The sequence below is a fragment of the Protopterus annectens genome, chromosome 10.part0 (genome assembly GCF_019279795.1).
Source record: "Protopterus annectens isolate FY-2018-M chromosome 10.part0, PAN1.0, whole genome shotgun sequence".
NCBI classification, from domain to species: domain Eukaryota; kingdom Metazoa; phylum Chordata; order Ceratodontiformes; family Protopteridae; genus Protopterus; species Protopterus annectens.
The window spans coordinates 1,647,629,699-1,647,773,877 of NC_056744.1; the positions used below are offsets into that span (position 1 = coordinate 1,647,629,699).

Consider the following 144,179-nt stretch of genomic DNA (forward strand, 5'->3'; position numbering starts at 1 on the left):
ATTGTTTCCAGGCTGTGGCAATGTTGTGTCCAGACACTTTTTGGGTACCACTGAATTTTCCTCATATGCAGTCTTGCATATGGAATTAGTAAGATGCAGGATGCCATGAAGCCCAAAGCCTGCAGAATTTTTCTTGCAGATAACTGGGCCTTTGTTGCCATTTCCTTGAAATAGGTAGTCAGTTGCCTTTGTTTGTCTGAGTGAGATAAGCCATCTGGGCAGTTGTATTTAAGCTTGCACCCAGGAATATTATCTCTTGAGAGGGTACTAGTTTTGATTTTGTTTTGTTGACTGTGTACCCTAGGCATGTTAAAAGTCTTTTCACAAACGTCAGATGCTGTAGTAGAATGTCCTTGTTCTCTGCTTGTATGAGGCAGTCGTCCAAGTAAGGATATATTTGTATTCCTCTTTGTCTGCAGTAAGCAATTACTGGTGCCAGGCACTTTGTGAAGACCCTGGGCGCAGTAGATAAGCCAAAGGGCAGTGCAGAGAATTGGTAATGCTTTGAGCCTGCCTTGAATATGAGGTATCTTCTGCATGATTGTCTGATTTGGACATGCAGGTATGCCTCTTTTAGGTCTAAAGTCACGAGCCAAGCCTTGCTGCCCAGCATGGGCAGAAGCTGCTGCAAGGTCAACATCTTGAATTTTGGTATATGCAGGAAAGTGTTTAGAATAGATAGGTCCAGTATTGGTCTCCATGCTTTGTCCTTTCTGGGTACCAAGAACAGTCGAGTAAAATCCTTGTCCCTGCTCTTGTTGTGGCACTTGTTGAATAGCCCTCATGTCCATGAGAGCTGCGACTTGTTTTAGAGCCTCTGCCCCTTGATTTTTTGGCAGGTCTGGCCAACCATTTGCCCTTGGCAGGGTATGAAAATGAAACTTGTAGCCTTGTGACACTATGTCTAGAACCCATTTGTTCTGGGTTACAATGTGCCAATTTTGAGAAAAAAGTGCTAGTTTTCCCCCTAAGGGTGCTTCCAGAAGATAAGTGCTTGGTGCAGGCAGGGAGAAGTTATTGGGAATGTTTCCTGTATGGTTGTGATTTGTCTTCTCCACCTTTGGAGGTAGAAGCACTCCATTGCTTAGGCCTGTAGGAACCTTGCGGCTGTGATATGCCTCTAGGGCATCTGGATCTGCCCTTTGAGGTCTGTCTGAGACTGGAAAGGACCAATTCTTTGTAGGCCAGTGTCTGCTAAATCTGGTTGGCTGTACTTGTAAGAAATCCTTGACCGTTTGCATAGATTTAGCTTTGTCCTCCATTTTCTTTAACACCTCTTCTGCCTTAACACCAAACAGGGTATCATGTTGTAATGGAGCATCTAATAATTTTGCTTTAACATGTTCAGGCAGATTTTGCTCCTTTAACCAAGCATGCCTCCTGATGACAGAACCCATAACAGCGGCCCTGCAGGAGGCCTCCAGAGAATCAAAACCATATTGCAAAGTATGCTTTCCAACTTGTTCAGCTGCATGCAACCTGCATTTCTTTGTTTTCTGCACATTCAGAATTTGCCATCATTTTCTGTTTAACCAGTGTCATGATATATTGCTGATATTTGAGCATATGAAACTGGCAATTTAAGGCCCTTATAGCCAAGGTAGTAGATGTGTAAATATTTTTCCCCATCTATCCAGTGCCCTAGAATCCCTGTCAGAGGGGGTAGGGTTTTTTGCAGTGGAAGCCATGGCCCCTTTGGGACCCTGAGAAATAGTTTCTGGGTCTGAAGTAGGGTTTTTGAAAAGGAATTTATGAGAGTCAGGCGACCCTGTAGTATGTGTCAGGCTTAACAGGAGCTGGAGGTAAGGAGTCAGGGGTCAGACTAGACTCCGAGAACACATCATCTACAATGTCTAACACAGGTGGAATAGCTAGAGGCCTGTGTTGAGGTAGTAAAAGGAAGTCTCTGAGCCTCTTCTTAGATTCTGAAAAATCTTGGCTCTCCAAGTGGAAGTGCTCCCTCATGATATACAAGGTTTCCCCAAAAGAGTAGTCCTCAGGAGGAGAAGCTGAAGGAATTGATTCTTCAATATCAGAATCCTCACAGGGGGAAGAGAATATTCCTGATCAGAAGAGGAATCAGAAGAAATGGAAACCTGATCTGAAGATTCATAGTCTGTCTCTTGCCTAGGTCTCTTATCAGCAGGGGGATGGGAACCCCTGATCAAGGTAATTAAGTCTTCAGACATTTTCAGCGTCTGTTTTTTGGGCATGGAGGCCTGTCTATGTGGCTGTTGAACTTGTTTCTTTGCCTTTAAAGGTGTTTTAGTCTTTGCCTTTGAAGTTGGTTTAATATATAATTGTTTAGGTCTGAATACACCCTCAGAAGCTGATGCCTGCTCAGCGGCTCCGGACCCATCTGAGGGAATAATGTCCGAGGCTCCAATTTCTTGTTTCCAGTGGCCTGGCCGACTCCACGTGGGAGTCGGTAGCGGCCTGCACCTCTAAAGTAGCGGATGTCAGGGGCTGCGAAAGCGCCTCACTGAGAACCGGCGACTTGCTTAGGAGAAGCTTCGTCATCGGTTTTGGTCCTCGGTTGCCTGTCTTTTTTTTTCTTTGCATTTTTTGTGAACTCCGGTAGTCGGATGGCTATTCGAAGACATTGTATAATTACATCTTCGCCCAAAATAGCTTAATGCAAAATAGTACCAACACTTAATAGTGCGTTGGTTAAATCTAGCACAAAACTGACAACTAGAAACGTTGTGGTCAGGGCCTAGGCAAGGAATACAGTAAGAATGAAAGTCCTTATGAGGTATTTGCTTCCCACAAGAAATACAATTATTAACTTTTTCTGATATTGGTCTAGAGCAAGAAAAAAGTTTCCCCAATGGGGTACTTAGCTTTTAATGAAGACTTTGGATCTGAAACTCGAATATGAAAATCTCAGGAGTCGGCCGACCGGCACTTGCAAACTGCTTCTGCTTCGGGCACCGCGCGGCAAGAAAGACTGAAGAAAATGGCGTCAGTTGCATCATTTATACCCCTGACGACCTGACGTCAGGGAAGAGGCGACAGCAACTGACGCAGGACCCAAGACTTTGGAATTCAGACCGACTGAGGGCAACCTGCCAGCAGTATAACCCAAATGTAATGACTGCAACAGTGAAATACGAAGAACATTGTATGTGGAATGAACTGAAAAGTATTCTGCATACACTTAAAGAGATGTAAATATTCCACAAGACAAGCTACTCAAAAAAACAAAAAGAAGGCAGGCAATGGTAGTTTTACCTGTTTATATAGAAAAAATAAGCGCTTTTGTCAAGTAACATACACTCAACTTCATCAGATAAAGGTATATATTTTTATAAACTCATAAAAAAAAAAAAGATAAAAATTAGGCAATGGTTACCATGTTCCCTACTTGTTAATGTTTAAGGGTTCTTAATTTCAATACACAACCAAGGGAACATATTTCGTTCAGACCGGGTAGAGGGTAAGACCTTGCCTTTAACTGCCAAGCTAATTCTTTTATTTCAAGCTTGTATTCCAAAGGCCCACCCATAATATCAAGTCCCACTTTTGTTTTTTTTATGAGTTTATAAAAATATATACAATATAAATAATTTTGGTTGAAAGACATCAAATGCTTATGCAAATTTACTTTGTGTTATGAATGTAATCAACATAACCTATCTTCCGTAACATAATGGTAAATATAGCTTTAAATAATTAATTGGATGTAATTAGGTGATAGGTGCAGAAGGGAGGGAATTAAACATGTGACATTGTTTTAATTTTGTATAAAATGGTTTGTATTATTTTAACCTTTATCTGATGAAGTTGATTGTATGTTGAGTGTATCTTACTTGACGAAAGCGCTTATTTTTTCTATATAAAAACTACCACTGCCTGCCTTATTTTTGTTTTTACACTTAAAGAGATCACATTAATTGGAGAATGTATCTGCAAGTCTTAAAGAACATGTTTTTCTATTTAAAGAGCAATATTATCAGAAAAATCAAAGAAACAATCATGGATTTCTAAGTGGACTGAAGAATTCATTCCTTTTTTTTTTTTTTTTTTTTTTTGTGAACTTCTACATGTGACACACTAAATACAAAAAAATTATAGAAGCTAAAGGTGCTGCCCGGAGGTACTAACCTGTTCCGAGCTCAAGAGAAAGTCAAACCCTCCTGTACTATGCATACCAATACTGTGATGCACATACTATGAGCTGTGACTAGAAAGATAATATGAAGAGAGTGGGTGGCAGTTTTATAATGGGAATGTCCTGACATCTCAGGAAGTGGATTGCAGTTTTATACTGGGAATGTCTTGACATCCCAGGAAGTGGATTGCAGTTTTACACTGGGAATGTCCTGACATCCCAGAGAAGTGATGAAAGTGAGCATCTGACACACCCGGCAGTGGAACAGTGCTGACCTCTGGTAGTTGAGCCAGACATTTGGACCATCTGACAGAAGCCCCAGTAGTCAGGACTACTGCAACATTGGTCTAAATAAACAACATATAACTGAATTCACTAGCTTAGTGATGCAACTACATTGATTCGACAAGGCAGGCATTACCCAACTAAATACTTCTTAGTATGTCTTTCAATCCACATATTTTCCATACTGCTTACAAAGCTGAGTCTATTTTCCAGTATTTTCTAAGCTGTTTACCTGATGGGTGACACCCCAAATTCTCTGTAAGCAAAACACCTGTTATCCAGAAGTGCAGACAGGATTTTTGGAGCTGTACACCAGCTTCTAGAATTTAGCCCTGGTACCTTTTACTTAACTTGTGCAACCTCCCTTTAACCAATCAGTCATTTTGATAAGGCCATTTAACCAAATGGAAGACTAGTAATTATGTACATGGATGACTGTGTTTAATAACTTACACTATGCACATTAAGTATCCTCCCTTTGCTGCCATTTCTCACACATCACTGCTGCTACTGAAGGAGCCTTGTTTGGTTTGATCCACAAAGGCATTCTTTTCATGGCAGAGGAGATATTAGTATCTGCATATTGTCCTTAGATGGCAAAACTAAATAAGAATTAAGCTGACATGAAACAAAATGAACTAAAATGCTTAAGGCATCAATGCCAATGCAAAGAATACATGATTCTTACTAGCAACATAATTATCAAGGTTTCTTCTCTTAATGGCCTACTTTGTTCTAGTCATTTCAGGCTTCAGTCTGCAATGAACCCATGTCCACTGATCCTTCTAAACATGTGGTGAGGGGCTGTGCCTAAATACAACCGATGCACTCTGAAAATGCTTAACTCCAAGGCTGCGAGCTTTGCAGACCACATTTCTTCTATGCCTTATTGTGATTTCATAGATAGAATATTTAACAGATTTTGAGTGTGAGTTGCAAAATCCCAACAATTAGCTGCAAATAAGTAAATTGTACAACTTGCAACCTTATTTTGTCTAGCAATATTTCTGATCATTCTAATTTTTCAATGAGTTCATGCTTTAGAATAACATCAACAGACTGATTCAAAACTTGCTTTGCTTTGCCCAGCATTAATTTGCTGCTTCACCACTCCACTAAAGGTATATTCATAGGTTCATAGGTAGGTACTAGGCTATCGGCCCTGGGGCCTATATAAGGCTAGCTAAAAAGGTACCCTGGCTTTCCCCACCCAAGAAAATAATTTTTCTGCACCCCTGTCGAGCAGAGCCACAGAAGTGATCCCCGGAGTGAATTTCCTATCTCCTATCCAATCATCAAGATTTTTCCTGAAGAGTGCTAATGAGGAACTTTGTTTGATATAGATAGGTAGTTTGTTCCAGGGTATGGGAAGTCTCTGGGACAGGAATCTATCCCTCCAGCATGCTCTGTTTATTGTGGTGACAAGGTTTAGGTCCCTAGAGCATGTAGCTCAGAGGGATAGGGATTTCTTTAAGTGGAGCATGTCCAGCAGCTCTGAGTTTGGCATAGCTTTGTGTTAGGCAGAGATCACCTCTGAGTAGGCGATATGTGACAGAGTAAAGCTGGAGTTTTTTTAGACGGTCTGAATAGGGCATCTGTTTGAGGCTGGTAATCCTCTTTGTGAGGTATTTCTGTGGCCTTTCCAGTTGTTGTAGATGTCTTGTGAAGTACATAGCAAAATGGGCACTGTATTCTATAATGGGTCTAATGAGTGACGAGTAGAGGGGAACAATGACCTCTTTTTTCCTGGATGAGAAACTTTTTGTGATGGGGTGTGCCATGTAGAAGGATTTCCTGACTACTGTGGCAATGTGATTATCAAAGGAAAGACTACTGTCCACCTGTGTCCCAAGGTCTCATTACACTTTCAGTGTTAAGTAGACTACCACCTATGTGGTAGTTCACAGGTACATAGTTTTTACCAAAAGGGATGACAATGCACTTTTTGGCATTGAGCTTGAGGCCATAGCTTTGACACCAGCCATCTGTCTCAGTGAGGCCCTTTCGTAGGATGTCCACATTGTTAGGAGTTTCGATTATGGCTTCTAGTTTGCAGTCATCTGCGAAGTTCATTAGCCAAAGACCTTCTGTGTTAGCCTGTACTTCAGAGAAGTAGTTAGCCTGTACTTCAGAGAAGTAGATACCAAACAGGAGAGGACCCCTGGACTGAACCCTGTGGTACTCCACTTGTCACTGGTCTGAAGTCGGATTTGAAGTCTGCTACTTTCACAGTGTGGGTTCTGTCAATGAGCCAGTTGGCAACCCATCTTGTGACATAGGGATTTATACCTAGTTTAGTGAGTTTATCTATAATTTCAGAGTGGGGGATGGTGTCGAAAGCCTTGGTGAGATCTAGATAGGCTGTGTGAATTACCTTACCCTCATCTACGGCTTTGGTGACCGCTTCAAAGAAGTCTATCAGGTTTAGGAGACATGATCTGCCTTTTACAAACCCAAACTGGGTGGGGTCCAGAGTTTGGAGATTACCAATGTCATTGTTTATAAGTTCCACGATGATAGCTTTGCAGTCCAGGCTTGTCAGGCTAATGGGGCTGTAATTCCCGGGGTCCATGGTGGCTCCCCCTTTGTGGAGTGAGATAACCGTCGCTGTGCGCCATTCAGTGCACACAAAGCCTGAGGTGAGGCTATGATTGAACATGGTACTTAGCTGGGGTAACAGTTCCTTCTGTAGTTTGTGTACAACACAGCCTAGGATGTTGTCAGGTCCCATGGATGCTGTGTTCTTGGGCTTTGGAGAGTGTGGTTTTAACCTGTCCAGCCATGATTACAGGAACTTTGCATTCTTCCAGTATAGAGATGGGCCCTTTAGGGGGTGAGAGGGGGGTAAAGTTAGTACTGAACCTATATCAGTTGTTTCTTTATATTAAGTGCCATTGCTGTAACTCAGAGCAGATCTGAGTGTTGCCATTGAGATTCTTGACATAGCTATAGAATGCTTTGTGGTTGTCTTTAGAATCAGTGGCGATTTTGTTTTCGTAACTAGCTTTGGAGGATTTTATGAAGGATCTCAGCTTCTTACTGAGGCTGACCAGGGAGTTCCTGCAATCATGGGATTTTACTCTTTTTTGCAACAGTTTCTTTCTTCTGTTGTAGAGTTTGTTTATGGCAGGGGACTACCAGATTGGCTTTCTTTTTTTGGAGAATAGTATCTTGGGTCTGTTTAGGGATTGTACGATCCATGCACTCATGTAAGTGCTTATAAAGTGCATTTGTTTAGGATTCAGCAGTCGTACCTCTATTGTCTGTCTGCATGGGTATCGTGAAGTTTGCCACTTCTGTCTTAAGAAGCATGAAGTTGGCTCTGGAGAAATTTTTTACGGTGGTTTCCCTAATGGGGTTTGGGGCAGGATGTGGAGGTCTAGGGTGATTAGCTTGGAATTGACCTCTAGTGTGGAGCACCAGTTGCCATGTTGCCATGTTGGTAATGACCAGGTCTAGGATATTGCTGCCCCTGGTTGGGGGTATGGATAAGTTGATCCAAGGTGTTGGAATTTATGAATTCCAGAAATTGTTGAGCAAAAGAGTTGGTACATGAGTAGTTTTCCCAGTTAATGGTGGGGTAGTTGAAATCGCCCATTATTAGGATGTTAGGTTGTACCCTAATATTTTCCAGTGTATCAAGAAATGAGGAGTGGGAATCCTGGGGCATGGTGGGGGATCTGTAGCCAGCTACAATTTGGACTGCGGTCCTCCCCAGAGTTAGTTGCACTTGGATAATCTCAGATGCTGAGGAACTAGCCTGGAGGCGTGGATATCCTTAATGAATATGGACATGCCTCCACCTTTAGTGTTTCGGCTGGAAAGGTGTGGTATGAATTACAGCCTGGTAATGTAGGGGTGCTCTCTGGAGCCTTGAACCAGGTCTCTGTCACTGCACAGATGCCGATGTTCTCCATTTTAAGGAGTACCTCAAGTGAGTGCATTTTGAGGTTTAGACTTCTAGCATTGAGTAGCATTACCCTCAGATTTTGCATGCTTGTACCTGTTACGGTGGTGAATCTGTCATTTGAACCTTGCCTAAAAAAGGCACTATAGGGGTGGCAAGAGCCTTAGCCAGTATCCGGAATCCCAAGGGTGACAGGTGCAGGCCATCTCTGGCAAAGCATCATGGTCTGTCGATCATGTCATCCCAGGCAGACAGATACTGGATCCCCTTAGAATGACACCAGAAGCTTAGCCAATTGTTGAAGTCAAACATTTTGTCCTTGTACTGTGGTATCATTCTGGGTGATGACAGGATGCTACTCATGGCTGGGGTCATACCTGCCTGGGCTACAAGATCGGACAGCTCCTCCGTATCTCTTTTCATGTAGTCCAGGGAGGTACATCTCAGGTCATTCACACTAACATGAACAATGACAGAGTCATATTTGTACTTGTTGTGGAGTGACCCGATTGCGTGCATTATGTGGCGGATCCTGGCACTCGACAGGCAGCTGACAGTAACTTTCTCCTTGTTTAGCCTGGTGAGTGGAACATCAGTGTACCTGACAATAGAGTCACCTATGACTAGAGTGTTGGGTACGTTGTTATGCCTTATGGGCTGTGGTTGAGTGGCACACTGAGTTTGTGGGCTATGTGTCATTTGGGTTGTGTTGGGGGGGGTGGAGGTTGCTTGCGTTTCTGCTTTGGAGGTCCCTGTTGCTTGGGCAGATTTTTACTGAGAGCCTCCACTAATGTAGGTGTGTGTTTTGGTGGTGTAGGTTTTGAGGGACTATGTGATGAGTGTGGTGTGGTACAAGTTCTCCTCTTGACTATCTAGTCCAGTCTTGGGTGAAGAGAGCTTTGCTTCCAGTTTGGCTATATAAGTGCATCTCTCACAGGTTGTAGTTGGGTGGAAGGAGGAGAGGGTTGTCTGTGTACATGAGGCAATTGCTGCATTGCCCCAAGATGCCCAGATTTATCAGATAGACAGGAGAAAACACTGGGAGCTGACCCATAGACATGCCTGGATAGGTGCTTATTTATTAAGTATTAAAAGCTGTTTTCCTCTAGACAAGTGAGGAAAGTTGAGTGCTGTAGTAATTTGTAGCTTATTTAGTGCTTACAACAAGTTCTGAACAAGTGCTGAGCTCAAGGAAACATTGTAAGCCCTCCTTTTCAGCACAGAAGTAATATTAATAGCAGTTATTTCAGCTGGCATTCTCCCATTTTGTTGGATAGTTGTTCATGGAACCTAAGGGAGCCCTGGGGGTCCCAGCCACACACATTCCATTGTGGGGATTCATTAATTCCTTATCTACTATTTTCCCCTTCCCTTACAGTTCCATGGTGAGGCCCCAGGGTGTGCAATAGGGGCATGTAGCATATTACTATTCCTCTATTCAGGTCAGCTGTGTCCACCACCCTATCTAATGTGAGCCACACCCCCTTAAACAACATTCGCGGAACAGCCTGGGTTCATTACTGGGAACACCCACAAAACTACCCACCATCCCCTGCTCTTCTGTCACTCAATGAGCCACTAATCAAATTCATGCCGATTAGGTTGTAGTCCGTGCTTTATCTTTAAGCACCACCAGAGCGATGTCTGCCTTTTTGATAATATGACCTATGTATTTCAATAAATAATTTCTGAGATGGTGCAGGACAGTTTCCTTTTACAGTAGTGCCAGTAATGTATGTTTTTTTAATATATATATAAAAAAAATTTTGCAAGGAGTTATACATAACACTAATGTTATTGACTATGTGTTGCTCACTGGTTCTGGATTTCCACAATTAAAGCATTGATTTGAAACTAACCTAACAAAGCTATTGTTCAAACAACAGTGTATACCAATGCTTGTACTAACTACACTACTCTCTTTTGATGGCAATCGCCTACTTAGTTCTATGGGAGTACTCATGGCACAGTTATGTACAGCAGAGCCATGGAGATGTGGCCTAGGTTTGTGCATGTCTGTAGGGTTAGCAATGCAGCTGTGTGTGTGTGTGTGTGTGTGTGTGTGTGTGTGTGTGTGTGTGTGTACTCTAAACCATTTTACAATCAATATCCCCTTATCACTAACATCTGACTTAAGTTAACAGTTTACTTTTTTTTCATTTCTATCACTTGTATTTCATTAGGAAGTGTTATTGCATACTTTATCTCTTTGTAATTTTGATTCTTTATTCTTACCTTTGTCACCTCCACTTCATTCCACACATACCTTTTCTTTTTGTTCTTTTTCACAATCTTCCTATGAATACCCTGTTTGTTTACATTTATAACATTCCTTTTCACATTTCCTTATACCATGCCCATAACCCCCACATACAAAACATTTCTTTTTATCACAGCTGGCCACAAATAACCCTCTTTTCCACAAAAAGGCATGCTTTTGGTTCCTATGTACATTAATCATGCTACAAATATGAATAACTTTATCAATTTTTATTTGCAATATAATATTACAATTCCAACTGCCACTCCATAGTCTTCTGTTATCCAGTATTTTTGGGATACTTTTAACTACTGTGCAAAAATTCTGTAATAAGTTTTCTTTAACGGTCTCTATCCATCTCCGTTTGAAATTGGATGTTCACTTTCTTTTGATTTCATGATAAAAATTCTTAACAGTATGCCTGTTCCGTGGATATATATCTTTTTTATCATAATTCCCAAGAAAGTCTTCAGTGCTATAGCAGATTAAAAAAAATGTCACAATATATAAATGTTTTATTCAAAATAAATGCTCTTACCTCTTCAGCTTTTATTCCTAAAGGCACAGTCACTGTGTCCCATGTTTCATACATATTCGTAAACACTACAAGAAAAACCTAGCCAAGCTAGACTTTTCACTGTGTGATACCTTAAACCTCCAGTAATTGAGGCCCATGGGATATATGGACATCAAGTGATTCAGCTATATAGCTTCTGAATGTCCATGACTTTTCACTTTTCCTTTTTAAGTCTTTATGGATACATTCAGGTCAATAAAGTCAAACCCCACTAGCTGTAGACATGCATGTTTTGGTCTTCTTATGACCTTGTCAGCACAGCATAAGTGGAATGTTTGGTTATACTTTAGAAGCACAGGGTCATTAAATCCAGCTGATGTCCATAACCATTAAGGTGTCTGCAAAATATCCCAACTAACATCCAAACCAGACACTTTAATGGTTATGGCCATGAGCTGCGTTTAATGACCCTGTGTTTCTAAAGTATAGCCATGTAAGCCCTATCAGGTACAATTAGGCAGGATCAGCTGAGCGACACTTACAGACATCTATTTTTGCATGCCTCTATCTGCATAACTCAAAACCATGGTATACAGGGTTCCTATTACAAGACCGAAGATGCATTCTTTAGAATGCGTCTTGGTCGAACATAAAAGACTGAAAAGGCAAAATATCGAAGCGGCTTTTAAGCGAATCCTTTCCCTGGGAAAGAATTTGCTCGGCCGCTTTGTTACTTTGCCGTTTTCGGCACTGTAGTGCGGTCTCAGAGTTGGTATATTTAAGTAGGGGTGTGTGGGGGCAGCCCCCCACATTTGGGGGTGTGGGTGGCAAAGCCCCCCACTTACTGTAGTGTTTTCATTTTTTTTTTTGTTAGAACAGCAATTTTTTCCCTTGGAAAAAACAGTTCGACATTGTAAGCTTTCGCTTACATAGGGTCGATTAATCACTGTTCGCTTTTTTAAGTGTTCGGTGATGTAATATAGACCCGGTATAAACAAACATATACATCACAGAATGATATCAGCTTAAAGTTAACATGACGGGCAAGGCAACTACCACTAACAGCTGACTATGTCTGGAAACATTATAGAGATATTAAATGATATTCATATAAGCAATTATGAAACTGTCGACAGTTTTCATATTTCTGTAAATATATGAACAACCAAGCAACACACTGACTGAATTCACTGGTTTTATGTGCACACACACAAACGAATGACACAAAAGCTGCTGTCATGTGTACAGTATGTATATTTAATGATATATTGTAAATTCTTTATAAAACATAACTGAAAATAATAACTTGTTTATTAAGACAGACGACTGTTTCAGACTACAAATGTAATGAACAGTAAAACTGTGAAGGCGAGTTTGTACTGAATAATTCTGCTGTTTATACCTCCTGTAGTAACAGTTATATTTACACTGATATGAACATGTATATGCAGTTTTTAGGGTGAGGGTTTGACTTGATTTTGTAAAGAAAAAAAATAATATAATATGATTGATGGTTACAAGGTAATCTTCCAGATTTCCTATGAAGATGAGGAGTTAAACAGATTTTCCTCAACAGTCCACTTGCTCCCAGTACCACTGGAGCTATCCTGGTAACCTTGTTCCACACTGCCCTAGTTTCCATCCTGCATGTCTTGATGTTTTATAACTTTATCTTACCAACATGCACAACACAACAGTTCACTAGATGCTACTACTTCTCAGATTAATGCTGCTTTTTTTTCCTTTTTGTTGACAGTTTCTAGGTTATCTTGGCAGATTTAGTTGAAAGAATGAGTGTAGTCTTCTCCACTGTTACCTAGGCTAGTGTTAGCTCAAGGAAGTCCAATGTGAAACTGTTGGATCTTTTTTATGATTACTCTATATCGTTCTGCTGCATTCACATTTACATGGTTTCTTCCAACTGTAATTTTTATAAATGTATTTATTTTGCTGTGTCAACAATGGAATCAATTGCTAAGTCACGGATTAGTAAAGGTTAACCTTTATGAAACCAGTACACGTTTATTTTTTTAAGCTTGCCAACAGTGCAATATACCCATAACTGCCTACTGTAATTCATAATTTTTCCCATCTCTCAGTAAGCAAGGCACTATAATTGCTAGGTGGCTATTTCAGTAATTTTGCCTTCAAAACAATATATTGTCCTCTTGTTTCTGCGTTTTTAAATGTATTAACATCTTCTTAGTTTACGATCATATTTAGACTGCCTGTTGGGGTTTTGGGTTTCTTTATCATATAAACATTTACTATATTCATAGCATTTATATAGGTTCCCACTTTTTAATTTCTCCAAATCTTTTGTGTTTGTAATACCATGACAGGAATGGACCCCATTCATAAGTCAAAGTACAATTAAAGTTCATGAAATTAGTACTGTTTCAATCTTTGATGTCAGCCAGAAGTGGTCTACACAGCACCCACAATGTGCCTAGAAATTACTCCTTCTGCAATTTGTACGGAGTTACATGTATTGGTAACATATCTAAATATGCTTGTAAATTCTTTTTTATAAGACCTGTTGCTCCTACTACTATTGGAACGGTCTGAGTATCTTTCTTCCACATCGCTCTCGTTTCTGCCTGCAAATTCTGATATTTTATGACTTTGTGCCTCTCTGTACACAAGACACTGTAGTCTCTGGGTGTGGTGATTTTAATGCTCAATGCTACTTTTGTCTTCTTTTCATGGACCACTATATCTGCTTTTCTAGCATCTGTTTTTTGAACAGTTGGTAATTGGTGATTCCATATGATGTAGACCATCATTTTCTATGATGCTTTGTGGCTCATGTTTCCAGTGTTTTTCAGCCACTTCAATACCATGCTGTTTGCACAGTCCCCAGTGCAACAGTCTTGCCACATTATTATGCCTCTCAGTATACAGTACTTCTACCATTAGTGTGTCACAACAGCAATGAGGTGTGCTACTGTTTCTAATTCTGTTTTACAAAACGTACATTTGTCTGTTTCTCTCACATGTTCAATGGACTTTGTAAACCAACATGTACATAGTCCACTATCTTGGGCCACCAATATTAACCTTTCATCTCTTGGTTTGAATTCACCTCTCCTTAACCATTCCTACATTCAATCCAGATCAACGTGAGATTCTTCCAGAAATGTTCTATACTTGCAGCTATATTTATGCATTTTCCACATTTCTTGCCTTCTCATTTGATCCTTCTCCTTGTATTCCTTCTTTTGTTTTTTTGCACATTCAGTTGCTGCCTGGTTTTTATCCACTTATGGTTTGATTTCCATTCCTGCTTGATGTCGATATGCTTCTGCTAAATTAAGCAGAGAAGTCATCTTAGATTTATTCTCCTCAGGTTTCAAAACTTTCACTATGTTTGGGTCTTGTGAGGTTAGCAGATATGTGTGTAGTCCCACAATTGCAGATCTGTACATGTAATCAATTTCAAGGAGGCCCACACCTCCTTCAGAACAGAGAATATATAATCTTGGTATGCACTGATTTTTATAAATCATTTGGTAAGCATGAAGCATCCTTCTTGTTTTCCCGTCTAATCTATCCAACACGTTTTGGGGCCAATCACTCCAAAACTGTAAGTTAGGACAGGAACAGCAACTTGGTTTATAGTCTGAATTTTGTTCCTAGATGTCAGCACTGTTTTCAGGATTCATTTAAGTTTTCTAAAATATTCCTTACAAAGTTTTATTTGGATTTGCTCATGTTTTACTGCTGATCCTTCATCAATTCCCAAACATTTATACACTCCCTCTTGCTCAAGTTCTTTTATATCACATTCTTGTCCCAAACTGTTTTCTTGATGCTGCAGTTTTTGCTTTCTCTCTTGGGTGAATTCAAGATTTGTTTTAAGTTATGCTGATGTGTGAAATGTCTGCTACATTCAGTACAATCATACACCACCCCCATTGTTTTTCAATATCTCCAAATGTTTAGATTCTAATACCTTGACAAAAATGGATCCCGTTTCCAATTCCAGGCAAAATTTAAGTTCATGAAATTAGAATCGTTTCAGAATTGCTTCCTTCTGTAGTTTCTATGGAGTTACCTGTATCCACATTTTTATTGGCCCCATTGCTCCTATAATTATTTGAAATATCAGGCTGTCTTTATTCCACATTAATCTATTTTCCGCCTCCATACCCTAGTATTTTATAACTGAAGGTTTCTCAGTATACAATACCTACACACAGTGTCCTGCAATGGGCAATGTTTCTTCTTTTTTTTTTTTCCCTTGAAAGTTAGCATCTGTTTTGTTCTCTTCTAGCTTTGTGTGTTGGTATTGGATAATCCCGTGTGATCAGCACTTCTTCATTAACAAGCTTTCATCTTTTGGCTTAAATTCACCTCTTCTTAGCAAACTATACATCAAATGTTGCTCAATCTCTGGTTGTTGCAGAAGGTCTTCATATGTAACACTATAATTGTGGGTTTTACAGTTTTCCTTCCTTCTTTTTCTCTCTTTATAATTTCTCCAAGTTGTTTGGGTTTCTAATACCATGATAGGAATGGACCCCATTCCTAAGCCAAAGTATGATTAAAGTTCATGAAATTAGTATTGTTTGAATCTTTGATGTCAGCCAGAAGTGCTCTTCGCAGCACCCACAATGTGCCCAGTAATGACTCCATCTGCAATTCGTATGGAGTTACATGCATTGGTAACATATCTAAATATGATTGTAGATTATTTTTTACAAGACTTGTTGCTCCTACTACTATTGTAACTGTCTGGGTATCCTTCCTCCATATTGCTCGTTTCTGCCTACAAATCCTGATATTTAATGATTTCATGTCTCCGTATGCAAGACAGTGTAGTCAGTGGGTGTAGCAATTTCAATGATCAATGCTACTTTTGTCTTCTTTTCATGGACTACTATATCTGGTTTTCTCACATTTATCTTTTGAACTGTTGGTAATGGGTTCTCCCATTTGATGTAGACGTCATCATTTTCCATGATGCTTTGTGGTTAATGTTTCCAGTGTTTTCCAGTTACTTCAATATTATAATGTTTGCACAATCCCCAGTGTAACAGTCTTGCCACATTATTATGCCTTTCAGTATACAGTCCTTTTGCCATTAGTATATCACAAACAACAATAAAGTGTGCAAAAGTTTCCAATTCTGTTTTACAAAACCTACATTTCTCCGTTTCTCCCACATGTTCAATGGACTTTGTAAAGCAGCATGTATGTAGCCCAGTATCTTGGGCCACCAATGTTAACCTTTCATATTTTGGTTTGAATTCTCCTCTCCTTAACCATTCCTGCCTTTGATCCTGATCAACATGAGGTTCTTCTAGGAGTTTTCTATACTTGCAACTTTAATTATACATTTTCCACATTTCTTCCTTCTCATCTGGTCCTTCACCTTATATTCTTTCTTTTGCTTTTCGGCAGATTCAGTTGCTGCCTGATTTTTATCTACTTCTGGTTTGATCTCCATTCCAGCTTGATGCCGATATGCTTCTGCTAAAGTAAGCAGGGAAGTCATTTTAGACTTATTCTCCTCATGTTTTAAAACTTTCACTACATTTGGGTCTTGTGAGTTTGGCAGATGTGTGAAGATCCACAATTGCAGATCTATATATGTAATCAGTTTCAAGTAGGCCCATCCCTCTTTCGGAACGGGGAATATATAATCTTGGTATGCACTGATTTTTATAAATCATTTGAACATGAAGCATCATTCTTGTTTTCCTGTCCAATCTTTCCAACACCTTTTGGAAGTAGTCAATTACTCCAAAACTGTAAGTTAGGCAGGAAGAGCAAATTGGTTTATAGCTTGAATTTTGTTCATAGATGTTAATGCTGTTTTCTGGATTAATTTAAGTCTTCTAAAATACTCCCTACTAAGTTTATTTGCATTTCTTCATGTTTTATTGTTGATCCTTCATCAATTCCCAAATATTTATACATTCACTCTTGCTCAAGTTCTTTTATATCACACTCTTGTCCCAAACTGATGTTTTCTTAGTGCTGCAGCTTTCCTGCTCTGAAGGTTACTTTTGCACATTTATCAAGACCAAATGACATTTTTAGATCATCTGAAAAAGTTTTGACTACTTGTGTTGTGCTTTCAGTTCATCTGATGAGCTATACATTTTTAAATCATCGACAAAGAGAAGATGAGAAGTCATGACACTTTGTTGTTTTCTAGGAGACAAATTATAGCCATAGCCTAATCTGTTAGGCAGATAGCTTAATGAGTTAAGGGCAAGGCAAAAGAGCAGTGGTGACAGAATCACCCTGGAATATCTCCCTTTGGATTTTTATCCCTGGAACAATAATTTGTCTTTTATCATAGCTCAACTGCAAAGTGTCTTGCCACTATTTCGTGGTCACTGTGATACAATTTATTAGTGTAGGGTGCATCTTATACACTTTAAGCACTCTTATCCATGAATGTGGGATACTGTCAATTTACTTTTGTAGTTAATCCATGCCATACATCTCCTTTTCACAGTTCTCCACTATGACTTTATTTAAGAACAAATGATCCCTTGTTCCATATGACTTTCTTTTGTTGCTCTTTTGTTCTATTGCCATAACTGAGCTTCTTCTAAATGACTATAAACTCTGTCTGCATCAATTCCAATGCATAGTTTATATGTCATTGGAAGGCAAGTTATTGGTCTAGAGTGTTTAAGATTGCTTGTTCACTCTTAAGCAGGAGTACTGTTTTTCCTGCTGATATCCAGGTTGGTGTCTGTTCGGGGTGTACATATAAATAGTTCTTACTAATGGCTAAATCTTCATGTAAAGATGTTAATACTTTTTGCCAGAAACTAGGTACTACATCTGGGCCTGGGGTTTTCCTATTAGGAGCTTTTGTTTCAATTTCTGTGGCCGTTACTTCATCCCATTTCATATCCTATACATTTAAACTTTTTATTCTTTCTTTTACTTCTAGCCATTCACAATCTTTATTATATTCCACAGGATGTTAATAGATATTTCTTAAAAATGTACCTGTTTTTTTTTTGGTGGTGTTTCAATTCTCTTTGCCTTGTTTCCCAATTCTCTATAAAACTTTGCTTATTATGTACTTTTCCTTAATATATTTATCTACATATCTTCTAAGTTTTTCTGCTTGTGCTGATATTTTAATTTATTAGATCCTGACTTGCTCTGATGCTGCACATTGCTTTTATCAAATCTATATTTGGGTATTTTTGTTGATCTGTTCCCTCTTTTATACTCTAACAGTGACACTTCTTGTCTTAATTGCTTTATAGTTTTCTGTATTCAATATTTCCATAATGGCATCTGATTTCTCCCGTTACTTTCTCTTACTGCCTTCTATTTATGTGTTAAGACTTTATCTGTTATTAATTTAGCTGCACAGTAATATATCCTATTTACTTCTGTTATATTGCATGGATTTCTAAGAACAGTCCTGATTACTATGTTCATTTGTTTTATCGACATTCTGTAGTTTTATCGACATTCTGTAGTCTAATTCTTTCATTGATCTTAATATGTCTGTCCATCTCTATTAAATCAAGCAACTCTTCTCTTAGATCATTTTTGTCTAAACTGAGGGCAGATTGTTCTCCGTTTTCTGTGGCATTCTACAGAAGATTCCAGAGCATCTTCCTGTGCCACATTCTCTTCAGTGTCATCCTGTGTCATCCACTGTTCACCGGCCTATCATTCCACAACATTCATAGATGACACAGTTTCCTGTTCCTTCACTTGCTGTACAACTCCAACTGAACTTTTGTACTGGCTTCCTATGGAAGGCTCCATAGTATCTTCATATGGCAAGTGATCAGATGTTTCCCACTCCACTAGTTTCTCCTTAATTTGGGAATCCATTGCCTAACCCTGCTGTGGTGTTATCAGTTAGAAGTTTAAATCCTTCACTTTGCAGGTAATCCATACCCTCAGTTTTTATTTCTTTCACTTCTCAATTACTAATCAGCTTTTCTACTTTTCCTCTTTATTTCTTATTTTTTGCATTGGCAAAATTGTCCATATTTGGATGCCTTTGCCTGTATTTCTCTTCAAATATATCTTTGGCGCTGCTCTTTTTGTACTGATTAGGTTTGCTTTCTCATTTGCATAAATATTGCAACATACTACTACGCATACTTTTGATGTAAATCTCCATCAACAATGTATTTCAAATCATTTTTAGTTTTGCTGTACTGTTTTATTAGCTTAATTTTGGAGCTCATCTCCCCGGGCCTCTAATGAAAATGGACATGTATCCAGTTGGACTAGCCCGGTCAATAAATGTAAAATAAATAAAATAAATAAATAAAATACTATTTTCTTTCCCACGTCCATGTTTCTTCAGATGCCTTCTGCTCCTCCAGTTTCTTCCTACTTGGGAATTTGTTGTTCCATCCTGCTGTGATATAACCTGTGTACACTAAATCCTTCACTTTGCAGGTAATCCATAACTTCAGCTTCTATTTTTTTAACTTTTACTTTACTTATCTTTTGTTCTACATCCCTCTTTGTGATCTTATTTTTTGCGTTGTGAAATTTTCCATATCTGGATGCCTTCGCCTGTATTTCTCTTCAAATATCTTTGGGGTTGATTTTTTTTTTGTACTGATTAACTTGGCTTTCTCATTTGCATAAATATCATACCATATCAGATCTTCCTTTCTTTCCCCATGTCCATACTTCTTTTTTATACCTTTCAAAAATCTCTAGATTCTTGTTCTTTATATTTTTGTACTTCCTCAGTCACTTCTTTTTCTAAACAACTCAAGGTATCTTGGTCTACATAATGTTTTTCATAAAGCTGTTGTATTTACAAACACAAATTTGCAGTTGAAGCTTTTGACAGTTTTTCTTGTGCAAGTATTTTTCTTTCCTCTAATTTCTCTCTTAATCTTTTTGTATATCTTCTGTCTGGAAATTCTGGGCTTCTTGCATAATAGTAACAATACATAATTTCTTTCTTATCCTCAACAGTCCACTCTGTCATCTTTATGGCTCTTTTTGGCCCATCAATTTTTGTGATTTCTATGGACTACTAGTCACCAGTGTGAGTAGCCTGATGGTATATCAGTTGCTCTTTGCTTTTAAAACACTTAATGCACTTAGTACATTTATAAGGTTTTTCACCCGTATGTGTTGTCTCATGGTACTTTAAATGATTGCTGCGTGTAAAACACTTACTGCATACAGTACATTTATATGGTCCTTCGCCAGTGTGAACCATTTGGTGTTTTTGCAGCTCACTCTTTTGCACATAAGACTTACTGCACTCAGTGCACTTATATGGCCTTTGCCCTGAATGAACGGCCTGATGGAGTTTCAGTTTTGTTTTTTGTATAAAACACTTGCTGCAATCATCACATTTATAAGGTTTCTCACCTTTGTGTATCTTTTCATGTTTTTTGAGATACCACCTTTGTGCAAAGCACTGACTACATTCAGCACATTTATATGGCTTCTCGCCAGTGTGTGCGGCCTGATGGTATATCATTTGATCTCTGCTTTTAAAACACTTACTGCACTCAGTACACTTATACGGTTTTTCACCTGTGTGCGTGGTCAGATGGTACTTTAAATGATTGCTGCGTGTAAAACACTTACTGCACTCGGTACATTTATATGGTCTTTCCCCGGTGTGAATCATTTGGTGTTTTCGTAGCTCGCTCTTTTGCACATAACACTTACTGCATTCGTCACATTTATATGGCTTCTCGCTTTTGTGAGTAGTTTGATGGTACTTCAAATGATTGCTGCGTGTAAAACTTTTACTGCATTCAGTACATTTATATGGTCTTTCCCCAGAGTGTACCATTTGATGTATTCGTAGCTCACTCTTTTGTAGGTAACACTTACTGCATTCATCACATTTGTATGGCTTCTTCCCTGAATGAATGGCTTTATGGAATTTTAGGCTTGTCTGCTGTGTAAAACACTTCTTGCATTCATCACATTTGTAAGGTTTCTCACCTGTGTGTATCCTTTCATGTTTTTTTAGACACCACCTTTGTGCGAAACACTGACTACATTTGGCACACTTATATGGCTTGATGCCAGTGTGAGTGGCCTGATGGTACATCAAACGATCTCTGCTTTTAAAACACTTAGTGCACTCGGTACATTTATATGGCTTCTCACCTGTGTGAATTGTAAGGTGGCATCTCAAATGATTGCTGCGTGTAAAACACTTACTGCACTCAGTACATTTGTACGGTCTTTCCCCGGTGTGAACCATTTGATGTTTTCGTAGCTCACTCTTTTGCACATATCCCTTACCGCACTCGGTACATTTATACGGTTTCTCTTCAGTGTGAATGGCATAGTGATTTCTAAGATGACTAAGACGTGTGAATCCCTTACTGCAAACAGCACATTTATATAGTTCCTTCTCTGTGTCAGCTTTCTGACGTTTTTCACAGTCAGAGCTCTTGCTGCTGTTATGCGCTAAGTGAAGCGTTGATACAGGAGTTACCTGAAGCTTGTCATATCCCTTTACAGACTGTGTACACTGCTGCAGGTTCTCTGCTGGATGTTGAATCTGTGGGATTACATTTTCACATTCAGGGATCCTGCTGCAGTTATCCCCTGATTGAAGCTGATGTACAGACGTATAATGAAGCCTTTTATGGTCCTTCACATGCTGAATACACTGCTGCAGGTTTTCCACAGGGCGATGTAACTGGGGTATCCCAAGTGAAGGCTGTCGACTGTAATTCACTTTGCATTCTGTGCTTCTGATACCTAAAAACAGATTATTAATACTTAATGAGAATGAAAAAACAAGTGCTTTAGACAGTTTCACCACTACAGCATGCATGTAATGTTCACCACTTAGAAAGTTCTGGATTTTTTTCTGTAATAATATTTCTTCTGCTGTTTATAACTCCACTGTTAAATGATGAATCAGAATGTGTTATATGTGTATTAACTTGATCATGTAGCTGTTTAGTTTACTTCAGTCACTTACACATTCCCACTGCTGCCTCTCAAGTTTATGATACCACCATCTGGACCCCTTTTCACCTTCCTCCATGTTCAAATTTCTGTCTGTGCTGTCTACCTTCCTTACACTGGACCATTTCTATTTACTACTTCAGCTAATCTGAGACACCTACTTCATGATGTGGTCCCAAATGTGTTCTCATTTCCCTCCGTCTCTTTGATTATTGAATTTTATAATGTACTGTTTTATCTCTCTAGTCGAACAGTTGTACGTTACCTGCTTAACAGACTGCACAAGAATTTCTCTCAGCCTATACTCACTCCTGTCTTACATCTGCTGCTTCAGCAACTTTCATACGTCTACTATACACATCGTTGCTTAAGCCATTTTATTTCTGCCTATGTTCACCCGCCAACCTACTTTATGCACACACTTTCTATTTGTTTTAAATAGCCCTACTAATTTACTAACTCTGGTATCATTTATGACCTCAGACTGTACAACATGGCTCTCTGTGCCTCTACACCCCATTAGGATATTTGCGTTTGTCTCTTTCTGTCACTGCAATATCTTCTTTACCTTTGCACAATATGCAACTTCAATACTCACTATTACAAAAAAGTATCTGCATAACATTACTTTAGGTTAAGCCTCCCATCTTCCTAGCTGTTATAGCTCAGTTGTGTGACTAGTATATTTGAAACACTTGGATTTATCTGGATACTAGTAAATTAAAATTTAATTAATCTCTTAGTGATAGTATGTTAACTGGTAGACAACATACTTTGTAATTTTATCTAGAATTAGTAAGAAAATTACTTTGCATTTTGCCTGCACTATACATTTCTCTCTTTTGGCTTTTTCCAGTTAGGGGTCGCTGCAGTGGATCACCTTGCCTGCTCATGACTGGCAGTCGAGTTTTACGGTGTCGAGTTGCCAGCCCAGCACCCAACCTTCCACAGAAGGCACACACACGCACTCACGCCTAGGGCCAATTTTAGCGTGTCCAATCCACTTGCAACATGTCTTTGGTACGCTTCCATATGTCCTGCAGTATCACACTTTACAATGTACTGTATTTACTCAAACTAAAAAAAAAAGTGGTCTTCTCTATAATGTCCATGTTGTCCATAGTTCTAGCTCTCAACTTCAATGTCACTGTCAATGTGACAAGCCTATTTACACTCAAACTGCTCTTTGAGATTTATTTACTTACACTTATCTAAATTATGGCTACTTTCCTATAGTATCCAGCTAGACATATTTTCTCAAAACTTTAAAACATCAGTAAGAAGCATTTACACAAAAGGCATAACTAATAACATGATTACTTACTGTGGTAATTTTGTAGATTATCTTTCTGTTTTGTGGTAGTTTTCTTCTCATCACACTTTGAGAATTCATCATCTTCTTTCAACATAAGTAATAATGTCTTTGCTGGGATAGTATATCCTGCCCAAAAAAAATAAAATTTTTGTTTAACTAACCAGGATGTCAGCTCAAGTGCCATTTTCACTGAGACCCAAAGGCAAAAGCTCCACAAACCCCAATGTATTAATTACAAGATAACCTACAAACATGCATCAGTATAAATTCTGAGGTTTAGTATAGACAAGCACGACACAATATAATGTGTTAACACAGATACTAGAGAGGAGACAAACATAGCTGCAGTTATTATTAATATATACAGATCAGTGCTAGACAGTCTAGGAAGTGACCTAGCAAGGCCAATGGAGTTTAAGAGGAACTAGAGTAGAAGAAAAACAATCAACATGAATACAAGACGTACAGCAGTATCCAATCACCAACAGTGTCATCATCAGATCATCAATTCATAATTAAAGAAACATGTATATGTATACATTTGATCGAATTACGCTTAGTCGAAAATGATACCAGGCATTGCATTTCACTGAAAGCTCACTTGGCTGAAAGCTCACTTGGTCGAAGTTCATGTATAATGTTTCTTTAATTATGAATTGATGATCTGATGATGTCACTGTTGGTGATTTATTTAAACCAAGAAAGTTTTTTCTTTCATGTTTTTTGTCTGAAGAATATATTGTTATGTAAACACCCTCTCTAAAACATATAAAAATACATTTAACTACAGTATGAAAATCTTAAACCTGTCTCCAAGACAAAGTAAAAGTGAGTTCTGAAGAAGTTAACATTTTTCCAAAGATTTTAATCTTAATAAACATTTTAAGGAACATGAGTCATTTAAACCTAGGTAGATATAAGCATTGGTTAGGACTTGCCACCATAATTCTCTTTGCTCCAATAACAAATTGCCATGGCCCACCTCTAATGCTTTCTTTAACCTGCTCTAGCACAAAAAATAAGAAGGAATGCCCAGGAAATTCAATTACACGCTTTGCTAGTGCATTATTACAGTCTTGCTTATGTATGCTGTACTGATGTTCATAAATTCGTTGCTTCAATTGTCTTTTGGTTTTTCCTATATAAAACCGTGGACAGCTTTGGCACTCAGCTAAATAAACCACTCCTGGGTTGTTGCAATTATATTTACCACTAATGGAATAGGCAAAATTTCTTATTGTAAACCTGATTGAAGTTTTAATAAACTTGAAATAATTGCAACATCCACATTTTAATTTATCCCCAGTTCTATGATTACTATGTAAGTCGATAACATTTTTAAGATTAAAGCCTCTTTTATAAATTATTTTAGGTGCTTCTGGGACTTTGTCTCTGATTTGGGCATCATCAATAAGGACAGCCCAATTTTTACATAAAATATTCACTATTTGTTTTGCAGCAAGTGAAAATGAACTACTGAAAGTTAATGTAAAGTTAACATCATTTTTATCAGTTTGAACACTGTTAGGCAATGTTAAATTGTCTAGCCCTTACACCAGAATCTGCAACTGCTCTTTCTCCCAGATGCAGTCAACGCATTTTAAACCAACAAGGGACTAATTCTCGTGATTCCCACACTTTGGGTTTTCAGAACGAATGTGAACAATTTGAGATCGGGTGGCTTCAACAACACTTCTCGTCTCAACAAGAAGAAAAACAGATGCCGGAGATGATATCTGTGCCTTTGCTAAGTTCTACTGCTACTGGTGGTGATGCACTCTACCCTCGAATTCTTGACTTTAATATCTATAATTTCTCTGACTTTGATGTACCTAATTAAGTTATAGACATTTTAGCTATGGGACTGTCGTTTGTGCCTCCCAAGTATATGAGCCTTGCTAATACCTTGTTAGACTTAAAGCTGTTTGTTCGTAAACTGAATTTAAGCATATTATTAGGTAATACCATTCATCCTATTGCTAACCATCATATTTCTAGTATATTTAACACCCCCCCCTTCACAACTCACTGTTGTTGTTTGAAAAGCTGTGTGAACTTGACTTGAGGAATGTTATGCAGGGGGCAACCTCACAACAATAGAGCCATTAAGAATACTATGTTAGAGAACCAGCTGAATGCTCTTGATGTTTTGAGAAATTTTAATATTAAAATTCTCAAGCCAGATAAAGGTGGTGGCATGGTGTTAATGACTGAAGAAGATTATTCTAATAGAATGTTAAATATCTTGAGCTCCGAAAATTATGAAAAAGCATCTGTTAATCAACTTCATGGAGCTCACCAACGTATTATGGCATTATTAAATGACCTATTTATTGATTGTATGGTAGCTATAGATACATATAACTACCTGACTATACCATCTCCAGTTACACCCACCTTATTTGGGCTCCCTAAGTTACATAAGAACTTAAATAACCCACCGCTTCGGCCTATTATTGATGGCCATAACAGTATTACATATGGATGTTCTAAAATAGTTGATGCTAAATTCAATAAGCATCTTAAGGGTCAGTCACAAATTTGTCGTGACTCGTGGGATTTCCTTAAAAATATGAATGACCTGGACTTCAATGCTGAATACAATTTTTTAACTACAGATGTCCGGCATCTATATACAGTTATCCAACAAACTTTAGGAATTATGTGGACCCGAGAATTCTTATATAAACTAGGTGTTGCAGGAGATGAGATAAACCTGACTGAATATCTGCTAGATATTATTCTGACTAATAACTATAGCTTATTTGGGGGGTGATATATACCTTCAAAAATCAGGGATAGCTATGGGCTCCTCCTGTGGGGGGGGGGGCTTTTCGAACTGTGTCATGGCATACTGGGAAAATGAAATGTTATTTTGCCATGACTATTTTAAATAGCATGTTGTATGGTATACACGCTATCTAGATGACATATTTGTTGTGTTTAATGGTGATGAAACTCATGCTTCCAAATTTGTTCAGATACTGTCAGAGATGACCAGCTTTTTGAAATTCACATTTGAATTTAATAGTGAATTTATCGCATTTTTGGATGTGTTATTAACCTAAGACACGGTTAATCAATGTTACACTGCAAGAATATATCGCAAACCTACATACTTGAACTTTTTTTTTGCATTTCGAAAGTACTCATCCATACTACCAAAAGTGGTGTGTTGTAAAGGGACAACTTGTACGGGCAGCCCGTATCACCACACTAGAACAAGATTTTTCAGATGAATGTCTTTTGCTTAAAGAAATGTTCCTAGCTTGTGGATACGCATTAAAATTAATTGATGAACTGATATCTGAGGTTCCCACAAGCGTATATCAGGTTGGTTTAGACCTATATTGTGCAGTCTTACACAAGCAGAAGAGGAAGGGCTAGACAATTTAACACTACCTAACAGTGTTCAAACTGATAAAAATTATGTTAACTTTAAATTACCTTTAGTACTTCATTTTCAATTGATGCAAAACAAACAGCAAATATTTTATGTACAAATTGGGTTGTGCTTATTGATGTTGCCCAAATTAGAGACAAAGTCCCAGAAGCACCTAAAATAATTTATAAAAGAGGCTTTAATATTAAAAATATTTTCAGAGAGATTTGCATAGTAATCATAGAACTGGGGGTATGTTAAAATGTGGATGTTGCAGTTATTGCAAGTTTATTAAAACTTCAATCAGGTTTACAATAAGAACTTTTACCTATTCCATTAGTGGTAGATATAATTGCAACAGCCCAGGAGTGGTTTATTTAGCTGAGTGCCAAAGCTGTCCACGGTTTTATATAGGAAAAACCGAAAAACAATTGAAGCAACAAATTTATGAACATCAGTACAGCATACATAAGCAAGATTGTAATAATGCACTAGCAAAGCATGTAACTGAATTTCCTGGGCATTCCTTCTTATTTCTTGTGATAGAGCAGGTTAAAGAAAGCATTAGAGGTGGGCCATGCAAATTATTATTGGAGCACATTGAATCATGGTGGCAAGTCCTAACCAATGCTTATATGTACCCAGGTTTAAATGAGACATGTTCCTTAAAATGTTTATTAAGATTAAAATCCTTGGAAAGACATTAACTTGTTAAGAACTCACTTTTACCTTGTCTTGGAGACAGGTTTAAGATTTTCATACTGTAGTTAAATGCATTTTTATATGTTTTAGAGAGGGTGTTTATATAAACATAATATATACATATATATGTTTATATATATATATATATATATATATATATATATATATATATATATATGGATTCACTTCATAACATTGAAATATCAAAATACTGAAACTCAAAATACTGAAACCAAAATACTGAAGGCTCAAAATACTGAATACTCAAAATGGATAAATAACTCAAGCAAGCGTTGACAGAGTGAGAAATAACCTTCTATGTGTAAAAATCCAAGTAATCCGGTCTTCTGAGACAAATAATTCAGTTTATTACACAGATAAACCACGATAAGCGCTTTCACTAACTAGTAGCTTCTTCAGATCACAAACAGGAAGCACAGGAACCATGTGCTTTAAATATCTGCATGTTAATTAATCAACCAACTTTTAAAGCAGAAGCGCCATAAAACCTAAAAACTAAATATATAAACATAAAATCATCTCAAGATGCAACAGAAATAAACAATGGTGTATGCATATTACTTTTAAAAATTAAAATAACTTCATTCCATAAGAAACAATAAAATTGAAGTAAATATAAGAACATGTTGTGAGCAGCATACTATCAAGTCAAAGTGTATACAGCCTAATACATAACTGCATGTGATAGTCATATTATTAATAATACGAGGCAACTTAGAAACTATACATAGTAGATGCCATCAAAACATGAAACCATATACAAGTCGAAGAACTATTATCAACCAAAGTGATACTTGGTATAATAAGGTCAGTGCATAAACAAAGATGTATATCTGCATATGTATAAAAATGTGTATATAAATGTAGTGTCTTAATAAATATATGTATCTAAATATAAAAGAATGAATGAATGTGTACAAAAATATAAATAAATAAATGAATAAATAAATAAGTTATTGTCTAAAAATGAAGCTAAAACCATTAACATTAACAGTATTACAATATAAAATGAATAAATTACCCAACAATGTGATAAATGTATGTGTATATATATATGTGTGGGAACAAATATCAGAGCACATTGAATTCTTAAAAATTTCAGAAGTTAGTGTGCCTACGTTTCTTTAGGTGTGGTCTGATAGATGCCCTTTCATTTAAACCATGACCTTTATCAGCTCTCAGCAAAATAATCCACCTACTTTCTCTATCTTCGGTATGATTCATGATGTCACCTCCTCTTACATTAACATTCATTTTCTCCAGCACCCTAAACATGAACTTGTGTTCAGGACTTGTTTGTGTCACATGCTTGGCCAATGCATTCTGCAGATTACCTTTCTTTATATTATAACAGTGTTCGCTTATTCTGTCTCTTAATACCCTATTCGCTTTACCAACATAGAAACATGAACACAGTTCACATACAGCAAGGTATATGACATCAGGTGTCATACAGTTGGCATTGGCTCGGTATATATTTCCTCTGTGTATCTGGATGTATAAATACTATGCTAGAATCTATTGAGGAGCAAAGTTGCATTGTCCACAAGGTGTGGTTCCATAACTAAGACTCGGTGCGTATTCTTGTTTGGTGGATAACAAAGCAATCTTTTAAGATTCTTCTTATTCCTATAGGTAAAGGACGGAGAATCACCTACAATGTTTGTCAATATGACATCAGTTTGTAGTATGTTCCAATTTTGGAGATGATCTCTCTAATTTGTTTATTATCTGCTGTATATGAAGTCAGAAACCTAACTTTTGCATTTGTGACTTCTTTGACATCATTCATTACTATAGGCTTGGGCCCAAAATATGGGGTACATGATGTCGAACGTAAACTTAGAGCATTATCAAATTGTAAATCTACCTCCAGAATTATAACCTCTCTCAGCAAACTTCTCTCCCAAGTCATATAAGTCTGCCATAAAGCCTTTGTCATTGGAATTCAACCTAGACATTCGTAGGGTCTGTCCTTTGACTATGTTACTGAAAACATACTGAGGATGCATACTAGTTCTGAATAGTAAAGTGTTCCTATAACAGGGTTTCCTAAAAATCCCAGTGTTAAACATTCCAAATTCGAGTTTTTCGACATATAAATCTAAAAATTCAATTTTCAATAATGAATATTTCATTGTAAATTTCAAACATGGTGTAATGTTATTCAAAACCATATTGAAACTAAGCAATTCTTCTATATTACCATCCCATAGAATAAACACGTCATCCACAAAACGTCTATAAAATCTTACATATTTCTTAAACATGTATTCTTTGAATAATAACTGTTCTTCCCAGTAAGCTAGGAACATATTGGTGTAGCTGTTGGCACAAGGAGTGCCCATAGCTACGCCGTCTAATTGCTGATAAATATTATCAATAAACATAAACACATTATTTTCCAGCACTAGCTCAAGGAAATGTACCAACAAGTCAATTAAAACATTGCCATAGGTACTATGTTCTGTAAGATATTTACTAACATAAGTTAGACCAAGATCATTAGGGATGACTGTAAACAATGATTGTATATCAAAAGTTACTAAAATCAGATTTTGGATAGTATCCATTTGATTATTAATATAGTACAAATCTGTTAAAAACTGTTTAGAATCACACAATACAAATTCATTATTGTTTAAAATACACCTTAAATGTTTCTCAATAAAACTGACAAGTGCTCCGTAACCCATCCTTGCCCTGAGACTATTGGTCTCATGGGTGGCTTGGTAATGCTTTTGTGTATTTTGGGTATTCCATGTATAACTGGGATGGTAGGCATCTTAATATATAAATAATTGAACTCATTTCTATTTATTAAATTACTTCTATAAATATCTGTTAAAATATCATGTACATATGCACACATTTCATGGACCTTAGTAAAATCAATTCTTGTATAAAACACATCACTTAACATATTATACATTTCATTCTGATAATCTATGGTATCAAGTACCACTATGCCAGAGCCTTTATCTGCTGGCCTAATTGTTATATTTAAATCATTTCTTAAGTTATGAAGGCTCTTTCTTTCGTGGTATGACAGATTATTATTAAACATAAAATTAGAATTGTTCAGTCTCTTTTATGAAAATACTTATAAATCTCATCTTCTGTAGTGCGTAAATATGCTTCAATTAATGGATGATTTACTGGTGTATAGTCACTCAGATTCTTAAACACAAATTTATCATTGCCAGTAGTTAATTCACTATCAATCTTATTAATAGAAGTATCATTATAAATGTACTTGAGCATAACATTTCTGCAAAACATTCTAACATCTATGATGGTTTCATCTAGCATACTATTGCTATGAGGAATGAAACTTAGTCCTTTGACTAATAAATTAATGTCATGCTGTGACAGCGGAACACTGGACAAATTAAAAACTAAATTTTGTTGTGATTTGTCCACATTTTCTTTAGCGTTGTATTGGTGAGTGGCTCCTGAAAATTTCCTTTTTGCCCTCGACTGTTCGAGCGTGTTCTGCTTAAGTTCTTCTCCTGGCATTGCTAAAGGGAAGGAAAGATTTAAAGCTGCTCCTTTTTAAATTCATTTGTTTTAGATCTAACAACCTGCTCTTGATCATTCAGCAGTCTATTCTTAACAACATTCACAGTAGGATATAAATTTACATTTTCATTCATACTGTTATGCGTTATATGTATAACATCTATAGAGTCATTGCTAGTTGCTATTTCCTCATTACTAGCAGCTAAGTTAGTAGAAGGACAAATATCAGCAGATATAGTGTCAGAGTCAACATATTCATTAGCAATTTTTAAGAATTCAATGTGCTCTGATATTTGTTCCCACACATATATATATATATATACACATACATATATCAAATTTTTGGGTAATTTATTCATTTTATATTGTAATACTGTTAATGTTAATGGTTTTAGCTTCATTTTTAGACAATAACTTATTTATTTATTCATTTATTTATTTATATTTTTGTACACATTCATTCATTCTTTTATATTTAGATACATATATTTATTAAGACACTACATTTATATACACATTTTTATACATATGCAGATATACATCTTTGTTTATGCACTGACCTTATTATACCAAGTATCACTTTGGTTGATAATAGTTCTTTCGACTTGTATATGGTTTCATGTTTTGATGGCATCTACTATGTATAGTTTCTAAGTTGCCTCGTATTATTAATAATATGACTATCACATGCAGTTATGTATTAGGCTGTATACACTTTCAGACTTGATAGTATGCTGCTCACAACATGTTCTTATATTTACTTCAATTTTTATTGTTTCTTATGGAATGAAGTTATTTTAATTTTTTAAAAGTAATATGCATACACCATTGTTTATTTCTGTTGCATCTTGAGATGATTTTATGTTTATATATTTAGTTTTAGGTTTTATGGCTTCTGCTTTAAAAGTTGGTTGATTAATTAACATGCAGATATTTAAAGCACATGGTTCCTGTGCTTCCTGTTTGTGATCTGAAGAAGCTACTAGTTAGTGAAAGAGCTTATCGTGGTTTATCTGTGTAATAAACTGAATTATTTGTCTCAGAAGACCGGATTACTTGGATTTTTACACATAGAAGGTTATTTCTCACTCTGTTAACGCTTGCTTGAGTTATTTATCCATTTACTTATTATTTTATAAGCAAGCGTGCTGTGGCAGTAACCAGCATTTTTAATTTACCTTTCACTGAATACTCAAATATTGAAACTCAAAATGAAACACATATTATGTAAACTCAGAACAACATAAATCATAACAATTTCTACCAAATATATGCAGGCAAGCCCCTGCACCCTACCCTGCTAATTAAATATATCAACTCCAAGATTGCACATAGTAGTTAAGTGCAATCTTGGAGTAGATATATATAATTAGCAGGGTGTAGTGCAGGGGCTTGCCCCTGCATATTTGGTAGAAATTGTTATGATTTATGTTGTTTGCTGAGTTTACGCATAAAATGTGTTTTCAGTATTTTGAGTTTCAGTATTTTGAGTATTCAGTATTTTGAGCTTTCAGTATTTTGGTCTTCAGTATTATGACGTTTTGTCATTTTCAGTATTTTGAAGTTTCAGTGTTATGAAGTAAATCCATATATATATATATATATATATATATATATATATATATATATATATATACATACACAAATTATGTTTTAGTTATGTGTAATGCTTCTTTAATTATGAATTGATGTTCTGATGATGTCACTGTTGGTGGTTTATTTAAACCAAGAAAGTTTTTTTCTTGAATTGGTTTTTGTCTGAAGAAGGTCGTACATTGTTACGCCCGAAGGCGCTAGCAATAAATTGGGAAGGTCTGGTATACCACGTTGCCTTTTTGTTTGTTCCCTGCAGTTTGGTTTTTGCTTTATGACCCTGAGAGTAGGATACGTGGGAGAAGAGTAAGAACGTGAGGGGGAGTGAGATTAGAACAGACAGAAACTAAGAGGAAGACAGACTGGGGACACTAAACAGTATGCATAACAGAGGAGTGGGCAAAGGAGGACAGATTAGAGGATAAGAAAAGGTAATAGAGGGGCAAAAGATACAACTGGAAATATGGCATTGGGCAAAAATGTGGTTCAGGGAGGGGCAGTTTTGTGAGAGATGTAAGTATAGATACTGATGAGAAGAGTGAGGGGTGAGAGAGAGTAGTGGGAAATTATGAGAAGAAAAGTAAGGAAAAAATGAATATATGAACATTTCATGAGAGGAATAAACAGTAACATGTGACAACTGCAATTCAGTAAGTAGAATAGTGCACAAAATAACATGAGGATGTGATAAAGACAGCTATGTTTAAATTAGACTGCTCAGAGTGTGCTACAATGGATCAAATCAATTAGATAACATCAAAAGATATGACTTATGAGGCTGAACAGACAAGCTGCTTGAGAAAAAAGTGTTAATGATGTCCAACTCTGTATGGTGAACTTTAGCAAATGGCAGAGCTTTTACCCATAAACAGACTAAATAATGTTAGGACTGTGTCCCCAGTAAAAAAAAGATGGTAATGCGACACAGATATGGTACTAGACAATTCAGAGTGCATTAGAATCAATCCATGCATGCCTCCTGTAGAGCAGAGAGTAGGTGCTGTGTCTTTAAGAAGCATATCAAGGACTGAATGTGCACATATAAATACCAGGCAGGTGCTATTCCTAGTGCCATTTTGAGAGTGCAGCCAGAGAGTAAGCATGTATGACTGCAGCAGTTAGTTTGTATATATGTTACTTAAGATAAAGTCAGATGTTAAGTTGTCTATCTCGCCTTCATTCTTGCTGGATGGGTTCGGAGCCGACCTCGGCTCCGACTCGGCCACTCTAAAAGCTCGAGAGTTGGTTCCACCGGCTCGAGGCTCCCCTTATATCCCACAATGCTAGGCGAGAGTTACCTCAGATCTCGTTTGCCGCTACAGCGATCGAGGTGTTGGTTTTCTACCGGCTTCTTGGTAAGTAAACTTTTCAGTAAGTTAGGATTCTTAAACCCCTTTATTGTTAATTTTAACTACATTTTCCCTTAGTTTAGTGGAATTCTACCCCTTTTTTCATAAAATTCCACAAGAACTTAAAAGTTCTCCCTCGGGCCTTCTGGCCTTTCCCCCATTCCCTAGTGGTGTGTGTGTGTTGATTTTCTTAAATAAAACTTTTGATAGTTGTTTTATTTTTGAGTTTTAAAGTGTAATCAGTGTGTCTGACTGAGTGTGTGTGGTTACACTTTCTTGTTCAGGATGTCTAAAGACACAAAGGTCTCAGGCTTCAAGAAGTGTGATGCGTGCTGTCAAAAAATGTCTCTGACAGACGGTCACACTTCTTGTGTCTACTGCCTGGGGCCTTTGCACCTGCAGGACTCCTGTGCTGTATGCCACGGCTTCAGTCCCAGGGTCCTGCAGGAAAGAAAGAACAAGTTGATCCTAAGGGGTCTACTTAAGCCTGAGGATTCCCTTTCTGTCTCTGGGAAGCCCTCCAAGGCTCCTAGGTCCTCGGCTCCAGCTACTGAGCCGAGACCTAAGACTACTAAACCTATGCCTGCATCGGCTCCGGCTGGAGCCGATGAGTCTACAGCTTCTGTCGTTCCTCGGCTCGGCTGGAGCCGAGGTATTAGAATCCCTTGTCGGCTCCGACCAGACCTTCGGAGCCGACATCTAGGAAGAGATCTAGGTCACCATCCCTTGGCTCCGTTCATTCGGCTCCAGCATCTCCTCTGCTGTCTGAACGGAGCCATAAATCTCACTCCTCTAGGTCATCGAGGCTGTCGGATCATGACCTTCAGAGGGTAGTGAGTCGACTTCTAAAGTCCGAGGCACTGGCCCAAATGCTTCAGAGCCCGACTCATCAGTCGATGCCTGCCCCTGTCCATCAATATGTTCCTCCTCCGACTCCGTTGAGCTCGGGCGGGCGTTGAACCGAGACTGTGGCAGCGCCTGAGCCGATACAGATGTCTTCGGCCCGCCGTCGGCTCCGATTTCTTCTTTCGAGGAATCTCGGCGCCGGACTTCCCTCGCCGGCTCCGAGGGGTGAGTGGCATCGGACCCTTGTCCGACCCGCTCTTCCTCTCGGAGCTTCGGCTGGTGAGTTTGGCTCCGACATCGGCCTCGGAGCCATCACTGTCGGTGCCGAGGGAGGTTCTCAGCTTCGGAGCGGGGACCTCTGGCTCTGCCTGACAGGGGTGCTCGAGGTCATGCGGAGTGTGTTAGAGCCTGGCTCTACTCCACAGTCGGCTCCGTCCGCCCCTCCCTCACGGTGCCTCAGGTCAAGTCGACTCACTCCCTCATCCCGGACCGTAGAGAGCCAGCTCCTCAGGAACCCCTGTGGGATCTCATCCTCTTCCGAGGCCTCTCCTGATTTGGCAGAAGAGCCCCTCGAAGAGGAAGTGTAAGAGGAAACACATTGACTCACCTGAGTCCATCACATCTGACACAGATTTAGAGGATTCGAGGGTTCCCCGTTCCCCTTCTGAAGATGTCTCTTTGCAGACATTCTAGAAATCCTCAAACAGAGGGAAATTGGCCAGCCCTCAACCCTTCGGAGGATGAATCTGTGTACCTTGAGGCGTTTGGCTCTCGCCTTCCACCTCCTGGGTGTCTCCCTTTGACCCCCTCATGCAGGTGGTAGCTAAAAGGCATGGACGGCTCCTGATTCAGTGGACCCCACTCCCAGGAGACCCTCAAAATTCATAACGCACCAACAGACAAACAGTTCTTGACAAAAGGAGTTTCTGTGGATGCTATGGTGGTTGCTGCTGCCACTAAGAAGGAACTAGCTGATCCTTCAGTACCTGTCCATCCACCTAACAAGGAATCTAGGACCATGGACAGGTAATGGAAGCGGATGTTCTCGTCAGCGACATTTGCTATGCGTTCGCTGAACTACCTGTGCCATTTTACTCGTCTTCAAAGGGACTTGATTAAAGAAGCGAGTCACATGTTGAAGGACCCTACAGCTGCGGGTTTTCAAGATAAGATGAACACTCAGCTGGCTACCCTGAACTCCATAGCCAACTCCTCCATGCGCCTCCTTTCTTATGCGGCTGATGGAGCGAGCAGGGCCGCAGGTACAGGTGTGGCCTTACGTAGGCATGCCTGGATGCGGCTATGCAATTTTGGACCCTTCAAGACGTCTTTCACTAATTCCCGTTGATGGATCATCTCTTTGGTCCTCAAGTGAAAGAAACCTTGACTAGGTGCGAGACTGATGGCAAGACTCTTTCTGCCGCCGGAGTCCGTTTTCTACTCCTTCTAGGCCTTACCCCAAAGGCCAGAAAAGTGGGAAAATGTGGTTCCGTAAACAATCTCAAGGGACTTCACCTGACGACAGAGTCGGTTCCCGCCAGAGGCAGAGGCGGAATAACAATGGTAGACGCCCTTGTGGCAGGGGCTCCATGAGAACCAGGGCAATCGAGAAGCTTTCTCTGATAAGCCCTTTCAGCATCCCTGAGGTGTTGCCCGACTGCCCACCTTCGGAGGCAGTCGGGGGAAGATTGTCACTGTACCCCGAAGCCTGGCTATCCCTGACTCAAGACAAATGGGTACAGTCCGTCATTACAAGGCTATTCTATTCCTTTCTTCGCATTCCAAACCAACAAAAAAATCCCTTCCAGATGTTCCACCCGCTCAAAGGGATCTAGCGGTTTTGGAAATTTCAAAGCTGCTTGCGAAAAGAGCAATTCAGCCAGTTCCAGCAGACCAGCAAGGATCCGGAATCTACTCAAGGTTCTTTTAGTTCCAAAGAAAACAGGGGACTGGAGACCAATTTTGATCTCAGTATCTTGAACAGATCAGTCAAGAAAACAAGATTTCGGATGGTCACGCTGCAGTCCATCCTTCCCTATTGGGAAAAGGAAACTGGATGTGCTCTATAGACCTTCAGGATGCGTACTATCACATAAAAATGAACAGATGCTCCAGAAGATTCCTCCGCTTCAGGCTGGGAACCAGTCATTTTCAGTTCAGGGCCCTGCCCTTTGGTCTCACCACTGCCCCCCGGGTGTTTACCAAATGCATGGCAGTGGTAGCTTCTCACCTGAGACGACAAGGATTCCAGGTGTTTCCATATTTGGACGACTGGCTCCTCACAGCTCCCACCAAGCATCTCCTTCTGATGGCCAGGGATTACACTTTTCGCATTTGTCAAAAGTTAGGCATTTCAATAAATTGCGAAAAGTCTGTTTTGTCGCCTTGTCGTACTACTACCTTCATAGGCGCAAATCTAGACACAGTAGACATGTCTGCGAGACTAACAGATCAGAGAATAACAGACATACACAAACTGGTCTCACTCCTTTTCAACAACAACAGAATCAAAGCCAGGTTAGTTCTGAAAGTGTTGGGAATTATGGCGGCGGCCATACCTCTGCTTCCATTAGCCAGATTCCACATGAGAATCCTTCAATGGATGCTCTTTACACAATGGTCATACCAGCAACTTCCAATGTCCCACACCATTATGATCACGCAGACGTGCAGAAATCATCTCATGTGGTGGATGTCTTCCCCTCAGCTCTTGCTGGGAAGACCCTTTGTTCCTCCCCCTCCGGTTGCTACTCTGACAACGGACGCCTCCCTGATCGGGTGGGGGGGGCATTATCAGGGCAGGACAGTCCAGGGCACATGGCAACCAGACGAATGCCACTTGCACATAAATGTTCTGGAGATGAGAGCAGTGCTTTTAGCGTTGCAAGCCCTTCAAGACTCTCTTCCTTTGGGAACGATTGCAATCCAGACAGACAATATGTCTGTAGTGTGGTACATCAACAAACAAGGCGGAACCAGGTCCTACCCCCTGTGTCGAGAAGCACTCAGATTGTGGCAATGTGCGATTTCTTCTCAGCGTTTCTGATAGCAACGCACATCCCGGAAGTCCAATCAAATTATGGACAAGTTGAGCAGAGCTATCCTCATGCCTCACGAGTGGTCTCTGAAGGACTCTGTTGTGAGAGAAATTTTTCTCAAGTGGGGTCAGCCTTGCTGCGATCTTTTTGCTACTCCCCAAAACAGCAAGTGCAGAGATTTTTCACTCTATTCCTTTACCAGGCCAACCCAGCAGAGCGCTCTAGTCCAAGTTTGGCCCCGGGACTTCTGTATGCATTTCCTCCTTCCCACTAATCTCTCAAGTGATACAGAAAGCTATCGCTCAGAAGGCCTCGTTGATCCTCATTGCTCCTTACTGGCCTCGACAGGTGTGGTTCCCCTTTCTACATCAATTTCTATTGAGCGACCTTGGCACCTGGACCTAGTTCCAGATCTTTTGATCCATCAGTCGGGTCAGTTTCATCGCTCCCTCCCTCTCTGAACCTCACTGCTTGGTTCCTCCAGTTCCAACCTTAGCCAGGCTTCCTCAATTATCTCACTCCGTTCGAGATATTTTGATAGCTTCCCATAAATCTTCCACTCGGAAGATTTATTTGAGTAAGTGGAAACGCTTCACATATTGGGCTCAAGGAAGGGACATAGATCCTTTCACTGCTTCCATCCAAATAGTCCTTGAATTTCTAGCTGAACTCTTCCATGCAGGTTCATCTCCTTCTACTCTTAAAGTTCAATTGGCAGCTATTTCTAACTTTCATGTGGGTATTTCTGAGTCTGCCTTAATGTCCCACAAGCTTTGCAAGGCTTTTTTACGAGGAGTTTTTCTTCTCAGACCTCCTATAAGAAATCCTCCTCCTCCATGGGACCTAAATTTAGTTCTTACTTCTTTGATTCTTCCCCCTTTCGAACCTGCAGCCTCCTGTTCTTTAAAATTGCTATCATGGAAAACTCTCTTTCTGGTAGCTATTACTTCAGCTAGAAGAGTTTCGGAACTTCATGCACTCAGCTGTCGACCTCCTTATCTGTTGTTCCATAAGGACAGGGTATCCTTACGAACCAACCCGTCCTTTTTGCCTAAGGTAGCCTCGACGTCTAATCTAAATCAAACCATTGACCTCCCCGTGTTTTTTCCAGAATATTCCAATAGGTCTGAACAAAAATTACACTGGCTAGATGTTCATCGTCAGTTAAGGTACTATTTGGATAGAACAAAACAATTCAGAAAATCTGACCAGCTGTTTGTCTCCTATGCAGAAGGCAGAAAGGGACTTTCAGTTTCAAAGGTATCATTATCTAGATGGCTGACATCTCTGATTTCCCTTGTTTATGAAATTAGACACCAAAAGCTGCCTAACAAACCTAAGGCCCATTCCACCAGAGCTTTGGCTACTTCCATAGCCTTCCAAGACAGACTGCCTATTGACACCATTTGTGCAGCGGCTACTTGGGCTACTCCTCACACTTTCATTTCTCATTATAAGTTGGATTTAGCTTCTAGGCATAGAGCTAACTTTGGTTCCACTGTTCTCAGGAGTCTGTTCCGTTAGGCCACCCGGGACAAGGTGCTAGGGACACGGTCCCATCCAGCAAGAATGAAGGCGAGATAGACAACTTAACATATAGAAGTTATGTTCTTACCATAACGTTCCATGTTAGTGGTCTTCTTCTCGCCTTCTTCTTGCGTCCCACCCTCCTTCCCCCTGGCCTGGACAGACCTAGAGGAGTTGTGTTTGTGACCTCTCTTTCTACCACCTCTTTACTTAGGCATATGCTACTTTGCATATTTCCCGAATCAGGATGTAGGTCACCCTTCTTCTCCCTGTTGTTAGAGGTGGACTCTGTTTATAGTTATTCTGTTACTATTATAAGCTGGGGTTAGCTTACAAACGAGATCTGAGGTAACTCTCACCTAGCATTGTGGGATATAAGGAGAGCCTCGAGCCGGTGGAACCAACTCTCGAGCTTTTAGAGTGGCCGAGTCGGAGCTGAGGTCGGCTCCGAACCCATCCAGCAAGAAGAAGGCGAGAAGAAGACAACTAACATGGAACGTTATGGTAAGAACATAACTTCTATTTAACTTCTATCATGACGTGTTTGTGTATAATAAAGCTGCTTGAAGAGAATTCACAAAGACTCTTCTATTGTGTCCACAGTAGGAGAGCGACATGTTGTCAGAACCGGGATTCCAGAGAATGACATTTGGAGCCATACTGTGCAGAGATGACAGTGAAGGTAACCTAAGAGAAACGAACATGAAAAAGAGCCAGAATAGAATCAAGGGTAATGAGAATTCGCACAAACTACTTATTTTATAAAAAAGATAAAATGGAGCATTACAAGGGCACAAACAGCATTACTAAACAAGCGCGAGGCACAAAAGGTTAATTAACTAAGGGAAATGTTTAAAATTAAGATATTTGACAAAATGATTATCAGAAAAGCAAAATGAGTATATTTAAAACAAAACGACCATGTTTAAAGCACAACGAGCATGTTTAAGGCAAAACTGGGCATGTTTACAGTAAAATGAGCACAATAAAAGTACAACAGGCATGAAAAGGGATTAAACAGGCAAAATGAATATAAGAAGACCAAAAAGGGCACATTAAGCATAAATAAAAGAAGGCAAGAGCTGTGTTTTGGCATATCTACAACTTCGTATTGCATCAAGGGCATAAATAGAGTTATCTGAAGTGTCTCAAAGTGTGTAAAAGTGCTTACAGTGTGCTTATTACTGTGTATGTATTCTGAAGAGTTTATCTGTGTGCAAAGTACAACTATTTTCTGAAGTACAGTCAATGTGTAGCCATTTCGAAAAGTTTCTTGTGCTGGGTGTGTCTGTTTGCAAAGTGCTGCCATTACAGACTGTTTCTTGCATTGCAAAGAATTGCCTAGCAAGGTACCGCCATTTTGGGAAAATTCCAGTGTGCTGTGTACAGTTTATTCACAAAGTGCAATTGCTTTGAAATATTATTCACTCTGAGCTCCTCTTGCCCACTTCATTCACATCGTGCAGTTATTTGAAATGTTTCTTACACTGATAAGAGGTGATTTCTTGCAATACAGTAATTTTAAGAGTATTACATTGCCCAAGAGACTTATTTCACAAAGTTCAGTTACACAGAGGCTTGTTGTGCTAGTGGGTAAAGTTACAAATATTGGCATAAACCTCTGGCATATGTGTATGTGTTCTTGCTTATTTGCAAAACCCTTCACTGGTATGTATTAATATGGCAGACAGATTTTGAAAGCCCTTATCACTTGTATTTGATCAGAATATTGCAGAGAATATTTGATCAACAGTACGATATTTTTACACAAGCAGCTTATTCAGATAAATATGCATGCACCAGGGCATTCATTTTGCTAAAACTAGCTGGGTCAGAGGCCATAGAAAGAGATCATTCATTTGTGTATGTACCAGCAGTATATGAGGGAGAAGGTGAAAATCGTCAAATTGTTGTACAGGCTGAATCAAGGGAAGACCCTGAGTAATTGAAGCGCAAGTTCAGAAAAATGTGTAACCCCCAGACAAGTATTACATTAGAGAGGCACTTGTTTTATGTGAGAGATCAGAAACCAGGGAAAACTTTTGCAGCTTATAAAACTGACCTGAGAAACAAAGCCAAAATGTGTTGGCTTGGTGACTTAAAAGATGAGTTAATAAAGGACAGGCTCGTGTGTGGTATTAATAGTGCTGCCTGCTGTGAGAAAGAATTTGCTTTGTGACAGTGATTTAATGTTGAGTAAAGTCATTGAGATTTGCCAGATCCATGAAGTAACAGAAAAACACATAAGTATGCTTGCAAGTGACACAAGCATGGTTTCAGCAGGCTCCAGAGCAAATGTAGATAGCATGCAACACATGGCAGACAGAAGCAGGTCTAAGTACATGGCAGCCACAGCCCCTACTGGCTCACCAGGGGAAACCACATAGTTTTCCAGCAAGTTCTAAGACTAGTTCAGTTAAAGGAGCATACTCTGTACAGTACAAGTGCCAATCAGCAAAATGCTCACTGCAGTACAAGCATGAATCAGCAAAACCCAAGTCCAGCTTTATTTTTAACTGTCGCAGTTGTGGTGTCAATCATGAGTCTAAAAGAGAACAATGCTTAGCAATTGGTCAGCTATGTCACAAGTGTAAAAAATTGAACCATTTTCAAAACTTTTGCAAATCAAGTAAACCCTACACACAGCTGTAAAGAAAGGTCACACAAAAAAGCAAGTTGATCAAATAGACTGCAAGTCCACTTTTTATGTAAATGGTGCATCAGTAATTGGTGAGAGAGTTGATGCAGTAAATTTATTGGCAAAAAGCCAAGTATTTTGTACAGTCCAGATCAATGGTAAATCCAGAGAGCTTAAAGTAGACACTGGTTCAAAGTGTAATGGTATATCAGCAGACACATTTGCTAAAGTGAGAACTAATGAGCAACTCAATGTGGCCAGTAGTGCAAAAGCAAAACTTGTTGCTTATGGAGGTGAAGAAATTCAAACCGAAGGCTCAGTGATGCTTTCATGTTATTTGGCCAAGAACTATTACAACTTATTATTCTATGTAGTCCGAAGGCCAGTACAGTCTTTATTGGGTCTCAAAGATAGTTTGAAAATGAATCTGCTTTCTTATACCAAAGAAGTTCCAATTTTTCTGAAGACATTTTCTCAGTGTGCTGATATTTTCGATGACAAGTTGGGCAAACTTCCACTTGTGTATTCCATGAAGTTAGACCCAGAGGTCCCTCCAGTAGTCAGTCTAGCAAGAAGAGTTCCAATAGCTGTGTAGGATAAAGTTAAGGCTCAGTTGGATAAAATGGTAGAGCAAGGTGTAATTTGTCCAGTCAAAGAACCAAGTGAATGGGTGTCGTCTATGGTAGCAGCCCACAAAAATGGCTCAGACGAAATCAAAATATGTTTTGACCCAATAGATTTGAACAAAGCATTGAAGAGTCCGCATCACTCAATCCATACAGTCGAAGAGGTTGCAGCGCTAATAACAAATGCCACAGTTTTTTTCTGTCTTGGATGCAAAAAGTTCATTTTGCAAGTGATGCTTGATCGCAAATCCTCATTACTAACCACTTTTGGTACCCTGTTTGGCAGATACAGATTCCTAAGGATATCATTTGGAATAAATTCCACCATGCAACGGAGCAATTTTTTTGTGCCATAATAGTACATGATTCATTGGTTGGAGGCAATGGTGAAGCAGAGCATGACAGAAACCTAAAGAGAGTTCTAGACAGAGCACGTGAAGTAAACTTGGCTCAGTCCTCTGAAGTGCAAATTCAGACTTCCAGAAGTTATATATGTATGTCATTTATTTACCAGTATTGGTTTGAGACCAAACACGACCAAGCAAGCAGCTATTCTTGAGATGTCAGCACCAGACAATATTCAAGTTCTACAGCATTTCCTAGGCATGGTCAACTATTTAGGCAAGTTTATACTAGACTTCAGTGAGTTGACAGCACCTTTAAGAGAACTGATGTGCAAAAATGTTGCATAGTCATGGTTAGAACAGCACCAGAAGGCATTTGAAGCCCTTAAGCAGAAAATTGCCACCCCACCTACATTAAGATACTATGATGTGAATAAACCAGTCACTCGAAATTTCCTGTGATGCTTCAAAATTTGGTCTTAACACAGTTATACTTCAAGAGGGAAGACCAGTAGCCTATGCACCTAGAACACATACCCAAACTGAAATGCAATATGCTCAAATTGAGAAAGAACTTTTGGCAATAATATTTGCGTGGTCCAAGTTTCATGATTATATTTATGGTCAAGCTATTCAGATTGAAACTGACCACCAACCTCTAGTCACTATTCTAAAGAAGCCTGTGCATTCAGCTCCAGTGAGGTTACAAAGAATGATGCTCAAATTGCAAAAGTACAACTTCAAAATGGTCTACACGAAAGGCAAACTACTCTATCTGGCTGATACCGTATCCAGATCACCAAGAAATACAAAAGAAAAGCTTGACGCAGAGAATTTTGACTTGATGGCAGTGCGTAATTTCTCTACCACTAAGCTTGACGAGTTAACAGATCACACAAAGACTGATCCAATTTTGCAAAAGCTCAATCACTACATTAATGCTGGATGACCATCAAAGCAATGTAGTGTACCACCTGAAGTGCAAACCTATTGTCCTTACAGAGATGAAATTTCGATGGAAGATGGCATTATTTTCCAAGGTCCTAAATTGTTGTTCCTGCTTTAAGAATATATCCAGATTTTGCATCATGGTCACCCAGGTTCTGCATCCACTAAGAAAAGAGCGAGAGAACTACTATTTTGGCCTTCATTACTGAAAGACATTGATAAAGTACTTTCTTCTTGTTCAGTATGCAATAGTACTAGCAAAGAGAACCACTTCAGCTAAGTCAAGCTCCTGAACTACCTTGGTCAAGAGTAGCCACTGATATCTTCAAGTGGGACAATCAACAGTAGCCACTGATATCTTCAAGTGGGACAATCAACACTATTTAGTATTGGTAGACTCTAACTGAAATTGGTTTGAGATTGATTTACTACCTAACCTAACATCCACTACTGTTATTATCAAGTTGAAACGTCATTTCTCAGTTCATGGTAGTCCACACAAAGTTATTTCTGACAATGTTACTCAATTTACTACTCACTTGTTTCAGAAATTAACAAGAGAATGGGACTTTGTACTTGTTACTAGCAATCCTGAACATCCACAGTCAAATGGGTTAGCTGAGCGTGCAGTGCAGAGTGCAAAGCAATTACTCGAAAGGTCAAAGCGTGACAATACCAATGTCTTTTTGAATTTACTTAATCTCAGAAACATACCCCAGGCAAACCAGAATGATGCTACCTATTAGTTCCAGTTTATTGAGGCCTAAAGCTAAGAACAACAGAACCATCAAGGCTCAATTACTTAAGAAGCATTCTATCCAGAAGTCCAGTTATGATAAACTGAGCAGATTTATTCATCCATTGAGGGAAGGAGAGACAGTGGGAATAGAAACAAGGTAAGGTTTCAACCAGATTGGTCAAGTTACAGGTATATGTGCCAAGCCGAGAGCCTACCTTGTTGAATCTGAGGGTGTGAAGTACAGGAGAAATCGCAGGCATCTTCTTCCTGTACCAGAATCATAATTTCAGCATTGTTCCTGTGATACAGACTCTAGATCTCAGAGCGAACCAAACATTGTTTCCGTCCCAGAGTATGTTTTAACCTCTACTTCCATTTCTGAAGATGTCCCAAATACTTCCAAGGTTGAACATTCTGTAGAGACAGCTCCAGTTGCTAAACCTAATTCCCAGTTTTATGTCACACGATATGGTAAAATATCCAGGCCCAGTATGAAATACGAAGCAACATGTACATAATTGTATATATATACCTAGTCTTGTATAATTGCATGACAAAGAATCACTTGTAATATCTGCATGCCAAATAGATTCATAACATTGCATGATCTATTTCTCACAGAGGGAGGATGTATATAAATACCAGGCACGTGCTATTCCTAGTGCCATTCTGAGAGTGCAGCCAGAGAGTGAGCATGTATGATTGCAGTAGTTAGTTTGTATATAAGTCAGTAAACTTCTATTGTGATGTGTTTGTGTATAATAAAGCTGCAGTTGAACAGAACCCACAAAGACTCCTCTATTGTGTCCAAAGTAGGAAAGCGACATGTCCCAAGTCGTGTCTAACTCCTTTAGTGACCGTGTGAACAACTGCCCCCCAATCCATGAAGTATACAAGGCTAGAATGGCACAGAAGCAGATTGCCATGTATAAATGAGTCAACTGAAATTTTTCAACCTTATTGTTCGTTGGCATCTGATTAGTTGACTAAAAAGATGGTCAACAGGCGTACAAGACTGCACAATTCTCGCGGTAGGGAAATATGCCCTTTCCCCAAGAGTGTGCAGTCTCAGAGTTAGTGTATCTATAAATAGCAGTGTGGGTGGGTGGTGCGGCCCCCCCATATGGGGGGGGGGGGTGCATGGAAGCTCGCCCCTTGCAAAAAAATGTTTTATTAATTTTTTAAGCTGAATTTTTCTACATGCAGAGACTGTAGATAAGTACATGCATAGTAGCATGTTGACGTTTGCAAGTCAAAGTTGTTTTGTCAACTTTGTAAACAGAAATGTGGGTGTTTTGTTTAATCTCAGTACATCTCTCTCTCTCTCTAGTGACACACATATATACATATACATAAGACTATTTTTTCTGAATTAAAAAAAGATGAGTGGAACATTTATGTTTTCTTTGTTTCTATTTATAAATGAGCTTTTCACTTAAAAATTTATGACAACATATTTGGGTTAACTTACAAACTGCAGTAAGGATACTAAACATACTGAATACATTGTAAAAACAAAAGGTAACAGCAACTTTGTGATATTCATGACAACCTTGTGTGTGCATGTTTTTTTTTTTTTTTTGCCAGTGACCACGACTTCATTTATGAATACCTAAAATGGAGATGTAATTTGTGAGGGGATATTTAGAGAAAAATGACGTAGCTTCATTTAGAAAAGGCAGTAAACTGTGACATTGGTGATTTGACTGTGCAGAACCAGAACAAACTAATTCAGTGATGTTAGCAGCAGGATAATGGAAAATAAGCAAAACTTCTCGTGTACAAATAGAAATATGAATACAAAAGAACAAACAGAGGAGTGGGAAGTGCAGAAAGGAGAAACCGGAAAAATGACAAGAATGATGCACGAGGATTTTGAGAGAGAGATTTTACATTATTAGATGCAGAAATGCCTAAAATATAAATAAAAGAAAGGGAAAAACTGGAGAGATGTGGATAAAGAAATGAAAGTGCAGAAAGGAGAAACAGGAAAAATGACAAGAATGGTGCAGGAGGATTTTTAGGGAGATATTTTACATTATTAGATGCAGAAATGCCTAAAATATAAATAACAAAAGAAAGGGAAAAACTGGAGAGATGTGGATAAAGAAACGAAAGCAAACAATAGCAAGGGAAGGTGATTGAAAAGAATGGGAAAAGTTAGTTTCTTCCTGTTATTAGTAAATACTAACAGCATATAGACTATTAAATGATGCTTAATCATTTTAAAGTAGTGTAAGGAAAGAAATGTGGAAATTGTGTGTTTACTAGACAGCAGATCAATATTAGAAGTGCAGGAGAAATGGTATGAAATACTACGTGAAATCAGGTGATACGGAGTGCGGGAATGGATAAATGCTCATTAATTGTGATATTACGCAATGCAAATGAAGGATGGATTAATGATATGAAAATACACTTTAAACTATCAGGAAAACAAATCCTGTTTTTTAAGCTGAACGACACTTACCTACTGAAACCAGAGTTTCATAGTTCTGTACCATCACTTCCCGGTAAAGGTCTTTATCTTCTTTTCTTAACATCTGCCACTCATCTTCTGAGAAAGTGACAGCAACATCTTCAAAGGTTTCTGGTACCTAAAAAGGACAAAAAACACAATACGTCATCTTTTCTTTTACTGTATGAAATACAAGATGTTAATTTCTTTTTTGACACATGACATAATTAACATTTGCTGGTGTGGTATTTATTACAAAGATGGAATAGATTTATTACAAAGGTGCAATAGATTGCAAGTGCCCCCCCCCTTCAACCACGTTTGTTGGTCTAGTATTTATTACAAATGTAGACTGGATTTATTACAAAGGTGGAATGGATTGTGCGCACCCCACCTTCAGCCACAAGTTTGTTGTTCTAGTATTTATTACAAAGGTGGAATGGATTTATTACAAAGGTGGAATGGATTGTAAGTGCGCCCCCTTCAGCCACGTTTGTTGGTCTAGTATTTATTACAAAGGTGGAATGGATTTATTGTGAAGGTGGAATGGATTGCAAGTGCACTCATAGGTTCATAGGTAGGTACTAGGCTATTGGCCCTAGGGCCTATATAAGCCTAGCCAAAAAATGTACCCAGACTTTCGCCACCCAAGAAAATTATTTTCCTGTGCCCCTGTCAAGCAGAGCCACAGAAGTGATCCCTGGGGTGAATTTCCCATTTCCCATCCAATCATCAAGATTTTTCTTGAAGAGTGCTAATGAGGAGCTCTGTTTGACATAGACAGGTACTCTGTTCCAGAGTATGGGAAGTCTCTGGGACAGGAATCTATCCCTCCAGCATGTTCTGTTTATTGCGGTGACAAGGTTTAGGTCCCTAGAGCGTGTAGCTCGGAGGGATTGGGATTTCTTTAAGTGGAGCATGTCCAACAGCTCTGGGTATGACATAGCTTTGTATGTTAGGCAGAGATCGTCCCTGAGTAGGCGATATGCGATGAAGTAAAGCTGTAGTTTTTTGAGACGGTCTGCGTAGGGCATCTGTTTGAGGCCAGTAATCCTCTTTGTGAGGTATTTCTGTGGTCTTTCCAGTTGTTGTAGATGTCTTGTGAGGTACATACCCCCTTTAGCCAAATGTTTGTTGGTCTAGTATTTATTACAAAGGTGGAATGTATTTATTACAGAGATGGTATTGACTGCAAGTGTGCCCCCCCTTCAGCCATAAATTTGTTAAAGTGACAATGAGCCACAATATTCAAGAACACTGCATGCAGTGGCACTCAGTCAGTGTCTGATCCTTTCTGTATTTATTATTTATCAACTGGGCTACACAGGCAAGGTTATTTAAAGGTATTTAAGGTTCTTACAGTCTGGGAGGAAATGGTTGTAGACCATTATTTACTAACCAAGAGGATAAAAATCTGAAGATATTTTTTTTAGAATTTTTGGCACGTGGAGGAATCAAATATGACACATTTAATAGATTATAAAAAGTTTGCTTAGTAATGCTTTAAGTGTAAAGAACAAGAGGATGAATTACATCTTGTAATATAGCAATACAATTTTCCAATTACACTAATAACTGAATCATGGGAGAAAAGGAGTTAGTTTGGTGATATTAATCCACAACTCATTAACAAGCAGTTTGGAATCCCAAAGCAAATTAGAAAAAATAACTGGTATTTTGCAAAAGTAACTCCCTTGGGAGAATGTAGATTGTTAGCAACATATAGGACAACAAAAATTAATATTAATATTTCAAACACCAAACATTTCGGAATACATTAGAAAACTATTTGGATGATTTGCCAACAATAATTTTAGGAGCTTTTAATTAGCCAGGTATCAACAGAAAAACATATCAATGTTAATATAAGGAATCTTATTTCTTGGATATGCTAAGTGAATTTAACTTTAAACAAAAAGTGGAAATACCAGTTAGGGGTTCAAATATACTGAATATAATATTAGAAAACAAAAATAATTTTTTAACTAAATATGGCTCACTCCATTAAATCTTCATATCATGAAAGTATTGTTTGCAATACAATCTTAAGTAACTGTATAACAGGTGACTGCACTAAGGTATAACTTACAAATATTAGATTAGAAGGCTTTAAAGAGTGATATTACAGGAGAATAAACATGGAGGAAAATGTAATGTGGTTATATACATCTAAAAATACTTGTAATGTGGTTATATAAATCTAAAAATACTTGTTAAATCTAAAAATACTTGTTAAATGTACGGTTACATTGTTAAACATTATTGGAATCTGACAATATATCTAGGGAATTTATCGATTTAATGTCAGATACAGTTCGCTCCTCATTAAAGAGAATATGTGTCTGTTGTGACAAAGATTCGTACCCAATGACTGGAGAAAATCATGTGTTGTTCACACATTTAAGGGATGAAATAAATATAAGGTGAATTACCTCCCAATAAGTCTCTCATGCATTTTAGGGAAATGTTTCAAGACGTGTATCAATGAAACTTGTGGAGGATGGTAATCATGGGGCAGGTCTGGATAGAATAGATAATGGTTTTACAAGTATATCAACCTTGACTGACCAAATAAAGTTTTGTGATAAAAGTTTACATAACATTACAGGAAACTCATATACTTAAATGGATACATAATTACTTAACTGGACATGAACAGTTTATACTTTTACAAAGCACTAGATCATGCTGGAAGAAATTAGCCAAGGAAGTTTCCCCAAGGATTGGTCCTGGCATCTACATTTAACATGGTATTTTCTGAAATGCTTACTTCATCAAAATTTTGGTTAATAAAATATGCTTATAAGTGAAAAGTCAGTGCCAAAGTAAACAACTAACAGGATACAGACAATTTAAATAAATAGTCCACTATACTGATTATGCTATAAAGACTGGGTTGCAATTTAATTATAAGAAATAGAAAGTAGTTATATCTGGCAAATAAAAATGGGGTAAGATCGAGATAGTGAGTAATACATAAGAAATAGTCTATTTTGTAAAGGATCTTGCAACTATAGTTGGAAAGGATATCGATTTTAAGTATCATATTCAAGATATCCAAAGTTTGGCATTGAGACAATTGTTGTGGTTATTTGAGAGTGTGATTGGTGGGTGATTGTTGACTCCTTGGAGGATGACTGACTGGGGAGCTGGAGCTGCTGTTTGCTGCTGAATGAAAGACTGGGATTTTATTGGCATTTGTGGTTACTTATATCTTTGTTTTATTGTGGTGGTATCATTTTTAATATAAAATGTTATGTTTTCAAGGATGGTCCATTTACTATTGTAACACTTTGTAACATTTTCAGCAGGGACTGTCCTGTTACTGTTGTAACACTTTGTAACATTTTTAACATCGACTGTCCTGTTACTGTGCTAAACTTTTTAGCAGCCAAACAAGTGTGCAGCAAGTGAATTGCATAACTAACATTTGTTTCATTTTCTTACAGCTTGAAAGCTGTAATTGGTCTGTTTATAGTAATCTTGCCTTTTAACAGTCACGAATGAGCAGCAAACTTGACTAATGTACTAGCCATGATGCTGGATAGAAGAATGTCCTTCCTTAGATCACTGAATATTCCAAAGTGTTGGGTTATCTCACTAAATAACCAAGACATCTGAGCAGGGTACCAAAGCCAAAACCTTACCTACTGCCATATGTCTGACATATGACCTAAGCCTGTATGTTTAAGGGTGCATAAGCAGAAATATGACCGTAAATCCCCAGATTATCATGACATCAGTCCAAACACAGGCCTTGCAACACTCTACCTGTTCTATGCATGGTCATTAGTACCATTGGCCTTCACTGGCTCAGATAAGTGCCCTAATGGAGAATTTTCTGTTTTTAGTTGTTTTGCTGATTTTTGCTCTATTAGATGTTAGCTAGGCAAGGAAATTGCAATTCAGTAGGCTCACTCCAAGGATCTCCACCCCAGTGCCTTTTCTGCTTAAGTACAGAGCATGGGGGTGGGTTTGGCATAATGGCTAAGGTCTTTACTTTATAGATACCACAGGGTTCGATTCTGACCTTGGATTATAGGCCAGGGTAGAAATGGCCTTTCAGGGCAGTTAGCCTAGTATTCACCTATGAGCCTATGAAACAATCTGATCTTGTCTCTATTATCTTGGAAACAGCAGATTTCAAGAACTTAAAAAGTATATTTATATTTATGATTAGATCTATACAGAATATAATGTATCTTTTTGCATTCTATTTCTGACATATGAAGTTTAGAAACCTTTCAAATACAATTCTATATAAGAACAACAAATATTAAACAACTGATGTATTTTGACAGGTAGAAGTTTCTGAAATATTTTTGTACATTATATAGACTAGTAAGAAGAAAATTATGTCTGGGATTTAAGGCATCAACCAATGAAGATTTAAAGAATGAAATTGAACTTACTTTAGTTTAGAAATATCAAGGATAAAGAGACAGGGTCCTAGTTATAGAACTGATAACAATAGGACAATAACAAGAATGGATATTGTGCCACCAATGATAACCAGACTATGAAATAAAAGCCCAGTTGTGGTTAAAATTCTAGCTCATTAAGTATATTTAGTAAAGATTGGATGAATGTATGGGGGACGATAAATACAAATTTGGGTTATCGGGACTGCAGTTTTAAATGTCCGTAATGACAGAACATAACTACTTTAACTATGAAACTACAGTGAGCACACAGACTTGACACTGGTGCATTTCATAAAGCAAAACTACCCCAATGGCAGACCACATACGACTGGTAGTCTGCACAAGAATTACAAATGGTCAGTGCAAACTAGAAGCAGACAACAGTTTGTAGTGACTGTTTAAACAAAACCTCTACTGCTAACATGCTCACTAAAGTGGTCCATGGATCCTGAGTGTAAGCTCCCCTCCCATTTTGCATACCTTCATCTTCATCACTGTTATATATAATGATTCGCTTTGGTTCACAGGAAAGTACCAGGCTAGCTACCTTGGTGGGCCATTTTAAGTATAGCCAGTTTCCATTTTGGTGCTTTAATTAACCTATCCTGTTTGGTGTTGTTAGACTGGCTTTTCCCTATAGCCAGCTTCCATTTTGGTGCTTTAATTAACCTATCCTGTTTGGTGTTAGACTGGCTTGTCCCATCTCATGGATGATAACTGCATATTACCTCTAGTGAGGAGAACTGGGATCACAGAACAGATAATTTGAGGAGAGTCATGTTTGGAATGAAGCATTTAGTAGTTGCGTTAACCCATTAGTAGTACAGGGAGCAGTCCTGTGGTAATTTTCTATTACCCCATCCATAGATCCAAGTTGTGATTGAATATGAATAAGGATGGTCGCTGTTTTATGTAGATGGCATCTACTGCACAGCAGAGAAAACCATTCTGTAAATGCTGCAGAAGAGGTTTAGATCCTTGGACAGAGTATCGCTCAGACCATTTGACTTGCTGATGTTCAGCAAGTCCATCAGTACTGGGTTTGAGGATGCCTTGTATGCCAGGCACAGCTCATCTCTTAGCAGTCAGTAGGATAATGAGTACAGTGAATTAGTCAGTGTAGTATGCATTTAGGGCTTGTATTCTTAGTAAGGATCTCAGTGAGCATTCCAGTTGTTGCATATGTCTGAACAGACCAAGAAAAGTGGACAATCACATCTCTAGATCTAGTTGCAATCTCTGTTTATAAGCTGCACAATATAGAAAGCCTTCCTTATGACAGTGGACACACACTGGTCGAAAGACCACTCTGAACATAAGATCCCAAGTCCCAAACAACTGCAGGGCGGTGTAAGGAGAATGTTGCATTCTTGTGTGCGCAGTCTTTTGGATGGGACGTTAAACCAAGGTCCCATCTGCATGAGTTGGTGGTAGCTCAGCTTCATGTAAAAGACACCTATCAAAATGAGTAGAGGTCCTTTATTTACATCTTATTTACATAAGAGCTTATATACATATTTATATTTTTATCCATTCATAAATGTACATATTTACAAAATTACAACTATATACCCAATTTCATTTTTATATACAGACTCTAAATTTAAATTAGACCCCACTCTTTTTAATAACTATCTAATTTTTCTCATTATTGACAATATACATTTCCCATTAAACACAATTTCATTTATTCACTCATTCCACATTAACCATACTACATAAAACAATTTATCCATTCTTGTTTTTGATTCTTTGTTTCAATTCTTATAATACCCACATTCAACCATATCCATATTTATACTGTTATTGTCTGTAAAATCTCCAAAGAAATTTTCAGCACATAATTTTTCCCCACAATTTTTTTACTCTCTGGCATTTCAAAAAGACATGTTCCGTGTTTTTTCTTCACTACCGTACAGACTTATTCTTTCACTTTTCTTTTTATACAACATATTTTCTTTTACTGGTATTTTATTTTTATTTCTAAGCTCCATAAAAATCTTGGCGTTCTACTTTATTACTACACCATTTCTTTCTTTCTTTTATTGTTTTAATCATTTCCTCTGGTAACATTCCCCATGGATTAATACATTAATAGTGTCTCATATTTTCATACCACATTTTTCTATTTTCTTCTGTTTCATCAGTTTTTATTTACCTCATTTTTTATCTTTTGTTGATAATTCTCTACTTCTTCATTATGACCTTAATTTATTCTTTTACATCTTGTTACATCCTCAAATTCTTCATACTTTAAACAAATTTTAAAAATGCTGCATAGACCACTGGATTTAACAAATCTAGTCCTCCTCCTCCTTTCTTCATATACAATGCTCCCCTTTTAACTGGGTTTAATCTAGAACGCCATATAAATGAAAATAATAACTTCTAATAATTGTTTTACATGAATTATAGGAATTGTAAACACACTTAATAGACATGTTGTTTTACCCATAATACTGAATTTATCAAGTTCACTTTCTCTTGTAAGCTAATCTATATATTTTCCATAAAAACTAATTTCTTTTAATTCTTTAATAATGATTCCAATTGTGCTTTATTCCCTTCTTTACCAAAATGTATACATAACACAGAGTATTCTTTCACTGTAAATTGTATAACTGCTATTTTACTGTGTCTTCTATTCCTTTACCTTTATCTTAATTTAATGTCCTCTTTCTTTCAAACAATCAACTACATAAAGTATAGCTTCTCTCATCATATACTATTTTTAGCTGTTATATCATCTGCATATGTCATTACCACTGGAGTTTCTACACCTCTTTGCATTACATATTTTGCATTTTTCATTTCACAGTTAACATTGCTAATTACCATATTCATAACTAAAGCAAATAACTACTCATAGGGTATCCTTGTCTTATACTATTCCTCATCTGTATTTCTTTATTTAACCATCCAGTCTTAGAAACTTTCTTGATTTTATTACTAAAAGAGTACCTCTCCATGAAATCCCCAAAATGCTTTATTAATATCACCTGCCACAAGTTTTACATTCTCTCTTTGCTTTAGAATATCATCCAACATTTCTTTTACTATCATTAATAATACTTGACATCCTTTTCCTTTCATATAACATGGACTTTTTTCCATCACATATTACATCTTATTTTCAAATATCTTCTGTATTATTTTCATCAGTATCTTATCATCTGTACTGTTTAACACTACTGGTCTCCAAGTCTTAAGTCTTCTTTTTTTCCTTTCTTCAATATGAATTTTAATATTCCAATACTTAAATCATTATGGTTCAAACCTTCATTTAACCACTCATTAAACACTTGTAACAAATATTCTTTTTGCCATTCTCCTAAATGTTTTACACATTTCAAATCCAATTATGTCTGGACCTGTATCCAAATCTATACTTAACTACTTTATGCAATTCATAAAAAGTAATTTCTTTTTCAACTTCTTTATTCACTTGCTCTGAGATTTTTTTTTACTTCCCATATTTAATTACATTCTCTCTTTTATATGACATTTCTTCTACACAATTTACTACAGTTTCCATAATCTCAGATGGATTTCTTTTTACTTCTTTTTTGTCTTTCATTTCTCTCATTACACTATTGTCTTTCACTGTGTTACTTAAATATGCTGATATGTCTTCCTTTTTCCCTTGTAGTAAATTCCTTTGTTTATATAATTCTTTATTCTTCTTTCTCTTTATCATAACCTTCTCATTCTTTTCTAAAATCCCAAATGCATTACATACCCTTTTCATATCCTTATACGACTCTGCCATTGTAAAAAAAAAACTTCTTTTATATTTTCTTTTAAAAATAATCTAGCATCCTGACCAACTAATGTAAAACCCCTCAAAGTAACAGTCCCTCCACAACTGTACAGTCAATTCCTTTCCTTTTTCATCCTATTCTTTTTATCTTTTTATACCCTTTCTTATTCTAATATATTCTTTATTTTCATTTATTTCCATCCATATTGCCAAATGATCTAAATCCTGTTACAACTGCTTCTCCTTCTGCTACACATAAACTTTCAGATATTAAAGCAATAACCAATGACGTGGTGTAGTATATTGAAGATTTACCCATGGTTGGTGTGGTTGAATCATGAGGGTGAAGCCCGAGTGATTAAACAAAGGCAACCATGGGTAAACTTCAATATACCACAACCATGGAGTCGGTTATTGCTATTATACAATGACATTATTTAAGAAAAAAATACTTACTTTTCTTAAATGTCTTTGTATACTGGCGGATTACTGTTCTTCCGCCAGTTGTGGTATACTGCTTCTTCATTTTGATGTATTGTGCATGCGTATGGGACTTGCATTCCCACGCATACCCAGTACATCAATGCTTTGAAATGGAAGCAACGGAGAAAAGAAAGTCTCCATTGCTCCGTTTTCTCTCTCTTTTTTTTTAATTGTAAAAAAAAGGTTTTGTGGCAATTTACACCAACGGAAAAAAGTCCGGGAGACGAGACCTTTTTCTGTTGGTATATTGTGAGGTTTACAATGGGCACACTGGTTGGATTGGCCAATCAGTGTGCACGTTTTGGAATATTAAGCGGGGGTCATTGTATAATATAAAATAACCACTTTCAAATTTTAATATACCCCTTCTATACATCCATACTTTTCTATTTCATCTTACCAATTTACCACATTTCATAACTTATTTCATTTTTCTTACATCAGTTCTATTTTTTACTCCTTAAATCACAACTAAAGTCTCCTATTATAATATCCATATTTGCTACTACGTAATCTAACATCTTTACAAATAACATATGCATATATAGCCACACATCTATAAACCTTTCCTTGCCACTGTAAACCTACAATAATCTTCCCATTCTAACTAATGTTACATCTAAGATCATCACTATTCTTCTGCATCAAAATGCTATAACCATACAATGCTCATTTCCCAAATTCCATATTATCTCTCCATACCAATTTTTTTCTTTCTGCCTTTGAATAGTATACTTTCTGCTACTTTATGAATATAACATTCATGTTATTTAATTTTTAAGTAATCTATTGGAATCTGTATTTTTTTTTAAAAAGGGTGATACATTATTCATGAGTTTCATTACAACAATATTTATTTATTTATTTTTGCTATACCGTGGGTTTACATCTTTAAAGATTTGTATTGATTAAATTAATCAATTGTGATGTATTTTATTAACTGACGTACTTATGTATGAAGTTGAACTGTTACTTTGTTCTGTGCAAGGATGAAAGCGCTTAACCTCTGAACAAAATGTTATAAATATTACTTGCTTGACTGCCCTTTGGTTCTTAGAGGCAATGGGTTATTACTGTTGTTTTTTTGACTTGTTTCTGTTAGTTCATGGTTTGCCTATGCCACAAGTGCTAATTCAATAAAAGTGTTAAAAAAAAAAAAAAATTAAAAAGCTTTGGACAGGTTGAGATATGCAGACTGTACTGTTTTAATTTCATCCATTGATTTGGTGTTCTTTTTAAAGAAGAGTATGGCCTGCCCTTGACGAATCCAAACTGATACGGGTCCAGTGTTTGGATCATTCCAATGTCCTTATTGATTAAGTCCATGACAAATCTTTCCATAGCTTTAGATATGAGTCAGTTTACACTTATGAACTTGTAACTCCCAGAGTCTGTGGAGGAGGGGGGGTACTTGGCAGCTCAGCGGTGTTTTAGATGTAGTTACTCTGCACTTGTAGCCACATTACTTTTGGCTACAACGTCACACAGCATATCCAACAATTCATCATGTCTCTGAATCAAAAAACATGCTGTGGATTGCCTTTGCATACATAACACATATGTGGCCTAAACTAGGAATGTAGTTGTGCATGCACATGTGACATGGCGTAAAAGACACTTTATGAATCGCACATGGCTCTGTTCTTACATACCATCCCTGCACAGCTGCAGTCTGTGCTTGTGAATCTTGCTGAAAGTTATATGTAGAGTAATATATTGTATCTTGATAGTAAACAACACAATGAATGAAAATCTTTATGTAGTTATGCATATAACAGCTAAGATATGTACGCTAAGCAAGATTTAACAACAGAAAGCTTTCTTTGCATTTACAACACTGTGCTTTCCATTATGGATAACCATTACCCTTGGGTTAATGTGTAGGATATCACTGTAACATCAATATGAAATCCTTTACGGACCTCCTAATCTTAGAATTTCCATTACTCCCATGAAGTTGGCTTTGGTTTACTTAAACTTGATTCTTTACAATGTCAATTCCAGAAAGTTTAAATTACAGGTTTTCATTTGCTTCCATACACTGATTCTGGCAGTAGAAGCTTTTTTAGGTCACCAGTTTTTCATGGAGGTGGCCCTGCTATAGCCCACCCTGTTAGAAAAACAACAATAAACTGACTTTGTAAGTATAGACAATGAAACTACCTTTACAGTCAATAGGAGAAGTTGCACTATAGAAGTACAAACACGAATAATGCGAGTGGGAGAAAGAAATACACAGGAGTCTGAATGCTGGTGAAGAAACTTAGCAAATATGCATGTCTAAGTTAACAAAAGGAGGGACGATTCTAGAAGCAGAGGAAAGGCAGAAGTGCACGTAACTGTAGTTCAATAGCTGAACCTCAAAATAAAGACCAAGGTAAGCGTGTATGCAGTACCTCAGAGCCTTCCTCTTAATCTGAGGTACAGTATCCTGGAAGTGGTAAACATCAGTAGCAGGGGGCTGTAATAATAATATAACAGATTTTAGTATTTACTGTATTGTCTTACTGTTCACAGATTTTTTAACTCCTACTTTGGTTTTAAAATTACAGGACAACACAAATTATACTGTACCTGTAACAAACAAAATAACTACTTTTTTTAAAGTTTCTTATGAATAAAAAGTACATACCAGTTTTGAAACTTCAAAAATTATACTTCAAATACCAAAAGATTATTTTGCTCACTGTGTCGAATCTATTTTGCAGTACCATAAACTCATTTCAATACTATAGTTAAAGACGTATAGTAAAAAAAAAGACTATGCTAAAACCCCTTCACATTTCAACACGTTGCAGTACTTGGTTCTTAAGTTTGCAACCAAAACAACCAAACTATGGTTTATATAGAAACCACAGAACATTTAATGCAATAATGTAGTGCTTTCATCTCCAATGTAGCTTTCAATTATCAATTACCTGTCAAAACACAAAATATAAATCAGACGCAAATTAATTTATACATGCGATGTTTCTGATGCATATTAAAAAAGCAAAAGAATGGCTAGTACTATTGGTAAAGACAGATAAATGCCTAACTTACGGCCAGGTGACTTGGGTGCACCTAACAACCCGCGCACTTACTGGCAACAGAGGCACTAGAAAGGAACAGCAGCTGTCAGTGTGCCTTTGTCAGGGTGATGGGCTGCCATTGCTCCAATTCAGAGGACTGTAATGATCATTCTGCTCAGATTCAGAGGACTGTAATGATCGCTCTGCTCTGATTCAGAGGACTGTAATGATCGTTCTGCTCCGATTCAAAGGACTGTAAAGATCGTTCTGCTCTGATTCAGAGGACTGTAATGATTCACTCTGCTCCGATTCAGAGAACTGTAATGATTCACTCTGCTCCGATTCAGAGAGGACTGTAATGATCACTCTGCTCTGATTCAGAGGACTGTAATGACCTCTCTGCTCCAATTCAGAGGACTGTAATGAGCACTCTGTTCCAACTGAGATGACTGTAATGATCGCTGTGCTCCGATTCAGAGGACTGTAATGATCACTCTGCTCCGATTCAGAGGACTGTAATGATCTCTCTGCTTCAATTCAGAGGACTGTAATGAGCACTCTGCTCCGACTGAGATGACTGCAATGATCACTCTGCTCCTATTCAGAGGACTGTAATGATCACTCTGCTCCGATTCAGAGGACTGTAATGATCACTCTGCTCCGATTCAGAGGACTGTAATGATCACTCTGCTCTGATTCAGAGGACTGTAATGATCACTCTGCTCCGATTCAGAGGACTGTAATGATCACTCTGCTCCGATTCAGAGGACTGTAATGATCACTCTGCTCCGATTCAGAGGACTGTAATGATCACTCTGGCATTTGAGGTGCACTGTGCAACTAAAGGGCACCATACAAGGAAGTATGAATGCACCTTATGATGGCAAACATTTTAACAAGTCATAGCCATGGCCATGGGAAAAACCCAGAAGCATAAACAATTAAAGGCTTGAGGTACTCCTTCTGTAAGCTTATGATGCAATCACTCAGTGTGCAATTCCCACCTCTTGGGTGGAGTAAATGGGATAACAGCCTCTCCTGTCTGGTGGGAAAATAGGTCTTCAGGATCAGCACTAAGGAAACTAAATGATCAACATGAAGCCAAAGTCCGAAAAAAATTTAACAAAAGAGAACATACTGAACAATGAGAAAGTGAATAAAACCCTTGATGAGAACAAATGTTGTTACAGCAAGAGAGAACCGGATGGTCAACGTTCGTCTGTAGACAAACATTGACCATACAGTTCTCTCTTGCTGTAACAACATTGACCACCCAGTTCTCTCTTGCTGTAACACTGACCATTCTATTCTCTCTTGCTGTAACAACATTGACCATCCAGTTCTCTCTTGCTGTAACAACATTGTCCATCCAGTTCTCTCTTGCTGTAACAATACTGACCATCCAGTTCTCTCTTGCTGTAACAAATGTTGTTACAGCAAGAGAGAACTGGATAGTCAATGTTTGTCTACAGACAAAAAAATAACAGAGACTGAAGTAAAAAAGGGACCCACCCCAAAAAATGAAAGTATGACACATTCACAAGGACTAAAGCAAAAAAGGTGAAACAGTAATTCTGAATTAAACATTCTATATTTAAACTGCAAAGACATAATTTCAAATGATGCTTCATCTTGACTACCACACACTCATTCCATGTTCAAAGACAACAAATGAAAAGCACCCTTACCGTAAGTAAGCAGGGAGGTTCCTTTTGTTTAAAATCCACATTGCTCACAAATGTCGTCCTAGTTGTCACATCCTCATTTTTAATATATTCATACTTTTCTTCCATCGTTTCCAGAATTTCTGCTTCCTCATTCTTGAGATCCAAGTCAGAGTCTGCCAGGTGTGAGGCAATAATTTCATGTTTAATGCAATCAAGACTGTCTGTCATGTCTTTCAGAATGTTTAATTATTCATCTGTAAGTTGCTGATTGAGATTCTGTTCCTCGTCTTGGAGTAATTATATATACAGTTTTGCAAATTCCCATTTGCTAAATTCCTCTAGAGTAAGAGCCTCTTCCTATGGAATAATAAAGAGAGATATAAGTATTTCCTGAACTTGTAGTCTATCTTCTCACCACAGAACACATTTGGTGAGCAAAACAAACACACTTGCAACACAGTGTATATCCACTAAGCCAGAGTACACCAAGTTGTTAAAAGATCAGTGCATAAACTTCTCAAAGTAGTAAGAAACCTTAATCATTAGTTCACATAGCACAGCCACCTTCACCCTGCACACAAATGGTCAGTACACATACCATTAAGAATCACAAGGCTGCAGACTCCAAGCAGAGTGGAAAGAAGTAGGCAGGACAGAGATAAACTGGTAGAAAGAGAGAAATCAAAACTAAATAAGACTTTTTACAGTTAATGATGTGTGGGATAATGTTCTTAAACCGTTAGACATATAAAGTTTTTATCTTGTCAGTGAAAGACCCCCCCCCCCCTGTATAATATTTTAAAATGTTTCAGGTGTTCGTAAAAAAGTGAATGTGTATCCTTGGAATGATTATGTTTTCAATGCACAAAATAGGTCATTAAGAATAAAGTGAATATTCAATTTAGGACTGAAGTATAGGGAAATGATTTAGAACAATATTCGAGAAAAATTCTCGCTTGATGAAAATCAAAGACTGCAAGGGTGTATTTTCTGGAGGATGGGAATGTATGGTGACACTGCATGTAAAAGGCGGCAAGATACAACACATACCTAGTGTCATAAATATTGATAGTGATACAGGTGTCCTGAGATATTGGGGAACAACCAGATTGGTTTCTTTTGTAGTGAGAAAAAGCATGTAATATGACAATGTGCACAACATGGAGAGGGAAAAGACATGCAGTTAAGAACCGTGTAGCAGAATGCTACACGTTTATTTTATTTATCCTTTGTTCACGTGGTTACTCCCACTAGGCTTGTGGCCTCTTTTCAGAGGATACCCAAGGTGCTACTTAAACTACTAGTGCAAACATGGCTATGGCAGTAGAGAATTTCTCCTACTCTTTAAGGGCAGGCCAGAAGGTAGCCGTGGCTTCTACTGTAAGAGAATGGAGATGGAAGAACTAATTGCGGGTGGTACTCAGGGGAGTATAGGTGATCTTCTAGATGGCGAGACGGGAGAAAAAGGAATGGAGTTATAGACGGAAAAGGAAGAAATGCTGAAAGATGCCAAGTTGTTTGCAGAAAAGAATGATAGAATTACAATTATACAATGACCCCCCCCCCATTAATATTCCAAAACGTGCATGCTGATTGGTCAGCATGCCCGTTGTAAATCAGACTTATATTAATGGAAAAAGGTCGCCCAGACTTTTTCTATTAGTATAAGTCTTTTTTTTTTTTTTGTGTGTGTGTTACAGAACAATATACCACATTGGTAGTGGTTGTACCATTAGGGTAAAAACATGAGGATGTAAGGGCTTTTATACATACTGGACTAGAAAAATTTTTAGAAAATTATGTTTGAAACTTCCTAGAAGGCTGAGAATTTTGTTATTGCTTTTGATGGAAATAGAGACTGTGAGCCATGGAACAGTTATGTAAAAAAGAACAAATGCATAAAAAGGAAACCTAGAATTCAATTTAGGATTTCTGAAGTTACTGTTGATTAACTAAAAATTTTTTTTGACAAGTGCAAAAATATAGGTGTGTGTGTGTGTGTGTGTATATATATATATATATATATATATATATATATATATATATATATATATACAGATCTATGCGAGTTGATTGAGTTTTCAGAAACTCAAACTTCATATCAGCGAAACAATATCATTGAATTTCTGAAAACTCAAACATTAAATAAAGAAAAAAAAAGTATTTTTTCTGGTTTTGTAGGGTGTCAAGCCCCCTGCACACTCTATGTGGGGGTCTGTGCCCACCACACCCCCTGGTAATTATATATTCCAACTCCGAGATTGCACTACATTGAGGAAAACGGTAAATTTCTTGATCCTCCCTGTACTGCAATCTCCATTCAAAGGCTTAGGGTTGTACTCCACCTGGTTTGAATGACCATGTATCACTCCTACCTGCGTTAAAGTTAAAGGCATCCAAGCCCAAAAAGGGCTAAAAACAAAAATAAAATTTCCTGTTAAAAATTAGACTATTTATACCACTGTGGATTTTTATATTATACTATTTACAGTATTTCTTTGCCTACATTTTATGTATATATTTTTTATGGATTTTTCAATACAAGTATACTTCAATATGTAACCAACATCAGCATTTTTAATATTTGCTATTCATTTACACTGTTTCATAAGGTTTTCATAGATGGTTTTTATGAAATGTTTTTTACATGATGGTCTTCTTGAGTTGCTCATATAGTAGCAGTTTTTTTCATGCTTTTATGTTTTTTCAAGTTCTATGTATTAAGTCTATTTATTACAACCTACAGTTTTAAAAATGATTTATTACAAACTAGTTCAACATATGGCTATTTATTTATTCACCAATGAGAATTAGTTTATACATATATATATATATATATATATATATATATATATATATATATATGCTTCTGAGGTATTTGCATAGAATATTAAACCAATTAGTTTATATCCAATTAGGAGGCATGGTGCTGTTTAAAAAACGGTTTAGTGATTGGTTTCTTGATTCTGATGAAGTCTTCTGTATGAAGATGAAAGCGCTTAATCCTGCTGTGTAATACTGCTGTTTTTTATTGTGTATTTGGAGCTATTAAATATCTACTTTCTACACTTTACGTTTTTGAGCCAGTGGTTTCCTTTATTACACTGTTGTGCACTCGTCTGAGGAGGGACAGCCTTTATTGGAGCTTTGCCTGCTACGATTGTGTGCTGCAGAATCTTGATCATATCGTCTCTCTGATATAAATTTAGAATTTCTGAAAACTCACTGATAGGGATCCACCTATCTATAATATATACATTTAACACCACCTATCTATAATATATACATTTAACACCTTTACTGAATTATCACATACAACATAGGCAAACATACTTATAAAATAAAAGTATGTATTACATACATATAAAAGAAAACCATATTAGCACATTTCCCAGTTACAAACATTATACGTTATATAAATTCCTTTATATGATTATCATAAATCTAGCATTACATAAATTGATCAATTAGTGATTTTCCTTAAACTTTACATTTTGCATATATCGTTCCCAAAATTTCCATTTTTTATTCTATGCAATTTGATCCTGCCCTTTTCTAAAGATCCCACTTCCAATACTTCAAATACAGCTGGTTTAGACTTTGATTTCTATTTTCTAGTAATTGATTTTTGGTAGCCAGCAGAATTAAATTTAACAAGGCCTTACTATGTCTAGGCAATTCAGATCTTCTAATTCAACTCATAAAATTGAATTTCCATAGTTATACCCACTTGTTCACCCAACATTTCTGACAAGAGTAGTCTGTAGGAATTTTTAACATCTGCCAACTCATTACACTCCCAAAACCTATGTTGTTACCTATTTCTTCCCCATCACACCTCCAACACTTGCCATCAACCCGAGGAAAAATTCTTTAGAGTTTGCTTGGGATTTGGAAACCATGTAAAGACTTCCAAGCAAAAATCCTAAATCTTCTACACTTTGTTGCATATTTCAGAGCCATACATATGTTCTCCCATTGTTTCTTTTTGGATTGCTTATCCAGTCTCCCGTTCCAATCTTTTCTAACCTCCTCTGACAGATTTCTATGGTTATCATGCAATATTTTATATAGCCTACTAATGAATCCCTTATTTAACAGCAGCTTCTGTTCTAGACTCAGCTAAAACTCAGTCAAGCAGACCTTTTATGTAGGATTCTCCTATCCCTATCTCTTTGCCTATATCTAATATCAGTTCCTGATAGGGAATGCGGTATCTAGCCTGCAGTCCAAATGTCTTCATAGCCTCTTCCCATTATATTGCCTTTCCCTCTCTAGTTATTTGCTCCCAATACCTCAGTTCCTTTGACAGTTTCTCCGGTAAATTCCAGCCCCCCTCTTGCCTATTCTCTGTACCCCTAACTGCAGTCATCCCTAATGGCAGAATCTCCTTTCTCAAGTTGGCTTACTTCTTAGAATAGTTTCTGCTACTTTATGAATGCAATATTCTGCTGGGCTGTCACTCTCCTTAATGATATGCATCTAAAATCCCACTCTCTCTCTCTCACTTCTTGAACCCCACCCGTTTCCCCATTTCTTCAGCATCCCTTTCCACTTTGAATGATAGCCTTCTGCTTGAGTTAAGTGTATCAGTCTTAATTGAGTAGCTCTAAAACATCCCTTCAACTCAAATAATCCTAAACCAACTTGTTCTATTGGAAGGATCAACATATCCCACTTGACATTTGCTGTTTTCCCCTGCCAGATAACATATTTCAACTCTTTATTAATTACTGTCAACAACGTCTCCTCTGTTTGACAAACTATAGAGACAAATTTTACTGCCAGTATCTTGTAATCCATATCCATAAAATAACAGCTACAAGTTTCTCAGTTTTTGTATGCTCTTTTGTTTGGTCTCTTTCCACAAATCCTTAGCTGCCATGACAGAATCCTTTTTAATCCATACTCCTAAATACTTCATGTTACCGTGTCCCCATAAATATGGGCATTGTTGAACCAATTCATGTGTAGGTACATAGTTTACAGCTATTGCCTTTGTTATATTTTCATTAGTTTTATACCCCCCAAAAAAGACTGGAAAGTGTCTCAAAATGTTGGCTCAAACACAAACAACAAGGGGAAACAGAACATCCCTAACTAGTTCCTCTGTTTGGACACAACTTATCAGAAAGGCACCCTCCCACATTAATTTTTCCTCTGATCCCTCATATATCCTTCTAATTTACCTTATTATTGTATCAGGGAAAGCAAATGCTTCCATTGCCCTACTCATAAAATTCCAGCTTATTCTGTTGGATGCTTTCTCTGCATCAAGACCCACCAGCAACAGTAGTATCTTCTTACATTCTGCTTCCATCTGGATCATCAGCATTCTATTAATGTTGCCAAATGTTTGCCTCTACTCCACAAAGCCACACTGATCTATATCTATCAATTTTGGCAATACATTTTCCATTGTTTTAGCTATTATATGCAAAGACTTTACAATCGGAGTTTAAAACTGAAATGGGTTTATATGAAGTTGTGTCGGATGGGTCTTTACTGATTTAGGTATTACAGCCATCACAGCTAGAAAACAATTTTGAAATGTCAGGACCCGAAAAGCGAAGACTGAATGGCCGAAAGATCAGACTTACATATACTAAGGCCGAGATGCCATTTCTCATAATATTTTGTTTTCTTCATGGTACAATGATCTCAGAGTTGATATATATAAGTTTGGGGTGAGGGACTTGCCACCCCCCCACTCCCTGTAAAAAGTTTTAAGGAGAAGAGCGATTTTTGACATTCACACTTCTCCTGTGTTTTTGGTCTTTTTTATTTTGGCTTTTTCCACTTGGCATTTCTAGTGGGACATTTCACAGCTTTCAGCCAGGATGTTGATGCTTCTCCTCCCTTTAAAATGCTGTTAAACAAAACCTTCCAGGTTTTTATCACTTTCTTCACTCTTTGCTTTCAGACTTACACAGGAACGCCATCTATATACCATCTATTCCAGGAGACATTTCTGCAAATTGATTATACGTCACCATTTTTATCTCATCTCCTTCTATCTTAACTGCTAATTGTTGAGCTTCATTTACCTCTAACCTTGGCATACTTAAGTCGTCCATAAATATTTCCATTTGTGCTTTTTCTGGATTTCCACATTCGTTGCTTTATACAAATTTTCATAAAATTTCTTAAATATTTCTCACAATTCTACACGATGTCTGGTTATTTTTCTTGTTACAGGATCCGTAAGTTTGGCAACAACCCTTTCTATTTTTGTTGCCTAGGGTGTGCTAAAAGTTTTTGTTTTCTGATGTTATCAAAAATAATAAAAAAAAAAACAGTTGCTTAAAAGCAATACTCCTTTACTTTCTCTTTAGCACTCTGTAGTTGCACCTCTTCTTCTGTGAGATTCCCTTAGTCTACAATACTATAACCTTTGTCAGCCCCCTTCTATTTTTTTTTATTTCTTAACCGTAGCATTCAGTTCTAACCTATTTTTAAACTCCACTTTTATTCTATCCCGCTCACTAGCTATAATTTCTGAAGAAACTCCTATCTTCCCTAACAACTCTCGAATAATTTCCACTACCCATTCCTTAAATTCCTCTTTTTGACAGACAGGTGGGAAGTGCCAGTGTCTCATTTTTCTTCATTACTCTGCATTTTTATCTTAGTTATTGGATGTGTGTTGCAGCTTTAAATTAAATGCACATGCTCCTGTGAAATATAATTTCTTTGTAGTTTAGCCCAGTTACTGAACCTTGGGGAATATATAAATTGTCTCCTTGTTCCTACTACTGAATTCACATCTTCCATACAACATATTTCGAAAATGTCTACAAAAGCTACCCTCTTTTATTCTGTTTTCCTTTCTAGGTCCCCCAGATACATCCTGACTGTTGCAAAACAAGTTCCAGTCCCCATCTATATCTATAAGTAATATTTCCTGCTGAAAGTGGGTTATTTCTCATAATTTTTTAAGCTCAATAATAGCAGCTTTAGTTGGAATAAAAATATGTGTCAGAGTAATCCTCTTCCCTTGCCAGTAGCCCCTTACTACCACAAAGCTATCATTATCATCTTTTTACCTCTTCTATCCCTGCTGGAGCTCCTGTAGCAAATGGTACAAGTACTCACATTTTCCTTTGTCCCTGATATTCTGATGAATATCCATCCCAAAATCTTTTTATCAAATGTTCATACTCACTTCTTTCTAAATGTGTCTCCTGTAGCATTGCTATTTGTACTTCACACTTCTTAATACAATTCAGTACTCTTACCTTTTTGTCTATACCTGTTTGACCATTCAGGTTCAAAAATAATATGGATAGTCTAGCCATTATAAGCAGAAGAAGAAGTAGAAGTTATTATTCCACCTACTGTATATGATAGCTTTTTTAAATATCCATTTCCACCTTTTGTGTTACATGCACCCACTAATGTTTGCCAGGTTGATCCTTTATAGAGTTATTTGTTGTCATCTCCATTTGAACCTATGCCACATTTTGCATAACTTTTTGTTTTAATGAAAACCTTCAAAAAACATGCGCGCGCGCGCACACACACACACACACACACACACACACACACACGCACACTCACACACACTCACACACACACTCACACTCACACACTCACTCACACGCACTCACACACTCTCACACAGGCATGCACACGCACTCACACACACACACACACACACACACACACACACGCACTCACACACACACACACGCACTCACACACACACGCACTCACACACTCACACACATACACACGCACTCACACACACACACGCACTCACACACACATGCGCACACAGATGCATGCACACACACACATACACACGCACATACACGCACATCACCATAGGATCACAGGAGATTACTAGGCTAATGACCCTGGGGCCCTCACAAGCCTAGCCAAGAGTTTATCCCCAGAAAGAAATCTCAGTCAGCCCCTGTCACCCCTGTCAATGAGGGAGACAGGTGAAATTCCCAGGACAAATTTGTGGTTTCCCAACAACTCATTAATGTTGCTCTTGAAGAGGGTCAGCGAGGTGCTCTGTTTGACATGTATGGGAAGTCTCTTCCAGAGACAGGGCTGCCTCTGGGAGACAAACCTGTCTCTCCAGCAGGTTTTGTTGATGTCACATATTAGATTCAGGCCTTTTGAGCAAGTTGTGCATGAGGAGTTGAGTATCTCTAGTAGGGCAGTGTCTGAGATTGCCTTGTAGGCGAGACACAGATCATCCCTGAGCAATCTGTATGATACTGAGTAGAGTGACAGTGACTTGAGCCTGTCTGCACAGGACAGGTGTTGCAGGCTATGGATTCTCTTTGTGAAGCATTTCAGTAGCCTTTCCAGTTGGTGCAGATGTTTGGAGCGGTACATACCAAACGGGGGGTTGCACTCAATTATTGGTCTAATGAGGGAGGAGTATAGAGAGGTAACCTCCTTTTTTCTGGATGCAATCCCTTTACTTATGACATGAACCAAGTAAAAAGCTTTTCTAACCACTGCCGCTAGATGATGGTTGAATGTGAGGTTAACATCAACCTGAGTGCCCAGGTCTCTTACCACAGGTTGTGTGCTTAGGGGATTGTCACTGATGTGGTAATCAGTAAGAGTCATGTTTTTGCCAAATGGTATGATGATACATTTCTTTGCATTTAGCTTGAGGCCATGACATTGGCATCAGTCATTAGTTGCTGTGAGTCCCTCTTGCAGTATGTTAACATCATTTGGGGAGTCAATGACAGCACCCAACTTGCAGTTGTCCGCAAATATGGTCAGCCACAGGCCTTTTGTCTTTGCCTGGAACTTTGAGAAATAGATGCCAAACAGTAGGGGTCCCAGGACAGATCCCTGGGGAATTTCATTAGTGACAGGTCTGCTATCAAAGGTGGAGGTGCCTATTTTGACTTTGAGGGTCCTGTCAGTGGTCACCCACCTGATGAGATAGGGATTTACACCAAGTTGTGTTAGCTTTTCAATGATGTCTGAGTGGGGGATTGTGTCAAAGGCCTTGGCCAAGTCAAGGTAAGCTGTATGTACTGACTTTCCCTCATCCATGGCCTTGATGACAGTCTCAAAGAAGTCAACCAGGTTCAACAAGCAAGATCTGCCCATAACAAATCCGAACTGGGTGGGGTCAAGTGCTTGGAGACTGCCTATGTCCTTGTTTATGAGATCATAATAATACGCTCTATGGCTTTACAGATTAGACTTGTCAAGCTAATGGGGCGATAATTTCTAGGGTCAGTAATGGCACCACATTTGTGCAAGGGGATGACAATGGTGGCTCTCCACTCTGCTGGAAAGAAGCCAGTACTTAGGCTGTGGTTGAATAGTCTACTCAATGGCAAAGCTGGCTCTTGATGGAGATGGTGCAGAATACATCCTGGGATACTACCAGGTCACATGGAATCTGTGTTTTTTGCCTTGGATAGGGCCTGTAACACTTGATTTATGGAGATGTGAGGTGCAGGACAAGTATCAGGGATGTCAAAAGGGCCCTTGGGGGGACACGGGAGAAGATGTTGCACTGAACCTATCTGCTAGCAAGATGGCTAAGTCAAGAGGACCAGTGTAAGTGATACTGTTAAGTACTACTTTGGAACAAACCTGGGCTTTGCCATGGAGGTTCCTGACATAACTGAATGGTTTCCCTTTGTTATGGAGACTAGTTTCTATTCATAATTGGCCTTGGAGGCTTTCACTAGTGATCTAATTTGCTTGTTGAGGCTAAGGAGGGAGTTCTTCCAATTTGGAATTTGTTCCTTTTTACCCTTGGACAACAGTTTCTTCCTTTTGTTGTAAAGCCTGTTGATAGAGGATGTACGCCAAATAGGTTTGTGTTTCCTTGAGGAGCAGGTTTTATTTCTTTTGGGTATGGCTGAGTCCATGCAGTTGTTCAGTTGCTTGTATACTGCATTGGCGTACTGTGCAGCATAGTTGTCTGCATCCTCTGGGGGGCTGGTGGTGTGAAGCTACAGATACCCTCCCTTAGGAGGTTGTAGTCAGTTTTTGAGAAGTTTTTTAGCTTGACTACAGCTGGGGGGTTTGGGTGGGTTAGAAACTTCGAATGAGACAGTGAGATGATCTGATTTCACCAGGGAAGAACATACTATGAGAGTGGTGTAACGGTCACCCATGTTGGTGAGAACCAACTCCAGAATGTTATCCCCCCTTGTGGGGGATGATACAAGCTTGTCTAGTGCATTAGAACTGATGACGTTGAGGAATCGCTGAGAGAGTGCATTAGTGAAAGAATAGTTCTCCCAGTCTATGGTGGGGTAGTTGAAGTCACCAAGGATCAGGGTGTCGGGAGCATCTTGATGGAGTCTAGCAGATCCAGTTAAGAGGAGTGGGTGTCCTGAGTCATGGGGAGTCTACAGCTAGGTATAACTTGGATGGGTGTCTTGTACCTAGAGTAGTTCCAGTGCGTCATGCTGGCAAACCAGTCTGGAGGTGTGCCTGTCCTTAATGAAGATAGAGACTCCACCACCCTTAGTCTTTCCAACCTCATTTTGGGGTTGGAATGTGTGGAATGAGGTATAGCCTGGTAAGGAGGGGTGCTCTCTGCAGCCCTAATCCAAATTTCTGTGACTGCAAAGACATCAACATCTTCCAGTGCAAGGAGGGCCCCCAGTGAGTCCATTTTCAGTTTAAGGCTCCTACCGTTAAGCAGCATGACCTTCAATTTGCTTTTTGACAGATGTTTTATGTTGCAAGGTTTGTCTTTGGGGCATTGCCTAAAAAAGGCGCAATGTGGGGAGGCAAGAGCCTTGGCCAGGATCTGAAAACTCAGTGGTGACAGGTAAATTCCATCTCTGGTAAAGAATCGAGGCCTGTCAACCATGCCATTCCAAGCAGACAGATACTGGATCCCTTTGGAATGCCACCAGAAACTAAGCCAATTGCTGAAGTCAATTTTTTTTGTTGGTATTGTGGTATCATTCTTGGTGAAGGTAGGATACTGCTTAGGGCTAGGGTCATACCTACCTGGAACACACACTGTGACAGTTCAATCATGTCTCTCTTCATATAGTCCAGGGAGGTACATCTCAAGCCATTCACATCAGCATGTACAATGACAGAGCTATACTTGTACTTGTTGTGGAGAGACTTAAATGTGTACATGATGTGGCAGATCACCACCACCACCATAACCTATTAACTTAAAACACACAAAACTATGTACAGCTTCAAATAATGAAGTTTAACCTTCCTGGTAGGAACTATTGTCCCAAACTGACAGCTGCACCCACAGGTATAACCTAACCCAAAATTAAGGTCATCTCTGCTAAAGGGCATCTTTTACAGCTTGTTCTCCTACTTACAATAACTGCTGTCTGTTCTTCTCATATATGTATTCCCCTCTCAAATCGAAAAACAGCATGTGTGCTTTAAAAAAAAACATTAATATTTACCTGTAAGAAAAAGTGCACTGCCTATCTTTAAATAAAACTAAACTACACACTGTTTTAATAAATGCACTGAAGTATTTAGGAACCAGGAAAGCATTATCTCTTATTCAGTCCCAATACTTTTAAACTTTATTTTTAATAAGCTGATTGTACTTGAAACTTTAAATTTTATGTTTCTCTGAACAAATGATGCCTAGAGCTCTTGGCATTTATTGTCTGAACCTGTGGTCAGCTTGTCTCCATGGAAACATAATTGAACGTACAGCTGCCTGATGTACAAGGAATAATTAGGTAGACTTCTCTACTCACACTGAACATTTATTTGCTAAAGCAAAGTTTTCCTTTATATCCACATCATTCCCTTGATTTTTAAAGAACACATGCTTAGACAAGAAACGTGTTAGTAGATTATGCCAATGGGATTAATCCAGACATTAACCTATGCAAACATAAGTGAAAACATCTCAGTTCTATATATTATAATTAGTGCACTTTTACACCTCATCCCCAACAGTCCAAGATTGCACCATAGTAACTCAAACATGCTTTTGCCCAGTCTTTCTTTTCTTTTTACACTGTAATGTCTACAGTCTTTCTTTTCTTTTTACACTGTAATGTCTACATTTCTTAAAACTGGAAAATAAAAAAAAAATACTTGTTGGAAAGGTTTTCACTGGCAAAGTCTCTCTCTATGAGCTTTATCAGAAAAATGAAAAGCAAAATCCCCTTCTGCTTGATAGCTCATTTTTTGTTGGACAAACTATTTTCTGGTTCACCCATTCTGTATCATAAAATGACTATAATCCTCCAGAAAAAAAGATTCTGAATACAGCTGAACAAAGCAGCTTGAATCTCACACATGCCTCTTGCCATTGTTTACCAAGCTAAACCTGCTTCTCTTCTGCCTGGTGTACAGTGAAAAATCATTTTCCACAAACACTCTACTGCCTGCTTATTTTTAATACTTTGCCCTTCCGCCACAGTTCTGTCAGGATTAACTCTTTCTGCTGGCATGATTGCATCTTTACTGATACATGTCTTGGCTGCTTTCTCATGGCCAGGTTTGGAGCATACACACAATGTGCCCCTTCAATTTTATAAATCTAGCAGTGGCATACCAGTCCAGTTGCTTATTTGTGCTTTCATAAAATTAAAACAGTCTGTTCCTTTCAATTTCTCTTGCACAGCAGAAACTCTTTCATTTTCCCTGCATGCTCTGTCCTTTAACACTATCATTTTTTGAAAAAGCTCTTCTTCAGCAGTTTCATACTCAACCAGTCTTTTCTTCATTTTGATTTATATTTTCCTCTAGAGTACTGGAAGCCATCTCTTGTACCAAAGCTGGAGCTTGAACTACTTTTTGATGAACAGCTGCAGGATTCTTCCCACACGTTTTCTCTTCACCTTTTTTAGCTAATTTTCTTTCTGGCTCTTTGCTGGCATCCAGGCAGTGTACGTATAGGTCAGTAACTAAATATTACTAAACCTGGCAGAATTACTGGCATTTATCTCTCAGTTGTTTTTTTTTCACAATGGAAGAGATGAAATTAAGCTGCTGATCAGTGTGCAGCCATCTTGGAAGGCAAGTGTAAAAATGTTAAAAAATTTGATTATAGAAAAATCTGGAGTGGAGGACAGGAATTGAATGTTTGTTTATATAAAAAATGTGAAATTGTGCAAATACAATGTGTAATGAGCTTGCATTTTTACTACTGAAATTAAAGTATTGGGGTAAACCAAAAATGTGTTTTCATTGTGGAGCAGTGGATCATTTAATAGCAGAATGTATTAAAAGAAAATATCAGTGTAGGGAAGTGGGACATGTAGAATAACTGTAAGAACGTTTGTAGAAAATGTGTAGGTAATATTCATTATTGGTATGACTGTAAACAATTAATTTAAGAAAATGAGAATTTTATATGATGAGAATGTAATGCAAAGTGAGAATGAAATTAATGTGGGTGACAAAGAGGGTGTAAGGTGGGTGAATGGGAATGTTATATGGTGGAAGTACAAAATCATTTTCAATTTTCAAATTAGGAAGTAGGTAAGGATGAAGATGGTGAAACAGAAGGGGATTAAGGGACAATTGGGACTAGAGTAAAAAAAAAGAGATAAATTAAATTGTTAGCCAAAACTACAAAAAAAGTAAAGGACTAGTATAAAAAATCTCTCTTTAAATGCTAATAGTCTGATAAATGATAAGAGAAGAATGTCAATCATAAAATTGTGTCAGAAATGTGGTGCAGTATGTTTACAGGACATAGGATTTTTGAAGGAAAGAATAAAAAAACAGATGCGATATAGAGTAGAGATAAGATTTAGTTTGGCAAAAGGCTACATGTTTGGGGGGTCACTCTGTTATTAAAAAAGTTAAGGTTTTAGATGTTCTAGGGATTAGTTCAGGAATAGCACTGATGTGTAATGTTACAGAAGGGAATAAAGTTTGGAGATTGATTAGATTTTATGCATTGACTCAGAAAAATGAGAGAGAAGATTTATTTCAAAAGCTTACAAAATTGTATTTCCCAAGATGGGTATTATTATTATTATTATTATTATTATTATTATTATTATTAATAATGGTATTTAAATTGTAATGTAAGGTAGAAACTGGAAAGATTTGAAAAAGATGCTACAATAGGAAAGCAGTTATTAAGATGGTTTGAAGGAAAGAAATGTTAAGACAAGGAAAGTTAATTGTTCAGATCACTTAAGTATAAAAACAGAAATAATGAAGAATGAAGAATATATAGACGACGGGAAAGGAATTAAACATTTTTTAAGAGGGGTTCAAGAAACACATTTCTTTGACAGTATACAGAAAGCTATGAGAAGATAATTATACAATGATTCAGTTTTACATGAACATAAAGCAATGGTGGTTGGCAGTACAAAGAAAACACAGGAAGATCTTTCTTAAACTGGAAGGGTTGTACTGGAAAGAAAAAAGGTGAATCGATTATAAATGAATATAAGAATCTTGAGAAGAAAAGGAACGGAAATTAAGAAAGAAGGAATATATAAAGAAAATTTGTTAAAAGAATAAAGTTTAATAAGCAACTAAAAGTAGGTTGTAGAATATAATGCTGAAGAGGTTTTGCTTTTTTTGGGGAACAAAAGTGAAAATGGATACTGGAAAATTGAAAGTTTTAAAAGGAGAATATGGGAAAAAAATTATTATGGATGTGGACTATTATTTTAGTATGATATATAGTGAAGAAGAAGTAGATCGGATTGATATATGACATATTAAGCAAGTTTGTGTGGACTGGATGGCCATTTATTCAATTTGTTGTAAAAAGTGCATTCACACAAATGGATCATGTTTAAAAGTACATCAAAGATGGTGTCACACATAGCAATAATAAAATCTGATTCTTTAACTGTTCAGAGCAGTTCCGTTTTTCTTATTCGGTATCCAATCATCATGAGAAAATATTATAGTATAAACGGGTTTCTCACAAAATCATCTAATTGATAACCAGTAAAACACACAGACCATAAAATTAGCTACATAAAGAATGACATAGACAGCATATAAAGGATAATACAAACAAAAAAGAAGATGCTCATATGCATTTGTCATCATTTACTCCCTGCGTTTAAGACATTTAATTTACTTACTTTTGTGTCTAGGACATCCTTCTCCAGATTGTTTTGCAAAATGTTTAAAATCTTTCACTTTGGATTCTAAAGATGTTAAAGCCACCTTCAGCTTGCCCTGCAGATATACAAATTAGGAAATAAATGATTAAATGACATGACTGTGAGCTGCAGAAGTACTACAATAATTTTAAATACAAGGGAGTGCAAGACACCATTTACTACCATACCTGCCATCACTGTCTGGAAAAGAAGAGCCAGTGGAAAAGGCACTCATTTTATATATATATATATATATATATATATATATATATATATATATATATATATATATATATTTTTTTTTTTTTTTTTTTCTGCAGTTTGATAACTGGGAAAGTGATCATTCATTATCCAGGTATAAAAGTAATAGCAGTCTATAATTACAGTGTATAATGTGTCTTAGTACAAGAGCAATGAAACCTTCTGTGAACTGAATGAATAATTTGACAGTGCATAAATATGATAATTGTGCAAAGCATTTACGTAGTATACACTGCATAAAAGAAACAGAAGTAATAAGTGCAACACACAACACATTAGCCAGTTGTAAGCCTAACACATTAATGGGATAAGTATCACAATCAATCCGTACAAAGTAATTAGTACATTTAGTTCAAACGCTTACAGTATGTACAGAAAGGAGGAATGCTCATTTCAAGGTATTTATAAGTAGCTCTTACTGGCACCCTGTAAACAATACTGTAAATAAAATAGTAAGTTGTAGTAATGAGCCACTGTGGTGAACGCAGACTTTTTTGCATCTAGTGGAGATGCCTTTGGAAATTAGATGAGCCAGATAAAAGACGTTCTGAACTGCCATGGATACTTGATGGTCAAATAATAAGGAATTATCAACAAGAGGTCCAAGAACCCTTAACATAGTGTCTGAATGAAGGTGCACATCAGCTGTGATAAGTGAAACTTTTGTTTACCAAAATGAACTACGCAACTTTTTTTTACATTTAATTTGAGACCACTGTCTCCTTTCACCAACTGCTAATATGGTGTAACCCATGCTGGAGAAATTTTGAGTCAAATGAAGATCAAACACCACCACACAATTTACAGTTGTGTGCAAACTTAGTTAACTAGAGGCCAGAAGAGCTGTGGTGAAGGTTTAAGAAATATATGCCAAATAGGAGAGGGCCTAAATCTGAGCCCTGTGATATACAACTGCTCTTATTTTTTTGCTATCAAAAGTGGCACCTGTGACTCTAACCACGAGTTCTATGAGGCAAGTAGTTAGCTATCTACCACACAACATAATGACTTATAAGCAAATGTCCAATTTTATCAATAATGCCTGCATGAGGAATAATGTTGAATGCCTTGGCCAGGTCTAGATATGCTGTAGACATTGTAGCACTCCTATCCACTGCTTTGGTTACTTTTTCAAGGAAATTAATAAAGCTAAAGTGGCAGGATGTTCCTTTGACAAAGCCAGGATTAAGATATTTTCAATGTCCAGATAAATGAAGTATAATATAATATGTTCCATAGCTTTACATATTATGCTAGTGAGACTGAAAGGTCTGTAGTTTTCAGGGTCTATGGTTGGGCAATCCTTCCATAATGGCGCTACAATGGTCGCTTTCCAGGCTTGAGGAATGTAATCAGTGGAGAGGTTTAAACTAAATAGATTAAGTAGGGGTTCAGGAAGGTTGTATTTGGTACTGATAACCATGCAACCAGGTATGTTGTCAGGGCCCAAGTATGAGGTACTCTTAGTTTTTGAAAGGACTGAGAGAACTTGTTTCATAAAAGTTACTGGGGTGGCGGAACTGGGATTGTGGAATCTGTGAAACAGCTATAACTGGTGAAGCAAAAGTTGCACAAATGTGTACGTTCACCACAGTGGCTCATTACTACAACCTACCATTTTATTTACAGTATCATTTACAGGGTGCCATAATTACAGAAAATTTGTAGTTATTTTTGGTTTTAGTTGGTATTTTAAGTTCATACTCAAGTTTGACATTCCTAATGTGTTAAGTGTGCTTTTAAGGTAGGTAGAATGAGACATTAATCAGTTTCTTTCTTTGTTACAGAATTCATTTATACAGTATTCTACCACAGGGATTTGTTTTCAAATTTCTCATTATAAACTGGTGTGGATAGTGACTGCCTCATCAATACAAGTATTTAAATGGGAGTAGAAGTCAGATGCATAAGTAGCAGCTTTAGCAAAGGGATCCTTTGTTGGAAGATTACAGCATAACTTATTTAGATCACCAAGTAACTGAAGAAAATTTGGTTTTGAGAAGTCCCTAAACACAGAGGTTTTTGCAGTGGAAGTACCAGCAGTTTTAAAGGCAAAGTTCACTAAATTATGGTTCGATTTTACAAGACATGATGATACATATGGAGTTGTGCAAGAAGTGGCAATATTTGTGAGGACCAGATCCAGGATATTGGGGCCCCTAGTAGGATGGTTAATTATTTGTGAAACACAGTTAGCATTTATAACATCAAGGAAGTAGTGGTCATGCTAACCATTGGCATTGCAGGTCAGCCAGTTGACTGATGGAGAGTTGAAGTCCCCCAGCACAAAGGTCTTTGGTTTAAGGGGAATTTCAATTAATGTGTTATGACACCTGTCGTGCTCAAGAGGAGGACAAAGAGGGTGTTTTACAGCTAGTAACAAAGTGGCAATTAGTCTTATTAATGGTGAAGTGGATTCCTAGGAATTCACATGTGGTGTCCAGTGGAATCTAACATCAGGCGATGAGATCCTTGACAAATACTAATATTAACCCACAACGGCCAGTTGGTATGAAGACACGATACACATTATACCCAGGAATAGAGGGAGTAAGAAGACACGATACACATTATACCCAGGAATAGAGGGAGTACGAAGACACGATACACATTATACCCAGGAACAGAGGGAGTACGAAGACATGATACACATTATACCCAGGAACAGAGGGAGTACGAAGACATGATACACATTATACCCGGGAACAGTGGAAGTACAAAGACACGATACACATTACACCCAGGAACAGAGGGAGTAGAAAGACACGATACACCTTATACCCAGGAACAGAGGGAGTACAAAGACACGATGCACATTATACCCAGGAACAGAGGGAGTACGAAGACACGATGCACATTATACCCAGGAACAGAGGGAGTATGAAGACACGATACACATTATACCCAGGAACAGAGGGAGTACGAAGACATGATACACCTTATACCCAGGAACAGAGGGAGTACAAAGACACGATACACATTATACCCAGGAACAGAGGGAGTACGAAGACACAATACACATTATACCCAGGAACAGAGGGAGTATGAAGACACAATACACATTATACCCAGGTACAGAGGGAGTACAAAGACATGATACACATTATACCCAGGAACAGAGGGAGTATGAAGACACGATAAACATTATAACCAGGAACAGAGGGAGTACGAAGACACGATACACATTATACCCAGGAACAGAGGGAGTACGAAGACACGATACACATTATTCCCAGAACAAAGGGAGTACAAAGACACGATACACATTATTCCCAGAACAGAGGGAGTACAAAGACACGATACACCTTATACCCAGGAACAGAGGGAGTACAAAGACACGATACACATTATACCCAGGAACAGAGGGAGTAAGAAGACATGATGCACATTATACCCAGGAACAGAGGGAGTACGAAGACACGATACACATTATATGGGAGTATGAAGACATGATGCACATTATTCCCAGGAACAGAGGGAGTACAAAGACACGATACACATTATACCCAGGAACAGAGGGAGTACAAAGACATGATACACATTATACCCAGGAACAGTGGGAATACAAAGACATGATACACGTTATACCCAGGAACAGAGGGAGTATGAAGACACGATGCACATTATTCCCAGGAACAGAGGGAGTATGAAGACACAATACACATTATTCCCAGGAACAGAGGGAGTACGAAGACACGATACACATTATACCCAGGAACAGAGGGAGTAAGAAGACACAAATGTGTTTAGGTTGCAGGACAGACACAAGTTTGCACATTTTTTGTTAATACTCCTGGCACTGAGTACAGCCACATTAATGTTTCAAATTAGAATTTACTGGGTTGGAATGTCCATCATATGGACTCTGCCTAAAAAGGTACTATGTGGGCAGCAAAGGCTTTATCTACAATGTCAAAGCTTTGGTAAGAGAGAACCAGACCATCTCTACCAAGCAGGAAGGCTGATCAGCCATCTCATTGCAAGCAGAGATACACTGGATCCCCCTAGAATAACACCAGTTACATAGCGAGTTACTATAGCCAATTTTCTTGTCTTTGTATCATTTTAGGAGAAGGCAAAATACCACTTTAGACCAGTGTGTTTCCTGCCTCAGATGCACACATAGCAGTCTCAAACATATCCTTCTGGGGAGAGCGACTATGGTCATTCACCCCCATGTGGACCACTATCAGGTCACAATTAAATCTGTCAGGATGGAAGAATCTTAGATCCCTTGCTACATCCCGGATCCAGACCACAGAAGACAGCTAATCCAACCTGGGAGGGTGGTGACTGTTTACCACACAAGAGAGAGTCACCTATTACTAAAACATTACCATGGTTTGATGCAGTTTCAGTGGGCTATAAGGGATTGGAGTTTATACCCTTGTAACTCTAAAATGTATGTATCATAGCTGTGGCTGTGAAGGGTGAATGTTTATGTTTTGCAGCTTGAACTAATGTCTGAGGTTTCTTAGCCCTTAGCCTGGGAGGCTTAGGGACTGTTGTGTTAACAACCTTATTGTAAGCTGGTTTAATAGAACTGCTCTGTGGTGTGTGTGTGTGTGTGTGTGTGTGTGTGTGTGTGTGTGTGTGTGTGTGTGTGTGTGTGTGTGTTCTACTTACTGAATGTGTTCTAAAATAAGACAGTAGCCTTCAAGTTAAATAAATACTTGTATCTCTCAGATACTGAAGTTTTGTGAGGTTGCAATAAAGAGCCTTCAGTAAGCATGAGGCATTAATACACTGCCTCAAAAATACCTACAGCTGTCAAGTTGGCTACAGAAGGGGAAATAGTTGACTGAGATTCCATATAGGCCAGTGCAAATGAATGGATATAATAAAACAGGACAGGCTAATAACTTACTTTTTGTACAAGACGGAAGAGGGAAACTGACTTGGCTAGAAAAAATGTGATAACTAGGAAATGGCTAAAAGTATAAAAAGAATGAGCTACGGTTACTGTAGCAGCTATGGGTGCAAAACAAAATGTAAAAGTGAGACTATATAATCAGTAAGAAAATCAGTAACATTAACTGCCATTAATAGGCTATACAATAAGAGAAAGAAATTTCTGCCCAAGAGCAGGAAGGAATGGTCCCAAAAGTAGAAGGACTCCCTCCTCAAATTAAACAAGCAAATAAGACTCCTGATGAAGTCCTCCAAAGCTAACTATGAATCCAAATTAGCTTCTCTAACTAAGTATAACCACAAGGCATTCTTTAGTTACATCCGTAACCTCAAAGGTAAGGCCCAGACTTGTGCTGAACTCGTAGTTAATGGTACTACATATATAGAACCTGTGGACATAGCAAACCTGCTGACTGACAAGTTCAGTGAAAACTTCACTCCCCTCTCCCTACCACATATACCCCAAAGCATCCCACACGGGTTCCTATTAGATGACTGAAGACGCATTCTTTCGAATACGTCTTGGTCGAACTTGAAAAGACAAAAAGGCAAAATGAAGCGGCACATAAGCGAATTCTTTCCCTGGGAAAGAAATCTTGTCCACGTCCATTACTTTGTCATTTTCGTCACTGTAGTGTGATCTCGGAGTTGGTATATTTAAGTAGGGGGGTGTGGGGGGCATAGCCCCCCCACTTTATAAGTGTTTTTTTTTTTTTGGAACAGTAATTTTTTCCCTTGGAAAAAAAATCGCTGTTCTAAGCATTTGAGTTTGTAAGCTTTCTCTTACATGGGGTCGACAAATCATCGTTAGATGATTTACTATAGATCCTCCCAAACACCTGTCCCCCGCATAAAATCTCTGAAGAGCAGGTCTTACATGCCCTCTCCAAAGCCAAAAACACAGCCTCTATGGGACCAGACAACATCCCGGGCTGTGTTCTACATGGGTTAAAACAGGAATTAGCATTCCCATTGAGCAAGTTTTTCAATCACAGCCTAAGCACTGGCTTCTTCCCAGTGGAATGGAAAATAGCACGGACCCCGGGAACTATAGACCCATTAGCCTGATAAGCCCCTTCTGCAAGGCCATGCAATGAATCATCATGGACCTTATTAACAAAGATATAGGAAATCTCCAAATGCTTGACCCCACCCAGTTTGTTTTGTCAAGGGGAGACCATGCCTGTTAAACTTGGTGGACTTCTTCGTGACAGTCACCAAAGTCCTAGACGAGGCAAATCTGTGCAATATGGCCTACCTAGACTTAGCCAAGGCCTTTGACACAATCCCCCACTTAGGCAAAATTGATAAACTCACAAAGCTGGGTATCAACCCATATATTTTCAGGTGGGTTGCAAACTGGATCACTGATGGAACTCATATGGTCAAAATAGGAGACTCCACCTCCCCCAGCAGACCCGTAACTAGTGGTGTTCCACAGGGACCAGTTCTGTGATCCCTGCTGTTCAGAATCTACTTCTCTGAAGTGCAGGCTAAAACTACAGGACTGTGGCTGACAAAGTTTGCTAATGACTGTAAACTGGGAGCGATCATTGCAACCCCTAAACCCCTACTGACTTCCTGCAAGAAGGTCTTATGCAGACTAATGACTGGTGCCAAAGTCACAGTCTTAAACTTGATGCAAAAAAATGCATTATCATCCCGGTGATGTTCCTGCAAACTACCCCATCAACAGCAATACCCTAGGCATACAATCAGTTGTGAGAGATCTTGGCACACAGGTTGAAAGCAAACTTAACTTCGATTACCATGTCTCCACAGTGGTATAAAGGGCATTTTATATTGCTCATCTCATAAGGGCATTTCCTCCAGAAAAAGAGAGGTTATAAACCAACTAGTACAACTCTCCCTTTGGTTATGTTCCTTTCCAAATACCTGCAGCAATTGGAGAGGGCACAGAGGTTCCTTACAAAGAAAATTCGGTGTCTTCAAGATCTGTTTTATGTAGACAGACTGAAATCTTTGTCACTTTACTCTGCATCATACAGATTGCTCAGAGGCGACCTGTGCCTTGCATATAGAGTATCTCTGACCCAGCTTTGATGGAAATGCTGCACATTTGCAAGTCAAATGGCACACAGGTAACTCGTTCAAAAGACCTTAACCTGGTATGTGACATCAACAGAACTTGCTGGAAAGACAGATTTGTTTTGCAGAGGTTGCCCCACCTTTGGAACAAGCTTCCTATTTATGTTAAACAAAGCCTTTCATTAGCCTATTTAAATGCAATTTGGACGATTGGATGGGTAGCTGGAAATTCACTCCAGGCGTTCCACCTGTGTCCTTCTTGGACAGGGGAAACAGGTGCTGATTTTAGTGTCTGCTTGAACCAGAATCCCTTGGGAACATGGGTTGAACTTGGCTAGGCTTGTAAGGGCCCTGAGGCCATAAGCCTAGTAACATCCTAGGATCCTATGAACACTAGCAAATTTAATCAAATAGCTTTACCCAACAGGCCAATATTGTGATTACCTAATCAGTAAAAACAAAGGAACAATGAGTAGTCTAAACGAATGGATCCAGATGCAGTAACTGCAGTAGCTACAGATAATTTAAATGAGTAGTTTCAGGTGCAACTGCACTACAGCAGTCAGCAAGGTAATAATGGTATATTACAGAGGTAACCCTATTCTCCCTGGAGTAGTACACTACAGGTGTCAGCCAGGTAATAAAGGCATATTACAGAGGTAACCCTATTCTCCCTGGAGTAGTACACTACAGGTGTCAGCCAGGTAATAAAGGCATATTACAGAGGTAACCCTATTCTCCCTAGAGTAGTACACTACAGGTGTCAGCCAGGTAGTAAAGTCATATTACAGAACAAAAACAAAAGTCTCTAGTGTAGTACAGTACAGCAGTCAGCCAGGTAATAAAGGTATATTACAGAGGTAACCCTATACTCCCTAGTGTAGTACAGTACAGCAGTCAGCCAGATAATAAAGGTATATTACAGAGGTAAACCTATACTCCCTAGTGCAGTACAGTACAGCAGTCAGCCAGGTAAAAAAAGGTACATTACTGAGGAAACCCTATACTCCCCTAGTGTTGGACAGTACAGCAATCAGCCAGGAAATAAATGTATATTACATAGGTAACCCTATACTCCCTAGTGTAGTACAGTAGAGTAGTCAGCAAGGTAATAAAGGTATATTACAGAGGTAACGCTATACTCCCTAGTGTACTACAGTATGGGTGTCAGCCAGGTAATAAAGGTATATTACAGAGGTAATGCTATATTCCCCAGTGTAGAACAGTATGGGTGTCAGCCAGGTAATAAAGGTATATTACAGAGGTAACCCTATACTCCCTGGTGCAGTACAGTACAGTAGTCAGCCAGGTAATGAAGGTATATTAGAGATGTAACCATATACTCCCCAGTGTAGTACAGTACAGCAGTCAGCCAGGTAATAAAGGTATATTACAGAGCTAACCTTATACTCCTTAGTGTAGTACAGTATAGGTGTCAGCCAAGTAATAAAAGTATATTACAGAGGTATCCCTATACTCCCTAGTGTAGTACAGTACAGGTGTCAGCCAGGTTATAAAAGTATATTACAGAGATAACCCTATACTCTTTAGTGTAGTACAGTGCAGCAATCAGCCAAGTAATAAAGGTATACTACAGACGTCACCTGTGTTGTACAGTACAGCAGTCAGCAAGGTAAAAAAGGTACATTACAGAGGTAACCCCATACTCCCTAGTGTAATAGAGCAGTCAGCAAGGTAATAAAGGTATATTACAGAGGTAACCCCATACTCCCTAGTGTAGTACAGCAGTCAGCCAGGTAATAAAGGTATATTACAGAGGTAATCCTATACTCCTAGAGTCGTACAGTTCAGCAGTCATCCTGGTAATAAAGGTATTACAGAGGTAACCCTTTACTCCCTAGTGTAGTAATGCATAGCAGTTAACCAGGTAATAAAGGTATATTACAGAAGTAACCCTATACTTCCTAGTGTAGTACAGTACGGGTGTCAGCCAGGTAATAAAGGTATATTACAGTGGTACCCCTACACTCCCTAGTGTAGTACAGTACAGCATTCAGCCAGGTAATAGCAATATATTACTGAGGTAACCCCATACTCCCTAGTGTAGTACAGCAGTCAGCCAGGTGATAAAGGTATATTACAGAGAAAACCCTATACTTCCTATTGTAGTACAGTACAGGTGTCAGCCAGGTAATAAATATATATTACAGAGGTAACCCCATACTCCCTAGTGTAGTACAGTAATCAGCCAGGTAATAAAGATATATTACAGAGGTAACCCCATACTCCCTAGTGTAGTACAACAGTCAGCCAGGTAATAAAGGAATATTATAGAGGTACACCTATATTCCCTAGTGTAGTACAGTACAGTAGTCAACCAGGTAATAAAGGTATAATACAGAGGTAATGCTATACTCCCTAGTGTAGTACAGTAAGGGTGTCAGCCAGGTAAAAAAGGTCTATTACAGAGGTAACCCTATATTCCCTAGTGTAGAACAGTACAACAGTCAGCCAGGTAATAAAGGTATATTACAGAGGTAAACTTAAACTCATGAGTGCAGTACAGTACAGCAGTCAGCCAGGTAATAAAGGTACACTACTGAGGTAACCCTAAACTCCCCTACTGCTGTACAGTACAGCAGTCAGTCAGGTAATAAAGGTATAATACATAGGTAACCCTATAATCCCTAATGTAGTACAGTAGAGTAGTCAGCCAGGTAATAAAGGTATATTACACAGGTAATGCTACACTCCCTACTGTAGTACAGTATGTGTGTCAGACAGGTAATAAAGGCATATTACAGAGGTAACGCTATATTCCCTAGAGTAGTACAGTATGGGTGTCAAACAGGTAATAAAGGTATATTACAGAGGTAACCCTATACTCCCTGGTGGAGTACAGTACAGCAGTCAGCCAGGTAATGAAGGTATATTACAGAGGTAACATTATACTTCCTACTGTAGTACAGTACAGCAGTTAGCCAGGTAATAAAGGTATATTAGAGAGGTAATCCTATTCTCTCTAGTGTCGTACAGTACAGCAGTCAGCCAGGTAATAAAAGTATATTACGGAGCTAACCCTATACTCCCTAGTGTAGTGCAGTACAGTAGTTAGCCAGGTAATAAAGGTATATTGCAAAAGTAACCCTATACGTCCTAGTGTAGTACAGTACAGGTGTCAGTGAGGTAATAAAAGTATATTACAGAGGTAACCCTATACTCCCTAGTGTAGTACAGTACAGCAGTCAACCTGGTAATAAAGGTACATTACAGAGGTAACCCTATACTCCCTAGTGTAGTCCAGTACAGCAGTCAACCTGGTAATAAAGGTACATTACAGAGGTAACCCTATACTCCCTAGTGTAGTCCAGTACAGCAGTCAACCTGGTAATAAAGGTACATTACAGAAGTAACCCTATACTCCCCAAGTGTAGTACAGTACAGCAGTCAGCCAGGTAATAAAGGTATATTACAGAGGTAATGCTACATTCCCAAGTGTAGTACAGTACGGGTGTCAGCCAGGTAATAAAGGTATATTACAGAAGTAACCCTAGACTCCCTAGTGTAGTACAGAACAGCAGTCAGCCAAGTAATAAAGGTATATTACAGAGGTAGTCCTATACTCCCTAGTGTAGTACAGTACAGCAGTCAGCCAAGTAATAAAGGTATATTACAGAGGTAGCACTATACTCCCTAGTATAGTACAGTACAGCAGTCAGCCAGGTAATAAAGGTATATTACAGAGGTAAGCCCATACTCCCTAGTGTAGAACAGCAGTCGGCCAGGTAATAAAGGTATATTAGAGACGCAACCCCATACTCCCTATTGTAGTACAGTACAGCAGTCAGCCAGGTAATAAATGTATACTACAGAGGTAACCCTATACTCCCCAAGTGTAGTACAGTACAGCAGTCATCCAGGTAATAAAGGTATATGACAGAGGTAATGCTACACTTCCAAGTGTAGTACAGTATGGGTGTCAGCCAGGTAATAAAGGAATATTACAGAGATAACCCTATAGTCCCAAGTGTAGTACAGTACAACAGTCAGACAGGTAATAAAGGTATATTACAGAGGTAACCCTATACTCCCTAGTGTAGTACAGTACGGGTGTCACCCTTGTAATAAAGGTATATTACAGAGGTAGCCTTATACTCCCTAGCATAGTACAGTACAGCAGTCAGCCTAGTAATAAAGGTATATTACAGAGGTAGCCCTATACTCCCTAGTGTGGTACAGTACAGCAGTCAGCCAGGTAATAAAGGTATATTACAGAGGTAGCCCTATACTCCCTATTGCAGTACAGTACAGCAGTCAGCCTGGTAATAAAGGGATATTACAGAGGTAACCCCATACTCCCTAGTGTAGTACAGTACAGCAGTCAGCCAGGTAATAAAGGTATATTACAGAGGTAACCCTATACTCCCTAGTGTAGTACAGTACAGCAGTCAGCCAGGTAATAAAGGTATATTACAGAGGTAACCCTATACTCCCTAGTGTAGTACAGTATGGGTGTCACTCAGGTAATAAAGGTATATTACAGAGGTACCCCTATACTCCCTAGTGTAGTACAGTACAGCATTCAGCAAGGTAATAAAGGTATATTACAGAGGAAACCCTATACTCCCTAGTGTAGTACAGTACAGTAGTCAGCCAGGTAAGAAAGGTATATTAAAGAGGTAACCCTATACTCCATAGCGTAGTGCAGTATGGGTGTTAGCCAGGTAATAAAGGTATATTACAGAAGTAACCCTATGCTCCCTAGTGTAGTACAGTACACCAGTCAGCCAGGTAAGAAAGGTATAATACAGAGGTAACCCCACACTCCCTAGTGTAGTACAGCAGTCAGCCAGGTAATAAAGGTATATTACAGAGGTAACCTCATACTCCCTATTGTAGTACAGTACAGCAGTCAGCCAAGTAATGAAGGTATATTACAGAGGTAACGTTATACTCCCTAGTGTAGTACAGTACATCAGTTAACCAAGTAATAATGGTATATTACCGAGCTAACCCTATACGCCCTAGTGTAGTACAGTACAGCAGTCAGCCAGGTAATAAAGGTATATTGCGGAGCTAACCCAATACTCCCTAGTGTAGTACAGTACAGCAGTCAGCCAGGTAATAAAGGTATATTACAGAGGTAAGCCCATACTCCCTAGTGTAGAACAGCAGTCAGCCAGGTAATAAATGTATATTACAGACGTAACCCCATACTCCCTATCGTAGTACAGTTCAGCAGTCAGCCAGGTAACAAAGGTATATTGCAGAGGTAACCCTATACTCCCTAGTGTAGTACAGTACAGCATTCAGCCAGGTAATAAAGGTATATTACAGAGGTAACCCCATACTCACTAGTGTAGTACAGTAATCAGCCAGGTAATAAAGGTATATTACAGAGGTAACCCCATACTCCCTAGTGTAGTACAGTATGGGTATCAGGCAGGTAACAAAGGTATATTACAGAGGTAAACCTATACTCCCTAGTGTAGTACAGGTGTCAGCCAGCTAATAAAGGTATATTACAGAGGTAACCCTATACTCCCTAGTTTAGTACAGTACAACAATCAGCCTGGAAATAAAGTTATATAACAGATGTAACCCTATACTCCCTGGTGTAGTACAGTACGGGTGTCAGCCAGGTAATAAAGGTATATTACAGAGGTAACCCTATACTCCCTAGTGTAGTACAGTAGAAAAGTCAGCCAGGAAATAAAGATATATTAAAGAGGTAACCTGTGTTGTACAGTACAGCAGTCAGCCAGGTAATAAAGGTATATTACAGAGGTAACCTTTGTTGTACAGTACAGGTGTCAGCCAGGTAAAAAAGGTATATTACACAGCTAACCCTAAACTCCATAGTGTAGTACAGTACAGTAGTCTGCTAGGTAATAATGAAATATTACATAAGTAACCCTATACTTGGTAGTGTAGTACAGTACAGGTGTCAGACAGATAATAAAGGTATATTACAGAAGTAACCCTATACTCCCTAGTGTTGTACAGTACAGCAGTCAGCCTGGTAATAAAGGTATTACAGAGATAACCCTATACTCCCTAGTGTAGTACAGTACAACAGTCAGCCAGTTAATAAAGGTATTACAGAGGTAACCCTATACTCCCTAGTGTAGTACAGTACAGGTGTCAGCCAGTTAATAAAGGTATATTACAAAGGTAACCCGATAATCCCTAGTGTAGTACAGTACAGGTGTCAGCCAGGTAATAAAGGTATATTACAGAGGTAACCCTACACTCCCTAGTGTAGTACAGTACAGGTGTCAGCCAGTTAATAAAGGTATATTACAGAGGTAACCCGATAATCCCTAGTGTAGTACAGTACAACAGTCAGCTAGGTAATAAAGGTATAGTACAGAGGTAACCTGTGTTGTACAGTACAGCAGTCAGCCAGGTAATAAAGGTATATTACAGAGATAATGCTATACTCCCTATTGTAGTACAGTACAGGTGTCAGCCAGGTAATAAAAGCATATTACAGAGGTAACCCCGTACTCCCTAGTGTGGTACAGTACAGCAGTCAGCCAGGTAATAATGGTATAATAGTATAATACAGAGGTAACCCCAAACTCCCTAGTGTAGTAAAGCAGTCAGCCAGGTAATAAAGGTATACTACACAGGTAACCCCATACACCCTAGTATAGTACAGTACGGGTGTCAATCAGGTAATAAATGTATATTACAGAGGTAACCCTACCCTCCCTAGTGTAGTACAATACAACAGTCAGCCATGCAATAAAGGTATATTACAGAGGTAACCCGATAATCCCTAGTGTAGTACAGTACAACAGTGAGCCAGGTAATAAAGGTATATTACAGAGGTAAATAGTGTAATGCAGTACAGGTGTCAGCCAGGTAATAAAGGTATATTACAGAGGTAACCCTCTCCTCCCTAGAGTAGTACAGTACAGGTGTCAGCCAGGTAATAAAGGTATATTACAGAGGTAACCCTATCCTCCCTAGTGTAGTACAGTACAGCAGTCAGCCAGGTAATAAAGGTATATTACAGAGGTAACCCTATACTCCCTAGTGTAGTACATTACAGGTGTCAGCCAGGTAATAAAGGTATATTACAGCGGTAATTCTATACTCCCTCGTGTAGTACAGTACAGCAGTCACCCAGGTAATAAAGGTATAGTACGGAGGTAACCCCAGTTCTCCGTAGTGTAGTACAGTATAGCAGTCAGCCAGGTAATAAAGGTATATTACAGAGGTAGGCCCATACTCCCTAGTGTAGTACAGTACAGCAGTCAGCCAGGTAATAAAGGTATATTACAGAGGTAACCCCATACTCCCTAGTTTAGTACAGCAGTTAGCCAGGTAATAAAGGTATATTACAGAGGTAATCCTATACTTCCTAGTGTAGTACAGTACAGCAGTCAGCCAGGTAATAAAGGTATATTACAGAGTTTAACCTATACTACCCAGTGTAGTACAGTACAGGTGTCAGCCAGGTAATAAAGGTATATTACAGAGGTAACCCTATACTCCCTAGTGTAGTACAGTACAGCAGTCAACCAGGTAATAAAGGTATATTACAGAGGAAACCCTATACTCTCTAGTGTACTACAGTACATCAGTCAGCCGGGTAATAAAGGTATATTATAGGGGTAACCCTATACTCCCCAGTGTAGTACAGTACAGCAGTCAGCCAGGTAATAAAGGTATATTACAGAGGTAACCCTATACTCCCTATTGTAGTACAGTATGGATGTCAACCAGGTAATAAAGGTATATTACAGAGGTAACCCTATTCTGAATTATACTACAGAGGTAACCCTATACTCCCTAGTGTAGTACAGTACAGCAGTTAGCCAGGTAATAATGGTATATTACAGAGGTTACCCTATACTCCCTAGTGTAGTACAGTATGGGTGTCAGCCAGGTAATAAAGGTATATTACAGAGGTAACCCTATACTCCCTAGTGTTGCACAGTACAGCAGTAAGCCAGGTAATAAAGGTATATTACAGAGGTAACCCTATACTCCCTAGTGTAGTACAGTACAGGTGTCAGCCAGATAATAAAGGTATATTACAGAGGTAACCCCATACTCCCTAGTGTAGAACAGTACAGCAGTCAGCCAGGTAATAAAGGTATATTATGGATGTAACCCCATACTGCCTAGTGTAGTACAGCAGTCAGCCAGGTAATAAAGGAATAATACAGAGGTAATCCTATACCGCCCAGTGTACAACAGTACAAGTGTCGGCCAGGTAATAAAGATATGTTACAGAGGTAACCCTATACTCCCTAGTGTAGTACAGTACAGGTGTCAGCCAGGTAATAAAGGTATATTACAGAGGTAACCCTATACTCCCCAGTGTAGTACAGTATGGGTGTCATCCAGGTAATACAGGTAAATTACAGAGATAACCCTATACTCCCTAGTGTAGTACAGTACACAGCCTGGTAATAAAGGTATATTACAGAGGTAACCCTATACTCCCCTAGTGTAGTACAGTATGGGTGTCAGCCAGGTAATACAGGTATATTACAGGGATAACCTTATACTCCCCAGGGTAGTACAGTACACAGTCAGCCTGGTAATAAAGGTATATTACAGAGGTAACCCTATACTCCCCAGTGTAGTACAGTACAGCAGTCAGCCTGGTAATAAAGGTATATTACAGAGGTAACCCTATACTCCCCAGTGTAGTACAGTAAGCAGTCAGCCTGGTAATAAAGGTATATTACAGAGGTAACCCTATACTCCCCAGTGTAGTACAGTACAGCAGTCAGCCAGGTAATAAAGGTATATTACAGAGGTAACCCTATATTTCCTAGTGTAGTACAGTACAGCAGTCAGCCAGGTAATAAAGGTATATTACAGAGACAACCTTATACTCCCAATTGTAGTATAGTACAGCAGTCAGCCAGGTAATAAAGGTATATTACAGAGGTAACCCTATACTCCCCTAGTGTAGTACAGTATAACAATCAGCCAGGTAATAAAGGTATATTACAGAGGTAACCCTATACTCCCCAGTGTAGTACAGTAAGGCAGTCAACCAGGTAATAAAGGTATATTACAGAGGTAACCGTATACTTCCTATTGTAATACAGTACGGGTGTCAGCCAGGTAATAAAGATATATTACAGAGGTAACCCCATACTCCCTAGTGTAGTACAGCAGTCAGCCAGGTAATAAAGGTATATTACAGATGTAACCCTATACTCCCCTAGTGTAGTACAGTATAACAATCAGCCAGGTAATAAAGGTATATTACAGAGGTAACCCTATACTCCCCAGTGTAGTACAGTACAGCAGTCAGCCAGGTAATAAAGGTATATTACAGAGGTAACCGTATACTTCCTATTGTAATACAGTATGGGTGTCAGCCAGGTAATAAAGGTATATTACGGAGGTAACCCTATACTCCCTAGTGTAGTACTGTGCAGCAGTAGATTTAAATTCCGTAATATTACAGTAATCTGTAAAAAGCAGAAATGCAACATGAATGATCCAAAAGTGCAGAAAGCAATTGAAATAATAACTAAATTTCTTTTTATATACCTAGGGTGAATAACAGACAACGCTACAGTATTATCTTAAATAACAATGAATAACAGTAACAAAGCAACAGGACACTACAGTATAATAATTTTTAAATTTAATCCCACTGCAGTAAACACAGCAAAAATGAACAACAGTACAATACCAACAAGGTATAAAAGTACAACAGTACTTAAAACCCACCTTATACACAATGACTGGCTCATGCAGGAATGCAAAACTGTTGCTGTAATGTCCAGGACACAGACAAAGGCCTTGTCCTCCTGACAGAACAACTCCAGTCTCCGTCTGTGCTCCCCACAGCACTGCTCTGCTCCCTGATTTGTAGCACACAGATTCTGCATCTCTGCTTTCTCTCTGCAGCCTTTTTCCTGCTTTAAGTGCTTCAGCTTCACTCGTTCAAATCTTCCTACTAGAACAGCAGGCATCTCATCCATTGTGTGCAACTTAATGAAAACTCTATCTAAATTCCACAGAAGAGGCTTCTGTTGTTGTGTATCAAATCCTCTGAAACCATGATATGCAAAACTGATATCTGCAAAGCAAAATTAAAAACATTTTAGGCAAACTGAGAAAATAAACTGCTGTGTATGCAATCACTCACCTATGTACTGCAGACTCTTTTTTTTTTTTTTTTCCCCCCCCTTAGTTTCATTTTAGAGAGCACAGGAAGTAGAATGTTTGATGAAGTGACCGCCTCCATTTAAAGGGGAAGCATTCTGAGAGCTTCATTATTATCTGTAGTGTATGTTGTCACATGTAAACAGTTTTTAATCAGGGTATTCCTGAGTACGGATTCATAGAAACTTTTTAATCAGAAGGCTACTTAAATAATGACATTTTAAGCAAATTCAAATATATAAAAAAAGTCATTATAAAAGATGAAATCTGTTATATCCTTGAGACATTTTTTCATATTTACCTTCACTATTACCCCATGTCCAATATCCTCTGCTTCTCCTCCTGAAACTTTGATATGACTAATATTGCTTCCACCTTTATGTCAGAAATCGTACTAAGCCTATATTGGGTTACTTTTATGTACCAGAATAAAATATAATGTTAATTATCATGGGCTGCATTCAGAAACTGAGTGCAGCAAGTCTGGGAAGGCCTTCACCCAGGTATTATAGTGTACTTAGGTTCATATGTGTGTACCAGGCTAACAACCACTAGGGCCTTTTTAAGCCTAGCCATGCATCCGAAATCTATGACAAATTCTGGTACCCTTGATGAGTGTAAGCAGGGGCCTGGGAGATGAACCACTTACAGGCTGCCTGCGTCCATGATAGACATAGGTGCCAAACCAGGGATAAATTTCCTGTTCTCTATCCAGTTATCCAAGTTACACTTGAATTAAGTTATGGAGGAAAAATGATACTCCTCCTTAAGACTGAACCTGAAACCCACCCTAAAAACTATAGCCTAATAACTTGCCTCCCGGCAATATACAAGCAGTAAAAAATTAATTATGACAACAGAACAAAGGTGTAATAAAAGAAAGTCATATGGAACAAAGGATCATCTGTTACTAAATAAAGCCATAACAGAGAATTGCAGAAAGGGGAAAAAAATCTAAGTATGGCATGGATAGATTACAAAAACGTGTCTGAAAGCAGTCCACATTCATGGATAAAGGAATGCTTGTAGATGTACTAGATACATACACCCTACATTGATCAATTACACTAAAGTGACCATGAAATAGTGGCAAACCACTTTGCAGATGAGCCACGACAAAGGGCCATCTATAATCCCAGGGATAAAAATTCAAAGGGGGATATTCCAGGATGATTCTGTATTATTGCTGCTGTTTTGTCCTCCCTTAACCCATTAAGTGATTTACTAAACAGACAAGGCTATGTTACATTTTGCCTCCCAAACACATCTCATCTACTTTTTGTGGATGACTTAAAACTGTATAGTGCATTCCCAGATGATATAAGAATGTCATTTGGTCTTGACAATGTGCAAAAGCAACATTTAAAACAGGAAAACTGAGGCAGCAAGAAAATATTAACTTGGGAGAGGAATGTGATATGAAAAAAACTTGAGCTTGAGGGAGTGTGTAAATATATGGAAAAATACAAAGCATGAACAAATGAGAATAAAACTCAATAAAGAATATTTCAGAAGACCACGACTAATACTGAAAACTGCTTTGACATCCAGGAATAATATCCCAGGTATAAACCAGTTTGCTGTTCCTGTTCTAACTTCCAGTTTTGGGGTGCTTAACTGGCTCTAAAAGTGCTGAATCAGTTGGTCAGGAAAACAAGAAAAATGGTTCACGCTTATTGACAATACATAAAAATCAATGTATACCAAAATTATATATTCCAAGGTCTGGAGGAGGTATGGGCCCCCTCGAAATTAATTATATGCATTGACCTGTAATCTTGGGACTGTATACATCTCTGCTAACCTCACCAGATCCAAACACAGTGAAAGTTTTAAAACAAAGGAAAAGAAGTTCAAGATGACATCCTTACTTAGCTTAGCAGAAGCATTTCGGTGTGAAGTGAGGATGAAAATCAACACAGAAGAAGACAAAAATGAGACAGCAACTGAATGTGCCAAAAAAAAAAAAGAATATAGGCAAAAGGATCATATAAGAAGGAAAAAAATTGAAAAATCCACAAATACAGTGGCAAGTACAAAAATCTCCTGGAGCAATCTCATGCTGACTAAGATTTGACACGAGTGGTTAAGGAGAGGTGAACTGAAACCAAAATAAAAAAATAGTCCAGATGCCACAGGAACCTTGCTCCAGTAAGAAATTGCGTGAAAGCAAATGCAATGTCCTGAACGCAATTTTATTCAAAGTAAACAAGCGTTTTCGCCACTGCCTCTGCCGTGGCTTCATCAGAGAAAGAAATTTTTACAAAAGGTATAATGTGCATACTCTTTTTAAAAACGGAAAACAGGAAGTGATGTCAACATTACAAAAGCAAAAACGCGAGGATAAAAATGCCTCGCGTATGTTACTTAGTTAAGTAACTTATTCAATGGGAGTCCAAAAGGACAATAAATTTAGTTTAAAATTAAAAACATTTAACATTATGAAAATATAAAAAATCGATGAACAACATCCAATATAAGAAGTAAAATGTAAATAAACAATTATATTGTTAAAAAGTACATATATGTATACCAATCAATTTAGTTACATATTCATGTTATTAAGTGCTCATATTAAGTGTACAGGAATAACTGAAGCACTGAAATGGTCCAAGACTTGTTGCAGCAAAGTTATCAAAATGCCAAGGACATATAATTAGTATTAGTGTGATTAAAATTATCAAATATAAACTACAACGTGCACATAAAATGCAAGGACCATTTATTATATGTGTATATATATAGCCCTAAAAGGGTGCTAAAATTTCTTGCCCATAACAAGCACTGAATAAAAAGTTAAAAAGATGCCTCGTACCTGAGGGGAAGGGGTAAAAAAAACTATCTCAAATAGCTCCTTAGCTTTAATACAGCCGAAATATTACAATTTTCATTGAGGCCTGGATGCTTAAAAGCATCCAACCTCAATTGCCACTCCAATTCACAATTCTCAAGGATTAGTGAATAAGGACCACCCCGTATTTTAGTTTGTACCTGGTCAATGGCCATAAAGGAAAAACTATGGCCTGGGTTAAGGTCAACATGCTTAGCTAGTGCATTCACATCTTTCTTGGTTTTGATGGCATACATGTGTTCATAAACACGGTCACGGACCCTGCGGTCCATTTTGCCTATGTAGAATGCGGTACAACAATCACACAAAGCTATATAGATGATGGATCTTCTTTCACAGTTTAAGGGGAACCTAATAACATATTTCTTATCCCTAATAGTAAAGGTTTCACCTACTTTGACCTTGTGGCACCAGTTACAAAATCCGCAGGGGTACATGCCAGTCCGTTTGTTAAAAAACTGGCTTGTGAAGTCTCTTTGTAAGAGTTCCTTGAGGTTACTACCTCTTTTAAAGACAAAATTAGGAGAAAAACCTAGTTTCTCAACCAAACTGGAGTTATTGGATATGAAGTGCCAGTTTTTTCGTATTATAGACATGATTGCCTTAGAGTTCATACTGTAAGTGATGACAAAACTTAATGAGAAATCCCGTGGCACATCAAGTCTTAAAGAGGCAGGAGTGGATCCTGAATCACATTCCAAAGATAGAGGGCATCTCGATGGTGGGTGGTCCATCAATAGTAGTTAGGACTTGGCATAGGATGGGTTTGTAAAATCCACTCGTCCTTTTAAAGTCCACCTCTGAGATTAATTCATCCAACAAGTGGTTCAGATAGCCCCTGTTTAAAAACATGTCCTTCAAAAGGTCACATTCAGTCCGGAAATCCAACAACGTACTGCACATTCTCCCCGCTCTAACTAATTGGCCCTTTACTATGGACCGTTTTTGTTTGAAGGGATGGTAGCTAGAGAAATGAAGGAAAGAGTTGCAGTACGTTGGTTTTCTGTAAACACTCGAAATAAAGGCATAATTGCTGGTATCCTTTGACAATTTCACGTCAAGGTAATCAATTTCAAAAACAGAAAAATTGGACGTGAATTTTAAAAACCTTGTTGTTGTATTCAAGGTGTCAACAAAACCAGTAGCCTCAGAACTGTTCCCTTTAAAAAGAAAGAACATGTCGTCGAGGAATCTCGTATAATATTTGGCAAAGCGCGTAAATTCGGGTGAGGCATAAAGAAAATGCTTCTCCCAGTAACCCATAAAGAAGTTTGCAACGGAAGCTCCACAAGGGGAGCCCATTGCAACTCCTTGCTTTTGTAAAAAGTACTGCTTGTCAAAAATGAAAAAATTGGATGACAGAACTATATCTAAAAGTTCAGTTACGAGATCAACTTCGATCCTGGGGGCGCCAAAATCCTGAAGTAAAAGGCCTATCCATTCTGAGGCCTCCTGGTGAGGAATGGAGGTGTATAAATCTACCACATCAACAGTGAGAAAGTTTTTAAAAAGTGTATGCACATTATACCTTTTGTAAAAAATTTTTCTCTGATGAAGCCACGGCAGAGGCAGTGGCGAAAACGCTTGTTTACTTTGAATAAAATTGTGTTCAGGACATTGCGTTTGCATTCACGCAATTTCTTACTGGAGCAAGGTTCCCGTGGCATCTGGACTATTTTTTGGTTTTACTTGTTTTATCTGACTTGGTTGAAACCAAAATAAGAAAGGCTAATAATGGCAGCCCAGGATAGTCGCCTACGTACACACTGGTTGACAAAGTTCATTGAACATATGGCAGAACAGACAAATGCGGGTTCTGTGAAAAAAAAAAAAAAAAAAACTTGAAACAATCACACATCCTGTTGCTGGTTGTGACACACTCATGGCAGAGGGCCTGTATACTAAAAGGCACATTATGCTGCAGTGCTGTAGAACTGGGAATTGCGCAAACACTACAATATAGAAGTAGATGAAAAGCACAGCCACACACCCCAAACCCTTATGGATCCAGATTGCTATGGGTTGGGAGTGCATGTTAGTAGGTAGGTAACCAAGGGATTTGTGGGGGGTGTTAGGATAATGTTTTTCTTATTGATGGTGTCTGTCCATAAGGGACATAGAAGCCAGACCAGGGGGTAAATGTACCATTTCCTATCTAATTGTCAAGGTTTCTCCTGAATAGAGATTGACTATATTTTACATGGATGGGTAGCCTATTCCATGGTGTGGGGATCCTTTGGGGGACACATCTGTCTCTTTAGCACATTCTGTTTATGTCATAAGCAAAGTTCAGTTCTCTGGATCTACTGTTCCTGAAGCTGTTTGTTTTATGCATGTGCCACAGATCCATCAGAGCTGGGTCTGAGGAAGCTCTGTAAGCCAGGCAAAGATCTCTTCTCAGTGGCTTGTAGGTGACTGAATACAGAGACAGAGCCTTTAGGTAATCAGTGTAGGGCATGGTATTCAGGCCCTGAATTCTCCTGGTGAGAATCCTTGTGGCCATTCCAACTGTTGCAAGTGTCTGGTTAGGTACATGCCAAAGGGAGCACTGCACTCAATGACAGGTCTGATAAGAGCTAAGTACAGCAGTACTACAACTTCCCTGGACTTGGATGCTCCACCCTTACCTACCAGTTTGGGTGACATACAATGACCAACACATAGCTGAGATAGTAAGAAAATCAAAGGACCGATTGCTGTCTACATATGTTCCCAGATTACTTACTACTGAGTTGACTCTTAGGGGTGTTTTATCAATGAAGTAATTAACGTGGGTTGACAGTTTCCCAAAGGATATTATAATGCATTTTTAGGCATTGAGTTTTAGGCCAGGAGTTTGCCACCAGTCACTGGTCTATGTTAAACCCTCTTGCAAGATGTTGGTGTCTTGGGAGGAATCTATTGCAGCTCCTAATTTACAGTCACCTGTGAACCTGGTGAGCCAGAGGCTTGAACATTAGCCCTGTCTTCTGAGAAGTAGATGCCACATAGGAGTGGGTCCAGCACAGAGCCCTGAGGTACTCTGCTGGTGACTGGTCTCTTGGTGGTAGTGGTCTCACCAATCCTGACTTTTTGGGTCCTGGCTGTGAGCCAGCCGTCAATCCAGCAAGTTAGGTAGGGATTTATGCCTAGCTCAGAGAGCTTGTCAACAACGCCTGACTGCAGTACTGCATCAAATGCCATGGCCAGGTCAAAATATGTAGTATGCAGTGTTTTACCTCATCTATTACTTTGGTGACCCTCTCAAAGAAGTCTACCAAGTTAAGTAGGCATGACCGTCCCTTAAATCCAAGTTGGGATGGGTCCAGTGTCTGTAGGTTACAAATGTCCTTGTTTATTAATTTCCATGAAAATTCATTCATGGCTTTGCAAATTAGGCTCATCAGACAGATGGGCCTATAGTTCCCTGGGATGGCTGATGGTATGGCGAAGAATGACTGTTGCAGTCTTCCATTCACTTGAAACGTAGCCTGTTTTCAGGCTGTTGCTGAAGAGTGCCTCGAGTGGTCCTGATAGGTTAGGTTTTAGACTGTTCAGAAGGTGACCAGGGATGTTTACTGGACCCATAGAGGTGGGCTTATTGGCTTTAGCAAGCACTGCCAGCACCTGGTCCCTGCCAATAGATGGGGGAAGTATGTCGGAATGGATTTCATCCAGAGCAGCTGGTGGGAATGGAGGTGAAGTCTAAGCTGAATTTATCAGCTAGTAGATTTGTTGTCACCCTGACTGATGAAAGTAGTACCATTCACCACCAGTTCAGCACACTGCTGTGTGTTACCTTTTAGGTTTTGGACATAGCTGAAGAAGGCCTTGTGACTCTCCTTAACCAGTGAGGTTATCCTGGCCTCATAGATGGCCTTACTGGACTTAATTAGACCTCTTAGTTTCTTGTTTAGTCGTACAACTTTAAAGCAGCTGCTATTCCTGATCCTGTCCATGAGTTTTTTTGTCTTTTATTATGCAGGAACAGCAAAAGAGTCTCTGCACATACGGCAACTGCACGGCTCCAGAAGTAACAATCCAATATTAAAGTGATGAGCCAACAGACTATGGCAAACTGTTTATTACCAAAATTTCATGTCAAACATGAAAAATAGAGACAAAAACATACCGGTTTCGGCTATAAAGTTAACATAGCCTTCATCAGTGTTATTCAAAACATGACTTCAATAACTCCATTTTATAGCAGACATGTTAATATTCAGAAAAATCATTGTTCACTCACAAATGCTCATTAAGTCCCGGTGGGAATAACCCACCCAATTTAATGATCCATTTCTTTTCCTTAGAATTCAATATAGTATGCCATCCAGCTATATTCATCCTGTTGCCCATAATTTTATCAATCACAATCAATCTAAAAGAAGCATTCTTGTGTATCATTGCTGGTCTTTTTGGTTCTTATATCACTAAGATGTTCTGATATATGTAGCCTTAAATTTCTAGACATTTGGCCTACGTAAAAAGCAGAACAGGTACATGTTGCGAGGTAGATGACCCAGTCCGTGCCACAATTTGCGAAGAACCCGATATTATATACATTCCCAGTATTGTTACTTCGGAATTCTTTGGATTTGGTCACACTCCTGCAACGGGTACAATGTACACAGGGGCACACCCCACAAATAAGTCTCTAGTCAAGGTTTTCTGGGTGAAATTCAATTTGGACCTGCCACTGTGTTTGTAATGCCTCAGCTGAGAACTTATATTCCTGCCCCTCTGAAATGAAAAGAAGCATCTATCTTGTAGAAAGGTTGAGATGTTGGCATCCGCAAGTGGTATGTTCCAATGCCTCTGTACACTATTCAATAAAAGATCAGTATTTCTCCCATAAGTAGTTACTAATCGGATCAATGATTGATTATCTGGTTTCCTCTGTTTGTACTGCAAGAGGTCATTCCTGCTGAGTGTAGATACCCAATTGCTAGCATTGAGGATATTACCCATTTTGTAACCCCTATCCCTGAATGTAGTGGTTAAATCATCCTTAAAGTGTTCGTAGGTTTTGGATGTGAACATATATGCTTCATCCTTAGGAACTGGGATTTTGTAATATTCCTGCAGATATGTGGTGGGTGAAAGCTGGAGGTATGGAGAAAATAATTGCATTGTGGGTATTTTCGATAGACCTCTGTCTCTAAAGCATGGTCAACATTCCTAGTGATCAGGACATCTAAACTGGTGATTTGTTGAAAGCTATAATTCACTGTAAATTGGATGCCCCATTTGTTGTCATTAAGGTATCCCACAAACTCCATTAGATATTCCTCATCAGATCTCCATACCATCCAGCAATCATCAAGGAACCTTCTCCAAATGTCAATCTCATCTAGATAGATGTTATGCATATGCCATAAATAGGTCAGCATAAATGGGGGTAAAAGAGTCTGTTTTTAATGTTTGTTTTGCATTTACTTCTGGAAGGTACAACACACTCTATATAGCCAGCAAGATACTGTGACTGAGGTCCTTCAAGTCATCATAAATAACTAACTAAATAATCCAGTGTGCTATGGTAAGCCACAAGGCAGCTTAGTGCAGCCGCTCCTCACTCAGTTAGCCCTCAGTCCTTGTTGTGACCCTGTGATGTCATAACTACACAGAGGGGCAGGGCTGACCAAGGTGTTCAACAGTTAATCAATGTAACAGTTCTGGATGTTTTTCATTTAGCTTCACATAGAAGCTACAACAACATAATGCATATCTCAGCAACACATTCACAAAAACTTAGGGTGGTATGCTTTGTTTTTCTTGTACCATGCTGAGTGGTAGGGCAGTGCATATATAATGCTCATTAAAGCTATAGCTAGCAATTCTGGTATCATGTGATCTTCCCTGATCTGGCATTCCCCTCCCCCCAACTTTAAGCTGAGGAGCAAAAATAAAAAAAAAAAAAGTCCTCTTGTACCTCAGAGCCAAAAGGAAAAAAGATCATTAGAAAATTCATACACAAATCTGTATTTCAGGGGGGAAAAGTATTTTATTTTTAAACTACAGCAAACAACTTAGTACATTTGTAGCAGGTGGTTTCCTACAGTTTATACCACACACAAAGCGCTGAAGTGCTTTGACACTGACCATAAATGCAATATCAGCATACAGTTCTGAATGTTGGTAACGCACTAAGGACAGACTGACATCTGCCAAATGCTACCCCTAATACTGAGCCCAGGGTAGCTGCCCTGTTCGCCCCAATCTAGCTGCACTACTGGTGCCCATATGTCCAGCATTGTTCACTGAGCATGATGAACCTCAGTTTTGAATCACAATCCAATCTAAATCTTAGCCACAGTTACTCTTTGAAGCTAGGTGTTTGCTTTTTTGAACCAGGCTCTAGATATGGTCTGTAACTGAAGATGGACTGGTCTTTAGATTCAGGATACCTTAACAATTTTAATTTAATTTAGCTGTTAAGGAAGAACTTCAGTGCTTCATTGTACTGTTTGTAATCCCTTACATAACTCATATGTATTTTATGTGTTTTTTTACTCCCTAAATCACAACTGGATGGGGTCTACCATGCAGATAGACATGCCTGATCAACAAACATAAATAACACACAAAGTAAAAAAAACAATATACATATTTATCTTTTGTTTATGATAACTAGGGAAGTCTGACTGGGTAGAAACCTCCTTTTCAGTGGAATGCTTTTCTCCCTACATTCTTTCTCTACATCTACTCATATTGTTGTTGACATATGGCTCCTAATGAATAGAGAAGCATAGTTTTCAACAAATCCCAATAACACTGAGAGTTTATCATCCACAGCACACTTAAGGTAGTCTAGTAATTACAATAGGAGGGGGTTAGAACTGCCCCAAATTCTCTTTTGGTTCTTTCTTTCCAATGTCACTGACTTATAGACTCATGTATACATTACATGGTTATTTGAGAGGTTCATTAGAGCACTTCAATATTATCAATATGAGAATCTCAATTTAAGCATGCACCTAGATGGACAAAGTATTTTAAGATAATCAGTACACATGCAATAGTTTGATACAAAACAAGAATAGGTTAGTATCTGCAGTTTTGTTATGGTTTGTGTAAGTTATCTTTGCTTTTTATTGCTGACCTAGGAAGCAGTCAATACACTTGATGGAAGGAGAGTTCTCATGGTCTGCCTGCTCTGTGAAGAATACATAAATAGAATGGGCTGGATTTACTGTTAAAATCTTTCACCAAAGAGATAAAATTTAGCAAGGTTGGAGTTAGGAGAGAGGCTACTAAATCAGTCACTAAGATATCTTTCTTGGAATGTGAAGGATTTATCAACCTGCTATAAATCCAGTACAGTATGGAAGGAATTAAATGTGCATGAAACTGCAAGAAACAAAACTGAAAGACAAGAATATACCCAATTTCTTAAATGGTTGGAAAGGTCGAAAAAGATATAGTAGTGCATGATCAGCTAAAAGAGGTGTAATGGCAGTTGTTCAGGGTTTACTGAAATGAAATCATCAGGAATTTTTGAGGGATAATGAAGGGAGGTAGACAATATGCCAAATAGACACAAGTGTTATGAACTTTTATTAGGGAGCTTTTTATGGGCCGAATGAGTATGTACCCTCACACTTAAAAGACATGTTGGGACACCTTTATCACTTACATGCATAATGACACTAGAACTGGAGTAGGAGGGGACATTAATGTTATTTGCAATCCAGAAAAGGACAGAACACCTTAAGATAGGATTAGTTTACCCAAATGTAACAAGGAAAATAGAATGGGGTATTGTATATTTGGGTTTAAAGGATATGTGAAGAACCCTGCACCAACAAGATTTGGACTATACCGTCATAGAAAATAAAGGACAGTGTTTTAGTAGGTTGGATTACCAGTTACTCTCTGGTAATTTAATTAGCAATGCAACAGTAGAAGGTTAATAGGTGTATACTAGGCTAATGATCACTAGAGCCCTTAAAAGCCTAGCCGTATAACCCAAATGTGACCCACAAATTTGATTTATATTTGCTTTATAGGGGTGATTTACTGATTGCCTCAATCCAGCAGAGACATAGGACCCAGGCCAGGGAGGAATTTTCAGTTACCCATTTAGTGGTCCAAGATGTGCTTAAATAGGGATAGGGAGGAACACTGCTTCACATGGATGGGGAGCCTGTTCCAGAGAATGGGAATTCTCCAAGAAACATATCTGTTTCGCCAACATGTCCTATTGTGTTGCAAGCAAAATTTAGATCTTTTAATCTTGTAGTCCTGATCCTATTTGTTTTGCAGATGTGCAAAAGATTCATCAAAACAGCATCCAGGGACACCTTGTATGCCAGGCAAAGATCATCGCTCAGAAGTTTGCATGATACCAATAAAGAGACAGGGCTTTGAGAAAAATCAGTGTAGGACATTGTGTTTACTCCCTCTATTCTTTTTGTATAGAATTTTTTGTGGATGTTCCAGTTGCTACATATGTGTGGTCAGGTACTTACCAAATGGGGCACTCTACTCTACTCTATGATGGGACTGATAAGGGCTAAGTGCAGTAATATAATGACCTTTCTGAACCTAGGTGCCATGCCCTTCCTTATAAGTTGAGCACTATAGAAGGATTTTCTTACTGCCTTGGACACTTGTTGTTCAAAGGCTAGGTGACTATGTACATAAGTTCCCAGATCCCTGACTACTGAATCAACTTTTAAAGGTGTTTTATTGATTGATTTATTTATTTATTTACAGTTTGATAACCGGGGAGGTCCACTAGGCCCAGAAGGCCCATTTTCAGTGGAGGCCTGGGAAGAAAAGCTCCGTATTACATACAATTAAAACAAGCATAGAGTTTTACATTTAGGCCCAGGGAGAAAAGCTCCGTATTACATACAATTAAAACAAGCATACATTTATGCAATTATACATACAATTATAAATGTTTTAGAAAACAAATGTAAAATTATATATGGAGTTGTATCAAATTGAAAAGGTGCACAAAGAAAGGAAGAAAAAGGGGAACAAAATTAACAGAGAGAAGGGATAGAGAGCTATGTGCAATATTTACATGGTAAATGATGACTTCCAAAAAGGTACAATAATGCATTTCTTGTTATGGAATTTTACACCATGGATCTGGTATCAAGCATTTATCTACATCAGATTTTCCTGAAGGGTGTTGTCATCTTGGGGGGATTCAATGACTGCTCCCAGTTTGCAATCATCTGCAAAGTTGGTTAGTCAAAAGGCTTTGACATCCGAGAAGTAGATACTAAAAATGAGTGGGGTTTGCACAGAGCCTTGGGGAACTCCAGTGGTAACCAGCCTAATTGTGGAGGTGGTCTCACTGATCCTAACCTCCTAGGTCCTAGTTCTGTAAGCCTGCTAACAATGCCCAAGTGGGGTATTGTATCAAATGGCTTAGTCAGATCTAGGTAGGCAGTATTCACAGTTTTCCTCGAATCCACTGCTGTAGTGACCTTTTCAAAAAAGTCTATCAGATTCAGTAAGCATGACCTTCTTCTAACAAAGCCAGACTGGGTGGATCCAGTGTCTGGAAGTCTCCTATGTCCTTGTTGATAATTTCCATGATAATTCTTTGCAAGATTTTGCAAATAAGACTAGTCAGACTAATGGGTCTGTAGCTTCCACGATCTGTTGAAGGTTCTCCCTTATGAAGGGGGGATAACCGTCACAGTCCTCCATTCATTTGGTACAAAGCCTGTTTTAAGACTATAGTTAAATAATGGCGCCAGAGGTCCTGATAAGTCATATTTTAGATTATTCAGGAGACATCCTAGGATGTTATCAAGGGCCATTGAGGCCATGTTCTTGGCTTTGGTGAGTGCAGCCAGTACATGAACCCTTGTTATAGTTGGAGGAGTTATATTTGAGGGTATTATTGATGGGATGGCTGTGGGTGACACAGGAGTAAAGTTGGAACTGAATTTGTCCACTAACAGGTTCACTATATCACCAGGCTCAGTGAATGTGGTACCATTAACTACTAGTTCAGCACACTGCAGTGTACTGCCCTTGAGGTTTCTGACATAGCTGTAGAAGGCCTTATAGTTACCTTTCACCTGGAAGGATAGCTTAACCTCAAAGTTTGCTTTGGGGTCCAGGGAAGTAAATAGTGTGGGAAGAAATAGCCAGGGAATTGTTATGGCTAGGCTTGTATAGGCCCTAGGGCTGATAGCCTAGTACCAACCTATGAACCTTTGTTTGACCTAATTAGCCCTCTTAGTTGCTTATTTACTTTGGCAAAAAAAGTTATCTTTATGAATTACCCTTCCTGATTTTTGCCATATATTTTTTTTCTGTTTGATGTATATCCTTTTTAATTTGGGATACCACCAGGGCAGTACTTCTGGTAGGTACAGCAGCCTTTATGCAGCCATTGACAATGTTGTACAGACTGTTTTGAGAGCAATTCAGCATAGGCTGGTGTGTTCTTGGGGTTTGGCAAACCATCACTTAATAACAGGTAATTTGCTTTGGAATAGTTCCTAACTGTTACTGGTTTTAATGAGATTACAGAGTTGATTTTGATTTTGAAGGAGACAACTTTAAGGTCGGACCATACCAGAGAGAATGAGACATTGGACGGCAGCATTCTGCCATATTTGTGAGGAAGAGGTCCACTATGTTGGAGCCTCAAGTGGGCACATTCACTATTTGGTCAAGGGTGTTTGTATTTACAAAGTCCAGGAATCTCTGAGCCTGTACATTTGAGGCCATGTAAGATTCTCAATCTATATCATCATCATCATCATCAGCAGCCCCCTTTTTCCCATTTTTCTACATGGGGTCAGGGTATTGTGTTAACTGTCACCAACTCTCTCGATTCAGTGCCACACTCCTGACTTCTTCAACACTCATGCCTGACTGTCGCAGATCTTCTTTCACACAATCCATCCACCTCTTTGCTGGACGTCCTCGCTTCCTCTTACCTTCTTCCTGTCTGTCCCAAATCTTCCTCACCAGATTGTCTTCTGCTTTTCTACACATGTGCCCAAACCACCGTAATCTGTTCTCTTTGATCTTTTCTGCAATTGGAGCTACTTTGGCTTCTGCTCTTATGTCCTCATTTCTTCGTCTGTCCCACAGTGTGCATCCTGTCACCTTTCTCAGGCACTTCATTTCCATCACCTCTAGCTTCTTCAACTGTTCTGCCATTACTGCCCAGGTTTCTGTACCATGCTGTAGTACTGGTCACATCACTGTCTTGTACACCTTACTTTTTAGCTTCTTTGGCATAGACTACACCTGATACTCTATGCCAGTTGGCTGCAGCCTCTCTGATTCTAGCTTTGACCTCTTCATTCAGACTACCCTTCTCCTCAACTATTCCTTCCAGATACTTGAAGCTGTTTACCTGTTCCACTATCTTCCCTTCTATCTCTAATCTCAGCTTCTTCTGATTTCCCCAATTTGCTGCCATTCCCACAGTCTTATCTGTGCTTAGTTTCATCCCATGTGCCTTCAGATTTACATTCCATTCTCCTATCCTTTGCTGAAGTTCTAGCTCAGAGTCTGCCTGTACTGCCACATCATCTGCATAGAGCAGCTTTGTTGATCCATCCCCTCCAACCTGTTTGCTAATGTAGTCCATCACCAGTATGAACAGCAGTGGGCTCAGAGCTGAACCCTGATGTACACCCACACCCACTGGGAACCCCTCTGTGAGGCTGAACACTGTTCGTACTTGAGTCGTTGGGTCCTTGTACATAGCCTGCACTAATTCTACCAATGTTTCTGGGACTTCAAACCACCACAGTACTGCCCAGATCAGCTTTCTTGGGACCTTGTCATATGCTTTCTCCAAGTCTAGGAATGCCCAGTTGGACTCTCTCTTCATCTCTAGCTTCTTCTCAAGTATCTGTCTCAATGCAAACATTGGGTCAGTTGTGCTGCATCCTGATCTGAATCCAAACTGCTCTACATTCTACTACTCTGCATATCCATTTATCAGTCACCCTCTCCAGACCTTTCATGCAATGTGATAGGAGTTTCATGCCTCTGTATTGCCCACAGTTGTGGATGTCTCCTTTGTTCTTGTACAATGGCACGAGTATGCTTATTCTCCAATCATCTGGGATACACCTTTCTCTCCACACTGCTATTAGTACCCTTAGGAGCCATTTCTCCCCTATCTCACCCAGCATCTTTATCATATCTGCTGTGACCTCATCTGAGACTGCTGCTTTCCCTGACTTCATCTTCCTTAGTGCTGTTTTTACTTCTTCTAGGGTGGGCTCCTCTTCTTCTCTCATTGTAGGCTGTTTCTGTGGCAGTACAGCTTCTGTGGGGTTTTCTTCATTCAGAAGCTCTGGAAATACTCCCTCCATCTGCCTTTGATGTCCTCTGGGCTGGTGAGCAGGTTGTTGCTGGCATCCCTTATGAAGGGTGTCTGACTATCTTCTTTATCTTTATGTCTTTGCCTTGCAACCTGATACAGTTTCTTTGTGCCCCTTACTGAGTCACTTTCCAGAAGTTGGTACAGTGCCACTGATGCCCTATTCTTTGCTATTGCAACTTCTTTGTTAGCCAACCAGTAGTCCTTCCTAGCCTGGTCAGTCTTTTCTGTCTCCCACTTCTTCCTGCACTCCTTCTTTCTTTTGATGACTTCCTGGACTTCTGCATTCCACCACCAGCTTTCCTTATGTACCTTATTTCCATACCTGGCTCAGCCACATATCTGTTCTGTAGTCCTAACACATCCTCTTCTTGGGATGCTACAGCCCTGAGAAATTCCTTGAATTGTTGTACTTTTTCGTCAGTCAACTTCCATGTCTTCTGCCTGGTCTCTGTTGACCTTAGAGCCTTCGCTGACCACTAATTGCAGCTGATTTTGGCAACTAGTAGTTTATGCTGTGGGCCGACTGTTTCACTGGGGATTACTTTGCAATCATGGATTCTGCCCCAGTGCCTTTTCCTTACTAGGAGTAAGTCTACCTGAGTTGCATGTTGACTACTCTTGTATGTGATCTTGTGACTGTTTCTCTTTCTGAACCATGCATTGGCTAATATCAAAAGCCATTTGCCAGACAGAAATTTAGAATGGCTTCTCCTTCTTTATTCCTGTTGCCCTACCCATGTGGACCCAGACAGTCCTCAAATCCTGTTCTGTCTGTCCCGATAAGTGCATTCAAGTCACCCATTATCAACACCAATTCATGTTGTTCTGCTTTATCTAGTAGGTTCTGCACCTGCTGTCTGAATGCAGTCTTTTCTTCACTATCACAACTCTGCTGTGGGGCATAGGCTGAAATTACAAATACTGCCCTATCATTACACTAGAGTCTGACTGCCATGAGTCTGTCATTGATTCTGATGATACCCCTTACTGCCTTCTGAAGCATGTCTCTCACCACAATTCCTACACCATTTCCAGCCTGCCCTCCACCTGAGTAGTAGACTCTGGATCCCAAGCCAAGTGGCTTTTCTAGACTGCCCTTCCATCTCATCTCCTGGATACATAGGATGTCCAGCCTCTTCTGTATCATCATGTCATCCACTTCCAAGCTGTGTCCTGTCAGTGAACCTACATTAAGCGTAGCAATTCTCAGTTCATGTTTGGCAGGTTGGTTGGTTTTACATCCAGCTTTTGCTCAACAGAGCTATCCCAGGTAACTCAGGCTGGGCAACTAGACACCAGCCAGCCAGTAGCTTATTGACACAGGGCTGCTGAGCTTTTATGGTGGGCACACACTGGCCAATAGGGGCACAGATACCCCTCCCACTTTTAACATGGGTCCCTGGCATGGGTCAGAGTAGGCCGGGTCCTCAACCCACTTATCACTGGTAACCACCCATGCCCATTTTTGGTGACATTAGTCAACATGACTGAATCACCTAGAGCCATATTTTACACCACTGAGTGGCTAGCCCTGCCACGGCACACAGTCTGAGATCCATGTTCTCCTATCTTGAGGATACTGTGCACCATAATAGATGCCCAAAGTGGCTGGTCTGTACAACTCTTCCCCCTATAGGGCACCATGTAGAGTCTGTGCTGCTGCCCACAGCTCAATTCATTATTGAGTTTGAGATGAAAACACTCAGCATGTTTTTCGGACATGGGAGAAACCCCATGCAGCCACAGAGAGAACATGCAAATTCCAAACAGGCATTTGTCGGAGGCCAGGATTGAACCGTGTACCTTCTGCATGGGAGGCAAAGACCTTAATCACTGAGCCATCTGGTCTCAGTCTATAAAGGGGTAATTAAAGTCTCCCATGAGTGGGGTGTTAGGTTGTATGGTATGTGTCTCCAGTAGGTCCCAGTATGCATTGTGAGTTTCTTGGTATGTGGAAGGTGACCTATAGCTAAGCTAGGATATGGCACAGGATTTTGTCTGTGGTGATCTGCATATGGAGGAACTCCAGTACATTATCCTGTTTGACCACCATAACGGCATGTTTGTTGTGATGTCCCTCCTTCTGGACCAGTGATGAAGGAGCCTCAATCCTCACCACTGACACCACTGGAGAACATTCACTGTGAGAAAAATAAACACACAGTATTTTCAGATACAGACCTCTGCACCAAGTACACTTTCCCTTAAGAGTCCGCACATAATGCACACTCCAGTCTTGAGGCTGGGCATCCTCTCCAGGCCCCAAATAAGACTCCTTACTGACAACTATAGAGCTGAGTCCTTAGCCAGTTGTACCAAGCCAAGTCCTTCACCACCCTCTCTGTGAAATCAGTGCTCTTAGTGTCCCTGTTCAAAGTAGCTGTCACATGCACAGTCTCTTTTCGATTTGATTTTCATACACACACACACCCAACTGGGAAAGGCAGGCACAGCTTACCCACTATGCCACCTCAACCCTGACTATAAGGAAGGGTTACTGCCACCAGAACACCCGAAGTCAGCTACTTTAAGGGTCTTACCAGGGTACCCAATTACACTTAGTAAAATGTATACTTATACAAATGGTAGTGTTTAAACAAGTATCACGACTTTTAGGAACATGGAACCACAATGCCAGTAAATAAATGTAAGTACTCTCAAAGGTTGAATATTTTCTAAAAGAACAGCCACAATGAAAGCTTTACATATATTTAATAATAAATAATAAAAAACCCATAAAAATACTGAATATCTATTTACAATAATCACCAGCGTTTCAGTCACAAGACATATAAAAAAACACAGATGAAAAGACTAATACAGCTACAGAAAAAAAAAAAAGTTTAGCTAATCTCACTATATTTTTTCAACTGACTGAAGAATTACTGTTCCCTAGTTACTTACTAAAGCAAGGCAAGATGGTGCACAACTCACATCTCTCACTAGTATTCAAATACAATTTCAGTGCTGTCTACAGAATGACATCACATCTGGTCACCTGACTATGTGGTTCCCATACTACCCTCTCACTAGAAACTGAGCAAGGATCTGCCACTGATGTGCCACAATACACACATAGAACATTAGCTAAGGTTTATTACAGCATCTGAAACTGTAAAACAATTTCAACACTTCCACTGTTCCTGCAGAAACTAACAAGCCATTCTTTGGCACCCTAGACAAGTTCACCACTAAGGACAATAGAGCAGGATTTCTCCCCAGGTTTTTCACAGACATTGTGCCTCTGGCTGCATTCAGACTTGTGAGATAAAATCTTTATGGCCTGAACCAAGTCATTTAATTTCAGGCTATTCTCTTAACGTCAGCTGGGCTGAGCTTAACCACTTCCCTTCCAGTATCTTCTGTTAAAATATATACATTTCATAAGACAATACAGTCACACATGCATGTATATTTCTTTTCTGTCCAGCAGGACACGTTGTTGATACATATTTAACATAAGCAACTATACAAATATTTTTTTAACATAAGCATCTGCACAAATTGGTTTGATATTCAAATGACATACAATTCTTTACAAAACTTCAGCTAGCTATGATGGCATATGTTACTCATGCACTGCCGTACTACCCAGGCACAGGTGGCACTACTCCACATCACCCCATCTCTCCCCCTTTGAAGACTCAAGCTAGTTTTTCAAGTGACGCTGAATGAATGCTGCTTGAGAGAAATGAGCCTGTCTGGGAACACATTCACCCTTACCCTGTCTTGAGACCCCATCTGCATTGGCATTGCTGCCTCCCCTACGGTGCTGCACTGTCATGTCATATGCCTGCAATCCTAGACTACACCTTAATCACTTGACATTTTGCTGGCTGGTTCAATGTAGCCATGTTAATGGTCTGTGGTCTGTAATCACAACAAGTTTTCTTCCATACAGATAGGTCTGAAGTTTTTGCAGTGCCCACACTATGGATAGACATTTGTTTTCTGCAGCTACATAACATTCTTCCCTGAGTTGGAGTTCATGGCTGAAATATACAACAGGGTGCTCTTCTCTCTCTGAGGAAACCTGACTGAATACAGCCACCACCCCATGGTTTGCAGCATCCACCTGCACAACAAATTATTTGCTGTACTCTGGTCTGGCTAGCACAGGGGGTCCTCCCAAAGCCCATTGAAGCTTTTAGAATACCTGCTCACAGGCTGGGGTCCACACAACCTTATCTGGTCTGTTTTTCCCTTGTCAAGTCTTTGAGGGGAGCAGCTATTGCCCTACAATTGGGAATAAATAACTTCTATAGTACCTTGCTGTCCCCAAGAATGCCCTCACCTGCTTTTTGGTAACAGGGGCAGGGCATGCCTAAAAAGCTTCAACTTTGTCAGGTTCTGATCTGATCTTACCACTCCCTGCTCTATGTCGCAGGTAGGAGACCTCTGCCATATCTACCTGACACTTAGTGTGCTTATGGTCAATCTTGCCATTTGCAGTCTGTTCAGGACCTCCCTGACATGCCGAAGATGCTTTTGCCAGGAATGGCTGTAGATGGCACTATCATCCAGGTAAGCAAGGGTATAACCTACTGCTCCTGCTATGATAAAATCTACCAGCCTCTGGAAGATTGCTGGGGCATTTTTCATCCCAAAGATCTCTTTGTGAACTCATATAATCTGAAAGGAGTCACAAAGACTGACCTCTCTCTAGCTGTGGGAGTCAAGGGCACCTGCCAGTAGCCCTTGGTCAGATCAAAAGTGGTCAGATACTTAGCCCTATCCAGCTGGTCTAAGGCTTCTTCTGTCCTAGGCATGGGGATACGTATCTGACTCTGTGTGACTGTTAAGTTTTCTGTAGTCCACACAGAACCTGGTACTGCTATCCTTCTCTGATACCATCACCACTGGGGGGGCAGGGTCTACTGGACTCTTGGATTACTTCCAGTTTCAACATTTCCTGTATTTTCTCTCTCAGAGCCTGTCTGATTCACCCAGGCATCCTGTAAGGGGCCTGCTTGATAGGTCTTTGGGGTACTGTAGCCACAAGGTGCTGCACCAGGTGCGTGCACCAAGGTTTTCCAGTGAACATGTCCCCAAACTCCTGTAACACTGTTCATATTTCTCAAAACTAGGTAGGGATAGCTGCTGGGACACTGTTACCCCTTCCACTGAGGTGACCATCTGAGCCTCACTGAGGAGATCAGTCACCAAATCCCACTCTGACTCTTCCTGCAACCCACAGCAAATACTCAGTACACAGCCTCCCTTTTATGGTAAGGCTTTTTCATGTTAGCATGGTACAGTTTGTGCCCCTGCCTCCTGCCTAGCAGTTTTACTATGTAGTTAACATCACTGACCTTCCTTACCACTTTGAAGGGTCCTTCCCAAGATCCCTGCAACTTATGGTGTCTGACAGGCATGAGCACCATAACCTGGTGTCCCACAGCATACTTTCAGGTTCAAGAATACCTGTAATACCAGACCTCTTTCTGCTGCTGTGATCCTACCAGTTCTACTTGGCCAAGCTTATGAGTTCCCTAAGCTTTTTCCTAAGGCTTAGGACATGTTCCACAACAGACTCCTTATGGGATTCATATTCACCCTCCCACTCATTCAGAATCAAATCCAAGGGCCCCCTCAACTCAAAGGATGAAAAACCTAAAAATTTGTGAGGTACCTCTATGTATGCAAACAGCAAATGTGGCAAATATTTGTCCCACTCTCTCTTAAACTGGTCTACAAATACCAGGATAACCAATTATACTTAATAAAATTAATACCACCTCTACATGCACCGGCACATACAGGGATACGCCATACAAGAACCGTGGTACACGTGTGCTTAGATAGATCAAACTCTGCCTAAAATGGCTGCTGTTTATGCTAGCATCAGAACAATACTTGTTAAAATTGTGTTTTTATGTATATCTACCTCTGCATGTACCGACTGCATGTACCGGCACAAGAAATACGCCATACACATGTGCTTAGATAGACGCAACTCTGCCTAACAGCTGCTGTTTCATGTTAGCATTGGACTAAATACTTGTTAATAATTAGCTAAAACAGCTGAAACAGGAATTACTTGTATTAAGCGGTACTGGGACTAGCACTAGTATAAGCAACATTACTTGTTAATAATTAGTTAAAACAGCCTAAACAAGAATTACTTGTTGTATTAAGCGCGCTAGTATAACAACATTACTCTCCGGCAAGACAGTTTTTAACCAAAACGGGAAACAAGCGTAAATGCATACCGATATTAATACCAGCTTCACATTTGTTTTTTTGGTGTTCTGAAATTTCTAGCAAGACTGTTTTAACCTGTATTTCTGAAATGCACGTTAAGGCATACTGCTAATTTCCATTTGTTTAACAATGTGTTTGTTCTGCTTTATCTAACTGCTTAGCTGCTGTTTACCTGAAACTCTGGCAAGACTGTTTTTAGCCTGCATTTTTGAAACGCATATTAATGCATACTGCTAATTTCTATCAGGCATTTGTATAACACTGTGTTCTGCCTTATTTAGCTGCTTAGTTACTGGTTTTACCTGAAATGTTAATACACTGTTTTATGTAATTCTTCCTGCACTCTTGTTGTATGGCCTACTAGGTACAGCATAGTACAGTTTTTGTATCCTTTCTCTCACTTTGCTACTGTGCTCACCCACTCCTCTCTATATAGCACTATCTAGTACATCAATCCCTCTCTAAACTCTCCTAACATATATACTCTTTTCTCCTCCTAGACACTCATTTTTTTTACTCACTCTCCACCCTCCTTATGTTACCAGACTACTAAACAGCCTCTTTCTCTCTCTCTACAGCTCGCTGTTACCCTCACCCTCCAACCTCAGGTGCTCCTCAGAGTTTAGTTAATCATCAAAGACGTAGAACCTCCTAAGGAGATCATCCCTGGATTGTCTGGATCCAAAACAACCACAGCGCTGGTTGTAGTCTGTTCTCCCTTAAACAAGAGTCAGCATGTATGTAGAATTATCTACGGGTCTTCACCTAGTGTTATTTTGTGATTAATTAAGAACTAACCACTTGCTTTAACCTAGTTTGTTGTATTTTAATGCCAAAAGTACCCACGGCGTAACACAATAGCAGCCTACTGCCATCCATAGACCCCCTTTACTCCACTCCACTCCCTGATTTTAAATATTTCTAGCTGCCTGTATTTTAAACAACAGTGTATCACTGTATGATTTTTCACCACTAGGTGGCAGCATTTACCCACTTTTAGATACAGTACCTCATATACCAGCATACTTTAGTTGTACCCCTAGCCCTTGTAGTACTATATATTTGCATATTTGGCTTTTACGTATCTCCCCTCCCTAGACTAGTCTCCCTAGACTGCTGTGTATTACCCCACCCAGAGATTCTCACTTACCTAGCATATAGCTGTTGAACCTTACAATTCCAAAGGTTCAACTTACTGATAGTTTCTCGGGACTCTCACTCCTCTCAGCTCTTCCCGCTCCGTTCGCCTGTTGGGCTCACTCCGCTCCCCTACCGTGCCCCCAATTCTCACCCGCCCCCAGTGGTCACAACTTTATACTGCTAATAGTCACACCCCTAATTCTACATCCCATCACCTTCCCTCAATTGCCTTATCCACTCCCACTCTCTTACCACACCCCACTACATACATTCATCTCCTCTAATAATCCCTGACAAATCATGCTAGGCACACTACCACTACTACTACTAAAATAAACAAACCACACACCGCATTATCTCCCCATAGAATAACAACACCTAGACATCATACAGACCTAGCTCACGCCATCAAACTCAAACTATTCCTTAAAAGATGGCTACTAATCTCAGGAGGCATACACCCAAACCCAGGTCCAAGCCATGAAATTCTCTTCCACAAACAGGAAACAGACCTAATTATTATTAACCTAAACTCAAGAAGTATATCCAACAAACTACAAGACTTACATGCATTCATAGCCCACTACTCACCAGATATACTAACCATAACTGAAACCTGGCTAAAACCCACCACCCAAGATGAAGAAATTCTCCCCCCTGGCTATAACATTCTAAGGCAAGATAGAAATACCAAAAAGGGTGGTGGAGTTGCAATCGTATTTTTAAACACACACAAACTTCAACCCCTTAAAACCCCACTTCCCATTTTTGGCAACTCCGAAACATTAGGCTCCACTATCTCCCACAAAAACAAAAAGAATCAACATCCCTTGCAGTTATGTTCCTCCAGGAAATAACTCACCTGTAATAGAGGATATGTTGCAATGGGCTACAATCAACCTGCCCCACGAAACCATCCTGCTAGGAGACCTAAACCTAGACTGGCTAGCCTGCAATGCCAACAATCCTACAAACCATATAAACTTGTTTGGATTCTCACAATTAATCCAAGAACCCACCAGAGTTGACAAAAGATCCAATAAACCCTCCATTCTTGATTGGACTTTAGTTAGCCTCCCCAAAGAAAATTATCATGTGGGCTGCCTACCTGATATACTGAGTGACCACTGCCCCACTTTCCTCCTTCGTAGACAAGTAAACATACCCAAACCTACACTATATAAAGAGACCAGAAATGAGCACAAGGTAAATCCACAAATCCTTAACAGTATGCTACAACAAAGTAACTGGCACCCACTACAAATCCTACCATTAGACCAGGCAGTTGAATATTTCAATAATACTTTTATGAAAGTGCTAAACATACTAGCCCCCATCAGGAAACATAGAACTAAGGTTAACTATGCCCCTTGGCTAAATAGGACAACAAAAGTTCTACTAAAAGCCAGAGATAATGCATGGAAGAACTGGAAAAAAAACACCACCAACCAAGATAAACAAATGTATCAACAACTTAGAAACCAGGCCAAAAAACAAATAAAAATGGACAAACAAAACTACTTCCTAGGGATCCAAAACAAACATTCCAAAAACCCTAAAAAGGTCTGGCAGGCTTTAAATACCCTTCTAAAACCTTGCCAAACTACAACCCCAGCTCCCAACACCAACAATGATAATGACAGCATAGCTTCCCAGTTTAACCGTCACTTCACAGACTCTATTCTATCCTTATCTACCCAGCTATCCAAAAATAAACCTATACTCACCCCAACTATAGATCACAATAATATACCCCCTTTTACCCTCTCACCCATACCTACCTCCACAGTAAAGAAATTACTCTCAAAACTAAAACCCACCACTCTCGCAGCAGATAGCCTACCCACTACTTTTCTAAAATTAGCTGCAGAGTCCCTAGCCTACCCCATCTCACTTCTTATAAATCGCTCCATACAGGAAGCCTACATCCCCCAACTATGGAAAGTGTCATATATAATACCCCTACACAAAGGAGGTAACTCCTATGAACTATCAAACTACCATCCCATTGCTATCCTATCCCCCCTTTCCAAGCTCCTGGAGAGATGCATTCACACCCAGGTGATGCATTTCTTAACCTCACATAATCTCCTCTCCCTCACACAGCATGGATTCCGCCCTAACCATAGTACAACTAGTGCTCTTCTCTCCTTTACTAACCAGGTTAACCAACTTAGAAACAACAACAACTTTGTATCAGCCATTTTCTTAGCTCTATCTAAGGCATTTGACATGGTCTCACATAACCTACTTATAGACACTCTAACTGCCATCTCCTTTGCCCCCTCTGCTACTTCCTGGTTCAAAAACTACCTCTCTGATAGAAAACAGTCAGTAAAATGGCAAGGCATACTATCACCACTACTACCAACTACTGTAGGCGTTCCACAAGGGTCAATACTAGGTCCTTTACTATTTACCATTTTCACCAACAAACTACATACCTCCACCTGCATGCATCACTTGTACAGTACGCAGATGACTCAGCTCTATGCTCAGCCCCAGTCATAACCACACTTCAGAAACTTACCCAAGAATCCTTCTGTTCCGTAGAAAAATGGATTACTGATATCCACCTTATTCTAAATCCCAAAAAGACCAAACTACTTCTATTCACCCCCAACAAATACAAAACCACACCTTTTCCTTTCACCATCACCTCCAACAATGGCACATTAATCTCTCCCTCCCCACATACCAAACTACTCGGTGTTGAAATAGATCAGGATCTTAACTTCAATGTCCACATCTCTCAAACCATTAAAAAGGTTCATAAAAAATTAGGAACTTTATACAAACACAAACAGTTCCTATCAGACCAAGCACGAATCACCCTAGCCCAAACCCACCTCTTGTCTACCCTACTATATGCATCACCAATCCTAATTCACATCAGGAAAACAGACCTTGACAAACTAGAATCATGCTACAATAAGATTGCAAAGTTTGCCAATAACTCCACTTTTAGAAGTCATCACTGTCTTGCCTTAAAACACCTACAATGGTTAGAGCTCCCTCAGCTAATTAGGTGCCACCAGCTAGTGCTCAACTTCAACATACTAAAGCATCCCCACAAAATGCCAGCCCTAAACCAACTACTAAACCAGTACTCAGCAAACCGTCCTCTACGCTCATCAAACAAGACCCTGCTCTGCATATCTGAAGCCAACAACACTGCAGGGAAAGCCCTCTTCTCTCATACCATCGCAAAGGAATGGAATAAGCTCCCCCAAAATATATCCTCAGCAACATCTATCTCACTGTTCAATAAATTACTCAAGCCACACCTCCTGCAGTCATGGCTCTGTCCTTGCATTACATAAATGCTTTCCTAATTCCCTTCATTTCTTCCCGCTCCTTTCTATCACTGCTCACTATGCCTAATACTCAGTACTTCAAAAACTCCTAGAACAGGACTACTTTCAGCTACTTTTTCCTACTATATTGCTTTCTGTGATGTCACTTTGATTGCATCAGGCAATGAGTATATCTAGTGTTTTCTTTCCCTCCCAAATAACCAACATCCAAGGTCCTCTCTTGACAAATGTAAACCCACCTGGAAAGATCTTTTTATGAAATATTTTCTTGATTGTACATATAACACTGTATGAAACTATTTTTTTTTTTCCTTCCCAAATACCAATATCCAGGGTCCTCTTTGTGTAATGTAAACCTGTCTGAAAAGATCTATTGTATGTAAATTTTTTTTTATTATTTGAATTTTTCTGATTGTTTATATAATACTTTATAAAACTGTTGTTGTGGAGCTTTTCTCCCCGGGCCTCCGCTGTAAATGGACCTAGTTCCAGTCGGACTTTCCCGGTAAACAAATGTAAAATAAAATAAAAATAAATAAAATAAATACTTGTACAAATAGTAGTGTTTAACCAAGCAGCACAGTGCCACTAAATAAATGCAAGTACTCTCAAAGGTTAAATATTTTCTAAAACAACAGACATAATGAAAGGTTTAGATATATTTAATAATAAATAATAAAAAAATGAAAATACTGAATATCTGTTTACGATAAACACCAGAGTTTCATTCACAGGAAATATAAAAAAACAACATAGATGGAAAGACTCAGACAGATACAGAGAAAAAACATTTAGCTAAGCTCACTACTTTTTTTTAACCAACTGAAGAATTACTATTCCATAGTCACTTACTACAGCAAGACAAAATGAAAGTGGATGAGTGTCTTGTTAGTTCCAGAAACAGAGTGCACACCTTACATCTCTAATTAGTATTCAAATACAATTTCAGTGCTGGCAACATAATGACATCACATCTGGTCACTTGACTCTGCGATTCCCACACTACCCTCTCACTAGAAACTGGGAAAGGCTCTGGCACTGATGTGTCACAATACACACAGGACTGTAGCTAAGGTTTATTACAACATCTGGAAATGGTAAAACAATTCATACACTTCCAGCCTTCCTGCAGAAACTAACAAGGTATTCTCTGGCACTCCAAGGTATCAATTAGATCACCACTAAGGACAATAGAACAAGATCCCAGCCCAGGCTTTTTGCAGACATTGCATCTCTGGCTGCATTGAGACCTGTGAGATAACATCTTTATTGCCTAAACCAGGTAATTTAATTTCAGGCTGTTTTTCCTAAGGTTAGCTGAGCTGAGCTTAACCCCTTCCCTTTCAGCATGCATATTCTGTTAAAATATATATATTTCATCAGTTACAATAATACAGTCTGACATACATGTATATTTCTTTTTTTTATCCAGCAGGAACCACTGTTGATACATTTTTAACACAAGCATCTGTACAAATCAGTTTGATATTCAAATGACATATAATTATTTATAAAACTCCATCTGGCTGAGATGGCATATGTTACACATGCACTGCCCTACTCCCTCTGGCACATATGACACTACCAGACATCATCACACTTGTTATTGATGTGTATTGATACACCTCCACCTTTAACCCTTATCCGTGCAGCTACTTGTCTAAAAATGTAGAAGGCAATGCAACCCTTGCAGTGCCAGGTTACTCTCTGCCTCTTTAAACCATGTCTCAGTAACTGCACAGATACCTATATTCTCAAGTGTGAGGAGGGCTTTGGTGGAGTGGAGTGATTTTTATTTAGGCCCCTGGCATTGAGCAGCAACACCTTGAGGTTCTGTTCAGTTGATGTTGCTATGTTGGTAGCTTTGTCAATTCGGTATTGCCTAAAAAAGGCACTATGGGGGAAGACAAAGCCTTACCCAGTAGTTGAAGACCTAGAAGGGAAAGGTGAAGACCATCAATGGCAAAGCAAAATGGTCTGTTGACCATGTCCTCCCAAGATGACAAATATTGGATCTCCTTAGAATGACACCAGAAAGAGAGCCAGTTGTTGAAATCAATCAATTTTCACGGTTATTGTGGCATCATTCTTGGTGATGGTAATATGCTGCTCAGTACCAAGGTCATACCAGACTGACACATAGCCTGAAAGTCCCATGATGTCTCTCTTCATATAGTTAAATAAGGTACATCTTAGGTCATTTACATCTACATGGACTATGATGGATTCATACTGACACCCGGGGAATAATGACTTGAGTGTTTGCATTATTTGGCATATCCTGGCTCCAGAGAAGCAACTAACAGTTTTCTTCTCCTTCTTCAGCCTGGTTAGAGGGGGATCAGTATATCTTGCAATGCAAGGCATTGTACCGAGGCTTTATCTGATCACTACATGAATAGCCTAGTTTTACAACAGTCACAATTCTCCGAAAATAAAGAAATGCAGAATAGACTCACTTTTGTTGAAAGATGAATGAAAGATTAGGCAAAAACAGAAATGGTCAGGGGATTTCTGGAAAAAGTGGGCTTGGAATTGGAAACCAATGCAAACCCATTGGAAGTATTATAAAATCAAATTGCAAAGTTGGGCAATAAGTCATGCAAGAAAGACAGAGATGAGAGTGAAAAGGAAGTTCACAAACTCAGACAGTTGCTAAACAGTAAAGAGATGGGGTCTACCTGACATTGCTGACACTCCAGAATGCCAACAACCATATGGCTGACACCATATGATTGACATTCGGACTGCCGACAATGCGGAACCGGCATCTCACTATAGTGCGAAATGGAAATATTTCCATTCCTGCACTATAGTGCGATCTCAGAGTTGGTATATTAAAGGTACAGGGGTTGTGGGAGTGGAGCCCCCCATGGGGGGGGGGGTGCAGGGGGGCGGAGCAGTTGAAAGGGAATTTTTATGTTCCATTTTTATGGTCTTATTCCGATGTCGAGATTTTGGCAGTCAGTGATATGATGTCAGCTATGTGGTTGTCAGTTTTGTGAGCTTTCAATCTTGTCAGGTAGATCCAAGAGATGATATACAAACAGGGAAGATTTAGGGACTTAATGCTATACAATATCAAACAGCTTAGCCAGACAATTAAAAATACAGAGCTTTGGGATATACATGCTAAATGGGAAAGATATTCTCAAATTTATTGGGCAAAAGGGATCAAATCACTTGCATCTTTGTCAAAAAAAGGTGAAAAAAGAAATCAGGAGCTTATGACAGAAGTGTTGAGGATGGAGTCTGGAGAGGTAACTACAGACCCATTCTACATCAACAAGCTACTACCCAACAGCCTGAGAGGGGGAAGCAGCAATGCTAGTAGAAAGAGAGGAAATTAGAAAGTTTTTGGAAAATAGACCTAGGAGAGATAACCATGGAAGAATAATCCACTTTATGTACAGAACTTTCAAGAGAAGAGATAAGGTCGGCCATTCAGGCTTTGAAAGGGGGCAGGACACCAGGACCAGATGGGGTAACAGTAGAATATTATAAGGCATAAAAGTATAAGGTGACAGAGTGGTTCTGTTACATAAAAATGTTGAGGAGGAGGGGGATTCACCCCCCCCATGCTAATGTTTAAAGCTATCTTCCTGTGTAGGATAGGAAAAGGCAAGGCAGATACCATAGGTGCCGGAAGCTGTTGAAGACTGGAGGGTGGAGGGTGAGAGGGGCACTCAGTGACCTAAAAATGGCAATTTTTTATAACTATTTACAGCCTCAAAATAGGTTCACTTGGAGGACATTTTAAGCTTAGCCAAGTCAATTTTAGTGCTTGAATTAACATTTTCTGATTGGTCTTATCTATCCCATGGCTGATGATATTAGCCCTATGAGAATAAATGTGATCATACTATAGATAATTTTTTTTCAATAATATTTCTTTATTGTTTATTTTCAATATACATCATTTCACAAGAGTAAACACAAGTGATATATAACTGATACAACAACAATATATTTAGAACATATTTACACTATTTACATGAATGCTTTCATATTTTAATAGTATGGAAGGAGATAGGAGTTGTTTTCTCCAGGGTTAGTACCATCAGGTTAGTATAATGCCCTATAATGTTATGATTTTTATTGTGTATGTTGTAGATGTCTTCTAAAATCAATGTTTTATGCAAGTATTATATTGAAAATTTGTTCCCAACGTTTCAAAATATTGGGGTTTTTGTTTTGTCTGTTTATTATGTATTTGTGGGCTAATATATGTTTTATCGCTAGGTTCCTAAAGTTATTCCATGAGATTTTAGATGGGGTCAGCCAGTTTGTAGCTATGTAAAGTTTTATTAATAGAAAGATATTAATGAGGATGATTGTTTGACTTTTAGATAAGTTAATTGGGGGAATATGTAGTATTGTAAATTCCCAAGTGAGCATTAATGATTGATATCCCATCTTTTGTAGCTGTACTTTCAGGGAGTTCCAAAGTTTGAATACACATTTACAGCTCCAGAACATATGTAAAAGGTCAGCAGTTTCATCTTTACAATGTGGGCAAAATTGGAACTCTCAATTTTGCCCACATTGTAAAGATGATACTATAGATAATTTGAGGAGACCCATACAAGGGATGTAGCATTTAGGAACTGCCTCTGTCCATTAGTGGTATGAGGGGAAATCCTGGAGTACATTTTCTATTAACCATCCTTAGATCCAAGTTGGATTTGAATATGGACCGATGAGCTTTGTTTTATTTTTATGGATAGTCTGTTCTGGAACAGTGGTAGCCTGTGTAATATAAATCTATCTCTCCACAACATTCAGTTTAGATACCTGGACTGAGCATTTCTGATGCCATTTGACTTGCTGATGTTCAGTAGGTCCATCTGTATTACGTCAGAGGATGCCTTGTACGCCAAACATATCACCTCTAAATATTCTGTAGGATACTGAGTATAGTAATAAATCTTTGAAGTGGTCCATGCAAGACCTATTGTTTAGAACTTGTATCCTTTCAGAAAGGTATATCTGAAGGTATTCCAATTGTTGCATGGAGCTGGATAGATGCATGCCAAAGTGGGCATTATACAAAATGATTGACCTAGTGAGAGCTTTGTAAAGGGGGACAACAACATATCTAGATCTAGTCATAATCAATTTGTTTATAAGCTGTGCAATATAGAAAGGCTTTCTTATAACTCACATGTTGGTCAAAAGTTAAGTCACTGTGCACACAAGTTCCCAAGTGCCAAACAATTGGGTCAGTTCTCAGATGGCATTGCCATGATTTCGACACCAGTTATTATTTGGGACAAACCTGCCTGCATGATGGTTAAGTCATTTGAGGATTCAATAACTGCTCCTAGCTTGCAGTCATCTCAAACTTAGCCAGCCAAAGCCCTTTGGTATTTCCTTTTATTTTTGAGATGTATATGCCAAACAGAAAAAGTCTCAGCATCAGACCCTGTTGCTATTTTGATCTGCTGCATCCTGTGAGCAAGTTGGCAATCCAGCTAGTGATGCAAGTGTTTGCTCCTGCATTATTCATCTTTTGTACTACAACTAGGGGATTGTGTCAAAAGGCTTGGCCAGGTCAAGGTAATGTGGTGTGAACTGTTTTACCTTCATCCATTGGTTTGGTAATAAGAGTGAAGCTTAAAATTTGCTCATGATTTTGAGCCTTTCACACTTTCCTCTGGGCTGTTTTCAAACATTTTTAGGGCCATGCATACATGAATGCATTTTTTGATTTACCTTCCTGATTGTATTAAATTATATTCCTTGTATAATACAGCACCAGTTGTTAGAATGTGTTTTAAATTTGTAGTTTTGAACAGTCTTCTAAGTAAGCAATGAAACAAAACGTATAAACCAATAATGACAAAACTATCCATTTCAGAAAATTTCAACCATAAAAGGCCACTCAAACTTGTCATTACAATCCACCAATATCAGTAAATATATAAAATCTCTGTAGAAGTAAGTCATCTAAATAGTTCCACATTAAAGGTATCTCTAACTAATGAAGAGGTTACTGCTAGGAAACTTTATATTTCATTGTTTCATCTACAAATAAAGTGGCTGTTGCTCTTGAAGAAAAAAATTACCTTTGTTAAATTAAAAAATGATAAGCTAGAAATATTGCAATAGGGAATGGATGACAAACTGATGACAGGTTGCATGTGCACTTTTTCTCACAAAACAGTATATTACCACATTTTTAATAAAAGAATATGCAAGAGGTATAAAAAGTATGATTATAAAAAAAGTAATTGAACTTTGCATTATACTGGTACCAACATTTCCAAATATATTACTCAACCATCCAAACAAGGTCCATCCAGACATATTAATTAATTGTTCCATGAAATCAGCTCTCTTTTAATTTTCATCATGAAAGTCTGAAACAAAAGTGAAGCACCATTTTCAAATCAGCTGGCAAGCTCCGCCCTTTGAGGCCACTAAGTAATAAAGAGTTACTTGGTTTTGTAAGGCAGTGGCTCGGACTTCAGTCAGTTCTCTATTTGTCATACAAATACATTCTGATATCTTATTAGTAATTTCAGCTAAAATAAGGGACAACTGATTCACTTCATACATAGTTCACAATATGCCATACTGTGGAGAAAAGAAAGCTACTGCTTGCTCAGCATGGTGCATGGTCCTCTTATTTCATAATCTTCCAGCAGGTATGGAGAAAGACTGAAAAATAGCTGATGTCATCTGTTTCACATAATAACAACCAGACCAGTTTCTGGGTAGGCATGGTGTCCATAGATGTAGTAATGACTGTCCAGTACTCCCATGCCCTTTCTCCAGTCAAATATCTTCAGAATAAGCTCTATCAATATAGTCAGTGTGCTGAAACCTACTCACACAGTTCCTTCTCTGGTATAATGTGTCATCCTGTGTCGATGTAACTAATTGATAATACATTTTCTTAGTCCAGTCTGTAATGTTACTCCAAGTTTGGTTTTTTACAGTAATTTGCATTTCTAAATCAGTCTGTTGCACAGGGACAGGTAGCATTGGAATGCCCCCTTGGCATCATGGGGAACAAATCCACAAACCCATCAGCTAGAAATATTTAAGCTTGACTGATGCAGCATTTGAAGAAAGACATTTCTCTCATGTCGATTGGAAGGAGGAGACTTAGTCATGTCATCAGAAGGAGGTGTGGCGCCATTTTCAGGTGGCTCAGGAGATGTCAAGCAGGTTTTCGTGCAATGGAAAGCATGGACCCACTTTGGTATTCTGGCAAACGTTATTGCAGAATACGTAGCTAGGAAGATGAGATGAGGTTCTCTCCACCACAGCACCAAAAATGATTTGCTCTGGAACACCTTCACATAGACCCAATCACCTGGCCATAAGTCATAACAGGGAACTGTTGCAGGTAGTGTAAGGGCCTCCCTGGTGCATTTATGAAAAGTATGTACGATAGAAACAAGTTTTGAACAATACTTCAGCAAAGCTTCACTGATAAACACCATTTTGCAGTTTCTCATTGATGAGGAAAGTGGCATTCTCATGGGACAACCCATAAGAATTTCACGAGGAATTAATTTACAAAAGTAGTGTTTACAGTTCAAGCATATTCATCAGAGCCAGAGGCAAAACATCTGGCCATTTTAGCCCCATTTCTCTACAAAAACTTTGCTAATTAAGAGTCTGGTTAGACCTTTCAGCAAGATCAGATGACTGTGGGTGATGAGGACCACACAACTGTAAAGAAATTTTAAAACTGAACACGAGACCTCGGAATAAATTATTTTAGCAATTTCTTCATTACTGTTTCAGCATTACACTTAGCACATGGATAAGCTTCTGCCCATGCAGAAAAATCACACACAATAAACAAAATTTATGAAAATTTAGCATATTTTTTCATCTGGAGAAAATCAATTTGCACATTTACAAAATGTTCCCAAGGTGGGGATAAAGCAGAAGTGTTTTTTTTTTTTTTTTTTTTTTTTTTACAGGAGGTGCAATATTATGTGAAAAACTGACCTCACAATTATTTGCATAATAGCTAGCTTGAGACTGAGAAAGAGGGACAAACCAATCTCACTGAATAAGATTAAGAAGTCCTTGCCTACTAATGTGATTCGGTAAGTGGTGTGTCCTTACCAACCAGGGTAATATGGCCAAAGATGCTACTATCCTGCCATCAGGGTGGCTCCATATTAAATCAACATACTTTTTACAACCTGCACTGATCCACCTCTTTTTCTCAGCTTCTGAAGCTTCATTCTGTAAAGTAATCAAATCATTAAAATTACAAGAATTGTCAGCCTTTTAGATGCTTCCTACACAATAAAAACAAAACCTTTAGTGACAATGACACCCAAACCAGCAGCTTGCTTGGCTGCATAATCTGCTAACCGGTTACCTTTCACAGTGACAGTGTTTCCTTTTATATGACCTTGCTAAAGCTTTTACTAACAACAAAGCATCTAATAAGTCTTTTACAAACTTTCCATTTTTTATTTCAGTACCAGCTGATGTTAAAAATCCTCTCCGTCTCTGCAATTCCTCAAAGTCATGGGCTACCCCAAACCCATAATGGCTATCAGTATAAATGCTCAAAAACTTTATATTTAGATATTTTTACAGGGTTTGGTTAATGCAATCAGTTCAGCAACTTGTGCAGAGGTAATCCCATTCCAGTTTTTCCTGACACAATACTTTATATTCAAAACATAAAGCAATGCCTGCAGTGAGGTTTCTACTTCTGTCTCTTCCACATGATCCGTCCACGAACAATTCAACTTCTGCATTGTCCACTGGAGTATCTCTAAATTCGGGTTTAGGAAAAAGCACATGGTTAGTCACAATTATACAATCATGTTGTTCACTATCTCATGTCATAGGCAAGAGGGATGCCAGGTTCAATACCCGGCATCGCTCAGTGGTAATTGAAGAGGTAAAATAAGCAACGATTCATATTTGGTTAACCTCACAGCTGAAAGATGCTGAATCTCAGATTTTAGCAACAGTGCAGATACCTCACGGAGAACTGCAAATGCAAATTTGTGTCCTAGGACTACTACTGCAGATTGTTCTACAATCAGTGCATCTGCTGCTACTGCCTGCAGGCAACTCAGTAATCCTCTAGCCACTGAGTCTAACAATTAATTGTAATATGCAATAGGTTTAAATGCATCAAAGTGTTTTTGAACTAATATCCCTGCTGAATACCCTCTCCCCCTTCATGACAAAACAAGGTGAACAGTTTCTTATAATCTGGTAGTCCTAAGGCTGGGGTTGTGGCAAGGGCATGTTTTAAGAAAGTAGAAGCACCTTCTTCCTTTTCTTTCCAGGTGAAAGGCTCTGGAGTGTCTTGTTTGAGCATATCAGTCAAAAGTCTAGCAATTTCTGCATAATTTGGCATCTATTGTCTACAGTACCCAGCCAAACCTAGAAAAGCTTGTAGCTGCTTCTGAGTTACAAGGCAGAGTGCCTTTATGATAGCTTCAAAACTTGAAGGCAGGAGATGCCTCTCCCTGTGTGATATTAAGTGTCCTAAATACTTTACCTTAGGTGACCACAACTGAAGTTCTTCCTTCGAGAATTTGTGTCCCATTTTTGTTAATTCAGTCAGCAAATGTATGGTGTCCTGCTGACAATGTGTTAATGTAATTGAAGATATAAGGAAGTTATACCTATACACATTTGCATGAAAATCGGATTTCATTAAGGTCCTTCTTTAACATTTGTGAAAAAATTGAGGGACTATCAACAAACCCTGGTGGCAGTTGTAGCCACATATATTGAATTCTCCCATACAGGAACACAAATAAATACTTGATATCTGGATGAATAGAGATAGAAAAGAAAGTTGTATGTAAGTTTACTACAGAAAAGCAACTAGCCCATGGTGGTATGCAACTCAATATGATTGTCGGACTTGAAACTACAGGGTATGAAGACATGACAACCTGATTTACTGATCTTAGGCCCTAAGCAAACTTATATGTATTTCTGCCTGGCTATTCAACTGGAAAAACTATGTTTTTGCTATAATTCCCCACTGAAGCAGAGATTCAATTACAGGTTTGATTCCCTGCGCTGTCTCTGGTTTTAAAGGTTACTGTGCTATATGAGGCAGTGGTTGTACAGGCTCAATGCATATTTTTACAGGTGTGGCAGATTTTAACAGAAAGTAGCTCATTAGAATGTCTTGCCCACAAAATGTCAGGAACCTGCTGTAACAGTATGTCATCAGCACTTGAACATGGCTCTTCTGTTCTTTCCTCAGTAACATACTGAATACGGCAATCACTTCTTCAGATTCAGCGGGTATAGGTTCATAGGTTGGTACTAGGCTATCGGCCCTAGGGCCTATACAAGACTAGCCATAACAATTCCCTGGCTATTTCTTCCCACACTATTTACTTACCTGGACCCCTGTCTAGCAGGGCGACTGACGTGACCCCTGGGTTGAATTTCATTTCTCCCATCCAATCGTCAAGGTTCCTTTTGAAGAGAGCCAAAGCTAAATAAACATCACTCACAGTGCAAGAGATAGTACATCCTAATTTACAAAGCAGATCCCTACCCATTACGTTTGCTGGAGGCAAGGTGCTTAATAGAACGGCATGCCTACTTTCAATCCATCCTAAAGAGACAGGGACAGGGACAGGTTTCGATACAGAATAAACAGTGAGAGTGTTACTGATGCCCACTGCTGATACTTTCTCAGACGATACTGGAATTTTATCTTGGTCACTTATTTTCAACACAAATTGAGTTGCACTAGTGTCAATGAGAAATGGAACATATTTTTGTCCTACTTTTAATTTAACACATGGTCCTTCTTGATCTACTTGTACTGATGCTCTTATGTTTACCCCCCCCCCCAAGTGATGTCAGTACATTCCTCCCATTTGCTGACACTCTGGGGGTGGGGGTGGTAAAAAAACTTTGAAAGGATTTTGATTTTGCCACTGCTGCTTTAGTTGCTGTTGTTGTTCTGAATTTGGACAGTCTCCTTTCCAATGTCCCATTTGTTCAAAGTTGTGACAAGCTCCCCTCCCAGCTTGATTTTGCTGAGCATTCATTGCTCCTCCTCTACCCTGCCTACCTCTGCCTCTACCACTACCTCTGTCACTGCCTCTACCCTCTGCTCCTACCTCTGCCTCTACCACTTCTTTAAAAACTCTTGTTTACAATCACGAGTTTATCGTCTGCATCCCTTCTCTTTTTTTATCTACGTCATCCATGTACTGCTCCACAAGTTTTATTAACTTATCTATTTCCTCCTCCTGCCAAGTTACCTGGTTTTGCTTTACCAATTTTTCATATATCAGGCGGGACTACGGTGTTTAACTGGCTTAAATCTGCTAGGGTGGATTCATATACTTGAATAACAATGCTTAATTCATGCTTAAACTTTTTGGGTCATGCCCTACATTAAGAAATGTTTTAACTACAGTATTTAAATCGGTAAGTGTCCAAGGTCTGTGGACTAATGCTAGAGTACCAACTGAATGTGGTATCTCTCTGATGAGATGCAGAGAATTATTAAACTGTTCTTATTGTTTTGTAGCCTGTCTTACATTTTGGTAAGTAAAGTGTACCTTTACACATAGACATTCTACCTCATCATGTTGTGTGATACGCCCATCACTGTCTGAGTCAGAGGATGAAATTTTGGGGTGGACAATACTAGAAAGTCTAGGTTGGAGGTAAGGCTGATGGTGAGTGTGCAGATGCAGAAGGAGTTACAATGTACAGATACATTTTTCCATGGGTGGTAATCTGACCTCCGTCTTGTTGGGATGAATGGGGGACCTGATAGTTTCTGCAATGATGGAAGAAGGGAAGCTGATCATCTTCCCTAGAAGACCCCCCCAAATGCTGTATGTTCATTTGAAAAGCTGGATAGAAAGAAGCAGTTGGTATGGTATTACATGCTTTTACTATACTTTTAAGTTTTTTTAACTTGTAACAATATGTCATGTCTATACTTTAACTCCTTTCCAGTGAATCCCTTCTCTCTTTTAAAAGTTTCAATATGCCAATCATTATAACTGTTCCACAGATATGTTTTTATCTTATTATCCTCACGTTCTAATTTTTATTGTAAATGCAGTATTTTAGTTTTATCAAAAGTTCCATTGTCAGGAAAGCATAAATCTAAGTTTGGTTTAGTTAGTTTATGCCAACGTGCTATGTACTGACAAGAGATTTTGCCCCATATTGTGGTACATATAATGGGCTGCAGACCCTATAGATGGTTCAGTGATTTTACTGCCTGACTTACCCATAATATAAAGTATGTTAGAATATTTTACATTTTAACTTTCATGTCTGGTAACAGAATACCCTTAATCATACATACACATTTATAGAAACTGCCAGACATAACACATCCATTACTTGCAGGGCCTCTTCCTGCTATGCATTAGTGACTGAAACTCAATTCAGTCAAAATACTGGGCCCATCCTGATCAGTGCATGTAGCATATGCTGTAATGAAACTTCACAATTATGAATATAAACCAAAACACAGAAAGCATGCAACATTGCAATAAAACATGTCCATAAAATCCAAAACTGCATTAATATCACTGAAAGCTACAGGAACTCAAAGACAAAATGTAAGTTAAAAGCACTTACTGAAATGGGCACCCAATATTTGTTGAAGAGATCCCTGCCAGCGGCTTCAGTGATATTATCCAAACAAATAAACCTTGGTTAAGACATAGATTAACAGCACCGTCTGAAATGGAAGATTTGTCAACACCTAATATCATGAGGCTATTAAGTTCAATACACAGACTGTCAAGGGTGTCATCCGCGGTGGTGCAGCTATAGCGTTGTTGCCTCACAGCAAGAGGTTCTCCAGTTGGATTCTCGGCTGGAGTGCGTGGAGTGCCTTCTGTGTAGAATCTGCATGTCCTCCCCGCAGTTGGGGTAGGCATTCGAAAGACATGTGTAAATGGGTGTGCCTTCGTTGAAGGTTTAACGTCAAGCTGGCACCTCAGCGTTTGTGAAAATCTACTGCCAATTATAAGCGGACCGGAGTTCCGCTGTGGTGACCCCTAACCGGGAAAAGCCGAAAGACAAACAACAACACAGACTGTCAAGGGTCCTAAATATTAACACATTATTTATTAGAATGGTATCATGATACTATGATATACAAGCCCTTGTACATTTTCTAAAACACAAAACAAAACAGAAAAAAAAAACATACAAGGTTTCATGTGGTAAAAGTCACACTTACATTTCCAAGGTAAAAGGAGTAAGCAGATGCAGATGGGAGGATAGCTTAAAACATTTCTTACGCTATTGTCTTGACATGGATTATGTGTTCACTTTCAATAACAAGCTTGTTTCCAACATTGTTTCATAAAGTACAGGATACATACATTTCTTTCAAGTTTGCATGATTAGAAGAAACATTTCCCACCTGCTTGGCAAACTCTAAGAACTCTAACAAAAGTCAAGCTGTTCCTTGTATGAGAAATTAATATGCAAAAACAATGCAGAAGTTTTTAGCCAGACGTTTTATAAACAAACAAAGAAATATATATCCACTACATACCTTTAAAGTTGGGAGTTCATATAATGTTTAAGATGTTTACCTTGGAGTCACAAGGTACAGGGTTTGATTCTCACCTTTGAAAGGGAACTTGTCTTGGCTTAAAATGCCCCAGGAGGACAGATAGCCTAGAATTTATCTATGAACCTTTGAAATCTAAGGGAGGTATTAGAATACCAAACCTTTTGGGGTATACGGCTGTACCAGTAGGGTGGCAAGATTGCAGGCCAAAGGGGGAAGTGAAACACATTTTTTAAAACTCTTTCACTGAATTATCAGTTAAGACATAGGCAAACATACATTTCTATAAAAGAAAACAAACCATATTAACATGTTCCTAGTTACAAACATTATATATCACATATGTTTTATCGAAGCACCATCAATCCAACATTACATAAATTGCTCTGTTACTACTTTCATTTAGTCACACCTCCTCCATGTATTGTTCCCATATTCCCCCTTTTCTATGTAATTTGATCCCACTCTTTTTTAAATATCCTACTTTAAGTTATTTTATATCTGTTACAATAATCACTACTACAAATACAGTTGGTTTAAATGTTGATTTCTATTTCAAAATGAAACCCATTTGGCAAGATATAGAAGTATGGAATGAGTGCATGCTGTGATGTTATGAGGTAGTGCCATCTGTGCCAGGGACAGTAGGGTTGTAATGTGCACATATGCCAGCATAGCCAGCTGGAGTTTTATAAATAAATAAAAATAAAGTTTATGTCATTTGATTATCTCTCTGATTTGTACAGATGCTGGTGTTAAAATATGTTTGTAAAGTTACATGTGTTAAAAATTCATAAATGCCTATTACGTTGTATTGCTGTAACTGATCAAATGTGAATGTTTTATCAGAGAACCCTAGGAGGCTGGAGAGTTTGAATTTATGTTACAGCTTTCAGAGGCTGCCACAGATCTTAGCAATGCTCTGTGTGTGTATTGCACCAGAGTCAGGAGACCAGAGGTGATGTCATCCTCTAACCAGCATCTAATTTCTGTGGAACCCTTGCAGCAGCATAGAATCTGTCAGAAAAAAATTCTGACAGGGGACACACACACACACACACACACACACATATATATATATACATATATATAATTAAGAGTCTTAAAGTAGTTAACTGGTGGCGTCATGATTACCTCAGAGTCCAGGCAGAAAGAGGCACAACTAGTAAATCTGTGCCAGCTTTTCCCAGGTGTGTGTGTGTTTGTTTAAAACTCAAATATTCAAGGTGGGTGTCAGCTACTGGGAACAGGGAAACAGAGCTCCAAATTAGTCAGTGTGGAGTTTTGTGTGGGCCTGGGGAGAGTAAGAGTCCAGCCCCAAATATGGAGAGTGATCCCTGTGCACTCAATGGACATTGTGCTTGGTGCAGGGAGCTGCATCAGAAAATATTGTGTGAAGCCATCAGTGGTGAGAACTGAATCTCCTTGATTGCTGGCCCAGAGTAGGGACAATGTTACACATTGGTTCAACAAGGCTGGCAATTTTTGAGGAGACTTTGGATTTGGACCTGGGGGAGAAGTGAAGAATGTTTTGAAAAGAGGTGGGTAAGAAGTTCTTAGCTCCATAAAGTATAATAATGGAGAAAAGAATGTGGTGTATACCTCTCAATTGTCCAGATTTTTGCCTCATATTTTTCACTTGGTCCTTGCAAAATGTGGGGTTTTCTGGCAAACTAGCAAAGTTTGAAGTCACTGAATAACAACAGACATTTGAGTTTCACACTTTGTATCTCTCAGTATATGTATGCTAATGCAAAGCCTGTTATTCCATCAACTTTCTAAGTTAAGAGGAGCAATATTTAAAAACTGTCCCTGTTTTTGGACCTTTGTCCCACATTATTTTTGGCTTTTTCCAGACTTCTTCTGCCAAGAGGTTGAGGTATGATGTGGTGTTCAGGTAGTTGTTTCATAGATAATAAACCTACTTACTGTCAGAATTGGGTGATGTCTAATGTTATATTTTTTAAAATATATAATACACCTAGATACTGGTAAGTTTCCAGCAAGATGTAGAGCTAGGTATGACCGGTCTTAAATTGTGGTAATACTTCTAAATTAAATCAGTTGCCATTAAGGAATGGACAAACTGCTTACCAAAGGGTCTCAAGACAGAGATGAAAACATACTCCAGGAAGTTTACAACTCTCAGTGGAAGATCTATATGAAATTATTATGGAACAGAAAGCTCAATTACAGGTTAAATGAGTCACAGCAGTGAGAAATACTATCACAGGTATCCCCATCCTAAGGTACTAGTGATTATTAGTTTCACTAACTCAAAAATGCTATGTAGATGGCATTTGACACCAGATAATTATATAGGAGAGGACGTCTGCAAAGGAATACATCTTGAAGATATGGGAAACAGGAAAAGGATACTGGGAGATCGCAGATATACCCCAGGGATTACCTCAGTGTCACTGCTCGACAGAGGCACAGCAAAATAATGGGTATAGTTCCCCATACTAAAGGGTGTGGTAGCACTAAACTATATGCTAGGCTTATGCCTGCCCTCCCTCGAGCAGCTAGAAATGAACCTATGAACCTATGATACCATCATATGATTTAGCAGTACACTACACTTAGAGCCTTGTGGAATAATGTAATCCTAGCAACAGGTCTGGCGCTTAGAATTAATTGACCAGATCATATAATTCTATTTTCTGGCAAATAGGTATGGCTGGACAAAGGCTCAATCTAACATATACAATGCACACATGGATTATGCATTTTATACCAACTTTTCTAGTTATATTTAAAAATCAAAATACTTTGCTCACAGACTCAAAATGACATTAAACTCTTGTTTCTAAGTTTAATACTCAGGGATTTAAAAATGTTAACCACAAGATTAAATATAGTTGTATATAAAAGCTTTTTAGCACAATTAATTAACATGGCTGATGTTGATAGGACATCAGTTGCAGGGTGATGTTAATTACTTTATTATGCTAGTCATGGACAGGTAATTTTCACTATGCTTGACTTTACACACTTCTGCATTTCATATCTGTCATGTATATTTTTATATAGGATTTTGTGACCAAATATGGGTTTGTATTCAGATTTAATGGAACATGTTTTACTGTAATGTGAGTATCATAGGAGGTTACTAGGCTAATGGCCCTGGGGCCCTTACAAGCCTAGCCAAGAGTTTATCCCCCTAAAGAAACCTATAGGATCATAGCAGGTTACTAGATAATATCTGATGAAATAAAGATCTTTTCAATATATATACAGTGGATATAAAAAAGTGTACACACCCCTGTTAAAATGCCAGGTTTTGTGATATAAAAAAAATGAGACCACAATAAATCATTTCAAAACTTTTCCCACCTTTAATGTGACCTATAACCTGTAAAATTCAATTGAAAAACAAACAAATCTGTTAGAGGAAAAATATAAAAAGCGTACATTAAGCTGGTTGCATAAGTGTGCACATCCTTAAACAAATTTTGTTGAAGCACCTTTTGATTTAACTACAAGACTCAGTCTTCTTGGGTAGGAGTCTATCAGCATGGCACATCTTGACTTGGCAATGTTTGCCCACTCTTCCTCGCAAAAGTCCTCCAAATCTGTCAGATTGCAAGGGTATCTCTTAGACACAGCCCTCTTCCGGTCACCCCACAGATTTTCTATTAGATTTAGGTCTGGGCTCTGGCTGGGCCATTCCAAAACTTTAATTTTCCTCTGGTAAAGCCATTCTTTTGTTGATTTGGATGTATGCTTGGGGTCATTGTCACGTTGACAGGTGAAATTCCTCTTCATCTTCAGCTTTCTAGCAGACACCTAAAGGTTTTGGGCCAAAGGTGACTGGTATTTGGAATTGTTCATAATTCCCTCCACCTTGACTAAAGGCCCAGTTCCAGCTGAAGAAAAGCAACCTCAAAGCATGGTACTGCCACCATCATGCTTCACTATTGGGATGGTGTTCTTTTGGTGATGCAAAGTGTTGTTTTTGCGCCAAGCGTACCTTTTGGAATTGTGGCCATAAAGTTCAACCTTGGTGTCAGCAGACCATAACACATTTTCCCACATGCTTTTGGAAGATTTGATGTATTCTTTTGCAAACTTAGCCGGGCCTGGATGTTTTTTATGAGCAAGAAAAGGCTTTTGTCTTGCAACCCTACCCCATAGTCCAGCCATATGGACAAAATGGGAGATTGTTGCCACATGTAGTACACAACCACTACTTGTCAGAAATTCCTGCAGCTCCTTCAATGTTTCTGTAGGTCTCTTGACAGCCTCCCTGACCAGTTTTTGTCTCGTCTTTTCATCAATTTTGGAAGGACATCCAGTTCTTTGCAATATCACTGTTGTCCCACATTTTCTCCACTTTTTGATGACTGCCTTCACTGTATTCCATGGTCTAACCAATGCTGTGGAAATTTTTTTGTACCCTTATCCTGAATGATACCTTTCAACAATGAGATCCCTTTGATGCTTTGTAAGCTCTATGCGAACCATAGCTTTTGCTGTAGCAGGCAACTGAGTAAATGTCAGGAAAATCTTACTAGGACAGCTGAACTTTATTTGGGGTTAGAGTCTCTTTAATTGATGGCAAGTATGTTCCCAAGAAAACTGAATGCTGAAATGAAATCAAAAGGTGCTTCAACAAAGTAGTAGTTTAAGGGTGCACAGTTATGCAACCAGCTTATTGTACGTTTTTTTATTTTTTATATTTTTTTCCCCTAACAGATTGGTTTGTTTTTCAATTGAATTGTACAGGTTATAGGTCACATTAAAGGTGGGACAAGTTTTTTTGTGGTCTCATTTTTTTATATCACAAAAACCTGGCATTTTAACAGGGGTGTGTGCACTTTTTATATCCACTGTATGTATGTATAGGCGTGTGTGTGTGTGTGTGTGTGTGTGTGTGTGTGTGTGAAACAGAAATTAAAAAAAAGAAACATAAAAAGGCAACTGAGCGATGGGGGCTGTTGCTTAGATCGTGGTACAGTGGGGATTAAGGGAATATTCCCTTTTCTCCACTGCAGTGCGATCTCGGAGTGAGAATATAAAAGTAGGGGGGTGTGGGGGGCACAGCATAAACGTTATTACTGTTATTTTGTTTTTTATGTTTTTTTTTTTTTTTATTTATTTCGCGAAAGTGCATTTTTGGTAGAAATGCACTTTTGCAAAAGTGCGCTCAGCCATTTACATTTCAAGTAAACCTGATTTCAAGTAATAGTCCTAGATCGATATATATATATATATATATATATATATATATATACACACACATACACATGTATACACACACACACACACACACACACACACACAAAGTTTTGGTTTTGAAAAGATCAGTAATCTATGCTCTGATTTAACATGGCAGGATGATACAGATGGAGTTGTGCAAGTGGCCATATTTGCAAGAACTAGTTCAAGGGTAATGGTGATCCCTAAAAGGATGGTTAACTATTTGTAAACAAGAGCTAGCAATGTCTAGAAAGTGCTGTGCATTCCCATCATTGGCACGGTATATAGTTTACTGATGGATATCTGAAGTCTACCAAAGGATCGGTATTAGGTTTAATGGGGATTTTAATTAATACAGTATTCACAACCAGATGGTCTTCTATAGACAGCTATGATACAGCACTTAAGCCGCATTTAAGGTGACAGACATCTAGTAGTACAAATATGGTGCCCTTCAGAATTTCTCACAAGGTAATAACTTTGACAATTAAGGATATTCCCTCCACAATTATCAGTAGGTCTAATGATGACAGGCACTACATCCAGGAACAGAGGGAGTGTTTTCATTGCTATGAAACTTATGTCTGTAACTACACTTATGTGAATGAGTTCAAGTTGCAGGACATCCTCCAAATTCTGGCATTTTTATGACTCCTGCCATTGTGTGCATTTTGATCTTGGGGACCATTGGAGTCTCCTTATATGCAGTCCAGCCAGGTATCCATCAAAACAGTAGAAGCCATGAATTCCAAAGTCCCAAGGCACTCTCCACCTGGCATCTTTCCTTCCTGGGCTATTATGTGGAAGTACTATTCTCAAGACTCCCACCTTCTCAGGTGGGAGAAATGCCTTTTAGCAACTGCAGTCCAGAAAGGAGTGCAGGAATTTAACTCTCTTGGAGGGATTGCGGTGTAACTTTGCAATGTTTTAGGAGAACCTGAGAATTTGGAAGCATTCCATTGTGAAATTGACTAGCCTATGTACTACTTCTCGGTGTAGTGCATATAACAGGCAGTCATCTAAATATGCCTAAATGGGAATGACCTTCATTCTGTAACATGCAATTGAGCAAAGCACTTTGGATTGACTAGACAGAGTCTTCACAAAGGACAAGGAGGTAAGCCGATAGCAGCAGCGGCCTGCTTTGAAACACAGAAAGCACCTGCAGTACTTATGAACAGGAATATGAAGGAAGAAATTCTTCAGATCTAAAGTTTCCAGCATAACAGGGAACAGGAACTAAAACGTGATCTGTAAGGTTAATAAGTTCTGAAACCTTGAGAAATGTATAGAACTATTACAGATATATAATGGGTTTCTAAGGACCTTCCTTTTTGGGAACTTGACTATGTTCAAAAGAAACCTTTGCTTTGGTCTTTCAAGGATGCAAACTCATTTGTCCTGTCTGATGCACTTCTGTTTTTTTTTTTTGCATGCATCCTGAGAGCCTTTTTGCAATCTTGGAATGGGTTGAGAAATGGGACAAGGCTGAATATCCCAGGAGCCATGATTGCTTTCTGGGGAGTAAGGACCAATGGGGTCCCTCAAGCTTTCTTTTATGACCTCTCCACTACTTATTGGCTCTTCATCTCATTGGCTGATTTGCCTTAACTGTGCTCATTTTAATAAGGGCAAAGTTCGGATGCATTGTTCCTTGTCATATCAGCATAGGGGTGTGAAAAAGTTGCTTTGCACTCTGCATACTTTTACCTCTATGATCTACCTTCCTGAAGAATTTAACCATGAAGTTCCCATAAGGCAGTTCTGGTCTAGTTAGGCATTAAGAAGTTGCACTTTGCCATCCTTTAACAGAGGTTGTAGGCAGGTATATCTTCTCATGACAGAACCCAAACTGCAGTCCTGTTTGCTGCATGTGCAACATCATAACCACAATTAACAGAGAGCTTTGACACCTGACTTGCTGTCTGGGTTCTATATGTTTCGCTCTCAGCCTCATGTACAGCACTCCCACAAGCTTGTCTTTCCACATACATCTAGAAGAGCAATTTGGTACTTTGTTGTATGGCTAATAATTAATGGCCAAGTAGGCCAGACTGGTACCACTGAAGCCATTCTTCCGAAGCTGTAAAGCACATTATTTCTTGCTCCCAGTGCCCTCCCGAATGACAAGGAAAGTAATTTGAATTCCTTCTCTGGATGCAGAGGGACTACTCCTTGATCCCCCACATGATACTTATAAATATTTATGGGCTATTAGGTTCTATTTTTGTAGGAGCAGAGGGTTGGGTGTCTGATTTGTTGGAGGCTACAGGAAAGATGTCATCCAGTACCACCACAACAGGAGGAATACCCACAGGTTTAGGGACATCCAAGTTCACTAACATTAGGGTGGGGTGAGAGGGGCACCTATCCCAGGCACAGAGTGTTGGTGAGCCATGATCACACAATACAATCTCTCTTTAATGCAATACTGCCTTTGAAAAGCCAGTACTGCATTTGCAGTTAAACCGGAGTGCTGTAGTGCTCTGTGTGTGGTAGAGCTGTAGTGATCAATGCAGGAAGGGTATAAACTGTAGCAACTGTTTGATACAATTGTAGCAAGCAGTTTGTTAGAGTCTAAAAAGATTTTTTTTAACTGAAACATGAGCAACACTGTGTGCAGTTAGGGTTTAAACTGCAACAAACTTTTTGCTACAGTTTAAAAAATATATGCTGAAGGAGGGTTGGGAGCAGGGCACAGAAATGGGACCTGAATACCTGGAGCAGGCGGGGAGTGTCTTGAATCTGGCCACTTGGTTGGTGTGCCAGTAGAAGGAATGCCACCCCCCTTTTTTTTTGCTCTTGAAGAGCTAAGGAGGTGGGGCACTCTGTTCCCCTGCTGCTCCTTTGCCTCCCATTTTTAGTGCTGTTTCATTTATCAAGAATCTCTCCAATGAGATTTACTCCATGAGAAAAGAAAAAACTGTGTCAGTATTATTGCCTAAGGTAGATGACATTTTGGAAGAATAATCACATTCTTCCACTTTACTGTCAGAGGAATCTGTCTACCTTATCAGGAGAGAGCTCTCTTTTCCTTTTACTAAACGACATTTCAGACACAAAAGAATAAGGGCACCCTTAAGTGAAGGTGATCTGTTGTTTAGGAAGTGCCTAGGATTGAGGCAAGGGAAAGGATCCCCAGAGATCTGGGATGCAGACCCCTACAAGGGCATATAACAGGTGATTTATATTTCACCTTTGAGGTCATTTTAAAGGAAGCATCTGCCTTGGAAAGTTCAGGCCCCAGGACAGGATTGCTGAACTTGCACCTTATAACCACTGGCATCGGTCTCAACAAGGACAGTAAGTAGCCTTTCCTTTCCTTCAGAAATCATAAAGTATGCTTTGGCAATGGGTGCCAATGGAACAGCCAATCTAGAAACCAGATCCTAGTCGTGATCTTGGTGGGATGTGCCTTGTTCTTTTCACATGACAGCCTCCAGTGACACTTTTTCAGGATACTCAGAAAGGCTAGAAGCAGTGGCTGCCGGCTGCTAAAGCACCTCACCTCAGCTCATCTGACACCCTCAATCTGTGCTGGTATATTGGATCTCAAAGTCACATCATCTACCTCCCTCTCTGGCTTCTCCTTAAAACTCTTCCTTTTATGGGGAACTTCAAATGTTGAAGACAAGCACAAGAATGCCATGGCAGACCAGGTACAGGTCTCAAGCCTCTTCCAGATTAAGTAGTGCTGCAAGGGACACTGCCTACTTCCTAAAAGTTTGGAGAGAATCCCTGGCAGATGCTACAGTCATTGAGGTCATGCTCTGGGCCTAACTAGAAAAACTGTGAAAGTCTTAACATGGAGTCTCCCTACCTGTAAGCTAAAGAATCTGCCTCTGCCATCAAGAAAGTAAATTTTCTTGATGCATTATTTAGACATAGTTTAACGTGGGACTTTCAAAAAAATATTTTACCGGTTTAGATCATGTGGCAAAATATACTGCAGAGGAAGCAGAGATTACCGGTTAAATATTTGTAATATTAATGGCAAATAACTTTAGATGCAACAAGATATTATGGTCTTTTTTAAGATTCTAAGTGTTGTTTAAAGAAAAGAAGAAAAAAGGAGGGAAAGATCCATAGCCAGATACATGCTTATTTTATTTATAACACAAGCAAAAACACTGTCACATGACTTGTACAGAATATTTAAATGAACATTGAATGTAGCTTTGTAGTCGGATGAAATCTCTTGACTGTAGTGTTCTTATGTGAGACAAAAGTGCAAACTTTTTGGTCTAAAGTCTAGTAAGAGAATCTTGGTCTTTTTGCACTTTTCCTCACTTGATGGTTCTTTAGAAGTACTATTGTTTTCTAAGAGGAATGAGGGATTTTGCGTGTGTGTGTGTGTGTATTTTGACAGTAAATTAGTCAACATTTCCCTGAAAGTTGAGGAGGAAAACGACCAGTTTTGGGATTTAATGTTACATGACATGCCATGTGAGTCAGCAAATGAGAGAACTGTTACAGCACCTTCGCAAGACATGTCTCAAAATCAGAATAATTATGCACAGATTAAAGGAGTTACTTGTTGCAACAGATATTAATATGTTTTGTATAGCGGTGCGAATGGAAAAGCAATGCTTTTTGTAAATAAAGACAGTAACATGCACACCATAAGGCAGACACTTTTTTCCAAAACATAAAATTCCCTACTGTCATTGGAGTACTTGGCAATTGTACTGACATTAGCAATATGCAGAAAATGTCTTTCCTGAAGGTTATTTTAAATAAAGATGTTTTTAAGGTAGCACAGTCATTATTACTCAAAGGTAAAAGGAAACAATAGGACTTGGCTTATTTTAGTGTGAATCTACAGTACACATATATCATAAGAGGGAAACATGTAGACAAAAGGCCCTTTGATAATACTTTTGACCAAAAGATCATGACCAAATGGAATAGAATTAATAAGTTAGTGGGTATATTTTTATTTAAAACGGTTAATTACTAAATATGAGAATGACATTCATTTTTATGCAACTTCCAAACACTTTCTGATAAGTTTACTTTAGCATGATCTTCTCCTTCTCTTTCGGCTGATTCCCGTTAGGGGTCGTCACAGCAGCTCATCTGTTTCCATTTCTTCCTGTCCTCTGCATCTTTCTCTGTCACACCAACCGCCTGCATGTTCTCTCTCACCACATCCATAAACCTTATCTTAGGCCTTCCTCTTTTCCTCTTACCTGGCAGCTCCATCCTTAGCATCCTTTTCCCAATATACCCAGCATCCCTCCCCAGCACATGTCCAAACCAATGCAATCTCGCCTCTCTGACTTTGTCTCCAAACCGTCCAACCTGAGCTGACCCTCTAATATACTGATTCCTAATCCTGTCCATCCTTGTTACACCCAGTGCAAATCTTAACATCTTTAACTCTGCCACTTCTATCTCTGACTCCTGCCTTTTTGTTAATGCCACCGTATCCAACCCATACAACACAACTAGTCTCACTACCCTCTTGTAGACCTTACCTTTCACTCTTACTGGTACCCGTCTGTCACAAATCACTCCTGACAATCTTCACCATCCACTCCATCCAGCCTGTACTCTCTTCTACACCTCTCTTCTACACTCACCATTACTCTGAACTGTTGATCCCAAGTATTTAAACTCATCCACCTTCGCCAACTCTACTCCCTGCATCTTCACCATTCCTGTATCCTCCCTCTCATTCACATACACATATTCTGTCTTAGTCCTTCTGACCTTCATTCCTCTCCTCTCTAGAACATATCTCTACCTCTCCAGGGTCTCCTCAACCTGGTCCCTACTCTCCCTACAGATCACAATGTCATCTGCAAACATCATAGTCCATGGGGCCTCCTATCTGATCTTGTCTGTCAACCTGTCCATCACCATTGCAAATAAGAAAGGGCTCAGAGCTGATCCTTGATGTAATCCCACATCCACCTTAAACGGATCTGTCACTCCCACTGCAGACTTCACCACTGTCACACTACCCTCGTACATATCCTGTACCACTCTTACATACTTGTCTGCCACTCCTGACTTCCTCATACAATACCACAACTCCTCTCTAGGCACCCTATCATTTGCTTTCTCCAAGTCCACAAAGACACAATGCAACTCCTTCTGACCTTCCCTATATTTCTCCATCAACATTCTCAGAGCAAATATTGCATCTTTAGTGCTCTTTCCCGGCATGAAACCATATTGCTGATCATACTTTAGCATGATCCACTACTGAAATATGGAAGTGTCTCTTCAAAACTTTTAACAATATTTTGTGTAAAAGCTAGATGACTGCAATAGCTTCAGTACTACACTCAATCACACTGAAGAACATATTGAAGCAGACATTGATGAATGAGTGACTGATGGTGACACACCTCCAGAATAGCGAGGAGCTAGGAAGAGCAGCAGCTGCATGCAGTCACATGGTACATCAGTCTTCACACTTACATGAGTCAGAACATGAGAGGAATTAGCAAATGAAAGATATAGTTGGGGGGCCATTCCCAAGCAACCCAAAGGAAAGAAACTAGCAAATTTTCATTACAATAAAAAAAGAGAAACAAAAGAGTTTTTATGTTGTTATTGTTTTTCAGAGCCACAATGGTGTAATTTTAGAGAGTAGCTGGAGAGATATAGTTCTAGAGTAACCTCAGCAAGACCGCTGGTCTGGGTCTCAGCAGCTGACGGAATGGAGGAAACTGAAAGAAAAGAACAAAAGTAGGGGTATGTATGTCTCTCAATTTCAACATTTTAACTGGTCATTGTGACTTTTGAAGGAATGTGACCGTAAATATTTAAGGAATGTTTTACTCTTATATCCACCAGAAGGGTGGGTTTAATTACTACAATAGCCTAAAGCCTTTCACAAGGGACATGA

General features: G+C 38.9%; 1 protein-coding gene across 1 annotated transcript; it reads right to left on the minus strand.

The window, feature by feature from the left end:
* Positions 1 to 19,938: 19,938 nt before the first annotated feature.
* LOC122813845 (zinc finger protein 708-like) lies at positions 19,939 to 92,775 on the minus strand. The gene is made up of 6 exons (XM_044086381.1): positions 92,749 to 92,775; positions 75,411 to 75,507; positions 60,415 to 60,750; positions 47,061 to 47,187; positions 23,325 to 23,441; positions 19,939 to 21,787 (listed from the first exon to the last, which is right to left on the minus strand). The coding sequence occupies exons 3-6, from the start codon at positions 60,619 to 60,621 to the stop codon at positions 20,085 to 20,087; spliced, it is 2,154 nt and encodes a 717-aa protein (XP_043942316.1). The 5' UTR covers positions 60,622 to 60,750; positions 75,411 to 75,507; positions 92,749 to 92,775; the 3' UTR covers positions 19,939 to 20,084.
* Between the last annotated feature and the right edge of the window lie 51,404 nt (positions 92,776 to 144,179).

What these genes read in the sequence shown, in the direction of transcription:
- LOC122813845 (XM_044086381.1), bottom strand. Translation starts at nt 60,621, where the DNA reads ATGACAGACAGTCTTGATTGCATTAAACATGAAATTATTGCCTCACAC. An exon ending in AACCTCCCTGCTTACTTACG is followed by an intron (nt 47,188 to 60,414) that starts GTAAGGGTGCTT and finishes TGTCCTTTTTAG; the next exon opens with GTACCAGAAACCTTTGAAGA. An exon ending in TGAAACTCTGGTTTCAGTAG is followed by an intron (nt 23,442 to 47,060) that starts GTAAGTGTCGTT and finishes TTTTTTGGGCAG; the next exon opens with GATATACTATCCCAGCAAAG.